Below are 124624 nucleotides of genomic sequence, written 5' to 3'. Positions count from 1 at the left end.
ACACAATATTATGAAAAATACAGCAATTTGTTTTTAACAGGGAAAAATGGGTTCAACTTTTAATTCACTTTACTACAAACCACCGATCTGGGTCGACAGGCAAGTGTTCTGCTTTATTTAATATAAGGACATGTTTTACTGCGTTAATGGATGGATATAACAGAAGGGAAACACTAATAAAAGGATTGTAATTTAAGCAAATTGTTCTGAAAATACGAACATTTCTATCAAAGGAAAATCCTGCTTTTGTGGCCGAGGCCGTCTTTTGGTTTATAATGTATGACTGTATATTTTAAACTCTAGAAGGACTGTGCGTATTTCATTGTATAAAGCTGATGAGCACTAGTGTCAATATAAAATTAATATAATTTTTTTTTTTTGGACACGGCTCTGAAAATAATTGCTAGGGATTTTAATGTGTGACGAGTCAAAAAAAATTTAAAAATGGTTGTACAGTATTTTTCCTGTAAAGGCTATATACAGAACAAAATGCTGGCAGAGACTGGCGTCTCGAAAAAAAAACTTTAAATTCTTATAGCTGCTCGTTAGCTGTGTGTGTGTGTGTATATATATATATATATTATATATATATTTATAGAGATCTGGGTAGCCCCCAGATTATCCGGTAGGAAAATATATATATATATATATATATATATATATATATATATATGGCGAGCCCATTTAATCAATAATTAGGGGCCTTTTCAGACAAGTTTTGGGCCGTCTACACATTTTAGCACTGACTAAAGCAGCTGTGTGATTCAGTTTAACTTGAATTTTGTAAAAAAAAAAAAAAAAAAAAAAAAAAAAAAAAAAAAATGTTTGTAGTTAATTTGATACTGTGTTTTGTTTATGATTTTTGTGTGCTTTTTATTTTATTATTTTGTTTGTTTATTTGGCCTGCCTATCACGACACTTATTTTTTTATTAGTATTTAAAACATTTGCTCTCAATTCTATGAAATGACATAACAGAACTTTATTTGGCAGATTCCAAATGTATTTAAAAAAAAAATAAAAAATTAAATGTAAAAAGAAAAATGATATTGAGCTGGGAGGCATATTATGCACTTGGATAGATATGACGTGTGTAAATTAGATAAATATGTATATAATAATAATAATAAAGCAAGTTGTGTTTCGGTCTTGGGATGTCATGGTACGCAGGTTTGCAGAAGCACTGTATATTGCACCCGTGCGGTGTTAAAACCATGGCTGTTTAAGTCTAATATGACTGTCATATAGGTGGGAATGTGATCCCAGCATTAAACAGCTTTTTTAAAAAGAGCTATGATCCCAAGTTGTTTTCAGCTGCAAAAATTTGGATTTTGCAAGAAGCTTGGATGCAGAGTATCCTGCATCCGTGACGTCCCTAACTCAGTGCAACAGCAGGGGTGAGAAACAGGCAATGCCCTATTTCAGGTAATAGGAAACTAGTTAGCAGCTTGCACTGCATCCCCACTGGTAGGGCGGAAAGATGAGGAACCCCCTCTACCAGCAGCAATTGTTTCCAATTCAAAATTACCCAGCAACTTTTATCAGAACGCTTTATTTTCATTTTTGTTTATTACTCAGTCTTCACAACAAGCCGTACTTAAAACTAACTTTGTTTTTGTTTTTTTTCTCCTGACCCACAAGACAGATTATCCAAATAGAACATTTGCTACATCCAGATTTGGAATAACAATATTTGTTATGATTTCAGTATAGACACTCCCTTGTAGTGATTGGAAATCAGCGCTACAGAAATCAACAGACTTTACCAGTAATGCACCCCAAGGCAGCTCCAATGGAAGCCTAACCCATCTGAACATGTGGTTGTTTAGCTGGGTAACGGAAGGACTAACATCCAGCAAGTCATTCTAATTGGTTTGTGTGCAGCAGCAGCAGCAGCAGCGTTCAGACTGCCCAGTGCTCTCTCCCCTACCCCACAGCTGTCCGTTTCTTCTCTCTTTTTCCTTGTGATGTTTCTTTAAATAAAAACGGGTAAACGCATCACCATCTGTCTGCCAGCTGGCATCCTGTATATAATCTAGAATGAAAAAATAAACATGAAAATTATATTAAAACAAAAAAACAGACGGAAACAACCTCCAAATCCTGCGTAGTCTGCTGCTGAAATGACAGATCGTTTTAATGTTTTAATTAACCGACAACAAAAAAAAGAAGGAAAAACTGGATTAAAACGTCTGTCCTCTGTAGAGTGAAATAAAAAGGGAGAGAATTACAATGTAGCAAAAAGCAAAATCTACCCTTTGTAATATATATTGCACACTAGGACTATAAGCCATCTCTAGCTCATATTGAATTTTAATGTGTATTTTTTTCTGTGGGGGGGGGGGGGGGGGGGATGCTTGATTCACTCTGTACATGGAGACAACTAGACATTTTTTTATATGGATTCGAAAAAATTGAAATAAATAAAAGGTTGCTCCAATACTTGAATCTAAACCCTCAGCACCTATGTTATTAATAACTGAATATTTTTCCACTTGAATTTAGTGCTGTTAGAAATTTAATTTATGTGTTTTATTTATTTGATTTTTTTTTTTTTTTTTTTTTCTGCATGACTGATGCAAGGGTTGAGATTTTCACTCAATAAAAAAAAACTGGAAAAAACTTAGGTGGTCAGTTGCTTGCTTTTTTAAAAAATAATTCTGTAAATGTTTACGTACATTTTATTTCTACAAAAAAAAAAAAAAAAACTAATTAAGGACTACGTGCTTTGCCAGGTTTATATGACAGTAGTATTATTACTGCAAGTAGAAGTAGTTTTAATGTTAGTGGTAATTGTCGCTGTTTAGTTTCTCTTGGATATAAGAGGCGGGGAGGGTGTATATACACACACACGCTGGAGACATTGGCACATTTGTTAATCGCCAGAATGTAGAGGAAATCCTGCTGAATCCACAACTCACCTTGGTACAGTAGTATTAAATGCCACTGGCAATGCAAGGTGGTCCAATCATCTCTTCAAGAGCACAGGCATTACGGTACAGTATCCTCTCTGTAAGAAAGGTGGAGGCACACAATGATGGGCAAGGTTGCTGGAAATCACATGGTTCAGACAACGTGGTCTAGTTCAAATTAATATTTTTTTCAAACATTATAACTAACTTATGAAAGCGTAAGGCAGCAAGGAGGTAGATTTAATCACAGTACCCAGCTACGATGCACTCTAGCTGCAATTAGAATAGGATAGTAGCGATTATAAAGATCATCAAGCTAATAAAATAATTTACCTTGAAAAGCACTGCTTTTGACCCAGACAGGAAACACGGGGAAAAAAGGCATACCATTTGACAAAGCATCAGAAGTATATACTGAGCGCAAATATCATTCAAACAGCATCTGGTCCATTTGGGTTATGCTCTAGGAGGTAATGAAGCTTTGGGGAGATTCTTCAGTTGTCCAAGTAAACCTGAAATACAGGAAAAAAAAAAAAATTGAAGTTTGTCATTTTTAAACAGTCGATTCTTGGAATTCAAGACTTTCCTCTTGTATGCATTTCGTTCACTCTCGGGAGAACTTTTTGAGTGCATAAGGGAATTTTAAAGCGTGGTATTTTCTACCAGATCTTCCTTTTAACTTACATTATCACCAATTCTCCCCAAAATGTGCTTTTCTTTTAAAAGCAGATAATTTCTAAGATAACCCAATTTGAACTGGACGTCACCCTGGCTATCTTCACCAATCATTGCAAACGTACTTAACCTTAGCAGCAGAAGTGTTTCCTAAAGACATTTCAGAAAATGGAGGAAAAAGAAAAAGAGCTTTTACAGAATGTGCTAAAACTTCATTTACCTCAATAATGTGTTGCTTTGAGAAGTCCCAAATCGAATGGTTCAAAAGCTGCCAAATTATTAACACTGGCCTCTAAGGTTTCAATTTACCAAGTTAATTTAAGGCTGAGTCTTTATCATGTCTGCTTAGGTATATTAAAATGGAAAAGAAGTCTCAGTAGAAAAGATCTTAGTAGCATGATTTAAACTACTGATTAAATAATGAAATACATGCAATCATTATTTATAAGCTGAAAATTGAATTTCTATTCTGAAAAATAACTGTATACCAATGTAACATTTTTGTGAATCAAGAACTAATCGTATAAAAATAAATAAATAAAAACTTGGACCAGAATTAATCCTTTAATGGTTTATTTTCCCTTTAAAATTTAAAAAGAAATAAATAAAACCTGTTTTAACAACTTAAAGCAACAATTTAAACAAACTAATCCTAAAACCTAAGCCCTTGCGAAGAGAGGTTTCTTGCTGGCATTTGTGTCAGTTTGTTACATAAATGTTTACCCAGGAATACCAAACATTTCAAACTATTTGTTTTAATTTGCTAAATGCGTGTTTCGTGCTACAAATGAGTCATTCCTGCGTTAAAAAAGGACTTTGAACGCGAGCAAACATGTAGCAAGTTGCAACATGAAACAAGTGCATAAAATTGTTCATCTCTACTGGCCTGGTGCCAGAGAGCCATTCATTTTCAAGTAGTTTGCTTAAGAACCAAACCGCCAGTCTCCAGGGTTCAGTGAAATCATTTTCAACACTTTATAGAGCAACAATATAGCATGGAGGGCCTTCTCAAATGTGGGGAGCAGCTAAACCCACTGTAACAAGTCAAACACACATCATCTAGTGCTGCTTCTTGGCAAGTGAGGAAGTTCTTAAGTGTCAAAGCAGTGCATTTTGGTTCATTTGACAGAAGGCAGAGGGGAATTCAGTAGTTTTCTTTTGAGAAACCCCCATAAGATGCATTGATAATGAGCAGAAAGGGGAAGACACGCTTCTGCATTGAGGCCATGTAAATGGACTCCACGTGAATACAAATACACACTGGCTGCCATGGCACTTGTAGCTGGTAGCCAGCACTGTTGCAACGGGCCGGAAACACAGCCCTCTCAAAGCCGCCGCTGCTCTTCGGTTTTTACAATCAATTACCCTTTCCGCAAACAGCTTCCAGATGGGAGAATCAATGGAGTTATTGCTTGTGAAAACAAAGGGGGCACGCTGTCCCTCAGATATCTGAATCTGATGTAAAACCTGGTCATTAGCATCCAATTGGCGTTTTTGTTTTAAATAAATAAAAATAGTAGGTACATGAATAAGTAAAAACAGAAATACATTATTATTGAATTTGCTAGGTTTTCAATTTGCTAGGTTTTCAAAGCGTGACCTGACAGGTTGCATAAAACAATGCCATTCTATAGGTAGGATATAATGTAATACATGTGTTTATACAGTACATACATGTACACATACCTGACCATGATACCATACAGTTCCTGCCCCTGTCTCGAATGTCTGGGGGAGTGGTGGGGTTGTTGGTTCACTCCAGCAGTCAATTCAACCCTCTGTCACCTGGCAGGTATCCATGCAATTTGAGAACTAGAATTGTAATCTCCAAGTTAGAGAAGGTTGTGGTTAATAAAGAAATGAATACCCACGTCCTCCTGCCATAGTAACCCTACCATTAAATCTGTCCCCATTGGAATGACTTTTGATCTAATATTTCTGCATATAGGTCATTTTCTGAATGACTAAACTGTCCCTATAATGACCATATGAAGAGTCTTGTTGACAAAGTAAAAAACAGAGAAACTTTGTCGAAACCGAAATAAATAAAATGTTAAAAATAATAACACACAAATGTGTTTATTCTTTGCAATACATATTCACCGCAAATAAAGAAATCTCCCCAAGTAACAAAGTACTACCCCAACTGTGTGCAATTCAGTAAAGATAAAATGACAGAGAGAGGCGAGGCACATTATTAAAGACCCAGTGTTTCTCCCCTCCATTCTGTAAGAAAAAGGAGAATTAAGACAGGTGGTAGTGGGCAGGCTGCTACCCACCCGCATTATACTGTAGATAGTAATCACAGTCGCCCTCATTTGAAAGCATGTAATTTAAGAAGGAATACACCAGCAATGTGACATTTGCATCATGTTTTTTGTATCGCCCCTCTAGCTGGAAAGCCTCTGCAGCAGCTATTAATAGAGGTGTGTACCAGTGTCTGTGGTTTTCTGTTTCAAAAGGAATTTCTGAAGTCAACTTCTGGATCCTGGTAGGGACTGCGTGCCTTTAAGAGAGGTGGAAGAATAATTGGGTTGTATTTCCAAAACAGACAACAGTGGCTTGTCAAGGTCATTTTGAGTACAGCCCATGAAAAGAAAAAAATAACATCCATAAACTAGGCTTAGCAGATGTATTCCTTAAATCCATATACTTCAAAAACATGCTTAAAATGGGATGAGGCTTTCATTAACACACAATATGCCCTGACCGGTTTACTCCTAGACCAAAAATGCTAGCTGTTAGTTGGGAAATCTCTCTCTAGAACCAGGGTTCACCATTACAGATGAGTGCAATGGTTCTAGTTAGCTTTTGAAAGTGCGGATCTGTGAGTCTCGGCTTACACCGTCTCCTATTGTCTGCTTCAATACTATAAATTGTGAATGTACGTATTTAAAAGGCAAACCAGACTGAATCCACAGAAAAACAATGCAGAAGACAGCATCAATAAAGCGTCTGTCACTTTTACAGCTGAACCTCAGAAGCACATTAATAAAAGGCTAATTTGCAAATGTGAAAGAGCTCCACACCTGTTGCCCAGGTAGTGCCTCCAGCGGTTTGCACTCAGCAGGCTGACAATGAAGCAGAGCAAACCTCCATCCTTCTCACGCTAACCAGCCCACTCCAACAATGAAGTAGTACCAAGAGGTGTAATTTTTTTTTTATTCCTGCATTTTCACAGTAAAACACCTTTTACATCTTTCTGGCACAGTGGGAGTAAAACAAGGGATTGAATCATGCTTCGGGACAACCTGGGCTTAGTTCATAAACTGTCATCCCTCCAGCATGGGTTCCATGCCGCTGCAGGTGCAGGCAAGATGCAAAAACCTCGCTCCCATCTGTTCGATGGATATTAAAAGAGATGCCATGGCACGACTCACAGATTGGCATCCTAGCTAGGATTACATGTGGAAGCTGAACAGCAGCAGCTAAGATTTAACAAAAAAGATGATGCCTCTGCAAAACCATGCAACTCGGACAGATCTCAGATTGTAAGATTAATTCAACACCGAGTCTAGTGCAAAACCAGTTAGCTTGTGCCCCCAACACCAGTACGTGTCACACAGCTCTGACAAGCAGCACATTTGTTGAATTTAAGTTTTGAAAAGCTGCCAGGAGAACTTTAACAGACTCCGCGATTTGAATGGAGGGAATATGATGCTGGCTGATTGTTGAGGCAGAACTCCAGCACTTGTATTAAACACATGCATGAGCAGCCAGTTTGCAGTCTTGCGTGATCTTTTGTTGTGGAGAGACTACTGTCGTTTTGTGCTGACTCTCACCCTTTTCAATGTGCACCACCACATTATGCAACTACAGTTGCCAGAACCTGCAAGTGGTATGAAACCAAACACTTTACTTAACTAACATCTGTAGTGCGGGTCGTTCTGGGTGTTTATCAATTTGCATAAGGAAAGCTTTGACGATTATAATTTAAGTGACCGAATGTATTAACTAAACCTGCTTTTGTAAATATCTATCTATCTATCTACACACACACTGCACTCAGTTTATAAGAATCACATTCGTCCCAGATGATTTGATTCTTATAAGCGGTTGATTCTTAAAAGCAGCCCAATATGATTACAATTAGCAAAAGCGTGCCTCTGCACATCAGCAGTTTAAATACAGTATACAAATGTCAGTGGTGCTCAATCACTGAGGACAATACATCAAAACGAGTCCTCACGTGCAAGCAGCTTGTTATATGATCACGGTCATCTCTAGAGGGTGCCTAGCTTAACTGTCATGTGGGATCACATGTAATGACCTTTGAATTACAATGACACTACAGTACAGTATTTTACTGCCAAGACCACCACTGCATTTAAGCATCTGTGGATTGCTTTTTTCAGTTGCGATGCAAATCTCTACATGCATATCACACAATAATAATGCTGTGCTCAATTCAATGAATGTGTATTCACTTTATTAAAAGTGATTTTCACTAATTTGCACACACACAAGCCCCTTTCAGTACTACCCAGATCGGGTACATGATTTCACACTGCTTTTGATAAAGCAAGGTTGACTTGGGTGACAGACACAAGTAAACAATACAAACAATACATATGCTCCTTGTCACAACACATGCTAATCCTAACATTGTGAGATTCATTGATGAATTCCTACAAGCTGCTTGCAGTATCAGAGCTCAATGGCCAGTTGGATTACTGCATAAACAGAGGACACACAGCAGGTCAACACTGCCATGGTTCATTTAGTTAAAACTGGCTGGGCACTGTACAAGTAGGTGGTGCACATTGCCAGTGTTCTGGGCTTTTAAACTGGAAAGAATTCTCCTTGTCAAAATACTGTAGAGGTGAGAGGCCACTCAGCAGGCTAGTGATTTTGAATTATATTGTTTTTTTTTTTAATGATACTACAAGGAGAGCTGCCATATAGGATATGCAGATCTCAGCCAAGCTTCCACTAAGGTTTCCTGCTTGACATTCCTCGCACAGACAACTTTTACTCTTCAAGTGCCAAATGGCCGTCGCACAGCTTGTTAAAATCCACTCCCCCTGGAGTCCACATCAGTAGGCTCAATGTTTTCCCAGCCTGGTGTCACTGGGAAGTGGTTTTAGGGTTTCTTTGGAGTGGCTTCAAGTTGTTCATTTAAGAGTGCAAGAGTTGAAAAAGCTGCTGGTACTGTGCTACTGGGTCCAGAGAGCTCTAGTAAGCTGGATTCCGAGGAGACGAGACTCCTAGTGGATGGTTCAAACGCTAGTGAAGGTCCCCACTGTTTGAGGCAGCATGGAAATCGTTGCAAGACGGTCTTTAACCCTTTCAGTCCTGGTGGGATATCAAGGTCTTTTTCTCAAATATACTGAATAAAAAGGACTTCCCCTTTTTTTAACTATACAACTTACATATTTCACATTGCAGTAGGACACAAAATTCAGGACTGAAAGGGTTAAAAAGGGGACAAGACAACTTGCTTTCAAATCGCCTGGACATTCTTCTGTACACAGTTTAGACTATCTTTCCCTATGACTGGACTCCATTTAACCTGCCACCACACTCTAGCATCCATCCACTGTGCAACAGGTATTAGAAGCCCACTCGAAACACAAAACTCATTTTGCCACACATCGGACTTTCAAGCTGTATCAGACAGTAATTCTGTACCTGCTAAAACAGGGAGTGAATCTACAGTGCTGTGGCAGAAAAAAAAACAGGCTTCACCCTATTCAAAAGGGGAAGTATGAAAAAGCAAAAAACTAAATAAACAGATGCATTAAATAATTAAACTTGCAAGAAAATAATTATGCTAATGAAATGTTTTTTTTTTTTTTCAGAATTTAAGTCCAATTACTTTCACATAAGTCTTTCATACTGGTAGCACAAAAAAATGTCGTGTTAGCATTCAGAGGAAGCAGTGAAAGGAATGGAAGGTAATAAAAATAGAGACACATAAAAAGGCCACTTTGATATTTTTTCTGCTGTTTTCGGCGCGTGGTTTTATTTCCTTTTGCTGCCGAAAGGTTACTTCACATCTGCTATTTGGGCTGCAGCTAATACCTGTGAAAGCAAGGGAGTTGGGGGGGGGGTGTAAAACTGATCTACCACAGATAAAATGGGCTGGGTATTTGCAGAACACGTCCACCATCTCAGCTCAGGTATCAAGTATTTCGAAAGCTGTTTCCGTGCAAGTGGAAAAGGACGTCAAGCACAGCCTAATCTCAATAAACAAAATATGGGTGTTCAATAAAAACACAAATCTAGTCGTGCAAGTTTAATGGCAACTTTTTTGGCTTTTTGCACAGCAGAACAAACTGATAAAAAAAAAAAATTCAAAATTAATAAAAACACCATCCTTGGCTTTCTGTGACCACAGGAATAGGCATCTTGTCAGGTCCTCATGTATATAAAAATGACAGCATGAACGTAATACTTCTTGGCCTTTGATATCCAAAATGTATTGGTTGTGAGGGGGTTACATTGCACCTTGGGACCCTCCACCCCATTCACATTTTAGAATCGACTTTACTATATAGTAGCTGATGCTATCAACGCAGCCAACAGTCGGCTGGCTCGTGTTTTTCATTGGAATGATATGCATTGTATTTTCCATCGTCCTTTATGGGTGGTCCCTTAATCTATAGAGCCATCCTGCCTCCTATCCCTCAGGGTGTTCATTTCTTAACAATAATAAGGGGCTCTGGAAAAAATCAATACATTCTTCTATCGAGGTGTCTCCACTTACCAATCAGAGTGATGAGGTTACAACTTTAAAAACAATCTGAACACTATCGTTTGTAAACCCAAACCATACCTTAATGCTGGGTCCTCCATTAATACACTGACAGACCATCCAGGCTCTACCCACGATCCTCCAGTCCCGTTCAGAGGGGTTTGCTTTACACAGGGCCTGGCTATGCTCATCTTCTTTACAACAGCAGCAACTACAGCCTTAAGAGCAGTAGAAAGTCAAGAATTTGAATCACGAGTCCTTAGGACAAAAAAGAAAAATGTCAATCCTATTAAAGTGGGCTTTATGATGGTGATTGTTCATTCCAGAGGTCCTTGAATGATGTAAAAGTGCATTAATAACATCCCCCCCCGCCCCCCACCCAACAGTATAAATCTCAGGTAGGCATTAGCTCATGGGAAACGTTAATAGATTACCAAGGCAGTTATCGAACCATCAGGAAGTTTGAATGTTGTACACCATATCCCCAAGATAGAGAATTTAAACAGATTATTTGTGAACTTGACAATGCATTTAAACATTTGTGTAATACTACTGCACTGGGATAGAAATGTAGGAGAACAAACATTGTTGTTTCTCACTAAAACACATCTCTCTCTCTCTCTAGAGAGAGAGGGAGAGAGAGAGATCATATAATTCACAGATACTTCACTCCTTACCGTAATGCTCAACAGCTTTTTCTCAAGTTCAGTATGTTGATTCCAGGATTTATTTTCATTTTGAAGAAAAAAAACAAACAAAAAAAACCACAACCCATCAGGTTTGACTGTAAACTGCCCTGTTCCCCTCCTGATCCCACAGGGAATGCAATGAATTTGGGATTTTATATGTATGCTAGAATTCCGACTGACTGTGCTGGTAATTTGTTTGTTTTCTGTGGGGGAAACTTAACTCTTAGCAGGTCTGATGCTTTTTTTTTTTTTTATGTATCATTGCGCAATGTATCAATAATTACTTTATACAGATTCAATGTAGTTATATATGGATGTGATTATTTAAAATCAAACTTTGCATTGTGAAATGTCCCTGTATGCACATGATAAAACACTATGAATATGACCCATCCCAAATAGTACAACTATACCCATTTACAAATCCAGTTTAAACTGAACACTATTTCCCAGCATGGTACCTGAAGCCATATGTTGTTTTTTTTTCCCTGTGTTTACCTTAACACAAAACAGTCTGCACACCATATGTTTAATATATTGTGTTAAACCAGATTTATTACAATTATATACATTTTTTTTATTTTTTATCAGAAGTTTATACAGAGTCACAATACCAGCTGACAGTATTTGTTTTTAGTAATGAACCGTACAGTAAGACGCAGAAATTGTACTTTTAATATAACCAACATGCAGTGTTTTTAACTGGTAAATTCAGCGTAAATATGAATGGCATGGACAGAGGATACAGATTGGCTTGCTGCATTGAAACCTCTTGCTCCCTCTGAAGATACAACAGTTGTTTTCCGAAAGTCAGACAATAAAACCGGCCTTCTCCTGACAAAAGCGCTAGAAGCACTGAGACAAGGTTTCCCCTACTCCTTATTGAAGTAAACTCAAGCAGGTCTTCTCTTGACATACTGATCAGCCACTTCCATTATTCAACATCCTGGCATCATTTTTTTTTTTTTTTATATCTTAAAAGTAAAAACAAGATAGGACTTCATATTAAAATACTAGGTGTTGCAGTCAATCATAAAATGGCTCAGTTTGTCACCACATTCCCTGTCTTGCTATTCAAATGGAGATCAATGGTGATGTAACAACAGATGTGATTGGCTCACACACCTGGGTCACCATGGAAACCATGGAAATACAGCAGCAATATCTGGCGTTTTTAGGCCGAACAATTGATCTCAGAGATGGAGGTTAGGACCAATGACTGTAAAGACAATAGGCAATTTCTTTGCATTAGTAGCGACTAATATGAACATGGGGTTAGAATCAGTCTTTAAAATACCGTAATATATTTTATACAACACACATCTGTATATAACGAATATAATGTATACCACGCATTTTCTGTATCATCCATGTAATAAATTATTTTTTATAAAATGCATGCGTGAAAGGTATGTTATTGAATATGATAAATGTTTTTTTTACTGTAATCTGTATGAACCACACATCAGTATATAATACACAACAGAATAATAAATGCTGTGAAAAGGCGTGCGTGTTATATACGGAACATTACGACAAGTACCTCTGTATATGAATCGGGGGTAATCTATAGGCTTTGGTTTGTAGTTCACTCCTCACGATCTAACAGGTATCTAACAACAGAAGTTTGGAAAAGTAGTTCCTAAAGTTTGAAGTTCATCATCTAAAATCAAACATCTTGCCTTAGGAACCAGTGCATTGTAAAAACATCCTTGTTAACAGTGACTGTCATAAGTGTGTTTTATTGGGTCAGGAGAGGAAGGGGAGCTGAACACACTGAACCACTGGCTGAGCGAGTTCGTTCACTTCTGGGATATATTCAGGCGAGTCGTCTTTTTCACAGTATTACTGATCAACCTTCCCGCATTAAAGGAAAGTGTCATGTTTCTAAATTGCTCAGTGGGCTGACTGAGCATCAAGGCAGGACGTGCTTTCCAGAGCATTTCGCAGGCGAGCTTTTACAAACAAATGCGATTTGCCTTCCAGGGCTGAAGCCCTGGTGCTGAAATTCAAAGCAAACTATTCAGTGAAACTCCAGTTTACCAGAAAGCACTTTTTTTTTTTTTTTTTTGTTGGGGGGGGGGGGGGGGGGGGGGGTCTTAAAAAGTACACAATAGAGGAATGGATACTTGTCAGACAAAACCTCTTGCGGTCAAACTGAACAAATGAGTAATTTCATTAGTTCAAGTATTCATACAATATTCAGTTGGTTAGGTTTATTTTTTTCACCCCCTCCAGTCCCTGCTTTATAAGCAAGCAATACTTATTTTGTTCCAGATCGCCCCCTGTTGCTTGGACATGGGTAGCCACAAGGTTTCAGCTTCAGACCCATGAAAAACGTTGTAATTCTTGTAATTCTCACACACAGTATTTCTGCTGCATACAAACTAGCAAATCAGGTTGAAGGGGAAAGGATCAGATGGGAACTAGCACTGAGCCAAAGCTGCCTTTGTTTATTCTTTCCCCAAATAAATAATTCAGAAAGGAGACATCCCTAACAGATACCCAGACTTGAAAACACGAAGGTGCAACAGGTGAACGGGTCTTTGGTGTGCAGAATTGCAGATAGTAGCCCATTAGAAGAAAATCAAACAGCCTTCAGAACTCAGTGCCACTCTAACACGCTTATTACACTGAAAACAGCAGCGAAAACCAAGCTATTGCATGTACTGTCTAATGAGTTTCTCACACTGCAAAATTAGAGCTTCCCTATATTCTCGGTACAGAGTACAAGATCAGTCCCCGATTGCTATCACAGTGGGGTTGACAGAACTCGGATTGGTTTAAGTAGATAATCCTGCGAGTTTAGAAAGTCCACGCACTACTTACTGTGCCAGCCATGCACTATTGTTGCACCAACACTGCGAATCAATGGAACATACACCACACAGAAGAACAGGGCGCCACAGTTCTACGTTCTGTTGACCTGCTTTTTTTGGACACTCAAGACTTAGACATATTAGATTATACAGAAAATTAATAGAATCACGGGTATATCAGTGGAGGAAAGCAATAAAAACGAAGGAAGGGAAACAAAATCAATCTAAAAAGGTGCGCGTATAAGCTAGTCAACCTCGTTCTCATTGCTGGCTCCTTCCGGGCGCCGAAGTTTGTCCACCTGTTCGTTTATCTGTCCGTCTCCGCCCCGGCGGTCTTCCGTCTGCACAGGGAGACAATCCTCATCGATGTGGCTCACATCGTCGTCGTCATCGTCCTCCTCCTCTTCCTCTTGCTTCTTCTCCTCCTCCCCTTGCACCTCCATCCTCACCTGGTCTTTGAGATCCATACCCGTGTCCACACCCACCTCGCTGTCCACGCCCAGCACGCTCCCCTTCAACCTCTCAGGGCTGTTGTTCTCCTTGATGGGGGAAGAGGAAGTGGACTCGTTGCTGACGGGAGAGATGTCACTGCTGCTGTTATGGTTGAGTGAAGGCAAGCTATTCAGTGTGGCTGGCTTGATGGGAATCTGCCAGGAAGGGATCTTAGGAGCTGAAGGGGATGAAGGAAACTGTCTTCTGAGGAAAAGAAAAAAACACAATGTAAAAGATAAATAGGATGTTGTGTAGCAGTTTGAGACATTCTAGACGCTTTTGTATATCTCATAACTCGTATTAAAGTCTCAAATGTACTTACTGCAATTAATCCCTGTTCATTGAAAAGCATTACTCCAGGATATTTTATTATGGAGGGATAATAAAAAAAAAAAACTGGACCAGAACTAATTCCATTAAACTCATCCAATGTGCAAACATTATTCTTCATTACAGTTCTTCATTGAGAGATACCCAAAAAGGTGTGACACAAATCACAACAAAAAAGTGCTTTTAAAAGCACTTAGCCACGCTCCAAAGCAACAATAACTTTTTCCTAATTGACAATACCCCCCCTCTTGGGAGGAAGGGGAAAGTTCTTTACACCGTTTACTTCTGTGGCAACAGCAAGGCACTATCTCTGTGGATGAGGGTCTGGAAGTTATACTTTAACGTTAAAAAGAAAAACATTGAAATGCTGTCATTATATTTTTTTCCCTCAATGTAAATCACTAGCAAGATCCTTTCTCCACTTTGATAACCACTAAGTCAAAAATGTTGCGAGTTCCTTGCATGGACCTTCCAAAAATGACGGGCTCTCAAGATGTTTTCCTTAAGTTATATATGTGAGCTGCCCTCTAGTGACCTGGAGGACCGCCAGATTTGCACTGCTGAGCCAGGTGTTTGCACTTACAACACAGGGCACAGGAAAACCACTACAGTCCACCACACTTAAAAAACTGCATATTCATTTCCAACATCCGAGATTTTGCAAGTGCATCCTTTTCAGACATCCTGAGAAAACTACAACTGGATAAATCAATGGTAATTAGTTTAATCGGAAGCAGAATAAATTAGGTCACAATCGACTTGATGCTTTATTGCTATGCACGTTGTATATTTCCACTACGTCTTTAATGCAGGGTATAGATTTAAGAAAGCAAATCTCTTGACTTTTTATGCTGCCTGGGCACTTAATGGTTTACAAAGGCTGACCAATCTGAAGAGACAAATGAACAGGAATGCATGTGTTTAAACCATTTAAGGGAACAGGCAAAAGATGTCGTGTTCAATAACCACACGCACACACTAGCCTCTGGATTAGTTTTAAGCAAAAAGTGGCAAAAAAATATATATATATAATTTTTTTTTTTTTTTAGATAAACATGTCAAACAAGCACATATCTAAAGAGTAGCATATAAAGCTTTAATCTTAATGATTCAGAAATGCAAATGACCATTTAAAACTTAAATTTGCATTATGAATACAGAATCCAATGAATATTTATGATAATTCAACTGCATAAATTAAAACATTCACAGTTCGAAAGAGAATCTGCTGGCTTCCATAGGTTTCCCCACAGAGGTATAAACACACATGCTATAGCTTTATCTACCCAATGTAGAGTGCTTCATGTTGGTACTGGCAGAGAACCATTGGAACACAATGACTTGATATAAAAAAAATGACCCATGTTAATTAAAGTGTGTTAGCATGAGCAACAATAAAAAGATGAATGCATTAGCTGAAGCCTCACACACAGTCCTCCACCAACTGAGATTGTGTTTAGAAAATGCTATTGCTGTGATATAAAATGTACTGCACAGACTAAAGTATTTCTTTTTAAAATGCTGCCGGGGGTTCTGCAATCTTTTAAATACAACGACATCAAGGACTTGATTGAATGCAGAGGTTACCACGTTGTTCGCACCTGCTCAGGAGCAGTCCTTTCAAAGAGACAATCTCAGCTTTCAGGTCGCTTATACTCTGGGACTCCAGCATTCGATTTGCCGCGGAAGACGTCTGCTGAGAAAAAAAAACAAAAACCGAAAAAAGAAGAACAAAAGAATGGGTGGTATCGGATCATCCAGGTTTTGTTAATAATCTTTACTGCCTGGCTGTGTACAATGCCATGCAGGACAGGGTTCACTTTCATCCTGGGCCTTGGAGCTGCATACTGGAGAAGCCTCAGACAATAGCTGCCCACACCGAATCATTCCCTGGTCATTTAGTTTTAATAAAGCCATTCATTCTGAACCCCTCCAACAGTATTTGTTTAATAAAAACACAAATGTAATGACACAATAAACAGTAATGCATTTTATAAATACTGCACAGCACAAAAAAAAGAAAGGACATTTTGAAAGGTCTTGTTTGGGTACAAGACCTTTCAAAATGTTAACGGCCATGAAATCAGACAGTTTTTACATCATTTTCCATATTGCCGACCGATGATTTGAAAAAAAAGTATTTGATAAGAAGCGTTGAGGATACAACGGCAGCATTCATCAGTGATCCACATGTCACTGGATTGTATTGAACCACGGAGTTATCACATGCTCTTTGGCAAGAGATGAATTGCTTGGGGTTGGAACTTGCAGATTGAAACAGCCTCTGTGTATTTGAATAGCAATCTGCTCCTCTCTTTCCTTTAAAATAAAAAAAAAACGTGCCTGCAAGAAAGGGTCCGGTAGCCTACAACGATTTAGCTACAAATTAGTTCCCTAAAATGTAAATGTTGTGAACATTTATTTTTAGTCTAAAGCCCCGACGTGTGCTCAAATGCTAACTTAAGCACAGCAAGCAAAAAAAGTTCAAGAGCCATTCGTCAAAACTTAAGCCACGTTTCAATAAGGAGCTACGTATTTGTTTCCTCAGTCCAGCGGGATCGGATTGGATCACTTGGGATGCAAATTTATTTTATATATGCACCTTTAAATCAGCGATCATCCACAAACAAGTGGCGTGAGGGACCGGATAGAATCCCTTTGAAATTGATCAACACCAAAAAAAAACAATAAACCTTCCTAATTCAAGCTTAGAAATGTGTGTCCCATTAAGAGATGGAATGCTCTGGAGACTTGTAAACCTGTACTGAAACAGAAGAGGTGCGTGGAGCTTTGAAGTGTCAAAAAGCCAGCGTCCTTGGTCTGCATTTCTTAATCCTCTGCCTCAAGGTCTCCGATGAGAATGAAAGGCATGGAATACGGGAGGTGGAAGGTTTTGCAGAGCTTAATACATACCATTAATAAAAAGGCTTGGCACTCCAGTTAGTTAGTTAAGAACCCTATAGTATGGCATGCGATCATTTGGCCTCCTTTGTAGCCACTTAACATGTAATTAAATCTTTAAGGAAATGAATTGAAGCAGATCAGACTCAATTACAAACTTGGGTAGTTGGTTCATCCATAACTGCTCTATTAGTATGCTCAGCCCGCCTGATAAAGCTCGGCTAATTCAGATAGAAGGCAACCACAGCTTAGGTCCCAACTACATTAAGCCATAGACAACCATGTTTAATATAAACTTCACCTCATTATAGCTGCCTTAATCCCCTGCTCCCCAAAGGCATCAATATAATAAGGCAGGAATGCACCTCACTAATTTTACCTTTAATAATAATAACAATGAATTGCTTTGAAAGCAAAGTCTGGGGCTTGTGTAGTAAAACAAATAAAATTACAAACTTACTGCTGGGAAAAGCCCTTCATTTAGACTGATTTTCATTTAAAAAGCAGACTTAACTACCAATACGCCAGAAAGGTTTTGGCGTGAACTATAAACTGCTAAAAGGTCTGTGTTACGAACTGCAAAGCTGCTTATGTGGCTGTTAAAAAGCAGGGGGGGGGGGGTAAACTTTTTCTTTTCAGTTTTAAAAGCCTCATTAGAGACTGTGGAACAAGTGCATTGGATAACGGCAAAGCATCCGACTGCTGCAGGACTGCGGTTCTTCAGGGATCAGTGCAATCCCACTGCCAGCAAGTCAGGCAACACAGAGCGCACCCAGAAAGAGCTTAAAACCAAGATCATACACCCACGTTTCTTGCAACAGCTGCTTTCTTTATAAAAACAAAAAACAAAAACTTTGCAAACACCTTCTGAAACTACTATGCAACTGCATTTCAAAATGACTCATCAAAAAGGCGCACTGTTTATTTATAGGAATAGCATTTTCCGTTTTACTCCTTCCAATTTTGCCTGCCTGTCTGCAATCCATGTGACTGTGTTGTCACGCAAGACCACAAAGCCCAAGATACTTGGCTGACCTTTGCATTAAAACAGGCAACTGGTAACCTAAGGAATTTCAAAAATAACAAACTGTGTTTCTGCAATGGGCAACTTTAGCATCCTACATAGATTAGCTTGGTTGCAGTCAGCCTGTTGCTGTCAACCACATCCACCTAAATACAGTAAACTTTGACAGTATAGGCTTAACCTTGCAGCAAAGACTACCTCCTGCAAAACTGGTTTGGCTGTACACAGTTTGCAAGCAGTTTTTTTTTTTTTTTTTTTTTTTTAATGCATGAACTTACATGATTGCTTACTAAGCAGAAAACTGTAATATACAACTATTAGACTTGTTTATTAGTAAGGGCCATTGATTTATCTAGTTCCCAAGGGCTAGCACCCACAAGTTAAGACAGGGCACTCCACCACCCTGTCACCAAACCCACCTCCAATGGAGGAATTGTCTTCAGCTGGCCAGTGCCTGGAATACTTTCATTCCAGTTGAGCACATGGGAGTGCAAATGTAGGAAAACGATCAAGGACGAAAATAAGTTTTAATCCCACATAAAAACAGTCTCCGCTCTGCAAATGAACTGCAGACGCACTGCAAACAAAAAAATACTGCAGTGTGAAATGCTCAGCTGCTATAAATAAAACCGAAACACTAAATAATGGCCATGTGAATGTTTTTTCAATAAAACGAGAAGAAATAAAAAAGGATTGGGTTTAGACATTAAGAATGGAGCCTTTCTGAAGAAAACTTTCTTTATAAGCTTATAATTCACATCTTGCACTGAACACCATATACATAACGTAGCCGTGAAAAACCAGACCCCTACTTTTATTTCTGAAGTTAAAACTTAACTGCCTGGGATCCTCATTCACTGATCTAATAAAGACACAAGAGTTTGCTCAGAGTCATGTGTTCAGGAGTGTGCAGGTTTAAACCCTGGCTGCGCAGAGTTGCCGATCTTGGCTGGGGGCCTTTAGGGAGTTCTGCATTGGCTATATAGGCAGGAAAAAATGAGTCCGGGATTGGTTTGGCTCAAAGCGCCACAGCGACACCTACTGGTCAGGCACCAGGAACTGAGAATACCCGCTGTTCTTCAGTCCTCCTGTGAGTTACACCAGTGAAGCGACATTCAAACTGGGCATTATAAAATGATAGAGAAAACAGGGGGAAGTAAAAATTAACAAAATAAAACAAAACAATACATCTGTCTACACTCAGTGTTGTGTCCCTACCTGGAGAAAAAGCCTCCAAAGAATATCCCCAAAAACTGGGAAGCCCACGTTACATCCAAGCAGTTGAGAGGCACAATATTTCAGAAGCTGAAGAAACGTCAGTTCCAATATGTTTTGGGTTAAATAAGCATTTACGTGTTAAAAGGTTGAATTGCCAAAAGCGGAACATTTTACAATGCAGAGAGAAACTCAAAAGCCAGCTTGAAAAACCACCAAACTGAAAATGAGAAGCAGCTTGAACAGCCTAGCATGTGTTCTCAATGACATGCTAAGGACCTAAAAACATTTTTCCAATTTCCCATATGGCTTGACACCACATGGACCCACATCCCCAAAGAAAAATTAAGATCAACACTATGGTCGTAAAGTGGAGTTTATGATTTGTTTAAATGGGTGTTTTGATATTAAATATACTTTCACACACTGCATGCTTCCAACAAGACACTGCAAACGTAATGTGTGTGTGTGTGTGTGTGTGTGTATTTATATCGAGCTTTTTTCTTTATATTTTTGTTCCACCCTTGGATTGCGCATCCCAGTCAGATATATTAAATACGAGTCAAGTTGTACAATGCTTCAGAATATAGGAAATGATTCAGAGTGATGGGTTTGGACTCACCATCTGTGTTGAATGTGAACTTATCATGAGCTGCCTTAGCACAGAATACAAAGCTATCTTCTGCCTTCCGGTCATTTTTTAATACATCTCATTGCACTTGCATGTCGCTTTTTTTTTTTTTTTTTTTTTTTTTTTAAACCCCACAGTATCACTTCACACATGGCTGTATCTTTCTTTAACAGATGAGTACACGTTTTCCTCTATCCCTGTACGCTTTATTCAAAACACCCATTGGCTTAACAAGCCTCGGACACTAAACTCTGGCTGAACCTGGTTTCAAAGCTTTGTTTTGGCCATTTAGCTAAAAATGTATAACGGCAATATTGAGGAAACGGCTGAGCGAATGATTTCCGTTGTTATTTTCCACCCTCCATTCCAATTACCGACACCTGCCTCAAAATCCACTCGCCAATGTAAGTTCTTGATGGCTCCCAGCTTTCGGTGAAGGTGCTCCCAATTAGGGGGCTGATTCACTGTGTATCAGATAATCCCCCCACGTTCTTTACTTGATATATTGTGTCACAATAGAGGTGTGTATCGTATTGTGACATACAGCTACATGCATTAGCTTCCCATCTTATTTTTTTTTGTCTTAACAAAATAATTTCATCTGATTCCTTCTCATAAAACGTAGACCATCAGGACCATAACATTTATTGAATATGCATCGTATTGGGGCATTAGTGTCCACCCCTACTGTGGCAAACAAAGGGAATCCAGCATCTATTCGTCCACAGGATCACACAGCACTCAACGGCCAGGACAGAGACACTCGCTTGTGAAGTGAAATGTAACGGTGGAGGGGAACTACACAGCTCTGGCCAAAAGTTTCACTTAGAATTTTAGGATTGAGACATCATTTATAAAAAAAAAAAATAATAATTAAAAAGCTGTGTATAATTATGTTAATGTTATATTATTTCAGCAGGTTTCATTCGACTTTATGAAGAAAAAAAATTGTTAATTCTACAGGGTGATGCAAAACATTTGGCCTTAGCTGTAGGTGTACTCAAAAAGAAGTTTTGTTGCTGCACAAGGTTTAAAACAAACAAAACAAAACAAAAAAAAACAATTAGTTATCAAGTTCTCCCAGAAATGGGGTTCCCTTTGTGCCTGAGCGAACCCCAGCAGGCTTAGATTTCCCACTGAAGACGCTTATGAGAGGGTCCCCCGAGATGCAGGGCGTCCCCAGAGAACTCAGACTCTACCAGCAGGGCTAAAACCTTTGTTTGCACAAACATACACATACAGCACATGAACCTAATCACTTAAAACATTTTGATGAGCCGACAGCATTCATTTAGATGTCACTTAAAAATGTAAATTATTGTTTTAAAACTTCAACTTTTTTTTGTTAAATATATATTTGTAATTCTTTAAAAGGTCAAACACCGACAAGGGAAAATAAACTCAAGACAAAAACATGTGAAGATTCTCTGCTTGTGCTGGAGTAATTTATAGCCCTAAAGCTGAGGGAACAGTGGCCTGACACCTGGTTCCACGAGACCAAGTTTGAAGCAACGTTGCTGTATCAAACCTCTGTATCAAGTCTCCCCTGGTGCGCTATGCAGTGCCTGAAACCCAGTCTCCTGAAACCTATTTCCAAGCCACAAAGAGGCTCAGTGTTCCCTCATCTTTAGAATGGAGCATGTGCTTTGCTGAACTGTGAACTTTCAGAACTGCAGGTTACCTCTGAAGTAGCCAGCTCCTGCGACAGCTCCTGTATTCTCTGCTGCTGCTGAACGAGAAGCTCCTGAACCGAGGCCAGAGTTGTCTGCAGCTGCGTCACTGCGGTAAGACGAAGAGAAAGCCATGACGAAAGAACAAAAAGGACGAGTTGAAACACTTACAATTTTTAGGATTTCAAAAAGGTTTTACATATTTATTTGATTAAAAAAAAAGGTACACCTTTATTATTATTTTTGTTACAATACCAACACTTAGGATGTCATACTGTAGATGATTATTTGGCTCACAGACTGCACTGGTTACATATGGGTTTGGGAATATGAAGCATGTGTCCCTTGAAGGAATATACAATAGCCCTATTTAACTTACATGTGTGTCATAATACTAAATATACATCACTACTTGCATACAAGTTTTGTTCTAAGTTTCAACTAGTTTTCACAGTTTATGAAAGATTAAAAAAAAAAAAAAGCAACATATACACGGTCTAAAATAGAAAAAAATCATGAAATACAGCGTGTTGATTTTCTAGTATCCGCATTAAAAGAACCATCTCACTGTATAAAGACACACTGCAGCCAGAGAGAACAGTACTGGGGAGGCATCAGTCAATTCTCTTTACATGACAAGAATGGTGATTGAGGGTTCTCTCTAGATTAAGGCGCCAGTCCCAAGCCTTTTTGCTGGTGCCCTGCTTTTCTGTTTTCTTGTCAACTCTCCTACAATCATGGGATGTATATTCACAATCTAGAACTGTCACTGATCGAATTCCTAAATCTCACCTGACCTGAAGGACATCAGTGAAACTGAAACATTTAATGTACAAAAATATAGAAATGACTAAAAAAAAAAAAAAATAAAATGTTCAGACAGACAGCCCTTCTTCAATCCTGGACAGAATATAGAAGTTGAACGCATTCTGTGTAACGGCCCTGTATTTGGGAAGGGGGTTCCGTTAGGCCCAGTTTAGCCGTTTAGAAAACCTACAGAAATAACTACTGCTGTTAACAAGAAACATCCAGCTATGCATCTGCTAGAGTGTCTGTGGTCTAACCATAAGCTTTACTAGGTGTCAATCCTTTTAGCTAAAAAGTCCTCCTCCCAACTAACACAGCATGCAACTTCACATATTAGTGTTTCTTCACCGGCTCCTAAACAACTCAGTAAGTTTCATTGTGCACTTTCCCCAGGTCTGAGGATAAAAACAATTTCAGAACAATATAAATGGAATTTCTCTTTACACTAGACAAATAGATTCCGTTCTAAGCTTGTGTCTGCCCTTATATTAAATAAATGTCTACACACTTCCATTAGCTGCCTAATCATCAGCCCTAATGCATCTGAAATCCTCCAAACAACCAACAAGCGAGATCCTTTTATACACGGGGCAAAACAGCTGAAATTCCCCTTTCTAAATCTTAATAAACATTGCACTGCTTCCAAATACTTGTTGATTTGAATTATAATAAGATTCACTGAAGATATAGTTGATAAGGGAAAAATTAAAAACAAGTAATAAAATTAACAGCGCTGCTTAACCATGCAATAAATGCAATGTATAATTTCAAACAACTATATAGACTGTAGTTAGCGCTTCTCTGGATCAAATAATAGGTTTCTTATTCCCCAATTAATGCATTAGGGTTTCATGCTGCTTGTATTACATCAAAATCAATAAAACATTTGTATAAAATCACAGTGTTAAGCAATGTTGAATTTGTTTAAAAATCACGGGTGCAGCATCATCCGACTGTTAATGTTTTTAAAAATGCCGGCTGGCTGGTTTGCCGGCTAAAAGCTTTGTGTACCAAACACTATCCTTGAAATGCACTACTGGAATGAAAGGGCTTTTCAAACTAAAATAAAAGAAGTATTAAATCAGTTTCATTATCAAATACTTCCGAATGCATTTCAGATGGGTTCCATTGGGAACAGCTGGTGAAGGTCTATAATTTAGACAGCGTGCTTACAGGACAATAACTTTGCTGTGCATGTCTGCCAGAGGGCTGGTGGCTCAAGAGTCAGAGCTCCTACCAAACAGCCAGAAGGTCCCACAGTGATGCTCAGTTATAAAGCAAAATGTGAATTCTTTGTTGCTATTTGCCATATCCTTTCTATAGCTTTGGCCTTGGAAACGAGATGTAAAATGTTAGTGGTTAAATAATAGAATTGAATTGACCTGTTTTGTGCTCGATAGGGTTATGACGGGGGTACAGATGATTTCAATTTAGAAATCAGAATGATGTCAGGTATTGCATCCTCTTGGCTCCAGGACGTAAGCATGTGTGTCAAATGAAACAGCACTTGCAGTACCAAGCCGTGCCCGCGTTGAGTCAAGGTTTGCCGTCTATTCTAGCTTTTTTGTTGTTGTTTTTTTCAATCTGATCTCTTTGAATACATGCCTGTCAGGAGGGGATGGCAAAGTGAATGTCCAAACAGTCTGTTTTAAATTAATAATAATCACAGTACTGTTATTTTATAAAACTTTGTTTGGGACTGATAAACCTGTCATTTTACCCCCATACCGCTGCTGGTATAACGGCTTGTTTTCAGTCCCAAACAGAAAGGTTTCACAAAATAACAACAGCAGAGTAACCCACAAGTGCATGGGGAAGTGCCCTGGTTGTAGTACAGTGATGCTTTGTTGTGTTGTGCTGTGCTCTGCAGTGCTAGTCGTGATGGGGGATCTGTGCTGGCTCCATGGCTGCAGCTCCTCACTTGCTAGTCCTCTGCTACACAAATAAAGAAAAACACAGCGCCCCGGCTGCGTCCCCTTTGTACTGAGATCTGCAGCTCATACTACTCCTCTCTCTGTCACAATGTCCTAAGGCAGTGATAGTAATGTGATACGTGTGTTTGAAGTCGGCAAAGAGATCGAAATCATCAGGAGACTATTATACAATTGCGTTCTATGCAAAAATCCCTATTTGTGAAGAGAAGAGTTGGAGTATATACTAAATATATATATCTAAAGTATATACATAGTATTTTACAATTGTTTCTTTTTATTACTGTGTGTGCGTAGTTGTGTATATACTTATATACATACATATTTCTGTTATGTATATAAATCGTTTATTTTACTGTATATATATTTTGCTGACTATATATATTTTTGTATGAACAAAAATATAATGAAAAAAGACTATTTAATGACTATCTAGTATACAGGATCCTAAAGGGTTAATAATAATAATAATAATAATAATAATAATAATAATGCTATAAATGTGTTGACTTTTTCCAAATATTATTATTTTATACCAATTACAATAATTTCAAAATCTGGTACCTGGAGTGCACATTCCTTTTTGCATCTGGAGTTAGAGATTAAAATGTCTTTACTTTTACATTGGATTTTTGCATAGCAAGCAGTACCACCTGATGGCTGAATGTGGTAATTGCTGTTTCTTTTTATGGGATGGATCATAATGTTTCATACAGGATAACAGTTCTAGCCTTTATGTTCAAACCTGTGTGGGTGATGCGATAACCTGAAAAGCAGTCAGAACTTACAGCACATGTCCAATAACACTGAGGTGTAAATTAACACTTACTTTCCAGTCAGATTCCCACACCTGCCCTCACCCACAAGAACAAAAGGTTTTTAGCACAACACTATGGGGACCAATGATAATGTTGAAACTACAAACAACATTTTGTTAGCAGAAACAGGACAATACTGCACCATTGTAGCTGACAGGTGTCGGGGGGTGGGAAAGAGAGACACAAAGCCTGTGTGTGTCACAAACTCACATTTTCATACATGGGAAACGGGTTGCTATTTGGTTTTACATGCGATTGTGGTTTTAGCAGAGACAAAAATAAAAATAAAAATAAAAAAAACACAAAATAAAAAGCCTCATCTTAAAATCTGACAGACTACAATAAACAAAAATAGCAATTTGTTTAAAAACAAAAAAAAAACACTACCGCTGTCAAAAAAACAACATTTCACAAGGAAGTTTTGTGGCATACCAGAGTCAATGGCAGTAAACATTTGTGCTCATTTGTTAATCAGATCGACATGAGCACACCTATATTGTATCTTTCTCATGATTAACAAAAAAATTAAAAATACCACCCCACCCCTTGAATTTTTGTATTAGACTTTACTACACTTAAAGCAAAGTGTAGCTTCGGGGGTAAACTCTGAGGCTGGATTTCATCTTTTTATTATCTCTCTGAGAAGTACATGAACCAATGCAATCACCTAATCCACTTATTGATTTGTAATAGAAATGTAAGAGCATCCGTATGAGAAATCACAGGGTAACAGGCTGGTCTGTGCACAACATCCCTCTTCATATAAAAAGTTGTTTTAACAGGTTACAAGGATGCTTAATTGTAGCTGGAAAAAAGCTGCTGTTTATACTTGACAGGCAGGCAGAAATGTCTTACCTGTCCGGATTTAGAAATGTACCCGTCACAGCTCAGTTAATCACCGGCTAGAGACACATACTTCATGGCAGAAATTAAAATGAACTTCTAGCCATAAAAAAAAAAAAAAAATAATTGTCATTTCTCTCCCCTCATCCCTCATTAATATTCTGAGGTTAAGAGCTTTTCAGTAAAACGCAATTAATTGAGGCCGAGCCAGACGGTAAACAAGCAATTTCATATTAAACCGAAACGACAGGAGCGTCATTTGTAAAATGCGAGAAGATTTCCACGACAGATAAATGAATGAAGGAAAACATGTTGAGGTGGAAAAGTGAAGAAGATATTAATCTTCACCTGTCTGTGTCAGGGTGCCACTCATCTCCGAAATGTTGCTCTCGATCCTCTGCAGATGCTTCTTATCCTCTTTGCTGCCCATAATGAGGGGAAGGATGTATTTCTGCAATTAAAAAACACCAGACACTATTAGGGTTCCACCCCAGAAAGGCATGTTTCACAGAAGACAATCTCATGTGAACGAGCTTAAAGCTCCAACAATAACAGCATTACCCCATTTCTGCTTACTGTTTTCATTTCCATTCCCCATTATCACTCTTTTTCCTGTACTTAATCCTTTATGTTAGTAGCTATTTTTCCTTTTAAACAAAATATATTTTCAGCGTTTAATTTGTCAAGGGTAGGTACTATTCTGGTAAGTGACAATCGATCAAATTCAATTACACCCCAGTCATTCGTATTACTTCTTACTGCATCCATTATTGCAATAATACCTGAGGATTCAGAATCTAATGCACAGTAACGTATGCTTATTATAAAATGAATAACTCCCTCTCTTTAGCTGAACCAGCTACCTTTATAAGACACTACTATAATATCCCACTAAATATGTGTTGCTACATCTGTATAATAGGATCAACCAGCTAGGAGAGTCTATTCCTGCAAACTGTCAGGATGTGCAACTGTGATTGATTCGCAGCTAGTGACACTTTGATTGTTACCTGCCAACATTGAGGAAAAATATAAATAAAAAAAAAAAAAAAAAAACATTTTTCCCATTGATAATTAAGACTTATCAAGTACTTCCAAGGTCAAGTTTAAGAAGTTTACAAATTTCCACTGGCTTATGTTTAAAAGATTCCTCCCAAGCCCTTTCCTTTGTCTTGGGCACCTTGTTAGTATTTAAGTAGCATTACATTCTCATACTCAACATACCAGATAATTACAGGATGTACAGTGCGCGTAAATGGGCAGACAATTTAACTAAAGAACGACTTCATTAAACTGCCTGTTTCTCAGCCAGCTCTGCTTTGTTTTTGACTGAAGGGCCTTCCGTCAGATTCAAGCCTGCCCCTCTTGTTTAGCTCCACCCAGGCCTAAGAGGACAGTCTAGCCACATTGTGAGCAAGCAGGCAAGGCTGGACTGGAACCACACGTGTCTACGAGACCTCAACTCAAACTTATTAAACCACACTGCCTCCTAAAGAAAGCTTGTTCACTAATGTGAGCGCTAACCACCGGTCAGGGAGTTAGTGAACTCAGGGTCGGTACAGGGCGATCCCATGACGCCACCTCTTAGGACTTCTTACTATGAGGCCACAGTGTTGGACACGGGGTTGCCAATGGGGTGAAAAAAAGCATTGCATTATAGATACCATGGAAAAATCCAGCCCAGAGGCCCTCACATGTAGATTTGTGGCTGCAACTTTCTGTCACTACAGACTATTGCATTGAAGTTGATAGCAGTCACATGGAAACTGCTTAAAGAAACAGCCTGTTTTCTCAGGATGCATGTTACACATTGTACTGTACATAGATACATAGGAGGCAGGCAAATACTTCTCTATAGAGGGAAATTAGGTTTAGAATTACAGTATTGTTAAAGGTCTTAGAAAATAACTCCTTGACTAGCTAAAGTAATACCACTGAACACATGTACATTCTATATAAACAGCTCTATGAAAACATCACTGGAAAGCTTTAAGAGATTTAAATCTTGTATTGCTTTTTTGTTTGTTTGCAAGTTTTTCTTCTTAGAAGGAAGATCATGTGAATACTAGTTATTAACATGATCTTTTCCCCCCTCAACAGGAAGTAAAAAACAAAACAAGCAAGCAAAAAAAAAAAAAAAAAAAACCCACAGCTTGAGTTTAGAGTTACATCTGGCATATTTGCTCCTGCTTTTCAATAGGTTTCAGCTTCACCCCCATGTCTTTAACGCTGCTAATGAGGAGTATATACCGAGACCAGGTTTTTGCGGTAATTATGCAGCGCGAGGGCTGTTGACGCCAGTAGAAGTAATAAACACTTTAAAGTTGAAAAGATGAAATGAGTGTCAACACAATGTAATTAATAGGCTCGCCACTGTGAACCTTGTTTACAAGCATTTCTATAGTATAAATAAAGTGTGTATAGATTGGGCATATGGGAAGACAAGTACAAGCGCCTGTATTGTGACAGTATAAGCGACCCTGCAGAGGGACTTCTGTGTTAACACTGATGACACAGCACCATAGAAACAGAGTTCTCTCCAGGAAATAACCTTTATAAAGGCCTCTGAACAGTTCTGTACCGTTAATATAAAAACGTTAATGTTTTAGGTAAGTTCTGCTAACTGGTAACATGATTTGAAATGTTTATTTATTTAATGTGAATACGTGGGGTATCGCATTGTGCAAGAGACAATGCCTTGTGCAGTTTGTGCGAGAGGACCGAGAAGTAAAACCGAGGATGGAACATTGGAATTCGGTGTGGTGTTCTATGCATGGGGTGGCATCTGTACACAGGATATGATGTAGTGGAATTCTGGGAAATACTTCACTGCGATTGGTTGGTTTCTGATACGTGATATATTAGTGTGTTAAGCATAATAAAAACAACTACCAATATGTGCGGCATCAGATACTGCTGCTACTTATGACACAGATTGCCTTAGTGCAAATAAGCAACTTGTATGACATTATGAAAATGATGCAGCCCAGTAGTCATCTGTTGCCATCCCGTAATCTAGGACAGCGAATATTGCTTTACCTGTAAGAGAAAGAGAATGGCTCCACATGTTACTTGCCAGTCCAGTGGTAGAAAGAGATTCTAACACAGGTTCTGCAGGCATGAAAACAGGGTTTTGAACACGGGGCTACGGCAAAGAGAGTCATGCTTATAACTGGAGAATCGGAAATCAAAAAAATAAATAAAAAGCTTGCAAATGAGCTTCCAAAAGAAAACCTGAGGCTAGTTCACAAAGCAAATTAAACTATTTATTATTGGACTTCTGGGTTCTCGCTCTCTCGTTCTAATGCTTAGTGCTGCACAATGAAACCACATGTAAAATACATATAAACCTAACAGTAAAAAATACTGCTCACTGACATCTTAGAAACCAGGTCCTCTTCCCAAAATACTGTAGTAATTAAAGCAGCTTGTCCAGCAAGAATCGTGATGACATACCCGGTAAAGCTGCTGGAAGCCAAAGGCCACTCCAGCCATTATAATCACCAGAGCGCCATAATCTCGCCATCTGGAGCCAGGAGGACCTACAAAACAGAATAGAAGGATTGTAACATTTTTTTAAAAAAAAGTCAGTCAAGTGTTTCACTTCAATTGGTGTCATAGAGATGTGATTAACTGAGCGTTTAACTAAATCATTCTAAAAAGATGCAATTGTTATAGGTTAGGATGGAAATGTAAGTGTTTATGTATTTATTCACTCTAATGCACATTATTCTATTCATAATCTTGTTACAGGCTGTTCTTGTTTAAATACCATGCCAAAGTATCAGTTAAAAGATCAAATAACAGCAAGAGGAAATCCACAGAAATGACCTAAAATTAGTTATTCAAATACTACATGATGCACAAAACCAAAATGTGTAGCACATAAGACTTTACCTTTAAATGATGTACCCTTATAAAAAGCATGTTCTGTTGACAATCCATTTTGTCACACAGGGACACAACACCGCCATGAGACAAATAAGCATTCCCGTGTTGCTACTTGCAGCGTTAGGAGGTTATACTAGGTGGAGCTGTGCATCTGGCATTTTCCTATTAAAAATGTTCATTTTATAAAACAGTATGGAGTATAGACCAAACATAACTTTTCCAAAACAGGAAAGAAATCTGACAAATTTGTCATTGTTGGCAAGATCCTGTAATATTATAAAAAAATTAAAAAAAAGGGACTACTTCCCTGGCGGCAGAGAAAATCAGATAAAAACGGTTACATATTTACATGAAAGAACAGATGCATTACAGCACACATGTTTTGCATACAGGTAGCGTGCATGAGGTGAGAACTGTCCGGCTTGTTACTGGTAATACATTACAGTCTAGAAGCACACGTTTAAGTCAGTCAAACCGAGGCTCTTTTGCTCGGTTGTTTGGGCTACACTGTTAGGTATCGGACATTAAATGGGGCTTGATCTTGTTCAGATTGTTTTGATGAAATCAACAGCCCATGTGTGCCGTCTAAGTCACCTGCCAATGTTCTTAACACATGGCATTTCTGATACTTTGATTGACAGACAAAAGGACACAAGGTCAAAGATGAACCATGATGAACGACTACCCTTCGCTTCTGCTTTATCCAATCCCTAACCGAAATCAGCAGCAGAAATCTTTGTAAAGTTTAATGCAATATAACAAAGAATATGCACCTGTTTTTAACCTGTCTGTACTTTGAACCCAACTATGTGCACGTAGAAGTTACATTTCCCATGGTCAGTTACCTGGTAAGCATTTTATTTTTGGCAGTCAAATCTAAGCGCAGAGCAGCTAGTTTTGCTTAAAGCAGATGTTCAGAAATCAGTCTCTGAGCTTCTCAAAGCTTATAAGGATACTTTAAAAGAATTCGTAACGGATTCTGAGTGACTACCATGGGAACAGCTGAATATCTTATGCACTTACTCCAAGTTCAAGTAATTCATTTGGAATTCAGCTCTGTTAATTGTGAGTTATTTAATGAAAAAATGCAGGCCTTTTACATGCGATCAACATCATTTGTTACAAAGAAACAAGGAATGAATACAGGTAATTAAATCCACATGAAATTAACAGGGCTGAATTCAAAATGAAATACTTCAGAACTCAGGATGAAGTGAATATGATATTCAGGTGTTATTCAGATGGAATTTAGGAGGAATCTGCCATTATTTTAAAAGGTGTTACCCTTCTAAATAACATTCGTGTTCTAGCCAGTCGTTTGAAGAAATAAGCACCATGCTGATAATTAAATTATACATTTTTAAAATCCAGAAAATCAAGAAAATGAACGGGATCGGAGGCAGTGTCCAGGCAAATAAGCGACTCATCCATAAATTAAATCTAGTTCTGTGAACGTATCTCATTACAACAGCCACTGTCCGCCAGTACTCCCCCCCCCAAAGTGTGTCAGGAGATATTAGTTTTCCAACTCAAGAGAGTGTTTCAATTTGGCCCCTGGGTGTAGCAACTGCGATCACACCAGACTCGCTCTGTGCCTCCACACAGGCACATGTGGTGGCTGCACTTCAAAACATTTTTTTTTTTTCTTTCTAATTAAGATTTGTATCCCTCATAATCCAACAGTCTGGTTTTCAAGGATTTGGCCAATAGCTTGTTTGAACTAGCCGGACTGACTGATGCTTCTAGCAAATAATCTCGTGTCAAATAAATGATATTTTATGTAATAAAATTACAGCTACACAACCGATTCAAATATCATTTATCAGATTTATTGTCATTCATGCAAAGTCTTGTTTCTTCAGTTTAATCAAAACCATTTTCTTTATTTTTTTGCAGTTAAAGATTCATTGGAAACGGTCGGCAACGATACAAAAGGTAAAAAATAATAAATACAGAAACAGCATTTAAAAAGGCTTGTTTCCATCTCAGGGAAGTAAAATGCTCTTTTGAGCAAGGCAGAAATTGAATTTAACAATTCTCATGAAACAAGGCTAGACTGTGTGTAGAAATGTAAGTGACTATTCCCCACGACATGATCACAATTCAGGCCAAATGGTTGTCAAACTTTTTATCAATTGTTAACAAGACTCAGTTTAACTAACCTGAAGATATAGCAAAAAGTATATATATATACACACACACATGGTGTGTACATCAGCCCAAGCCCAGGATAAGAAAATACATTTGCAGTTCTCTTGGATTTGATTCTCAAAAAAAGAAGGAAAACCAAGTGGTTTAAGTTTTATTCAGTCAGTTAAACCGAAGAGCTGGTGGTCTTTGTTCACATTTTCCAATCTTCTTTTAAATTTATTGGGTTTAAAGAGTGTTCTAGCCGTCCTTCCACTAGAGATCAAAGTATCCATTACTCAAGACAGAGATGAATGCAGGCCGCTATATGGTCTACTTGTAACAAGGACATCAGAATTGGTAGCCACTTGAAGATTGACCCCGACATATATGGGAAAACATTCCAACCTCATTATAAAAGACTCTTATAGCTCTGGGATATAAAACCACTATGCACCCAGGATGGAACCTATCTACATGGCATCCCATCAAAATCACTTTCATTACAAAACATGAAATGTTTGAGAGTCAAGGACAGTGTCACAATAAATGAGTGGAATGTATCTAAAATCACTGTCACACAGGTTAAACACTATGCAGACTCCATTCTGCGTCAGTAAATCAGGTAACAGACAGGGGTTCAAACCCTGTTTGGGGGTTCTGAATGAACTCTTTCAGCGCTACGTAACCCTACGATAACCAATTAAAATAGTCGGAGCATTTTATGGATATAAGCAATTTTATAGCTGATATACCTAAGTCCAGGATCAGTTAATTTTGTTTTTCTTTTTTCTTCTTCTAGACAACCAGGGTGCTTTTGACTATAAATATGAGATATACCAGTTTGGACAAAAGGGAATGCTTCTTGAAAAGGAAGTGGAAATTATTAACATAAAAAAAAAATAATAATAATTTGGATGGACTCTCCATATTATTTTTTCACACAGATGTGCCATCCATAACTATAAAACAAGGAATACTGGCAAATGCAGGAATACTAAGAGAAGCCTTGTAATCTGAATGGTTTTGATTAGAAGCGGCACTCACTGTACTGCACAGGGGCCAGGTGAGGTGGGTGGAGCAGGTGTTGCTGGCCTGAAGGACTCCGGGAATGGGGCTCCTCTGCGGTAACGCCCGCATGCTGGATAGCCAGCTCAACCTCTTCATCAGTCAAACCTGTTAGGGGAACAATTGACATGGGTTGAATTATGCATCAAGATGCTGCAAATTATTTAAAACATTGCAAGATTCCCATTAAACCGGAAATTTTCGGTTAAACGTTGTGAAAAACTACACCATTTAGAATTGTTACTGTTTAAAACATCTAACCTTCACAGCATTTGTTTTATTAGGTGGCCTTCATCTATATAAACAGATAGTGGTGAAGTCAAGCCGGAACCCTTTCTATAGGCAGCAGTGGTGTAGTTGAGCCAGAACTTCTAGAATAGCCAAGCTAGGTCACATGACTCATTCCCTCAACTGTCTGATTCAGTCAGTAGTCCTCTTGACGTAATGAAAAGAGCAATAGGAGCTTCTATTATGAACGACTTCTTTACAAAGACGACAGCAACAGTGCATCGACTACGACTGCGGACAGAAGCGAAGCTGTAGAAAGACACTTTGGTGCAGAGAATCGGTAAATGCATTACCTACTGTATATTCCATTAGAAGTTCAGAATACACAAAAATGTGCATTTGTATTATAATTCTTAAGAATATTGATATTTTAGTGGTGTTCCGGTACCTTAAGAATTTAGGGCAGCACTGCTATATAGAGACTAGCCATGGACTGGCCTTCTGAATGCCAAACCCAAACACATGCACTGACAACATGCGCTTCTATGAAACTATTCTTCCACTTCAGAGACTGAATGAACAGCTACTGATCATAAAAATAACAACCTCATATGATTAGCACAATTCACCATCATGCTGATAAACTGCAGAGCAAAATAAATGCAGCCAATTGTTAGTGCAAGTAAAAATTTGAAAAATATGCAAAATAGTTCAATAAAGTTTGCCCAGTGACAATTTCCCACCCACAAGCATATCTGAGGTGAGTGAATCACAGGGTAAGCGACATTGTCGCACGAACCTATGAAAAACACATTTCAGAAATATAATTACTTTCTGTATCCAATAAATCTTCTGCATCAAGACAGAGCCTCTGTGCAGGACAGAGACAGACAGATAGATAGAAGGCAGGCACCTGCCCCCTATATCCAGTCTGGCTTTTAGGACCAAGCCACTTCCAATAATCAGTAAACCCCTCTTATCGTTAAATTAATCAATCAATGACTGGCTCCACAAGCATGTTATTTGTGTTAGTCAGACTGGACGGTCTGTTGGAAGAGTCTTGTTTCCACAGAGCGATTGGTACACAATGTACTGTATGTAATATATAGGGTGTACTGAAGTAGTCCTAAAGGTGCAGTCTATATTGATGTTGGTACTGTCTCTACTTCACAGTAATCCATATGCAAACTGAAATCTTAAGATTTTAAATTGTGGAATTTAACACGCTGTAGCAAGTCTTACTCCCCCCCCCCCCCTTTCATTTTTAAATGAGTAAAACCTAAAAGTAAATGAGGCAGAACATTTTTATTGATAAAGTCTTAAACCACACAAGACCTCCAAATTCTGATGTTTTTAGAAATCTGTGATGTGGCTTATTTGATCCAATGAAAAGCATATTTAAAATGTAAGAAGAAAAAGTGCTGTAAAAACAATAAAAAACAAAACAGAAACATGAAAAACACGTCTGGTGAGAATATTCCCCACCTCGCAGTAAAATGCATTTACTGAACAAAATCAGATTTGTTTAACAATCATGAGAAAAAACAAAAAAATGCAATAAAAATGTCAAACCCTTTATTGATTACCCGACTAAATAAGGAACTATTACGCGCAAAATCAGTGATCCCTAAAAAGTAACAATGAATGTCACCTGGGCTCCAAGACAAGTATGTGCAATGCATACCTAAAGTTCCAGAGCTTTATATGCCCCAATTATCACCAAGTGCTACAGTGCATGCGTCATAAAATTTTTAAAAGAAAGAATAAAAAAAAGTTTCCATTGCTGGGTCAAGCCCGGGCTTTTCAGAGGTCAGTTAAATATGCCTCATTGGATTTATTCCTTCCTTTCCGAATCCCTTCTCTGTAGGTATTGTAAAAATTAGCCCATTAAAACATTTACAGAATTAGAAACCTTTTTCATGTAATGTGAACAGTTCTTTTACATTTACACTTTGGATATGAAGTTGCATTCAAAGCTCCACCCAAAAATAACCACCAAATACTGACTGCACAAAAAGAGCTTTCTTTATTTCAAAAGAGCTTAAAATACATAATCTGCATTAAGTGGGACCATCTTTTACCACGTGTGCATTGGTCGGTCCTTAAACAGACAGCCCAGTCCATGCATGAATGTTGATTAGTACTGCCTAAAGCCTGTCATTGTAATTCTGATCTGCTAATGAAACCAGTCATTGGCTTGCAGACTGAAATCTAAAACCTGATAATGTACTGTAACAGAGCTCTCTCAACAATGAAGGGAATGTGGGTTTTTTGTTTTTTTTAATGTATGGTGAATTACAGCACCGTGAATAGAAGGATTAGCATACAAGCCACTGTAAACCTCCAATGACATCAAGAATATTTTCTGCTTATCAAGAGAGATGAAGACATAAAAAAAAAATAAAAAAAAAACACAAAATGAGGTTTTCATTGATTTTCATTTCTCATTCATTTCTAGAGTAAAGGCATCCTGAAACTAGCACAAATCACCTTACAACAGGTTATAGGTCAGGCAGGTATCTCCAGACAATAGCTCAAAATCTCAAGACATCTCATAACGTGCTGAAGCCTTTTATATTAAAGTTAAAAGGATCTCACTGTGTATGCTGGGTTTGAAATCACTTAACCAGAGCCACACTGGTGCTCCACGTATACAGGAAATGTAGCAGTCTGGATCTGTGGGTGCAATAAAAGACGACAACGAAAGCCACTTTGTTTCGAACCCAAAGAGAGTGAAACAGCAAGTACATGCTGTAGAATTGCACTGTTGTTCCAAAATAATGTTTTAAATACAGTGTTTCTATCGACGAGAAAGGGAGTCTAATCCACATGTATTACTGCTTCCCAAACCTGTGGCATGACCCCCAAAGACCCCTATTTCAGATCGACCTACACCCAAAACGAATTATTCTAAAACATACTGTAAATTACATCTAATGACGACATCGTAAAGAAAGAACAGTAATGGAAAGCGATTCTGTATTATTGTGTGCACCTGATACACGCTGGCCCTGTTTATGAGTTAGTGTATTAGCAGATGCTGAACTGAAGCATTTGCTTTGACCTTGCGCTCCTCATCGGGGCATGAAATTACTGTGGTGGCACCTCGATATTACAGCCATAAATACTGTAAACTGCATATCTGAGCTGCGTTTTCTATTGTCTTTGACCATAAACCTGATCGGTATTTATTTAAAGGAAAACCCATTGCACGTCAAATAATTTATGGCTCTATTTTCGTGCCTTTTTATTCACAAGCAATTTTTTATTTCTGTTTAAAGGCGCAAAGCTTCATAAAAAAAAAGGTACAGTATTTCTTCAACTTTGCCATTTAAGTTTTATGGGTTAAGAGGAATAAGAAAAAAAAGAATAATAATCGCAACGCATTTCGGACAGCCAATTATAAAACTGCTTACTAAAATATTTTGGTGCTAAAAGGTGAAGTTGTTTTATTCTTCTGCACAGCCTGAAATATTAAGTCGTCCTTGACTTAAGATTACTTACATTTTGAATCCTCAATAAATAAAAAAAGTCAAGGATTGTAAATAGATGGAGGTCAATGGTTATTGAATGCTGGAATGTGACTTTAACCCTTTTCTTACACAGCCCTGTTTGAATGCCTGGCAAACACTACAGCTCTGCAAAGTACAGCTCTGGAAGCTTATCTATTTGTGCATTTAATAGATAAACACTTAATTCCCTTACTGCGGAGACAAAGAGAAGATCCTCACCTAAATTTAGCAAAAACCTTTAACGTTTTTACTATACGTCTCCACAGATGGTGGTCATCTCAAATCTCACTGATGTAGAGTATAGCCAGGTTAATAATGGATTTAGTCTATGACTTTGGGTAATTAGAAAGCTATCTACCAGGAGCAACGTGGCTATACTTTGATCCAGTCTTTCAGGACAATACTTTCAACTTCATAAAGGCAAGGAACGATATACTGCAATGCACTTTCCTGGTTTACAGGATGCAGGTTTGAAGGCAGAGTATCCATGTCCCACCATGCTTGGTGCTGGTCGTGTTTCTTTAGAGTGTTAACATTTTCCGGGCTGTAAGGAAGTCATTATGGTTTCATTGTAACGGTACAGGAAGTTGCAGAATAGAGCATTATTGTTTTGGGTATTTTTTACTCTATTGCAATTATTTTTATTCCTGTCGGAAACATTTCTTTGGCAATTCAAATTAGGGCCCTACCTGTGTACTTTTTTACATAATGAAGTGAAGACAACAGCAACAGATAATGAAGGTCATTCTTATTGACTTTTTATATGCAACTGAGAAAAACGAAATCATTTCAGCACTGAAATGCAACCGTTAAGAACCGGCCATGGAATGGAAGAGAACGGATACCATGCACGTTGTGTGCAAGTAAACAGTGCATCTAAAAAGAAAACTGCAACATGCAATCAAAGCATTCCCAATTTTCCCCTTCATCTGCGATCCAGTACAAATGTGCAGCTGAAGAATCCAATTTAAAATTCAGTTCAGCGAGTAGATGGCATTGTTTCATTTTATGTGAGCTTTGACATTTCTGGCTGTTAATATGGAATGAAATCATGAAATATTTACATAAATATTACATTAAACTGTATTAAGAATTAAGACAGACGTATATTTACTTGTGGGGAGATGCTGGTGGAGCAAGGGTGACACTAAGAGGATGCACAATGGCAGATATAGAAATGACAGAGGGCGTCTGGGGCCGTTTCAATTTTCCACCACTTGGGTTTATTATAAGCAGGCACTTACTTCTCCAGGAAAAGACCACCAAATACAGATAGCAGGTAAATAAGCAAAACAACAAAAAACACAGGCACAAAACAGCAGCATGGGTTTATGGGAGTCATTCACTGAGTTATGTGTACGAGGAGGCTTCTCTTGTAAAACCTGGCTCTGTTTGACTCTTACTCCTACACAATAGATAACTGTGCACAGAATCCACAGGGGACAAGTCACGACTGGACTTGAGAGAAAAAGACCGCTGCTAGTTTAGCCTCTGCAGCATCTAAAAAGCATTTCAGTGAACCCTTGTGAAGATGCAAAGAAAAAAAAAAAAACGATGACTAAAATGAAACGTTGCAAAGTGATCCCTGTTTTAATTCTGAGAAATACACGCTGACATAAATTTTGTTTTCAGTAAAATAGTCAATTCTCGTTAATTGCTATTATCAGAAATCTAAAGCCGTTATATCCCTTGTATAATGCACACCCCTTGTATACTAGCAAAAGCACCACAGTATACTATGCAGAGCGTGCATAATGCAGACCTGTATATAACACTAGAATTCTCACCATTTCTAAAAGGGTGTGTGTTAAATTCTAAAAATTAACTTACTTTTCCAGGCTTTTTTTTTGTTTTATTTATTTTTTCAGTTGCAGATTTTGATGCAACCCCCCCCTCCCCTTCCCGGCATATGGAAAAACAGCAGTGCAATGGTTCAATGTTATCTAGACCCTGGGACACAAGAAAGCATATATAGTGTTAATTATTCTTACCAAACAGAGCCTTTCGACGGAAGAAAGGCTGACACTAGACCGTATGATCATTACACTTGTGATCTTATGACTTTGACACATAATTCTCTCACTTTTCAACCTTGATAACACTTCACGTCATACGCTATGAAAAACAGATTTTTTTGTATTTTTAAAATCCAAAGTTTAAGGATCCCCAGCACTCCATTCATACACAGTGTTTTTAATTATGGGTAGAGTTCATACTGTGCTCTCTGTTTTAGGAAAATAAACCATTCCTTCCATTATGTTGCATTTATATACAAATAACCATAAATGTGCAAGTGGAGGTGGAGGGGTGGTGGCATTTTCTCAGATTTAGATTTAAGGAAAAATATAATAAATTAAACCAAAATGTGAGTTAACTTGTTCTTTTCCAAACTGGATTTGATTAAGAGTAATTATCATTGTTATAAATCATTACCAAGCCATGTTGTAATATTTCATGTTATATTACTATAATATTTCATTACTGTAACCTGGACCTAACCCTAACCCTAATTAATGAGCATTAGGGGGGAAACAGAGAAAATTGAAAGGTTAATATCACAATAATGACTTGATAATTCCTGCTACAGCAGTCTGTGCCCGCATTAATATAATGCATGCCAATCAAATACAATTGAGACGAGTTTCAGTGTGAGATTAAAAAATGACGTACAGTATATTGCAGAGAAACAAAGACATTGAAAAATGGAACATTTTAGGTCAAGTTTAATAAACTAGAATGGCTTTGGTTATAGTCAGCAGATTCCGTCTAAATATATAATTTTTTGCTATGAGATCCAGGGATGTGATGGTTATATTTTCAAGGTGAAATTTGGGCGGAATGCCCTTTTTGCTGACACAAGGGTATTTTCTCAAACATGCTAATTTATAGGGAGATGATTTTAACTAAATGATACTTGTCAAGGCTTTGTGATGTCATTCTGTCTCAAGCAGTGCCCAGCTGAAACCAAGGGGCAGCAAATTCAAACTTCAATGCCGAAGCTCTACAAGGTTGAATCTAACACATCTTAACACATTTAGATGAGACACAGAAATGTAGGAGGTAAGTCTCTCAGTGTCAAGGAGATAACTGCAATGAGCACTTAGGTCGTTACACTGTCCTCCTTCCAAATCTTCAACCTTGGAGGCTTGTATAAAGTGCAGCTTTATACAGTATATTCAAAAAGTGTTAGAACAAGGAGAGGAATCTGGCCCTGTTTGAGCTTTAAAGCTAATTTCCTTGTCATAGCTGCAGGCCACCCTTAGTGGCAAGTTATATCAATACCCTCATAGTTACAACAAGGCTTTGTAATTAAAAGGCTGGTGACCTGGAAAGTGTGACCTCATTCCGAGAACTCTGTCCACATGAAAAAATAAAAACCATTAAATTACTGTAGTTATAATATTACTCTTTCATCCCTACATACATATAGACTTATTGATAAATGTAGCCATTTGGGAGGCTTTATCGTAATGCTGACATTTTTACGCACATGGCTATATAGTGTAAAGGCTTACTTCCGTTCATATCACATATTTACTGTAACAGTGGCATTTACAACTACCAATGAATGTATATAAAAAAAAAAACTGAAATGACATGATTGGGAGACACTGGCGTTTTTAAATATAAAACACCTATATGAACTGAAGTGAGAACCATGTAAACACATTGTTCAATCCTAAGACTGTCACAATTACTGTAGACTTACATGCCTCCAATTGGCATTTGTATTAAGTGGAAATCTTTCTGTTAAACATCAGAATGCCTTGTTATTTTAAGGATTAAAAAGATTGTTATACACATTAAGAATCGCCTGCATACAATTTCACAAGAAGGCATACAATGTAAATGACTAAATGCATATTAAAAATAGTTTTAAAAATAAATGTAACGCTATTTATAAATCAGCTCCTTTCCTATAAAAAAAAAAATATATATATATAATTAACTAGGGAAGGGTCTTTATAACAACTTACTGTCAATGTGGCTTAATAGTGCATTACCCAAATTAACCTAGCATTTCTTCTGCCTAACCATTTTCACAGCCATGTGTTTTCATCTGTTGGTATTGATGAGCCACAAACATCCCTAAACGCATGTGTCCTTCACTGTTGTGTGGTTGATGCGTTCTGATGCATTCATTTCAAATAAAATGGCACAAGTCTCTCAGTCAAATGTTCTATTTATTTAAAACCTCACATTAAAAAAGAAGGGGGGGTACGTGGATTTATTCAGGTTAGAATGCACTGCTGTAGTAACGTGATCTCTGTGTGTTTCTGAAACCAGCAACGGAAGCACAGCGTGCTCTATTTAAAAACAGTTGTTTTTATTCTGTTTTCGTCCCTGTCTATTCCAGAAAGGGGTCCTGAATAATGAAGAAACTCAAACTGTGAATAATGGGGAACACAGATCTTGGAAATTTCAAAAAGACATCAGAGTTGCGATACCCAGCCGATGCAGAGAACAGCAGCCGGCAACAATGGATTTTGTATCCGGTTACCTCTGGTAATCATACAGCTTTTAGGCTCACTTTTCACTGCCTCATTGCTTCAATGATAGAGATGAAATCCCAAAGCTTTTATGATTAATTAGTCCCCGTAGTCCACAATTTTTCAGTAAAGAATAGAAAAAATATATATATTTCACATAACTGCTATTTGTAGAGGAAGAATGTTGGTTCAAAGTCACAAACAAAGCACAACTTCCAAAAAAATAACCATTATGCTGTCTTAAACTGCATTTACAAATTCACTCATTTAACTTTCAACAAGTAAAGAAATAAAATGCCTCAATATCTACTAAGACAACAGAATAAGCATATGATACAGTGTTATTGGTTAGGAATATGGAATTATGTAAGCAAAGATCGACAGTTCTTTACATGGTTTCTGTTAGTCACAGAAACCAAAACTGTTGCTGTAACAATTATAAAGGAGATAAAGTCTTCAGGACGCTGGCATATCTGACGAATGCACAAAGCTGGCCTGATGTTTAACTAGCGATGCAGAGAACCATGAAGGAGTGGAAATAACATCTTCGGTTTCCACTGTCTTACCGCTCACACACACACACACACAATTACTTGAACACAACACACAAAGTCACACATGCTTCACAATGCTGTACCTTTTTTTTCCAGTTGTTTCAAATCATGCAACTATATCGGTTGCCCTCACAACAGTGACTAATTTACCCATCCGGAATGAAAGATTAGGTGATGCATAATAATAATACAAAATCAAAAATAGCTTTTAAATGCTAGGAGCAGCTAAAATGGACAACTCCATTGAAAGTGGTCCACGAAGCGTCAATATGAATTTTCCTGCTCGTTTGTCTGTTAAGCAGTAAAGCACATATCCGAGTGAGCATGACCCCATTTGACCCTAAGACCCAGAATGACCCTGCCTTGACCTGCAGCTTTTACAGCAGCTGACCAAATGCAGCCAGATGGACACCTGACACCAAATCAGACCCCTGTAAATATCAGAACATGTATTCGAAAGGGGAAATGCACTGCTTGTGTTGTAACGTGTGTTATTAGTTAAAAACAAACAATGTAATAAAATTTACTTCTCCTTCAACTACTTTTGCTTTTACAATAATGGTAAAAAAAAGAAATGTATTTATCACCTTCCCTGAAGTGCATATCATTTAACCATAAGGTACAATTAAGACTTCTGTTTTTCTTCATTTAATTTTTCGGTGCTTATTTGTAGCTTTTTGTATGAAATTATTGTTTTCGGTTACATTCCAAAATGCTTGGCCGGTTTCTGTCAAAATCTGTATTGTAGTAACTGGACAGATCCTCTGTATCTCAACTGTAATACAGCTTTAAATCCTGCGAACAAGCCTCCATTCCTAATTGTAATTAATTTTAAATGTGCTGCCACTCAGCAGTTGGGGCGGGTTTAAAGTATTCTGAATGAATCAATTCTAGATGTGTCAGGAAGGAAGGGCATTGCCAAACTGCACTGGTAAAGGCCTTTTTTGTAATAGTAGTATTTTATTTTTTTGAATGGGAAAATGGGGGTCAACGTGAATGGAGTAACCATTTCCACTGTTTTCCCAGTGTTCACTGGCTATACACGACTTCAACTGTTTTGTAGCAGGGGTGTTGTTTTTATGGCTTTTTTTTATTGTTTGTCATTTTTCAGTGTGTAAATTTTGCCGGTTTTTACCAAAAAGTGAAATTAGCCAGCAAACTCATGTTTTACAGCATATGTATACAAACTTCCTTAAAAGTCCAGTTCTACCTAGGGATGAGATAATCCCTCGCTTCAATCTTACAACATCCTTAACTTGAAAGAGATTGGAAAAGCAGAGAAATTCCTGCTCACCCATTGCAGTTGTTGTCATATCAAAGCAACTCTGACGACAGGTCTACTTCTCATAAGAAATTCCAAAGAGGGCCCCACATACCTTTCTTGCGGAGGAAGGCTTTTCTTGTGTCCAGGGGACTCTGACGGACCTTGGGGTTTTGCAGAAACTTCACTGATGTGGCAATCTGTTCCAAAAAAAAATAAAAATCTTAAGAAAAAGACAAAAACGTTCTCTTTTAAAAGCTCTAGGGGTTTTGTTGTTGTTGTTGTTTTGTTTCTACAGCACTGCCAGTGTTCTTTCTCATTAGCAAAACTAACTGAACATAAGAGAGGTTTTGAAGTGTAGGGGTCCACTGGGAGAGTGTTTCCTTTGAACAGCCAGACCATTCAGCAAAACCTCATTACTGAGATCAAACAACCAGCTTTATAAGAATGATTATGCTTAGTTAAAACGAACATTGAACAGCATCATTTTGCGGGAAATGCTTCAATTAAAACATTTATAAAAACAACTAAAATCAAGAATTTGTCTAAAATTTAAAATCAAAACAGATCAATAATGAAATACTTACATTTTGAAGAATGTGTTTGAATTTGAGGCATGTGTCTGAGGACAGTAGGTGTGTAATCTATACACGGTTTAAAACTAAAGTTTCTCATAAGAACAATAACATTCACATTAAAATTAATTGTGAATTCATATTTTATTTATATAAAACGATACCTGTAAAAAGTCAACACAATAGTTTAATATAACAAGCTAAAAAATTTGAGAATGAAAAACTTGAAAGAATAAAAGGTTATTTTCTTTTTAAAAAAATACATAAAGAATACAGTTTACAGTTGCAACAAATAACCAGTTAAATGAAAATAACTATCAAATGGAACTAAAAGAATAAATTCAAGGGTTTTGATCAGAGTTTAGCCGATAAGATGTCCTTGTGTTTAAACGTGTAGAGTGGCTCCATATGCAATCGCGGCCTCCTCTACTGCACCTAATATCTAAACACGTTGCTTAAAACTTCAGTAATTTTTTGGGTTAAAGATATGCTCTGATCAAATCATAAATGTAACTAGTTTAAAACTTAATGCACTAGAAAATAAAACAGCACTAAAACACCTGTAGTTGTAAATGCATTATGCTCATGGATTTTTTTTCATGCTGTTACAAGATGAATCTTAATTTCAGCTTAATGTAGTTTTCAAAAGAATTAAAAATATATGTATCTTTAATGTCATTGAAGACATTAATTTTAAGTGTGTAGTACGACGTAAGGCTTTTAAAAAGGCAATGAACATGAAATAATATCTATTTGACACCCATAAAGTGGAAAAAAAAACCAGAGTGAAAGGTGCCGTTGCAATGATTAGTTATCACACCTGTGGTCCCTTTGATTCAATTGTAAAAGTAATCTCTCTAATAGGTTAAAAGGTTTTGATCACTGTTCTTTTCTTAAAGTGGCTAAAGATAAAGTGATTGAGCGCCCTTGTCTTCAGTAATTCGTTTTAGAAAATGCATTGCATATACTAAAGAACAGCTTGCAAGCAGGAATCCTATTTTCATATCAGCCGAAGTGCAAAACTACTGTGTGGAAAAGTCTGGCATACTAATTCTGTTTATTGAATGCTATAACAAAGGTGAAGATTTGTCTTTTTTTTTTTTTGCATGGTTTGTTTATCTAAAAATTATGATATCTGATAAAAAAAAAATTGCGGGAGGCTGAAAAAACTAAGAATCAAAAACACTTTGACAATGGATAATGCCAAAATAAATCTAAAAGTGCATGCTGGACATGACAAATAAATCTATACATTTGTTAAGTTAAAAGAATTAGAGCATACCATGCAAGTTAAAAAAACTACAGCATGACATGTCCGTTAACATGGGGGTGTCAGAATTCATAGATATTTATTAGAAGCAGCCCAGGGCATCCTGAAAACCACTCGCCCAAAACTTTCCTCTACCCGTTTTGACAAGTAGATCAAAGCATGCATGGAATCATGTGTTAGGATCTACGCCAGAACTGTAATCACATGGTCAATTTAATTTTTCTATTTTCTAAATTGGGGCACGTCACACTTTTTCATCAAGGAGTACTGCACGTCATTTCCCGTAAATATTATGTTTAGTGCAGAATAAATATTGAATTGCTGCTTGATTTATGAAACTGTGTCTGTGTAAAAATAGTGATGGCATTTGGTGCATTTACTGCAAAAAAAAAAAAAAAAAAGACACTTAACTTACTGCTTTCTTTAAACACGCCTTGCAGATTTCACAATACAAACACCTATGACTAAAAGAGATTTCATTGCACGCAATAAGCACAGTAAAATCCCATCTATAGGGAAATTCTATGGTAAGCAAAACCGTGACATTTTCCGTAATGTGTGTTTTGTTTTTGTTCCCCCTTACTTGGTTGTCTTTACAGGGAGTGGTTTATACAGTGTGACAAACACACAAACAGAATATAGTGGAATCTGTGTGTAATGAGGATGCTGTGAAGTGTGGCCCGATACTACGCTGGTGAAACTATCCAACCACAAAACGAACAGCAGCCAGTAATGTTTAAATCTGTGGTGCACAACTCAGGTCATGGAGGGTCGGTGTCCCTCCTGGTTTTTGTTCCAGTCATACCCTAAATGAGTTAATTGGACCAATTAAGCTTCTAATAAGGTCCAATAAAGTACTTTCGGGTCAAGTTGGATTAAAAACCTGCAGAGACACCGGCTCTCCAGGACCGAGTTGTGCACCACTGGTTTAAATAATCAAAATATCCAAGATATTATCATGACCCCTCTCCAGTTTTTCTCACATTGCAAGACTGTTTTATTTTGATGCATGACAATAGAGTATTTCCATACCATTTAACTGAACATTTTATAAATGTACCTCGATCAAAAATGTGTAGCTTGCATGAAGGCAGAAAACAAAGCAAACTTTTAAATACTACAGAAACTTAAGAACACCACTTCTATAATATTACAGTGGGTTAGGAGGGGGACAGGACATGTTGCACCTTTCCCTGCAAGAACAAACAACTTTAATTTGTGTATATTTTTCTTGTTACGAAACAGTTACAGTATCTGTGCAAGTGCAACACAACAATAGCCGCAGAAAGGCATGCATCAGGTGCGTCAATAAAAAACCATCATCAACAAAAGCAACTGTAAAATCGGTTTGAAAATGACTAATTTTAGATGATCTTCTCACAAAGATTCTTAGTTTTTCCTAAGAACCTTCCTAGAACTGCGCTCTTTCAGTACTTAATAAAAAGAAATCAATAAAACATGCTACGATAATGACTCTGCTAGGCTACAGAACATGCATGTTTGTGGAAATGCTTCACGTAAGTAACTTGTTTCAAAGCAGCAATTGCACATCTCAATGACATGTAATCTACGGAAAACGTTATTTCACTGCAAATGACGTAGCTCTTCTGGACAAATTCTATCCAGACACCCCAATCAATTATAACCTAATTTCACAGATTTTAGTCTTGTCTAGTTATTGACTTATAGATCACCACTGTTGTAGTAGAACGATACTACATACGGCATGCTTTTAAAAAAGAAGGTCAGCTTCATATTGGATCTTGCATTACAGTGCATTTGATTTGGCAGCTTTAATATCTATTTTAAATTAAAAGGGAGCTTTAAGCTTTGGATGCAGCAAAGAATAATACCAGTAAAATATTTTTTTTTCATTATTTTATAATGTGTTTTAAGTCTGAAGCTACTAATGCACAAAAGTGCTCTGTGTACTAACCAGCCATCTTTAGAAATCAGATTAGCACTAAAGGGTCAGATGTACCTGCAAAAGTGCTTAAAATTCAATAAGAAAGTGATGCAAAAAAACCCATGTGGTTTTAAGGGCAGATTGAACTTTACTAAGTGTTTTTATTAAGTTTAAAAACTGACACATGCACTTTTCTTGACTTTTTCACCTTAAATTTTACAGTTAAAAAATGGTGGGGGAGATCATTAAACATATTGAACAAATTTGACTTGCCACAAGGCAGACACACAACTCCCACCTTCATACAGTAAGTTCTGCTGATAGACATTTTATTCACTTAAATTGATGAAACACAGTTCAAACTGGTCCATTAAACTGCGGCTCTGCATGGATATCAAGAGAGATGTATGCTTCTAGTGACTAATACACAAACCACTCAGACACTCAGAAATGCGGTTCTCAAAATGACTGATGAAACTTTTTTTAAAAAGGCCAATTTTTTTGTTTTTCCCGTCAAATAACGAAAGCTAACAGAATTTAGTATTTCCGTTGAATTTGGTACTTACCAGAAATTGCTTTTTTTCAACACTTTTCATTCAAAACTCATGTGAAAATAAATGATGCATAAAAGGCTACCTGGGGTGTAACTTACACAAGCATTGGTACTAATGGTGCAGAGCTGTATATGCCAGCTTGATTGTGTAACGTAGTGTAAGAGAGAAACAATGTCTTTGATTAAGTGAAAGGTGTCTAAAATAAGTCTGAATGTAGTATACAGATCAATACATTATATTAGAATATTTTAGGTGTCAAAAATTGCAGTTTTAAGATGATCCCTGACAGAGGAAACTGAGTTTTAGAATGTTGGCCCATCTGACGAGCCCCCTTCATTGGGTGATAGCTGCCCACTGACAGTGTAGACATGTCACTGGTCTCATCAGTGATTGAAATGGAAACGCCTGCCGGTGTGTGGGAGGCAGGTGCCCATGCACTGGCCAGGCCCCAGTACTAACCATGCCTTGCTTCTCAAAATGACAATCAATGAGAATGAGGGCAAGGAGAGCATACTTTAGACTCAAGAGCCAGCACAGACAGAGGTTGAGGAGATCCGAGTGGCCCATCTCTCCCACCATCTGCAACTACCAGTTGTGTGCTTAATATGAACCAAGTAATACTGGAATAGCAATGACTATAAACACCAAAAGAAGAATGGTAAAATAAAAGAGGGAGGGAGAGGGAGGGAGGAGAGTTCATTAAATAAATAATTGTGACAGTATAAATTACATATTACATAAAAACATTGCAAACCTGTAAAAGTTCATAATGAAGCACTACCTAAAAAATTATTAAACTGCACCAAACACAGACCCTGTGCTATTGCTGCTCGTTCTTTTACAGGCTTTGAATTACTAGGTTGTCACTTGCCGAAAAAACCAAGGTTAAGCAGCCAGCTTGTATTATAGGCCGTGGCATATTAAAATAAGGTAGTAAATTAAAAGCAAGCGCAGTCTTTATACTTCTTTACTGCTCAGATTTTTCAAAGCCAAAACAGTTTCCAAAAACAGCAATGCTATTCAGGTAAAGAACAGAAAAAGACTTTAAATAGGTTTGGATTTATTTTTGCAAGCATTTGACAAAAAGGACAGGGCAGCAAGACAACAGTACAACCCAGAGCAAAGGGTTTACAGGCAGGAATGATAGGATGCTCTTAGTCAAAAGCAACACTAAAGAAAGCTAAGGAGGGAAATCATTAGTCTAGGATTCAGCTACAGTGCGAATCAATTCATTTAAAACTGCCCTGTACATTTATGGAAAAGCATCAGTGATATAATAAAAGGGTTATAGACATGAAAAAAAAATTGTGTTAAGCCAGTTTCAAATTCCTGCCAAACAATGGTTCAGGAAAAAGAATGAAGCTCTATTTTAATTAGCAGGGCTTCATGAGTGATCGGATAACCAGAGCAGTTACCGGGATGCTTTCAACGCGATGGGCTGCTGATATCAGAGCCCTGAAGATGGAATGGGGGTTTGATGTAATTATGTATTTCCTTTTTCTCTCTTAACAAGCTGATGCACTGAATTGCCTTTGTAATCTTTTAAGAGTACATATTTAAACAGTTTTGTAATTACAACACTTGTTTTTTAGCCATTTTGTTTTTGTTTATGTATATATATATTTTATATATATATATATATATATATATATATATATATATATATATATATATATATAGATAGATAGATAGATAGATAGATAGATAGATAGATAGATAGATAGATAGATAGATAGATAGATAGAGTATCTATCTTACAGATACAAGGTCTGCTATTCATGTTTGCCCTGTGTATGTTGTTCCCTGTTTTTACACTTGTCAATTTCTACTGTAACTGTTTTTGGTCTCCAAGAAAGCTTTGTGACTGGATTTGCTATTCAGTCATAAGTATATAAAGAGATACACTGGCTCAGCGATCTTACAGTATAGATAGAAGCAAAAACCAAATCTTTCAGAATTAAAAACAAACATATGCGACATACAAAAAAAATAGCTTACTACAATTTACCCCTTTATTTTATTTATTTTTAGGTCTGAGCATTGTGGTTCCGAGATGGAATTTTTGAATGCATCAAAATTCTAAAAGGTCAAAAAGTACATTCTCAGTGAGCAAAGTCAATGGAAAACTCCAATGACTTATTTCACGAAGGTTTAAAAATAACCAGCATTGTGTTATAGTCCCCCCCACCGTCCCCCATAGGCACAGCTGACAAAAATAACAGAAAAGTTACGCAATTGGAAAAAATAAATAAAATCGACACGTTTCTGATCTTTAATCATATAGTTCAATGCCATTTCAAGAGATGCAGGTTACCCATGATCACACATAAAAAATTAAATAAAAATGGATTGTTAACAAATTCTGACTATTCTGGTATTGACTATGGGGTTTCCTTCATGGTACACCACAGTGCTTGAAGATAATGCTTTTAGGCAAAAAACACAATGTCATTGTTTCATTTTGGGTTACTGCACAGCTCCCCACAATTGCCTGATGTATGACTATTACACCCCCCCCTTGAATCATCTCATGACTTGGACAGAGTAGTTTTGTTCAATGGAAAAAGTCATATTTCTGACTGAAGACATTTATGAAAATAAATGAATAATTCTTTTTTTTTTTTTAAAAAGGTGATTTCCAATTAACTAAAAATAAGTGTAAAACTTGTATTAATCATTTAATTCTCATATATATATATATATATAGATAGATAGATAGATAGATACACACACACACACACATATATATTATTATTATTTGGTCCTATTTTATTTTGTGCCTCTTCTCCATGCACAATGAGACCTGTTCAGATTCTGTGTCAATGCAGAGCTGAGGTAATGGAGAGCTGGTGCACTGTCAAGCAGTAGCAGTCTCGTGATCAAGGTGATGAAATAGAGCTGTATACAGCTAGAGCTCTTGGTTATTTCGATTACCCAGTTCTTTCACAGGAACATCATATTTTTGGGGAAATCCCTTTTTTAAAATTAGCCAGAAAGCACTTGATAAGTTAGGCTCTTAAGCACTAGAAGGAGGGGTCAGTAAGGATTAAATGGTAGCCAACACTTGAAAACAACAAGGCATACAAGACGATAATGAAACAAACTACTCACTTAACAGAAATGCAAGCTTTCCTGGTAGCAAATCAGTAAACGGACACCTCCTCTGGTCCTAGATTGGTCAAAATGTTTTGAGAAAATAATGTAATTCAAAAACACTTTTGCAAAAGCGAAAGCAATCAATTTTAATTAGTTGATTTTTTTTCAATCACATTAAATTTAATGTAAAACCATCGATCCTTTTTTTTCTTTAATGCAACACAGCTTTCCTGAAATTTGAGGCTATTATGGAGTGGGTAGCAATGGCATGTACAGTACTTCCAGCATTCCGAAAACCCAAGAGGGCTTACAGGACCCCCCCCAAAATCAGTCATTATTCTTTATTTTAAAAGGGTTTGTGTAAACTCTATGGTGTTCTAGAAGTAGCCCCACTGTGGTACGATTATGCACAAAGAGACTGAAGGAGGCATCACTGCTATCCACAACATATACTATTATCCTTCATAAGCAATCTCTTCATTTATTTCTTGCAGAACACTCACAAGTTTATAATACACGGTGTGTTATAATTATGCATCTATGTTCTGTAGCCCAGTACAGAAGCTACACTGAAACAAAACAATGGGCTTTTTCTGTTAGGTAGCGTGCAAACAGGTACATAATTAAACAGGTACATTTTTACAAGGGAACTCATTTATTAAACCGTCTCTTGCAGAAGAATATCTTATAGAGATCTAGAACTGTCATTCAACAAAAAATAACGCACATGATCTTAGCATTGTACTGTGTTTGCTAATTCTGAATACAGGATTAGCAGACTGATAATGGGCAGGCGTGGTTAGTTAAAATACATTTTGCATTTGTTTGTCCTTTTACTTATAACTTACTGCGGTGTTCTTTTTTAGTGAATCTTAAACTGCACTGCTTTCTGTGGCATGTGCATTAGGCACAGCATGCCAATCAAACTGATCTGGTATGAGGAATACCAGTGTATTACACACTGTGACATTTTACCATGCTGTTCTATCACTGTCATTCTCGAAAAGAACGGTCGCTAATCAGCCTTCGTGAAGCAACAGGCTCAAATCCTTCAGACGGCTAAGAGGCAGGGGCATGACTCCATCACCCAATAGCCCTACCTCCAACGATGGGAAATAACTCCATTCACTTGTGTATCAGTCTGCAAGGAAGGGGATTGGAAAGCATGCCTAGGCTTAGAAGGTTAACAGCACCATCTTCTGGCTGAAGGAGGCAATTGCATGAACAACATTAAAACAACAGTGTGCTGGGTTCATTTTTCCAGTGACTGCCGTCTCAGGTTTAATAACGTACTAATGTGAGACAATAGGCGTTGCTTTTAAAGTGGTACGCAGATGAACGTTTGAGCAACACGATAGCTGAAAAGCTAAGCAACACAGACAAAGTGTTGGAGAAAAAAAAAAAAAAAAAAAAAACCAGGTCGTCAACTTTAATCACAACATACTGTACCTTCTTTGAGTAATATTGTCAAAGTGCAGATTTGAGCTTGGCAGAGGTTAGACTCACACACAAATGTGCACAAATATTTCATAGAAATAAAACCTACAGCAAGCCTATTCAAATATATCAATCCATTTAAAAAGGGGGTTTGTTTTAAGGTTACCTGCACCCCTGAAATCTATAATGCTGTAATTCATCTACAAATTACCCCACTTTGTCTAGCCCCCCCCCACCCCCCCCAGACCAAAACAAATCTTCTCTTTCAATTCGCAACCTACCCCCTCCTCCCCTATCCCAGATCATTAGCTGGACTTTTTTTCTGGACTGGACTTTTTTTTTTTTTTTTTTTTTTTTTTTTTTTTTTTAACTACAGAAGAGTGGATTAATCAGAAACGGGCTGCGATTGTACAAGACACAGGAGCAAGAGACGAGTTTTGTTCTTTTACTAAATTTTTTGCAAGTGTTTGGTTTGGGTGTAAACTCAATAGTGTGCAATAATGTACAACAAAAATAATGGTTTTCAAAGGAATCCTGCCAAAGTTTTCTGGTTTTACAGCATACCTGCCCAAAGCATGTTTATCCAGGTGCCACCCTGTACTTCCCCTACCTTACATATTAAAACAAAAATATTTTGTTGTTTTGTAAATGTCTATAATTACAGTCTTGACCAAATGTTTTTGCTAAATGTCTCTCCAACTTAACTCTTCTTCCAGTAAGATCTATCCTGTTTTGGTCCAGCAAGTTAGATGTGAAGGGGTTACCCCCCCCCCCCCCCCCATATAAAATCACTTGTTCTGCATGATTCTCTTCGGTTTAGATTAGATCATTATTTGCCAAGCTTATCCGGAAAGACCCCTCACTTGCTTATTGGTGGGGAAGCATATCAGCGTTGCACAAGCTTCAATACACAATGCTTTACCTGTGGGCTTCACTGCGCAGTGCAATCTTAATATGCATCCCCACCTCACTTCCCCACAAGCAGCTTTGAGGAGTCTATCAGGAAATGGCTTAAAACTGAATTTTAAATGTTTGAGTTTTCACCCTAATTTCTTAATGCAATCACTAGGGGCTATTTACAATAGGCAACCTTGCAATTATAATTCAGATTCTATAAAGAATGAAGGAAGCAAAATTATGGAAGCCATAACCCACTCTTTACAGTAAAAAAAAAAAAAAAAAAAAAGTTGAATCTAAAGAAACGACAAAAACAAGCATCAAAACAAAGATGTGGTTCTCAACGAGGCCCATCACACTATTTCCCGTAACTAGCTGGTTCAAAGAAACCACGGCTTTTGCCAAAAATGTTTTTTCTTTTTTTGTATTTTTTTTTTTTTTTTTTAAATCTAGACAATTTTTTCTATGTGCACAACAATAGGCAGGACCTGTAAATAAGTCACCTCCCACACACCTGAGAAGAATGTATACATGAAGATGCCATTCTCTCGTTTTCTGTCTCTGCAAACCACAAAAAGCATTGCAGGGCTATGACAAAAGCCATAGTACTGTAGTGGAGGGGTGGGGGGGCGGTGCTGACTCGGCGGCTCTCACGGTGACAGACCCACCTGTTCTGACATTTCTATGTGACCTTGTCTCAAAACGGATGACAAAGCGACTTTCCACATTCCCACTGGAGAGGTAGCTGCCGGGCCATTACTTCACGCCCCGCCAGACCACTTTTTTTTTTTAAATAAAACATATGTGCGAGCAGAGAGATTTTGGAAGACAAGCAATCGTATTTGGACTTCTGAAATCCCCACCTACCGTCTGTGGAAGGATCAGTGCCCTGGAGGCAACTCCAACTGGGATATGCAAATCACTATTATATATAGAGCGAGCGAGTACTGCATGCAGCTTAACATCCAACACATTCTGCCATGAGACTGTTGAAAGCAATTCACATAAAATATCCTCCAATACACAGAACAAATACAGTACATTTATTTATTTATGTATGTATTTATTTTTTGTGGTGGTTGGCTCTTTAAGAAACTAATGAAGGTGCAAATAGATCTTTTAAAATTGAATTATGATTTTTTTTTTTTTTTTTTTTTTTTTTAATAAAACACAGTAGATACATTCTGTCTAGTCCCCTGCATCTTCAAAACCACACACACAACCACCAGAAAGCCTGCAGACACATTTTGCCTAAAAAGTCCTCTATAACTTAAAGCACGCGACATAATGACCGACACAACTGAAAGAACAGGGTCTGTATATGTTTTTGCAAATACTCTTGCAACTAAAGAAGTATGTTCAGTTTCTGAAAAGGCATGATGATCACCATCACACTGATTGACAATTTCATCAATAAACATGTATTCATGAAGCCCATGTACATAATCATCATCGTGCTATAGAATGGGACAGGTTATACATCTAACCAAGGGCTTTATAACTTGGACAGTACTTTACTTCCTAGGATTACTTTTAAAAAGACTATATGCAGACATCAAACCCGATGTCTGCATCAAGCCGGGTGTCTTGTGGCTCAACACTAAAAGCAGTGTTTGAAGCTGTAATCTCAATGCTGCTGCATGTCTTAACAGGTCTTCATCCCTGAAGAAAAACAACAACAACAAAGGCATTTGCAGAGGAAAATTGAGATTTTTTTTTTTTTCTGGTTTTACTAAGGTAGTCAATCAGTACCTTTCTGTTTAAGTGAAGCAGATTTCGAATGAATATACATTGGCTTGCCGTGTTTGCTAGCGTCAGTGAAAGGGAGCAGTGGTGGCACTGTAAGAAATGCACCGCAGAGCAGTTAGCACACCTTGGCAGGACTAGACTGGCATCAAGCTAATCGCAAGTGTGGTTTTTGCACAGATTTACAGGAAACACAAGAGACAGGCAGGCGGAGAGGGGACCACACACACACACACACATACATACACACACACACATACACACACACAGTTTGTTGCTACAGTGTTTGAAGTTATAAGAACCGTCCTGGAAAAAAAACGGCTGATGAATTTTGCTTGTTTGGCAGCTGCGTGAGCAGGGAGAGGCTATTCTTGGAATGGATTCAGGGGAACAAAACAAGAGATTAACATTAAAAAAATATTTCCTAAACCAGATACTGCACAGCAGGGATGGTTTTGTTTGTTTTCAAATGCGTAGATTCATCTGATAAAGGTTTCTCTCGCACCTGCCCAACGGTAAATAAAGACTGTTTAATTTTGCAAAACGCCTAAAGCCAATATTTATTAAAACAGCACAAAAATTGTTTGTTGGTCTGGTTTGACTAACTGAGAGCACCCTCTGAGAGGGTCTCAATTCAGTTTGATTGAAATGTATAATTCAAATAGACATTCAAGCTAAAATCGAACAGCACGCAATTCCAAATACACGGTCCACATGACCAGGCCCAGCGGCTGAAATGCTACATTTTGCCCAATACACGATATAGACTAAGCCACATCGCTGTCTTTTTTGTTTCAACAATAGCAGTGACAGAGTGGGACTTTTGCAATACATATTTAGCACACAGGAGACAGCAAGAGTAAGTATTGAGAATGATATAGAAAAGTAATGGCTGACGCAGGAATCTAATGCCATTATCTCATCATCCAGTTGTCACAAATTCTTGAATCTTTGACTGGACTGTATAGAGCATGTTACGCTGTTTGGAACGGCTTGTTCTATCTTAATTTCTCAACTCCCCCCCCCAAAAAAATGTAATTATAGGTTATTTGTGTGGGATGCTTGGTGGTCAGGAAATGACACATCCTGATAGTCAAGCAGCCCCTGATTCGAGGCCCTGTAATGACAACTACAGCTGTTTATCCAAACTGAGAATCTAGAAAAAAAAAAAAAAAAAAAAAAAGCCTGTCTGGTACACTCACACAGGTAGTTATTTTAATCCCCGTCTGGCTAATAGGCTTCTACTGACCACGAAAAAGATTTATTTCATAATGTCTTTTCTTTATACAGGCCGTTTCGCAGTCTACAGTACCCTCTGGTGGAATATCTAGTTTTAACAGGTGAACAGTGTGCTGCACAATCCAATGCAAGAAAGAAAAGCAACCAGTTCAAATATTATAAAAATGATCATTAAAAAGCCCCAGATAGATGCCATGTGGGGGTCCTGCCTTAGCTCTAAAACAGTAAGGTATTCTTCCTGTTACATTCCATTAAACCGAGGTTATGCTCTTGATAGAACGGTTAGTCATTCAATTATTAATAGCGTTAATGTATTTACATTTTTAGTGTACATGCCCATTTTCATGTAATAATTAATGAATAAGACTTCAGAGATTCTATGCACTTTCCTCTTTATTATTGATTGGGGGGAAAAGTACACATTTTAATGTGTTTTTTTTCTGCATTAGAGACCGAAATAAAGTGCATTTATATTTTGAAGCATAACTTTATAATTTACACCTCTTACATATATTAAGGCTGACAAATGTGCATTTGGTTGGCTCCAGCTTTTCCATAATGCAAGACTCATTCAGACTATGAATTCCATTATTCTGATAGCAAGTGTAAGTGTACTGCGTTGTGTGGTTGAGCCATTTGCTTTGGAGGGACGAACATGTGTCTTTCTAAGAACATGCTCTACATAAAAAAAAAAACATCCCACATCTAATTCACAAATTGCAGGGGTGTTATATTTTCACAAATATAATACGCACCTTTGTATAATGTCGTTACGTTCACTCCTGTAACAGGACACTTCTAAAAGCAATTTTGATCAATGAAGTGTTGGAATTGATTAAATTGGAAACTGATTTTAAAAAAGGAATTGGAATTGAAAAAACAGGAATTGAGCCCAACCCTGTCCATGATATAAGCACGTTCTGTGCAAAGATGCTATACACCAAATCTTACGGTACTTAGCACATGATAATTCCACTGAGGAGTGTTTACTAACCACCAATTCTAGATATTGACACTTCTATCTGCCGTAAAATAACTTTCGTCACCCCTTGTTAACATTCTTCAGCTGATAACCATTTTAAAGTCAGCATGCAATGCTGAATAATTATAGACAGAAGAGTTTCTGTAGTGTAGTTACAAATGCACCATGGGAATCCCCAGATTTAAACAAATAACATTCACTGCAGGGGAGCCGGCAGATGAATTAACATCTAATATCTTGCTGGGAAGTTTGATTAAGTACATTCCCTGTGTGTCAATTAAGGGTAATTTTTCACATTTTCAGACTTCTAAAAATAAAGCTATTTGGCAAAATAGCAGTGCAATGGAAATAAAGGCTTTTGAAATGAAAGTGGCAGCTTGCTGTTTGCTTTAACAGGAAATTATATCCGCGTGGCTTGAGCTGTTTTTGTTTTTGTTTGGTCATCTCCCCCCCCCCCCCCCCCACCAAAAAGAATTTGGCGTTTTATTACAAAATACAGGGCTCCCATTGCACAGTAAACTCTTGCTAATTTACCTATAATTTAAATCATGTATCATAATGAAATGCATGCTAATTGCTGCTGCATGTTAACTTACAATTCCTAATTTTTTTACATTTATCAAAATAATAAACAGGTTTTAGGACGTTACCATTTTTCATTTATGGAAAGACGAAGTAGTACTGTAGACACAGATCAACACAATCTCAACACTCGAATTACCACGCAGTTATTTAACATTGACGCTCTTCGTCAATCACAAGCAATCATTTCCATTATAAAGCTAATTGCACCTTACACTAATCGGCACACCCTATGCTCTTTTGAAAGTGACATTGGCAGTCAATGGTTTTGACTAATAAGCTTGCCTTTGTTGTTCCTCTAACTTTGTCTAACTCCAAGTTCATCTGGAGGAGAGCAGAGACCAGCTTAGCCACAACCACATTTCTCGCTTCTCAATTCTGCACTCAACACTTAAATGGGGAAACGTTTTAAATCTAGGGGCACTAATTACACAGTAAATAGCATGATAAGGCATAGTAATTCACTGTAATTAAAATCCCATTACATTTTTCAGCATCTTTAAGCAAAATGCATAATGACTTCCTTCACCAAAAATGCAACAGCATTAAAATGTAGAAGAAACCATTACTGTTAACGTACATGCGTATAAAACTACCATGCAGGTACAAATTACACGTAGCCTAATATGTGCCACTAGAAAAGATAACCTTTAAACTAAATGCCTAAAATTCAGATCCATAATTTCAAACGGGCTGCACGATACACTGCAGAAAAACACACCATATCGATTACCTCATCCTCTTAAAACTGTGAAAAACAAAACCATAAAAACAGCACAAAAAACTGAACCAATAATGCTGAAGCTTTAACCCAAACCTGTTTGGACAGTAAGTGTCGGGCGCAGTGCTACGTGTATCTGGCTGTTCTTTATGCGGTTTGAAAAGGACTTCCATCTGGCATCTAACGAGCGGGGGGGTGGGGAGCAGGGTTACAATCTGTAAAAGTATCCAGAACACAGCCTACCTGCCCACACAGGTGGGCACTGTGCCAGCGGGGATGCCGTGGTGTTAGAACGGGAGGGTAGAATGCCCGTCTCCTACCCTGCATGCTCTCTGGAGCACAGCGAGGGCAGGTTACTGGCAGGCAAGCCCGCTGGCTCTCCACACAGCTTCCTGCTTTTCTATTTCAGGGGCAGCCTAATGAATCACAGAGCTGGAATACAGCACTCACTCATCAGCACTGTATCCAGAATCACTACACACAGTGTGCATGTGTGTGTGCGTGGCATCACTGAACACCTGGAGGAATCAGAATCATCCTGATTTTCTCCAGGTATTTCAGAACAAATCTCTCAAAACTAAAAAAAAAAAAAAAAAAAAAAGACACCTGCTTCATGAAAGACAATCTCTGCTCTAGTGCACACCCTCTGAATGTTGTCTGTCAATGCCAGAGACAATACAGTAAAACCAACAGGAACAGCAACTAGTCTCTGGTTTGACCGACAAATTGCAGAAATCAAATAATTGGACACACTGTGAACTGAACAGACAGCACAAACACATGTAGTCTACTAGATATTTTTTAATTACTAAAAAGGTATTGTTTTTATTTAACTTTCATCAACACTACTTTTCCTTTTTTTTAAAATTTTTTTTAATATGTTTTACTTTAAGGAGGAAGATAAAAACTGTTCACAAAACCACGTTTGGTTTTATGTAGAAGGTATCTGGGCTGAGTGAAGAACAGGTTTCCGGTCAGCCCTAGGGAATGCTCACGTGAACACATGTGCTCCTGAACGGACAGTACAGCATGAATTTAAACAAAGTGTGCAACAGTTTAAAAAAAAAAAAAAGTATGGTTTGTCAGTGCTATTTATGTAGGACCTTAATTATTTTCATTATTAACTCCTGAATTATGTTCGGTGGAAAACCCTAAAAATAGCACGAGGAAGATCCAAATCATCAATAGCATCTTATATAGCAGAAAGGAAAAAAACTCATCGAATACAGTCGCCAAACCAGAAATAAACAACTCAGCTGCATGTATTTATGGGCTTAGATGTAGTAGCAAGTTTTTTATTCTAAAAGTTTTAGAATTAATTGGTGTTCTCATGTTCAGAAAAAAAAACTGTGCATTATTCATTGAAAGCAGTTCAGTTCACTGACAACTGTAAAAAAAAGTTTAATAAAATGATACTAGAAAATGGAAAACTTCTTCAAAAGAATAAACTTCTCCCCCACCCCACAGCAGATGCAATTAAATGTACGAAAATGTAAAGCCAATGCAATCCCCTTTGATTGCATGCCCAGTCTAGCTTTCTGGTGAATCACAATGTGGCAGGGATAGGGTGATGGTGAGTCACTGTGTTAAATATACCTCAGGTTGATCGCTTTTGACTCATCTGACAAATCTAATTGGACCGTACCGCAGGGCTTCAAACATTTTACCAAAGTGTTGCGTGTTCCAAGACAAGCTAGGTTATGGAAATCTGTTGTCACCAAAAACAAAAAAGATGCCGGGTTGTCCCTCTTGCACCCTCCTCCTCCGTCCTTTCTTTCTCCATTTCTCTAACTTTAAACATACTCTGGCAGGCATTTACTTATAACTTGTAATAGGGGTGGGATACAGAATAGAGCAAAGCTAAAACAGTTGTCATGCTAAACCACTTTTTTTTGTCTTTGTGTTAACCCACTCAAACGCAACAAAACCCTTGAAGCGGTGAAAGATGTGTTAAAGTTAAAAGAAGGGGGGGGTTGTGTGTTAGATGCAGTGTCACAGGAAGGGGTTTATGATTCACTCAAATCCTCGTACAGCGAGTCAAAAAAAAGTTGAAGGAAGAAGCCGTAAACTTCAGAGCAAGCATCTACAAAACCAGAATAGCATGGCATGACAGCATCTCTCATGACACAGCCCTTCCAAAACGACAACAACAGACAATGCAACGATTCTACAAAATACATTTTTATACCTACAAAAAAGGTCATTTTGATGTTACTAACCCAGCAGGGGAAAAGGGTAAAAAAAAAAAAACTAATAAACAAAATAAGCAGTTCTAATGTTATTTACTAATCTGAATATGTGTTATTGTTTTATTTTAAGATGAAGTAATTGCTGATAAAGGCAATCAGACCTGTTTAGCATTCATGCATGCTTTTAGCTCTTGCAATTGTAGAGATAGTTAGCTGGCTAATACCACCTAGTGGTCATGACTTGCTTGCTATCAAGTGGCTGGAACAGGTGAAAGTGGTCCCACCAAGATATCTTATTGCGTATGGACTACTTAGTTATTTTCTTGTATTAGTGCTTGCACTGTTGAGATGCAACTGTGCTGGCCCTGACAGGCACAAATACACTAAACTAATATTAACACAATAGTAAAAAAAAAAAAAAAATGACGGAACAAAATAAGGCAGCATGTATTATGCCGTACAAGCGACTTCAAAGAAGCATAACATATTCCTACAAACAACAGCAACTTTGAATGGAACTGAGTATCTGCAATTTCATTAGCTAAAACATTATTGAATTTGCTAAAATAAAAGATAACTTCATTATTAAATATGAAGAACTTTGTTCTTTTTAAATAACAAAAGACTAAAAGAATTGAAATTTGATTTGCAAAGTATCACTATGGTGCCCTTATTTACATCTATTGTGATCAATGCTGGGATATTTAGGAAACTGATCCCGGAGGCAGCACCCAGCAATGGAAAGAATTGTATTACAAAATAGCCGCTACAGGTTTTGGACTTTAAAATAAAGATTTGAAACATGTATACCTTGACTTAAATCCCAAATGAGATTGCTTATAGAGCAGTGTTGAGTGAATGGGTAAAGAAGAACAGACATTAGTCTCTGCTTGCCTATTAGGCATCCAATTCAGATGCAGCGCAATTTAACAATATATTTTATAAGAGCTGATGTCACATTTCCTTCCAGACAGTGCTGGCACATATACAAATAACTACAGACACAGTGCTTCCAGTTCATAAGGAGGCCCTTCATACTGCAGGATCGGTTATACAGTGGCATTGTCTTGACCTCCATTTACAACATAATGTCAGTCCAATGGTACTTCTATACTGATTATAAGGCTGAAGACAAACAGGGTGTTGACAGAGACACAGTGCATTCAGACTCGTGGAATGCTTTACTGCAAACGTATTGAAAACGATCGTGTCAATCAATACATTCAGTGTTTTACAATAACTTTTTACTATACAGAACCTAAGTAATGCACACCATGGTTACATTTTCAAAGAAATGCTAATAAGTCAAAAGTCGTATTTAAATAGGAAGCTCGTAGGGCGACTCTGTGGAATAAGACTTCAAATTTAAAAAAAAAAAAGTGGGTGTTTTTGGACAGCCTCTTTTCACGCTCGTGATGAATGCATTGATTTCATGGTTGTTCTGCTCTGCAGCATGTTGTAACGCTCACAAATTCTCCTGCACTGTGCTGCGGTCTGTTCTCTCCATATAAAATTAACACAATACTAACAGATGTCATGTGCGACATGGGGGGGGTGGAAAACAACAGAATGAAATGTCTGCAGATGCCACTGGCTGTAATGTTAATTCTGCCGTATCGCCATCCGAGGAGTTTCGAATGGCGATAATCAGGAGAAGCGCCGGAAATTTAGAGAGGGCTGAGCAAAAACAGATCACTTCAAAAGCTTCTTCGCTAAATTTTTCATCACAGTCGCTTAATATCCTGGGGGGAAAGCAGGCTTTTGAAGTCGCCGAGAGGCCAGGATGCTCTGCTGACAAACCCCCCCACCACCACCACCTCCTTCTTAATACCAATGATCTTTTCAGCTCAATGAAGAAATAAAATAAATAAATCAAAAGAAAAATCAAACACAGCCAGTCCTCCTGATGCCACGGGGACGTTACTGGGGAATCAATCAAGTTTATACTGCTCTCTTTTCTTAGAAACACAGCAAGTAATGCCTACTATTAACACTAGGTGCAGGGGGCTTTGCAGGCCTCTTATTAATGTCACTTTATTGATCAATAAACTAAAAACCCAGCTGTGAATGGAAACATGGACTGCGGAAATCAGGAGGATTTCACAGCACTGTTAGAAGAGAGATAGACAGAAGGGTAGAATAAAAGAAAAAGGCAAAGCTGGCGTGCCACCAAGGGAAGTCTTTCAGTCAACTTTCTTAAAACCGCTGATCAAAACCTGCTTCTGCTCCGGCATTACACTCCAGATCACAGCCCTTCGTGGCAGATGAGAGCCAGCGAGTGAGTTCCAGTGATTTGAGCAAGGGGAGTCAAAACCAGTTAAACTTGACTGCTACCCCGCTCCCGACACATGGCAGTGTGATCCCTGCGCGAGGTTCAGCGCTGCGCCACAACTCTGCCAGGAGCCTCATTTCCAAGATGCATTTTAAATCCTTTCAGACAATAATTTTAATAATTCACGTCATCCCAGTAATGCTTTGTGACACGAGTTATACTGTGCAGTAATAATCCACTTAACTGGGAAAGCACAGCGGAGCAAAAAATAAAATAAAATTAAATGAAATGCTGCCATCGAGTTTAGAATATATTATATATATTAGGCATAAACTTTTCACAGAACAGCCCACATGTTTCCTTGTTTAACAATGATAACTGGGTGGACCAGCGGTATTTAAAGCACCATCAATGGTTCTTCTGCATCGACATCAATAGTATGTTAACAGCACAGCTAGTCTTAATTTAGTTTCTTAAGAGCCCTGTGTGCCGAGACACCACCCCTCCTCACCTGGGATGTTTCCAGGCTGCACACTGAACAACAAAAGAGCAAACATAGTGATGACGAGCATGGTACCTTGGATTTGTGGGCCACAGTGACAGAAATCCAAAGTGAGAACACACTGGCAGGGCTGTTTCTGACTTCCGCCAGCATCCGCGTCGCTACCACAACCCTGCCCCGCCCACCAGGAACCATGATAACCATGATTGCACGAGTCGGGACACAGTGTCACTCAAACTAATGCACTTTTCACCTTCATTAGCATTTCATCATTTACCCTGCATGCCGTGCGCTGGCAAACATGTGACCGCATTAATACAGCACACAGCATTGCTTGCAATACAAGACTTCTGTTATATTTCTTTTTATTCATATTTTGGTAAAATGCCACCTCCAAATACGATTATTGTAAAAAAAAAAAAAAAAAAAAAGAAACGAGACGAGCTTGCTCATCACACATGTTAAACAAAGGGAAGTAAGCTCACAACTTTTTTTTTTCTTTACAAAACACTGCATTAAGAGACTTGGAGCCACATTTCCTATTGTCCGGATTGAATGCGTTATCCCTTTATCTATTCATTCCATCAGAAGTTCTCAATTATAAATACAGTACTTTAAATGTATCATTCCCCACGACCAGCTAGTTTATTTATCTGCTGTGTAACGGCGATTTAGACTCTCATTTGGAATTCTCCAATCCGTTTCAAACTTATAAATAATGTTATTTTACTCAACATCATATTTACAGAACATTTAAGTTAACTTGAGCGTGCTACAGTACCTAATTCCACCATGTAATTACATGACGAACACCTAACAATTACACTACTAATACCTAACTAAGATTTGTTTTTTTAAATATATAATGCTCTTTTCCATAAATTAGTAAAAAAAATATATACAATTAAAAGAAATAAAAAACTCAAAAAAAAAAAAAAAAAAAGGCATATTTCACATGTTTCCAATAAACCAATAAAGAAAGGTTTCTTTTAAAACAGTGTTGTTTTAAAGCAGACCTAGTGGACGTACCCAGTGTCCAGAAGACCCTGGACATCCTCCTACCTAAATCTGAACCCAGATTTATAAACTCAGTAGCATGGCTTATAATGAAGAGAAGAAATGACCATGCAGATGTACGAGTCCACTAGCAATGCAAAGCTGGACACGCCTGGCTGGAAAGCAACTGTACTGTACAGTATACAAGAGAGTTGAGTCTATAAAACAGTAAGACTCCAGAGTAATAGAATCTAGCAGAGTTTGCACATCAGAAGATCGGCACCAAGCTTCAAACACTAGCGTTCTTTTAATGTTACATAAAAGATGGAAGAATGTAATTCACACACACTGGTAGGTGTCTGGTTGAGCCAGTCTTTATTAATCCTCAATGGGGATTGAAATGGTTTATATACCTGCACTTCCGCAAACTAGAAACTATCAAAATAATTACTCTCATTCCTTCGTAGGGAATCACAACACAGCTTCAGCACGCACTTTTAAACAAAACCAACTAATAACGCGAGTGCTTTTAACAAATATTTTCTATAGGCTGTGAACTTTGACAAAGTAAAATGTGAACGGTTCCTTATCTTGTGTATCGGCTGATTTACTCCAAGATGACAGAAAGTGCTTTTGAATGTGACTTAGGGAGAAGAAAACACAGCAGATCCATAAATACTGTATGCAACCTACCTGCCCTATTATACAGAGAGTACGTTGTATTGCCTTACCAGCGTGTCTCTCAGTGGAGCAACTTCCTTCATCTGAGGGGAGCCAGGCTGCAGGAGAGAAAAGAAATTGAGTTAGACTGCCATCTTCTGGACAAACTCAATAGTGCTGCAATTTACCTCACTATCCCAACAGAGGGAAAATGACAATAGTTTTGTATTTCATCAGTCATAAACAAGCCACATATGGCTATAGCTGAGGCTTGTTCACTGGTCTGTCATGATGAGTTGGGTCGGACCTAAGTGCAGTGGTTAGCCGTGTTGAACTTTGTCATGCATTTTTTTTATCCTTGAAGTTCAGGGTTCTACGGATGGAAATAAGACTCCTATTGCATAGCAGTTTCAGGCATTCCAGGTTTTACTATGAGTCTGATTAGCCTCAGTGTATAGGTAACAAGTGCTGGTGTGTCTTATTAAAGTCATAGTAAAACCAGGAAAGGCTCAAACTGCTATACAATAGGAGTCTTATTTCCATCCCTATATACAATTCAAAGCTGCGATGTTGCACCCTATTGTTAAATATGCAAACAGGCTGCACAATTTTACTGCCTTGCATGCACCATAGCACAATATGAACGTGTGTCACAGATGTGATGGAAAATTACAGCCGCTGTACAGTAGTGATCCTCAATTGTTTAAAACAGGATTCATTAGTGTCAGTTTACTATTCCTCGATGTATCCTTCTAGCCACACAATACCACCAAGAAAGCCTCCCTCCCTTTTGAAACCGACTTGCCATTTTGTCATTGCAGAATCACAACTAGCATCCTGCAGATAAAGCCATAGCAGGCAATGCACTAAATTACAAACAGCTATCATATTCCCAAAGTTCCATATCACCAAGGCAAAAAAAAAAAAAGAGCACAGAACATGAAATCTGAATTGGCATGGAAGTGGCAGCCACAGATCCATTTCACTGCACGCCTTTGAAAGCTGCTGGATTGAACAGACAATAACGCTAATGGCACCCCAAAGCTTGCTAACCCAGCCGCACCAATGTAGTGTACCTCAAACTTGCCCTACAGTTGAGTCCCTATGCCCATCCTTGGTCTCTGCCTTTCCAATATGTGTCAATTCTCATTTTTATATTCTGGCCACCTTTTACACTAGCAAGCTATTGCTTACTGTATATAAAAGTCATTTACTCTGAGACGGTCGGCTTAGCGTCGATTTAGTGAAATCAAGCATGAAGGTGCACAGGAAAAGTGATGGGGAAATATGGTAATGACCAAAGAAATGGGGTATGGAATGATGAATAAACCGGTAGTGCCCATTTGCACTTGGCGAACACTGTTAACTCCATTACAGCTTATCAAGCACCCACAGGTTGCACAGCAGACAACCTGTTAAAACAGCCCTTAGGGCCTCATAAAGCAAAAACGCGTGGTAACTGTTGCCATAGTGTGTCCTGCAGCCACCCAGATAAGATTCGAGGGCCATACAGTCCCTGGCTGGCAAAGCTCATTTCAGACAGCCCACTGCCAGTACAGAGTAAAATTCATTAATGAGGACAAGGCTTTTGTCAGTCTCCGGCAGTAACACATACATCAACGGGTAATCTACTTATAATGGTTCAACAGATAAATCAGGCTATTTAATTATTTTTAAAACAGGGTTGAAAAAAAATAAAGATCAGAAAAGGTGTGTCTTTAAATTTAAATAAATTTAAATATTCAAAAAGAACTGTAGACATGTGTTATATTATGAATAATCATCATGATTTTAATACAAATTGGCTTACAAGATTTAAGAAAAGTCATGAAAGGTTTCTCCTGCTTTCTCGTTGTAAACCAGAGCGTGAAAATCAAGGCAGTGCTGGAAGAAACGGTTCTGAAAGACCATTCCTTGGAGATGGAAAAACAGAGCAATGGAAGCAGCTCTCAAGCGCCAATGCTAATTCCTAAATCTGTTGTTGCAATAACTAGTCAGGACATTTTCAACAGCAGTAAATTAGAAACAGAAACACAAAATGGAAACATGTACTAAAGAAATGGCTCTGTGGTTATACAGAGATTCCATGCTCCTGTGGTGAATGATTCATAACGGGATCAATCACTCAGGCTACAGGTCTCAAATTGCCCAGCCTGACGTAATTGTCAGAAAGTACCATGCAACTGACTACTGGTCTGTCTTTGAAGCCTGTCCCAAAATACTGGTCGTCATGGAAACTTGAAACAGCCGAAGGGAGAGTTTATCACAGCAGTAGACGCGGGTCATAACAGACAGCAGGTGACTTGTGAATCTTGTAGGGGTATGACTACCACTGGGAATAGTCAGCCCAACACAGTCAGGAAAGCCCATAGGTGACTAGCAGATGAGGCGGCTCTTTTCATAAGCAAGGGAATTAAGCAAACCAGGAGAAGATGACTCAGTGAAAACTAGGGGTGCTGATCGCTTATCATTTAACACAAGCGTGTATAGTATACCAGCCACCCCCACTGACAACTAATCAGTCTTTTCTTCGTCACAGAAACAGTATAAAAGGTTTTTCTATTTTCTGTGTCAGTCATTTGTGTTTGGTACAAGTACCTTGCCATGCAATCCCTGGCCTGACGCCACTTCTAAATCGATTCTGAAATGGGTCGTTACATATGGTATGCCTTGGAAGAGACCCCAGAAAATGTTGCCATGTCACTACAGTCTGAACAATGAGTATACCTATCAAACTTAACCTATCAAGCACGACATTTATTTTGCTTGATAACTACTGCACCTATGTGCATGTGTACTTTGGTTCATGTTGCACAATACAGAAGATATATATAACTTGTATAAAGTCACCAATGACTCTACAAGTCAACCTCAATCATGACAGAAAATATGACAGGGCAGGTAATATCCACGCCTCCCCCTATTAGCAAAAATGTCAAAAGTGACCTTGTGTGAACAGTTTTATAATTATTTGTAAGATCTTGCACGCTAGATCTTAGCGCTGTGGCCACGCTAAAGCGTTTCCACAATACACACAGCTAGATAAAGCATTAATTTACATAAGCCTTGCACAAAAAGCAGAGACTCCCGGAGCCCGGTTTAAGAGACGCAGTTTAGAATAGCGCTTCTGCGCAAGTTCTTCAACTGAGTGATTTAAAAAAAATAATAATAATAATAATAAATAAATAAATAAACACATATTGACTTGTGTTTGGCCTGCACCTGTTCACAAGAAACAGCAAAGTCGGGCGTTTCTGCAGCAGAAACAGTCCATGCATACCGCTCCCATCCCTCTACGTTTTCTATTACTGTCTAAACAACATGCAAAGCGAAATAAACGCGCAACAAGAAACCCGTACGAACGAACGCGTTAAACCTGCGGTTACCTGCGGCCGCTGCTCGGCTGGTTCCGAGGACGCCATCTTCCCAGGCAGTGCTAATACACCACCAACGCGATTCCACTCCATACTCCAGGCAGGAGTTGTTGAGAGAAGAGTGAGGGATTCAGTTACAGCACCGCAGCGTGGGGAAGGAAAGTGCACATCTTACCGTTTGAAGTTTCATTTTGGGAGGGGGCGACCTTATGGTTGTAGATTGTATTCATTGCTGGGGGGATTAAATACTTAGTTCAGAAACTATGTGTGTTAAATAGGTCTTCGAATTACCAATGCTTGGAGCAAAATAAGTATATAACGTATTAGAATTTAAGTTATACCAAACCAAATAGGAAAAAAAAAGGTATTACGAATGAAAAGTTCATCTACACACGTGATACAGAAAGCGGTGGGAATGGCAATAAAGCTAATAAGGTGCAGGGCAATTGATTTTAATAAATAATAAATAGGAATCGTGGATGACACTTTGAAGAGCAAACATAGTGATGGGAATCGTAGTCTTGGCTCAGTCCACCCAGCTGAGACAAGACTACAACTCCCACAATCCTATTCTCCCGTTTCGTTGTTACTGTAGCGCTTGCTGTAAAAACAAGAATAATGTCAGAGTAAAACTGTTACAGTGTGTTACAGAACAGAAGTGTTTTACTTTGTTTAATATTCCACAGAAGATATATTGAAATAATACAGCAACTTTGTTGCATTAATAATGACAGAAGAAAAACCTTGTAAAGTCTGCAACTTTTCACGTCAAAAATCGTATGGAATTGCTGTCCGGTCTCTGGAAGACCTAAAAATTAAAGGTAAGCACACCTGAGACAAAGCCGTAAAGCTACAATGTATTGTATTTATTATGCAAAATGACCGAGACGGACCGTCTCAACGTATTCGTACAGTCACTCGAGAATGGCTTAATCGTGTAAAATTACTTTCTTTTTCTTGCTCCACAAATCGAAAGGGGAGGGCAAGAATAGCTAAGGTGTGGTCTAAGACAGCGTACCTGCAAACCTTAAATTCTTTCATTGAAGTTTACATAAGCAAGGAAACAGATCCCTTGCGCTCTGAGTGTATAAGTAATAAGTTAGCTTCCAGCCTGTTTTTGTAAACCCCGGCCTTCTACCCGCTGCTGTACAAAACATTATTTTTAATATAACCACCCATTTCACTTTCTATAAGTATAAGTAATAAGTTAGCTTCCAGCCTGTTTTTGTAAACCCCGGCCTTCTACCCGCTGCTGTACAAAACATTATTTTTAATATAACCACCCATTTCACTTTCTCTAAACTTAAAATCAATAAAACAATAATTTCTCCTTCTTTAGCCCTGATGTTAAATGACAGTTTCTTTGGGGGCGCTTCTTGTTGGCAGTAGAATTTGTTCTGCTGATAGGGAAACCCCCAAAAGACTGCAGCAAGTTGATTTTCTACCGGTATACCACTTGGTAAACAAAACTGAAGATCTATTTTAAAGTATAACTGACCAGCAAAAGTAATCCTTGCCTTGCTAACTCACTTTTAACGGTAACAAAGCATTTTGTTTCAGAATTCCATTGCTAAATGCGTGCTAACCAAAGCACATCATTTTGTAATTGAAGGAATATCTTTTTGTATTTTGCATCCAGGACGTGAGACGTTAGGCATGGACTCCAAGGTGCTGGTCTCTGTGGTGTTAGAGGACGATGGCACCATTGTGGAAGATGAGGCATACTTCATGTGCTTACCATCTAACACCAAGTTCATGATTCTGAATAGCAAAGAGAGATGGGGTCCTGCAACCAGAGGTAAGATTGAGCAAGGTGTTGTTCAGCCACATGGCCATATATATATATATATATATATATATATATATATAAATCTTTGGTTTTAAAAGACTTCAACAGGACATAGTTTGTTTTTTTTTTTTTATTAATGATAAATTGGACATAGGCTTTTTAACAAGAGCAGATCTCATATTTCTTCTATGCTCTCAATAATCAAATATTAGTGTCCTTACAAACAATCTGTTGTGAGAGTCATGCAGAAGGGTTCTTGTCCCTTGTAAAAACGTAGTGGAAGTGTAACAGGATCTGATCGAAGCCAACAGGACTTTCCTCTTCTTGCTGGCAGTTGATGGCGGGACTGCCTGGTTAGGTGAGAGTATTGACAGCGATGAGATGGACAGCGCTTTCACTGGCACCGAATCGTGGAGGGGTCTGGCACAGCAGCTGAAACGAGATCTCTCCAGCATCATACTGATGTCCGAAGAGGAACTCCAGGTAAAAGGACAAAACCAGTGAAAAGTATCCCTGTCTGTACCTGAGCTAGCATTGCCGTTCATTGTGCTTTTGTACAGTTTGATGCTATAGCTTGATAAGCTAAATTTGTGCGTGTGTCTGAGTGACTTGGTTTTGGCACAAGTGAGGCTGGTATTATGTATTTGTGTACGTATGTTAGGAAAACATTGTTTGCCTTTAAGACCAATAACATTGTTTAAACTGCAGAATTGCATTTCGTCATTTCTTTTAACAGCCTGTGGCAGGGTGAATGTCTTGCCGGTGCACAGGTATGTGTATGGGTGGGGAATATTGGGTTGGCAGACAGAGGGTTAAATTCTTGCCTGTCGGAACACATGTGGGAATGTGGCTGGGGCCGTAATTGAATGATTCATGATTAATTAGGCTCCTGCCACAGGTGTATAAAAGGGTAATCACGGGTATTAATGTCAGAGTTGAAGGTTGTATTGATGTATCAATGTTTAGGGGAGTTTATATTGCTGTGTTTCATTGTAAACAGTGCCTCGGCCTCAAACCACGTGTATGTAAAGTGTTTGTATGGTTTGTGTTGGCCTGTTTATTTTGTTCCAGTGTTTTGCTTATCATTAGTTATTATTAAAAGTGTGCACAAGCTCTTTTTAAACTGCAGCTTTCTGGTCTCTGAGTCTCATTCCTAACGCTATCCTGTCGCACAACCCTTATAAAAGTATTTTTGCAGTCTTACTATGCTTGTCCCGTGCTTTACCGTTTCACTATGCTTTATTGCACATTGCTATGCTCGGGTAAACTTTTCTAAGGCAGTTGAAACAATGCTGTTTAATCTGCTGAACATGTGAGCAGGGCTGTGTCCTGTAAGGAGTGTGGAGTCGGTAATGACTTCAGTTTTGCAGTGTCTTGTGGATGTATCCTGTGAGGAGCTGGCCAGGGAGCTGGGACACAAAGAGACTAAAGTGCAGAGCCTGCAGGACGCCCTCCAGAGGGTTCTGGACCAGAGGGAAGAGGAGCGGCAGTCCAGGGAGATCCTGCAGCTCTACCTTCAGGCTGCAGAGAAGGAAACAAGCCCAGCAAGTACAGGCTGCAGCCAGGAGGGTGAGGAATTATCCAGAGTGCCTTTTCAGACTGCTCTAGTTGTATACAAAATCAACAGCAAAGCAATCCACTCACCGAGTGGGTTTACTAGGTCAGCCACTAACCCTTTCATGTGTCATTTTATAAAACAATATTAAGTTATCCACTAGGTGGTGCTTTCGCTCAGATACTGAGATGTAAAAAGCTGTTGACAGGGTTTTTTCGTTTGCTTAAAGAAATGTTTCTACTTTTAACTGATCGCTTTGTGGCATGTCTAAAGATATAGAGGAAGTCCACATCTTGTTCCTTTAGCTGCTTGTACGCTAGTGAGAGCCATACCTTCGTTATTTAAATCAGGCAGGATCTTTTCAACCCTATTTGTTTATGCTCATGTTCAGTAGATGATGTCACTGATGGAATGGAGGTGGACTCCACCAAGGAGACTGCTGGACAGAGTTCCAAGTTCTGCCAAAGAACACTCATGGTTCTGAAGGGTAAAACGAGCCCTGAAACCAGGCTGTCTAACCAAGACCTGCAGGTACAGAAAGACACACACACACACACACACACACACACACACAGAGTCACGGGTTATGTACAGATTTAGAAAAATAAGTCCTTGCATTTCTCTGGATTCCTCAGTACTGTAATGTTAAGAATGCTTTCCACATGACCAGTATGAAATGAAAATATCTGCCTAAGTATATACATACACTACCTTTCAACAATGCTTAATATTATATTACAGTGAATTACAGTTTTGTAAAAAGTATTGTTGTTTGTGCAGTTTCCTCCCTTTACATACCAGGAGATGGTGCTGTGCTTCTGTGATTCATAAGACTAGCACCATATTTAATAGAAAATCAGCTTAAGAAGACAAGGCTTTTAATATGATTAGTCCAATACACTGTCGCTCAGTAGGACATTGAAAAGGCATATAATATACTGTTTAGGAATCTGCTGGAAAAAGGAGCAGGTCAGCATTATCTCCTCACAAAACAGCAGTGCCAGTAACACGTACTGTAAATGTATTTAAGACTTTCTATCTTGAACGTGAGTAAGTGTAAAGCCGCAGTGAAGTTTTAGTGACCAGACCAAAAACTTGCAGCGGGCTCGCTGATTTGGCGTTCCCGAAAGAGAAATCCCAAAGAGAAAGCTCCATTTTGTGTAAAGTATCGGTTCTGGTAAAACCTGACCGGGTTCCTTGTCATTTGCAGTTGGTGTTGAATGAAGGCTTGCAGAACCTGTCTGCGGCGCTGAGCTGGGACACAGAGAAAGCGAAGGATCTGCTGCAGGCTTGCGAGGAGGAGCTGGAGAAACGCTTAAACAAAGTGCAGGCTTTGCAGTCCCTCAGGAACTGCACCCAGGAGACTGAGGAAGAGGGAAACACACAGTCCAAACGCAGAAAAAAGGCTCCCTTTCAACCTTAATCATTTTAGTGCAGGAGCCCTTAACAGAGCGCAAACTCACAGCAAGAGCGCTCCACTCAAGCTGCCTCGATGTAAAATGTTTAAAAGCGATAATCTGTGGTACTGTGGCATCTCTATCCCCCCTCCCACACGTTTTGCTTATCGTGAAAAATAGAGCCCAGCATTTTCTTTTAATATTCCAGGCAATTATGTTTCTTCTGGTAGTGCTTTTTAATTAACTTTTTTTTACTGGGACAACGTTTGCACAGATAAGTGGCAATAAGGCACAACAGGAGGTGTGATTAATATGAGATGATCACACCCTCTCAATAGCAAAAGGGGAATACATTTACATGCTGCATTGTGTTTTGCCAAATATACATTGGTGCATTAACTGATTTGGGTAGATTGTTTTGTTGTATGTTCCCTGCAAGTATAAACAGTGCAGTTTCTTTTTTAATCTTGAATTACAGTATTTGTTTTGTAAGGTTAAGTAAATGTCTTAAATACTAAATAGTGGGGTTCCAAAAAATATAGCGTTATACATCCCTACGTGCTGCTACGACTGTTTAAATAATGTACCTGTGATTTTTCTTTTCATTGTTAACATGCTGACAACTTTTCAAAATGTCTGCTCTAGTGCACTGGGGGTTGAGATCTGTCCACTAAATCATTGCAGCAAGAGCAATTAAAAAAAAGACCTGGGGACATGTAACATTATATTTTTCAGAACCCAGCTGCTGTTCTACCCTCCTTCTTCTCCTTCTCATCCCTCTTGGACTCTCTTTGCTCCCTGCTTCAGAGCCATAAGCCCACCACGTGTGCTCTGGACCCCCTCGCCACTCACCTCCTCCAGGCTGCTGCCCCTGCTCAACTCCCTTTCATTTCCTCTCTTCTCAACACCTCTCTGCTCTCTGGATGTTTCTCCTCTGCCTTCAAACAGGCTTGCATCACATCCCTCCCTTGAGTCCTCATCCCTCAATAACTACAGTCCTGTCTCCCTTCTTCCATTCCTCTCTAAAACCCTTGAGCGAGCGGTACATCGCCAGCTTTCTGCTTTCCTATTAACACATTCTCTGCTCACCTCCTCCAATCTGGTTTTAGCCCGGCACACTCCAATGAAACTGCTGTTCTCTCCATCACTAACTCTCTACTCTCTGCCCATGCCGCCTCCCTCTCTGTCCTAATTCTCCTCGACATCTCTGCAGCCTTTGACACAGTCGCCCACTCTATTCTCCTGTCCTCGCTTGCTGACCTGGGAGTCTCAAACTGCTCTTGCCTGGTTCTCCTCCTACCTCTCCGATCGTATGTACCGGGTGTGGCTCACCCTTTCCCTCTTGCTCTGTTTTCGAGAGGTGTCCCCCAAGGCTGTCTGCACCCACTCCCTGAGTCCCGTCATCTCCTCCTTTGCCTTCTTGTATCATTTCTATGCTGATGATGCTCAGATGTTCCTCTCTTTTCCCCACCTCTGACTCCGACATTTCCTCCCGTATCTCTACCTGCCTCTCGCCCATCTCCTCCTGGACTCGCATCATCTCAACCTCTCCAAATCAGACCTCCTTCCCCCTCCTCCTCTCCCACCGCTGATCTCTATCTATTTTCCTCTTGAATCCACTACCCTCTCTCCCTCCTCATCCACCAAGAACCTTGGGGTCACCCATTCAAGTTTTTTGTAAATGCTCTTATTCGAAATCATTCTCATCCATTTATCGTACTTACAACATGCTCTTACTGGACTATACTCATGTATCAAGTATTTTTACTCTAAGTTAACTGCTCAGTCAAACTCACTCTTAAATGTAATTATTTACTGTATTCTTTACTTTGCTCTTATTTGATCTTATTTGCTACTGATTTTTATTGTACTTTTTAACTGCTCTTATCTGTAATGTGATATTCTGTAATGTGATACTTTGTAACAACTGTAAGTTGCCCTTGATAAGGGCGTCTGCTAGGAAATAAATAACAATGATCTAATTGTAAATGAAACGCTCCGTAAGAATCTGTGCATGTGATTCTGCCTATCTGTATATTAGAGTTGTGTAAGATAATTAGCAGCTTTTTTGTTATTCATATTTTGGCATTAAGCAGTTGTACTATCTGTAAAAACATTTGTAATAGAATCATTGTGCATTAAAGGTCTGTATGAAGTTCTTGTTGAAGGCTGCATTTATCAATCTATGTAAAGATTGTTTTTGAAACTTTAAAATGTATTTACTGGAGCTACTGTACCACGGATAGTGTGAAGTTCCAAATGTGTGAATTTCCACACCTCATAATGCAGTAGTGTGGGGTGCTTGATTGGCTCACCTGGTAAATGCACAGCTGGTGATGGGCAGGGTGATGTCCTGGCTGTGCTGAGTCGGCGTTCTTCGCTGGGGATGCTGAAGGGAGCATCGCATTGGCTCTCCTGTGGGTTAAGGAGGCAAAACTGGCAGGGAAGTCTTTTTGAGATATCATAAAATGATTTAGAGATCTCGCTAAATGAACAGGATGTTATTTCGAGATCTCTCGAAATGACAGTTTGGCATACCATGCTAGCAAAACATTATTTAAAGACACCTGTAAATCAATTTGAGATACAGTATGTCTGAATTGTTATCTTGATTATGTAGACATCTCAAATTCATTTAAAGATATCTGCAAATGATATCTTAAAATACAATTTTGAGATATCTCTAATTGATCACTTGGCTTGCCATAGTCTCCCATGTTTCTTGTTTGCAGTTTAAATGCTCATTCGGGACTCTTATCTCTGCATGTCTTCTTACACTGAAGGTCCTTGGTAATGGACATCATGGTGTCCACAGTTCCTGTCTGAATGCAATTCTTACAGCCAAGAAAGCTGCTTATCGACAGGTAGATGTTTTTCTGTGCAATGTGACAATACAGACATCTTGATACAGGGACAGCTGTTAAAGACTGAACTCATGCACTGGTTAACTCAAGATAATGGACATGGAGGCATGTGTTTAACTCTTTCTGTTCTTGTGGTTGCTTTCCCGATCGAGGCGTTTAGCAAACTACAGTATGCTCTTTATAGAAATATGCATGCACTATGTATATAGGTAAGGCTCTCCATGTCAACATTGCGAGCCGACAACTCTTACAAAATAAGCATATCAATCAAAGCCAATACCAGTAATCCTGTAATAGTAAACTCTATTAAACTGAAGAATAAGTGCACTGTACCCCAACCATGGCTTCCAATGCTCCACTAAAGGCTTGAAAAGAGGCAGTATTTAAAAAGAGTGACATTTCGATTATACAACATGTAATCATAGAGCCTACATGAATATAACAAAGTGCTCTGTACCATGAAGTATTGTTCAAAATCAGATCACAGAGAATGCCTAGATCGCAATGCAGTAAGCTCAAGAATACCTACTACTATATATTTCAAGGCTTAGTTGTCCTGCTTAAGGAAAAGGAATTGTTCATGGTGTTTGACTAAATAAATAGGACTCAAATAAGACTCTTATGGGGGAGCTGTCCCTCATTCTCCTCTGTCAGCTATAATGTGAGCATTGAAACAGACACACTGTAATCCAACAAAATGCCTGTCTTTGTCTGAGCGGATGGTTAGCAGAACTGAATGGTGTGATTAAAATAGGTAAGTGGAAAGCAGGTTTGCCGTATACAGTGCGTGAAGCATGATGAACATTATGGAACAGTTAAGGTACTAATTCTAGTGGATATGCAAAATACTCCCAGAATCAAGACGTCTCAAATGTATTTTATTTTTTCCAGCGCTGGCTAAGTAAACTGTTTTTATCAAGTCTGCATTCAGCAGATGTTCCAATCTGTCAACTGTCTGTTTCAATGATTCAGGTGTTTCTGTGTTTATTCTGCACTGATGCATTCTTCAACCTCAGTGCAACAGTGATAGATTAAACACATAGGAAGCTAGGGAAGTAGACAGCAAGCAATATTTGAGTTCATTATCAGACCCTGAGTTCAGAGCTACAACACAGCAATAGAGGTGTTACACAGAGTTTCAAAGCTGAGTGGTAAAACGTATTAACCATGAAAAGATCTGGGCTGTGCAATGGTCTGATCTGGATGGGCTAATATCATTGGCTACTACAATGCACTTGTTATTTGTAATGTTTCTCTGATTGGTTGGTGCTATTTAGTTAGTGCAAACATGGCAGTAATTGAGTTTTTGGGAATGGGAATGCCCCGTAGTTTTATTGGAAATAAAAAGCGATACAATATGGGTGGATAGAGCCTTTTTATTAGCCAACGAAATGAATGAGCTTAACCCCTTCGTCAAGGGTCAGGAGACCCCTATTTTTTGAAGAGTCAAAACAGACACTTTCTATTTACCATTCTGCAACATATAACGCTTTTTTTTTTAGATTCATCAAAGAATTATGTGATACAAGCAGAGTGCCACAGGTTGGGTATAAAAAAGGCTGGTATAGAGTTTATTTGTTGGACCGGAGAAATGAGGACTGCACACCGTGTCACCCCCAAAACTGGTAATTATGCATGAAGTGCCTTTTCTGTATTGCATGCTGATTTTGATGCGTAATAAAGCATTGGTATTACATCGCCTAATTGTTGTATTGAGCAAATCAGTCTGGGTTATTTCACACCAGTGAGGCATGAGCCAGTAACAGCATGGCTGTGGATGAGGCTTTGAGGAATAAGTCTGAAGCTTATCTCAGCTGTTGAAAGACAGGTCTGGGCACAACATGCAGGAAAGGATATATACCAAATATGCATGAAAAAGCCATTTTCTGTCTTGCTAAAAATGTTTATCATTAAATGAATCAGAGTCCTCTTTAGCAGTAGTACAGGACCCTATTCATCAAACTTTAATGTACACCTTACTCAGAGATTAAATCCTGTTTCATTGAATTGCATTTCTCTTTTACAGCTCCCTAACAATCGACTTAAAAAGAAGCGCGAAGTAAAGTTTTGCGAAAAGACCCATTGTATAATATAGATACAGGGCCTAATTCAATTAATGTCTTACTTACTGCATTCATTGATCAATGTTCCCCACGAAATTAAAAACTGATCTGGACATATAGCTCCTATTATCTGACACTAGTGCTATATACAAGATGATTCAAATTTAACGGTTCTTTGAAATAATATCCTCTATCCATGGAAGGTAATTGGTCACTTTGGTGTATAACCCATACTGCCCAGCCTTTGCACACTCCAATCCCCAGGAGACTATGCCTCCAAGGAACCAGTTGCTTCTTTCCTGGTCATAAAAAACAAAAGGGCCACCACTGTCCCCAGAGCAGGCATCTTTTTTGCCTGTCTTGAATCCGGCACATATCATGTTGTCGGTGATAATCAGAGGCTGCCCATTGTCTGACACTTTACCTTCATAGGCGGCTTTGCATGTTTCAAAGTCAACCACTGGCAAGTCCACATACTTTAGTGAAAGAGAACCCTGTCCTAAACCTGAAGCTCGCGTCACACCCCATCCAGACACTATGCCATACTCTTCAGGTTTGACAACAAACCTGTCTTCTTTACCAGGCAGGCAGACCGGCATGATTTTTTCACTGATGGGCACTCTGTGTTCCAGCTTGATCAACGCGATATCGTTGTCGAAGTTGATATTGTCATTCTTGTAGTCTTTGTGAATGAAGATTTTCTCGGACGCACCCAGTACAGCGTTACTGTTCCCCCTGTGAATGACCCCCATTTTCACCCTCACGTTGGCGGTGTCTCCATGGTTGTGTAGCACGTGCGCGGCAGTCAGGACCCAGTTGTCGTAAAGGAGTGTGGCTCCTCCTTTAAAATCTCCCCCCACCTCCAGCAGGACCTGCCATGGGAGCTGTTTCTCCAGCGCCTGTTGTCCCCCAATAATTCGTCCCAGGGTTCTAACTGTTGGAGTCCCACAAGCTGGGGGGAAAAGAAACCTAAAGTTTGAACTATTGGAAGGTGTTGCAAATAAAATAGAAAGAAGACAAGCAACTGCATTATAGACAAATATTCAAGTAAGTTCAGTAATGGGGAAGAAAAATAGATGGCATTCAAATTCTGATCGTCACCCCTGGATATTTTCCCTAGATTTGGTTGATTTATTAACAAATCTATTTAAGGAGGTAGTTATCCAAAAACCTTGTCATTTTAATACCTCAAGAAGTTTACAGTGACAAATCACTATTAAAGGAGGAAGAAGCTTGCTTCCCTACAACTACAACTGCTTGTGGGAAATGCCAAGATACATTTAACAAGGTCTGTTTGTTGAGAGATCACAAAAGACTATGGATGTGCTAATAGACTCATGAAACGGAAAGGCCTTGGTGTAGGAATGGATTACTCACATGGTTCACACTCCGGCAAGGCGTTGCTTCCCTTTGAGTCCCTCCAGTAGCCATCGTGGGCACACGTGTACTTTCCTGCAAGTGTATAACTCATATTATCAACAGCAAGACAAAGGGGAACATGTAAGGAAACGTTTCTTTTTTAATCTTGGTTTCTCCATGTGGCTGTGCAGAGTTAAGTTGTTTTTAAACATGTACACCGCTGTCCTTACCATCTCCATTCCCTTTCATGACATAGAAAGGGCCGTTACATCTATAACGTGCAACAGACTGGTAGGTCGAGGTGGTGAAGTCAACTGTGCCATTGAAGATGCTATCCGGACGTGTGCAGTCGACCACTGAAACAAAACCGAGAGCTTTATACGAGTATTCTCATGTCCAGAGTACACAGTCCAGAGCATCTCTCCAACCTGCTGAACCGCTATGTCCCTCCACGCAAATTGAGGTCCTCTGACTCTGGCTTGCTTGTCATACCTAAGGCTTCTAGTTTTTGGTTTTTATTTTCCATCTCTCTCCCTCCCTTTAAACCTTAATTAATAGTTGTTAAGCCTTAACTGAATGTCAGATAACTCAATCAGTTAACTCAACAGTTAACCTAATCAAGATAAGAGGGTAAAAAGAAACAACTTCCTTTGGTAGTTAGTGTTTGATTAAGAACGTGAAGCGTTTAAAGGGACATAACTACAAAAATTATGAAAAGTAGAATCTCTAGTCATACCCAATCAGAACCACATGTGGGGAGCGGTCTTTTAGGTTCCTGGCCCCGACTCTCTGGAACTCTCTTCCAGCTTTAGTGCATGCAGCTCCCACAATCGCTCGCTTTAAATCAAGTCTCAAGACCCTCTTGTTCTCTCTTGCTTTCAATGCTCTTTAGCCTGATATCTGTTAAAAGCTGCTGTCTAAATTGCTATTTGAGGGTTTTCACTCCATCTTTCAAGGCTGGACAAAAAGCAAGTGACAGACAGTCAAACGTAAAAAGATTTGGACTAATGGTGTCACTCACAGCTGCATGTGGCCATCGGTTTGTCCCAGGTTCCATCTTTCTTGCAAACTGCTTCGTAGGATGACAGTTCTAATTTCCCCTGGAGTAAATATAAGCTTCATGCTCATACCATTGATAAGACTGATAGCAAGACACTGGGTTCAGAGATAAGGGGAATGAATAAAATAGAATGGAAAGAGGGCTGTGGTCGATGTTTAGATTGTTAAAATAGGAGATAGCTTTCCCTTTACTTTTTTTGATGTCTGTGATGCTTTCACTAGTGTACTTTTATTAATTTGTATTGGAAACTGGCGCTTGGTACTGTAAAAGTTAAAGGTTTACCTGCAGTAACTGGTATCCGATCTCACAAGTGAGCCTAAAGCGATCTTTGAAGATGAATCTTGTGTTGGACGGGGAGATTTTACCATGGGGAGGCGCTACAGGATCAGGACAAGGCATCGCTGTGGGAAATGGTAGGGAAGGTTAGCTTGCTGAAAAAACCAAACGAATTGCAATCATTTTCCTACATGTCATAATTTAATATGCAAAGTGACATTTAGCGAAATTATGAGTGATATTAACTCACCAAAATATACATTCCTGTTCCACTACCATGCATTATGTTTGGGTATGTTCAGATCCAATGACAGATTGTTTAGAGAAGTACCTGTGGTCGTGTACTTGATTTTCCATCCAGTATTAGTCCCTGAGGAGTCTGTTTTAAAAGTAATATCCACCTCATAGCTTCCCGTCTCCATTTTCGACGGCAGCGATGTTCCACACAATGGCTCATACTCTTTTTTCTGTGTTTTAATCTTCAAAGGGGAATAACCATATTTACAGCATGGACCATGGTTTTGTTTTATATTGGGGATCCCTAAAACCCCATAGTACTTATCACAGTTGTGTCACTTACAGTCAGTATCGAATGGATCTACATATTTGTTCTTCTAATTGCACCTTTTATAATAATGAAACAAACTGATTTCAAAGCTGCCTGTTCTAAAATAATATGTTTCTAAATTACAGTCCATGCATCACTCCCAGCAGTTGTAGAAAATGACTGGTCTTACACCACTAGAGTCACCTTGCGCCATCCGACGATTTCAAGCCACATTCAGCCCCTGCTCTGTTAATGGATGCTAATGCAAACATAGCAACAGGAAAAGGGTCAAATAAAGGTTGCGTCACATAATGCCACTATGCCCTGTAAATACAGCATAACATACAAATAGATGCATGAAAGAGTGTGGTGTGTGCTCTGTACCAGAGAATGCTTCTAAACTATCACCCTTTGAAGTGTCAGTAGATTCAAACGTCATTGTAATAGTTCTATTGCTATTGGATATTAAAGGCAATTCAAATGACATCTGAGGCTATTTATGCTTTAACCACAAATCTGCTAACCTTCAAAACGTCGTAAGGACATTTTACATCTGGATGCGTTTCTACATCGAAGGAATGCTCGAACTCCAGTATGATGCTGAAGCCCTCCTCCACCTTGATGTGGTAGTCACAGCTGGAGAGCTTGGGGTAGGGTGAAGGGAACTCTGGACTCATCAGCTCTCCAGATCGTTCGGTGAATACCTGTCCACTGCAGTTGACTAGAGGAAAATAAATAAATAAATAAATCCAAGCATATTAAATCACGTGACACTGCTTGGAGCGCTGAAAGCAACAGAAAATGTTCTGTGGTAGCGTCATTGATGAAGTATGGTGTATGTTGGGCATGCCTCATATTACCTGGACAGCAATGCCCAGTAATACATTCAGGTCTGTTTGTTTTCCATTATAGGACAGATCTGACATTGAAAGAAACTTCCTTTCCAGAGTGAGAAGGTGAAATCAACCGCAGGGCTGATAGAGAAGTCAGGGTGCTGTCATCTTCTGCAGGATTAGCATTGCATTGTTGTTCAGTCATAATAAAAGTGTTCAGGTCTGTCAACAGGCACAGCACCAGACAAGTCATTCATCATTTACTGTGCAGCACTCAGCAGGCAGAACAAACCCCTCAGTAATAACAACTGATGGAGTTTAATGCCAGTTGTCCCACAGCGGTGTATTGGGTACTTTGACTGGCGCTAGGTCATCAGCTCAGACTTATTGAATTGTTTGTGTTTGACTTTGGAATAGAATGGAACACAATGTGATTGTGAATTGGGCCGGCAGTACAAACCAAATAATTTAAAAGTCATACATTTCAGACGGTGAAACCATTTTTTATTGATGTAGTATACTTATATTTTGAAAGTAAACAATGTTACTTTGGAATTACATATGAAGTAATACATTTTTCATATTGAGTTCCTGTAGACATCCTATGAAAGGACACCAATTCATGTACATTCCACTAGGATATTAGACCATCTATCAACAACAATTATTAGAATTAAAAAGGTATTATTTTAATTAATAATATTATTTTCCCCAAAGGTTAAATATGTTTTATGACTGTTATCCTGCCCTGATGTCTTCTAAATTGTAATTTAATAACTAGTTTTTCATTATTATTATTATTATTATTATTATTATTATTATTATTATTATTATTATTAAACTTATATATCCATAGACGTATATATGGTTTATGTATCAGATCATTTTCTTGTTAATAATTACAACAATTAAAAATAAAAAGTCGGTTTTGTTAACAGTGATGAATTATCTATGGAAGTATCCAGGTGCTATTACTGCTATGTGCGAAAGCAAGGTATCAATTATCTTTGCCTTGACATCTTATTCCCCCCGGGAGCCCAAAGTAATTTAGTTGAACTCATGACGCGTGTCAGAGATTAGCTGTCTGAGATACTTGGATTTGGGTTCCTCCCATGAGCCTCAGCCAGGCTAGCACCAGGGCAGACGTATTATTCAACATCATCTTTTACACCTGCTTGGAATGCTAGCATGATTCATAGCTTGCAGTGTTTTCAAATTATGTTCTCTTTAGATATTTAGTTCTTTCATGCTGTGGCTTGACAAACCTGGCTAAATGAACCATACGAGGATGTGCTTTGGGGACAGGAAATTCAACTGAATTCTTTTGATTGGTGCAATTAAACCGCCTGTCCGTCAAGATTTTGTAGTCTTTATATGCAGAGCGCCATGCTTGAATGGAGTAAACCACACCAAAAACATGTTCATAAACTAAAAAGATTGAATGAATAGTTGTTTCTTTATACTGTGGCAGAGCGCCATGCTGGGGTTGAATGGAGATCAATCAACAGCCACCACCAAAGGAACATGTTCATAAACTAAAAAGATTGAATGAATCCAATGAAGGCATTGCCCAGCCTGGAAATTGTTATTTTTGCTTTTTGTCTTGCTTTATTTGTGTTTAAATCCCTTTATTTTGTGCCCTTTATATAGTTGTTTCTGTCTGGTTTACAGTATGGACCACCTACTGCACAAAGCCAGATTTACTAATAATACGATCTCCTAATTGAATACTTGTGATGGCAAGTGGTAATGCAAAAAAGCAGTCTGATGTAGTACAGCCCCTTACCTGTGCACATCCTCTTGTTGGAATGGAGAGAGTACCCCTTTCTGCAGGTGCAGTAATAGCCCCCCATGTAATTGTAGCAATTATGGTCACAGATAGGCTCTCCATCCTCTGTAATTGCACATTCATCAATATCTGGGAAAACAGGAATAACGATTAAACATTTCATGAACCACTTTTATAAACCTTTTTTTTGGTGGGCCATGTAGTCACTGCGATCTCAACAGATTTGTCAGGTGTGAGTGAGCAGACTTGCAGTGGGCTTGCTGCGGTGCCTGTAGCTGCAATATACAGAATCCCCTGTGTAACCCACAGCACACAGACAAAGCCCTTGATGGGGTAGAGGGAGTTAATGCTTCTGGGTGCTCGTTAGAAGCGTAGAGGGCTGGCAGGCTGGCCTTTTGCTTAGAAGCGACATCTCAGCAGCAGCAGGTGTAAAAGCATCATCATCACCATCATCATCGTTATTATTATTATTGCACTGGCAGCTCGTGTAATTCTTTCGGATAGCTTTGTCACTCACTGATCAGGGAGTGACAGACAGTACGCCCTTCTCTCAGGCACAGTAAATCCGGGCTGACAATGACAGGTTAATTGTCTGAACCCTTCACTGCTAATTACGGTAAGCCGGGAGGACAGCTTTTAAGAACTGCGGATCAACCCATGCTTGCACGTTCCTGTGGACAGCTCTAAAATTCAATCTGCCACTTGTTGTTTTGTAACTGGACATTGCCTCGAAATAATTGGTTTATTTTTTGTCGGGTTGCATCAGTCAAGAAAGAGTTAAACTCTACTTGCAGTGATAAGCCAAAATAATTCCTAGAATCAAGTGACATTAGGAAAGATATCGGACTATAAACATCTTTGTTGTTATCGTTTGAAGCCAAAAATAAAGTCAAACGTGGCTTCTGGTCATATTTTACATTCAGTTAAACAATTCAAGGATAATAATGAATGTTTTCAGTGCTAGAAAGATTCATATAACAGGCTCTAAGAACACATTGAATACGTTGAAGGCGCTATACCAGTGGTTCTCAAGTCTAGGTTTTGGGTTTCACCCAGTGGCAAAGGGTCTTAGAAACTGGGTTCCATCCGTGTCATTCATAACAGGAAACTAAAGGAATGTTAAAGGGTCCAAGGGCACTCTGGAAAAAATACAAGGAGCCAGTAACTGAGGCCACGTATAGTAATGATACTAATATTGCATTATTTTACACACATATTCTTTGTTATGCAGCGCAACCATTTTGGCATTTATTACTATTATGCTTTTCTTTTGTTTTTTCTACAGACAATTCACACTTCTCCTAATATATAGAGTGTATGTGACCACTGTACACTATATACCAATTTAGAGAACAATGTTAAGCCCTTTCTAACAAACCCTTTTGCTAGCACAGGCTGAAGGATCTTGCCTTTGTTTAACTCCATGCATATACGAATCACCCATTGAAAGGAGCCTGTCTATATGATTAGGCAGAGGCGATGAAACTGCAAAGCGTAGGAAGTGAGGAGCTTAAACCTGACATCAATGCAAGCAGGGCGGTAGGGAATGGAAGAACGCAGAGAAATCAATTTTCAGTTGTAATCTGTCTGACTCGACTGATTATAGCCATCCAGTTACTAGCCCACAGGCATTTTCACACTTCCTTTATTTCAATTAACTTAACAGTAGTGTTTTGTTAAGTCTTGAGTCTCCACTATCCTATCCCCACGTTTTATTATAAATGCTTGTCAAAGAGAAATGGGAAACTGATAATAATGATTGAGCCAGAATAAAAAAAAGGAGTTGATTAGAGGCTGGTGGATAAACACTTTTGAAATTGTATTACGGTTTTCTGTTCTGCAGCACCACTGTGCGCTTTACAAACCACATCAACAAGGTTGAAGTTCTTACCTTCAGCTGCAAAGAAAGCTGCAAAGCCGGTAAACCTCTTCTCATTGGAATAGTCAGATCTGAAAACGACTGTCATGGTGTTGTCTGTTGAGTAGATTGCAGTAACCCCGGGTGCATCCTCAGTGTCTACACCATTCTCTCCACAAAACCGTGCCGTCTCGTTCCCTCCTGTAATAATCTGAAAAGTTTGTTTTATGTATTTGAAATATTCAGATACAAGCATGCGGACACATTAATGAAAGCATCTCAGACTTCTTAAAGTTAAAAATATAAAAATATTAATACATGCTTTATACACTAACAGCATGATTTTCAAAAGGGGCAACATAGAGACTGGGTCGCAAAATGATTTTTAAGCCCTGATTTGTGTAACTAAGTCACTTTATTTAGATTTTTAAAGGTTCTAAACTCTTTGAAAGCCGTATAGTCAGTGACCCAAATCAAGGTTTTGAACAGCTTGGCTCACCATTTTAACAGGAGTACAACCAGCTACAGGGTGAATGAGGTAGGCAGTCCACTGGGACCATGAATATGACATTCAAGTTCACCCCACACATGCTGAACTGGATTAAGTTGCTTTTCTTAAGCATTTTATTCACAAAGCATCTACACTAATCCCCCAGGCTGGTTGCATAAAACATCTTAAGCATTAAGTTTAAGTATAACACTTAAGGATACATTTTCCCTTAACTAGGATTGACATATAAGGAGAAAATTAAGGGGAGATTTAACTTAAGGTGTTGTATGCAACTGGCCACACATCCTGTGCTCTTGGAACTGTAGCACAAGTAAATATTTCCTCATAGAAGGGTCTTGTCTACAGCACAGAGGGATGCAGGGAACTCAAATGCTTGCTGTCCATGAAAAGAGTGTTTTTTAGTTGTTTCAAAGCTAAGAAAAGTCAAACTAAACAAGGTTTTCTTGAGTGATACAGTGGTGTTACAATTACACGCATTGAGGGCTTCTCTAAACCTACATACAGAACCCCACTGAAATAGATAACATTGACAGGTTTCCTAACGAAGTGAGGTTAATCAAAATTACCTGAAGGTAGTCATATTCACACAGGTAAGAAAGTTCTAGATTGAAGTGCGTGAAGTAAAGCTTAATCCTGTTCCCCACCGGGACTGTAATGTTCCAGATCCGCTTGATATTATTGGGATAGGGGTTTGGAAATCCAGGCGTGGAAAAACTTCCATGGGAGGCTTTTAGGTCAATACTGAAAGCTAAATGCAGCACGCTGACTGCAATTACCATCAACCTGTGAAAAAAGAAACACGATTGCAGCACTTGAAATACTGGATAACATTGCAGCGTACTTTACAGCCAAAAGCATATGTGTCAAAAAAAACGAACAAAATAAACATCTCAGATAATGAATCTAAAGTTGCAGTATAGCATTACATTTTACACTATATAGTTCCTCTTCTGTTTACCGCATTCTTCCATAGACTATTTAGCTTTCCTTGCAATCTATATTGATTACAGGTGCTACAACTTACAGCAGCAGGGGGTTATAAACAACACCTTGTTATAAGTCAAGAAGCAAAACAAAATTAAAATGGAAGATTTTTTAAATTGTGTTTTTTTGTTTTTTTTTTCCAGATACCATTTTACAATGTTGACATGGGATTAAAAATAATTCTTAAATGTGTAATAAAAAATGGGTTTGTACTAAATTTTCCTTTAGTAATGTATGTGTTACTGTATATGACATAATATGCTGTCTTATTGAATTAAGTATACTGGATCATTTCATTATTAATGTCACACTTACAAAAGCTTTATATAGCAATACAGAAATGGACAAAAGATTTGCGTCACCTACAATTTTAGGATTGAGGCATCATTTAAAAAAATTAAAAAAAAAACTAAATTATGAACATAATTTAGATCTTTTATTTAACATCATGCAGTCAAATAAACTAGAAAAAATCACAAAAGTCTACTGGAAGCCATAATATTAGTACAGTATTTTATGTTCAATTTTCAAAATGTCACTTTTTAAAATTTTTGTCAATTTTTTGTGGAAAATGGAAAACTACAAAGCCATACGTAATTCAATATGTTAACATTGTTCGGCAGGTTTCATTCGACTTTATGAAGCAGAATGAGTTAATTGTATAGGGTGGTGCAAAACTTTTACATAGCTGTACATGATTATCAGCATTTTACAGGAATTAAAACAGCGTATTGTGCTCTTACCTCATCATGATCTTCTTTCGCAGCACTTATAAACTAATGTAATTCAGTAAATACAAACTGAAGAGACAGCTAATCATTGACCACTGTGTGCATCAGGTTGCTGAACCCTAGTATTGATCTGCCTTTGAAGATGCTGCTCAGATCAAAACAAGTATTTTCTTATTTTGTTGTTGTTGTTTTAATTGGAAATAACACAGGGAGTGGGGAGCAGTTTAAACTCCCCATCCTTTGCAACACTTTTTGAGAAGGTGGTGATTTGTGAAGATACCATTTAAAACCATGTCAGAAATCTGGATGGTTCACTTGTGAAATGACTGTTTGATTAAACCAATGGCTATCAGTCTGTGCAAACAAAGTTGGCCTGTTTAGTCATTTTCCTATAAACAGCAATTATTTCAACTAAAGAGGACCTACAAAGTGATAATGATACCGGTTATCGAAATTAGTCACAACAAAAATTGATATTTCACTATTGGTGTGATGTGATTCTTTTTTATTCCAGGGTGAAATTTTGCATGGGATTAATTTACTGAATGAAGTCAGCAGAAATATAGCCATAGTATACAAAAGTATACAAATGTTTAACTGGGCTTTAAACTTTATTTGTATTTACAAAATGCATAGCTTTACACTTTATACAATATTGATAGCTTTACACTTTTTTACAATATTGATACTTCTATCATAGTTAAAGTATAAGGCTACATGATCCAAGTTAATGCTTAACTCTAATGAGGGTCTGAGAAACCTACATAATTGGCGATGTTGTCTTTCTTGACAATTGTACCACTTGTAAAATCAAGAAGAATTAGTTTGAAGGTTCTAATGGGCTGTGATTGTAATGAGAGTAGCAAGATCTTTCTCTGATTAGGCATCATTAATTCTTCTCTGAGGGTTTCCATATTGTACCACACAAGATCTATGTGGTATAAGCAACTTTCTTGCAAGACTTTGATCACCCAATGACATACTTGCTCTTCTTCTAGGAGGTGATCTGTACAACAGAGCCACAGTTCATGTTGAGAAGCAATCAAACAAGGGTTTTTTGATGAATGGGACCAGATTATGCTGTTGAAAAACAATAGGGTACCGATAAACTAACAGGTGCGTGCTGCTTTGCCAGAGCCAATTACAGCAGCGTTATGAATTTTAAATGAAGTGGAAATGCGAACGCATCCAGACTGACATAAACATCCCAATAAACATGAAATGAAATGATTTCCCACCGTTATTAAAACTGATGGAGGGAGGATTATACATGCTAATGGTAAATTTGTCATCCTGCTTGTGCTAAACAATTATTTCAGCCAAGTGGGTCTTTAAAACACATCCTAGTTCCCAAGTGCTCGTTGAGAGTTATAATTATAAGGTAGCCCGGAAGGCTATTTCGTTAGGAAATGTAAGCATTGATTGTGTTTTTCAAAGATGCATCGAGCTATGTGTGTGGCTGATTGTAAGAGGGCAGAGGTCAGTCACTGACTGCTATACTGAAACAAAAACAAATTGTTTTAGATAGCATCACTGTATATATTTTCCAATATTCTAACTATTTTGAAGTGAAAAGAACAGCACATTTTTACTTAAATTTGAAATATACCGATCTTGCAAGTACACTATAAATAAGGAAAGCAACTACTTCTTGGTACAGTACCTTATTACTTCCAGTATGAGACTTTATTGACCTTCAGCACAGGAAGTGAGACTGTAACAGGAAGCAGCAGTGTGAGTTGCTAAATCTTAAGCATAGTACTGATCTGTTTAAAATTAGTTTTGAAGCCTTATCATTCATTTAAGAAACTGGCTTCAGAACTTGAGAACAAAATGACAAGATTTGATTTATATAGCTCTAATTTATGGAAGCTATACAAATAGCCTCTAGATTGTGATTTTTCTTAAGTAAGGAAAGACATCATCATGAGTGAAGTCTCTTCTGTTCTGTTCCGTTCTTCTACCTGAGTGCTTTTAATTATGTGTTGCCATGATATCACAGTCGCGGAGTTAGTACTTCCCAATAAAACATGACAGTTCTGCTTTGATGAATAACAGATTCATGCTCAAAGTTTGCTGTGAATCCAATACAAAGGCGTGCAAGACTGCCACTTCACCCTTCAGAGCGCTGGTGTGTAATTAAATGTTACATTTTAGAGAAGTATGAGAAATTGAAAGGACGCAATGATTCACGAATCAGTATAAAGACAATTAACTCAAACAAAGAGCAAATCTAATGACGCCCACTGGTTGTTTTTTCAAATGTCTTTGCAAATATTCAATGATAATTATTATTATTTGGATAAATGTCTTTGATTCGTTGTAACTGTAGGTAAAAGAAAAGAAATACATTAAATGCTGTTAACCCTTAACTAAATCATTTTATGACTTACTAATGAACAAGAATTACTTTTACATTGATAGACCAAGGACTACATATTTGTTGTGTCTGTTGCACCTCAGAGGTAGAGAACCTGGTGATATTTTTTCCAATTTAATCAAGACGGGAGAGACAATACATAAAGTCAGGGCACATCTGATAATGTGTCACCCTGGACTCTGAGAAATAATGCTCAGTCGAGCGTGCAGCTGAATTCAAAAGACAAACATGACACACACTCACAGACTTATCCATGACCCCCAGGGGTTCTTTCGATCTGAACACAAACCTCCCAGCTCTAATGCTTGCTGCTGTGACAGTGATTGCATTTCCTCATTAAACTAAGAGCAACCTGCTTGACATCAAAAGGCATAGGCCGGGATTGTGGTCTGGCTGACACCCTCCAGACTGCAGTCAGCGAGTAATGGAAATGATCAATGTCAATGCGAGACGAGAAACTAGAAATGGGGAGCTTGTGTCTTTGCCGCTGTAACTTTTTAAGGATCACTCGAGAGGAAAACTAGCTCTTGTCCCTGTGGCAACATGAAGCAACCTTTTGTAGAATTGACTGCATTTCCTGATGCCTTGGTGTCATTTTGTCAGGGACTCGTTTGAAAACAAAGGGATTTTTTTTATCCCTGTGAAGCTTGATTAGGTTCTGAATAAGATAATAAGAAATGTAGACCCAGTTGCCCCTTCCTAGAATGTAATGAGGATAAAACACACACATACTGTACTCCCCGGTCTACCTATCAAAGTGAAAGCTTCAGTTATTTATTTCTCTGTTTGTATACCAGTCTAAAATATAATCAGTGCATATTATTACAATTATTTAAAAGGAAAAAGCTACACAATACACACCCCTTTCAATAAAAAAACACTCATTAAAATACTATTTCAATATCACTTTGTTTTGACTATGGCATTTAATCCTAAATCCCAACTTTAATCTAATCCTGAACTCACTAAAACCCTGCATGCTATAAACAGTGCATGGTACAATGCATTGAATTTTCTTCAATCTACAGAATTATTCCAGATGGAATGTTTCGTTTTAATGGAAGTCTCTGTCGGATATCAAAGTCCTGGCACTGTACTGTGGTGCAGCGCAATTCTCTGCCAGCATCCCTGCCACCTACTTTTATTTGGACTGTAGCAACATGTAAGGCAATCATTCAAAACAGTGGTTTTGTCAGTTGAATCAAGTACTCCAGATGCAGACCTTGCTGTACAATCAGAAACTAGGATCTCAATTAAGGTTTGAGTCAATCCTGGATGGATATTGAACCATCAGCTCTCCAAACACAAAATCACTTATCCCAAGCTAATAGACCTTTAACAAGCAGCAACATTACCCATTGCTCCACCTTGAGTTAGATAATGAATTCCTGCAGCAGACCAGAAAATATAATATTTCTTAAACCGTTCCATTGATTGAGGCACAAATAGCGTACTTCAGAACAGAAGCTTGCTGTTACTTCCAACAAGCTTCACGTCTATTACTGCTAGAGTTGCGTGGGGAGCAGAAGCCAAATTATGCTTGATACAGTACAAAGTAAAATGAGTTTTGATTGTTGCTCTGGTTAGTATTAAGATACAGGGTGATTCAAATGTTGTTTAACTCGTTCATGGATATGAAAAAGTTTGCACCGTAAGCTGCAGGAAGCACCATAGAGCACCATTCCATTTTGCTTCTTTGGTGTTGCATTGCTCTACTGTGCATGCTTTTGGTACTGTGCATACAAGGGCAATCAATTCTATGATGCCACCCACAATCAAGATAACCCTTTCAGTCCTGGGTTACTGTTGTCGAAATTAAGTTAATAATTAAAGAATGAACTCCTTTATTGAGTAAACATGAGAACAAGATAAAACACTTTTTTTTATCATTTATATTTTTACACTAACTCAGACTGGAACAGGAGTCCAGTGGGGTTTCAGCATGATTTCTGATGGTTAACATATAGCTCTAAAATAAAGACCTAAAGGGTTAAATATAGTCTCATTGGCCTATAATAACATAACCCTTCCAGTTGGATACAGCAATAAGCATGCCTATTGACCTTCAGTTCACCGGGATTGCTGTGGTAAAGGAACATGAGCACACTAGCATTAAAAAAAAAAAGGTGCCGCCATAGCTATGAAATATTATCCATATAATATGTTTGATGATGTGCCTTTTGAGATGCCTACAATACTAGGAGGAGGAGGTCATTGTCTTGTTATGACTGTACATGTTTGATGTACCAATTTAATATTGACTTTTCCTGGTCAATGCCGTGACGTATCTCTTTGTAATCTAGAATATCCTGGGACCTTTGATATGCAGCAGAACTGTGCTCAGCAGGTATTTTTTGTATGTAGAGATCTGCAGTAGTTTGTAGATGCAAATCCTGTAAATATTGACTGTGACCAGGATCATGTCAATTGGAATTATTTGACTTCTATTTGTCTTAATGTTTTTATGATTGTTTGAAAGGTTTTTCTCCTGTTTGAATGATTTATTGATTTTATAACGTTGTTTCTCTTGCTAGGGCCCCCTTGTAAATGAGATACATATCTCAAGGGTTCTATAATAAATACATTTGTAAATTTGAAATTTGATGCCGAATTTGTTCAGGATTGTCCAGGAGCATACAGTACCTTTCAAATAGGGCCAGGATGGATTTTCTAATCTTCAAACAAACACTGCTTGAAACGTAGCAAAGTGTTAAAACTGACAGCGTTCGTTCCTATAACAGATTCTACAAATGACTGTATCAAAATCACAGACTTTGCCTAGTTTTAGAAGAGAAAGCAAGGCTGTTGTCAAAATGAGGAGTTAGGGCCGAGCTAAAAATGAAGCTGCATTTGCTTCCCAGCTGCTTTTAAAAGCAAGGCTAATAGCAGAAAATTGCACTTGATGAATTGATGTTGAATCTTGCGCTGAGGTTAATCCTGGCTCTGAGAAGCCCATTATTCTTTCAATTTAGGCTTTGGCGTCTGTTAACATGTATTAGGATCCGTCTCCTGGTGCTCCCGTGCCTCTGTCTGGTACAGCCAAGCCCTGTCATGGTCCAATTGAGATCCCAGGTGGACCGCTCTGTACCAGTAATGAGAGGGAATGGGATGTGATAATAAGATGGGAGCAGCTGCTGTCTCTATTTCAAACACATTTCTGTAGGACAGCTTTACACCTGAACCTACATGCCACTCTCTGAACGAAACAAGCAGGGCCCTGCTTACAAATCTTGTTTAAAGGATTAGTATAATGTTCTGGCAGGAGAAGAACCTTGTTCTGTGAAAAAGAACTACAGGGTTTTGTTTTGTTAGCATCAGTCCAGAAGACTTGTTGTTTTCAGTTTGCCCCACATAGGAATCGTGGGGTGGGGGGGGTGGGGGGTCATGTGATCATGTGACTTGGAAATTCCAGCAATGGTCAGCACTGGGATGAGCTGGTACTTGCTGGTTTTCAACAGGTCGTGGTGATTCAAGAGCCTGTAATACTGGTTCAAGAGAAAAACTATTTTTTACTGTAGACATTTTAAAGTCAACTGAGTCACAGTAGCATTCATTGTTTGAATTCAAAATATCTTAACAATTAATTTATACATCATCAAGATGAAAAGGAGAATTGTGCTTCAGGCTCCTTGCTTCAACAATTCAAGACTGGAGAGCAGCAGCAGAAAAGCCCAGAAACAGTACACGATGTTACACTATGAAAGGAAAGGCAATGTAACCTAACACTACAGCACTGATCTTCTCTACCATCAGGTGCGCCTGTTGGTTTGGGTGGTGATATTGGGTATTAGTATTTTCTTTTAAATATCAGTGATGGGCATTGGTCGCTTGATTTAATGTGCATTAGTCATAGCTTTTAAAGCTGTAGATATGTATAAATTCCCAACACATCAGAAACAATGGTATCGTCCCGTTCTGCTGTAATGTTTAAAAAAGGTTTAAACCCTGACCTGTCTTTAATCAATACCCTTTTACTGTGATGTTCTGTCCCTTGGAGAGGGGGGGGGGGGTGGAATCACAACTGTAACACTGAGACAGATGAGTTTTCCACACCGCTGGGCTTTTCAATCACAAAGACACTGTGTGCAAAACATTCTTTTCTTAACCTGTTTCCACGCAATTTAAAATAAGCCGTCTGGGGACACGGCAGAAGGTAATAACCCTAAAATTGATCCAGAAACTTCAAGCTCTCAATGATGCCTGTATCATTTGAGAAAAAAACCAATATAATCATTTAGTGTTAAACCTGCCTGCGTTCCTATTATTTGAACAATGGAGAAGTAGGTTCATTGAAATTCTTATTTATATACAGTAGGTGTAAAAGAGGACTCTAATACATTTAAAAAATGCTGCTGATATACTATTGAAGTATATTGAGGCTGGGTTTAAAGGACTCTTTGCAGAATATCTGTCTTTCAGTGAGATTAAACACCCCACTGTGAGCAGTGAAATAAAACTGGAAGAGTGGGATAGTACTGGTAATTGCAGTTCACCCAAACCTTAAGTCTTCTGCTCGCAACTTATTAATTTTTGGGAAATGTTACTGGTTGTTTTACACAAAAAAAAGGTGTACACTAGATGCATGCCTGTCCAAAATGTTGATTCGGTTGATCTTTAAAAAACGAAATTTAATTTTGGTCTTTTCTGCATTATTTAAAAATGTCCTCGAGCTGGTGAAGTGTGAGGCTGTATATAACGACTTGCATTGCTATGGAGATGGGTGTCTGATCTCACTTCTTTATCGCCATGACATCTCATTTTCTGAGAAACCCGTTTCGCTGTATTGTGCAAAGTGGTCATTATGTGCTTTAAGACAGTGAAGAGGCAGGCTGAAAACAATTACAGCCAAATCTATCAGATCATTATTCTTCTCTTAGTAAATGCCATATTCGCTTTGTGACCCGCCACCAGTGCATTAAAGAGACCCGCGGTGTCTGACTTTTAGTTAGAACGGTCCTGATAGACGCAAGACATTTATTAGCCAGGCCTTTGCCTCCTTGAAAAACACCTAAAAAAAAAGCAACCATGCCTCCATTTGTCACGAGCTCAGCTTCAAACCAGTCAAAAGCAAAAGTTTTCTCCGGAAATGTTACAGCTGAGCGCCTGAGAATGAACGTGACTCTGGAGAGAGAGAGAGAGAGAGCTGGAATCATTGTCATTAGAGATGTGCAGGAAATGAAATCTTTCACTCCCCTTTAAAACAGTGATTAAACTAGTTCAGTAAATCATACCCTCGATGCAGCATTATATGATATGCCTGTTTGCTTTGTTCGCATCAGTCCACAAGACCTTCTTTCAGTTTGCCCCATGCGAGTCACGTGATCTCAACTCCTACATAAATCTAGCTGTTCAAAACCTGTATTCGACTTTATATACATACGCAATGTACCGCTGAGTAAATCTTTTCCAGCAACATAATCTATTCGGTTTCAGTTCCTAGATGCGCAGCTCATGTCGAAACGCTAGCCTCTGGCTTTCTACAGTATTTGTCAGGCTCGCTACAAGCAGGCAAGCATCAGAGGTGTGAATATTCCCATTGACCAATTACTAAGCAAAGCACTAACTGACAGGCTGGCATGCCTGAACCATGCAGAATGAACACACTGGAAGCCCTTTCACCACCAACCTCTGCAGCCTCACAGTAGCTCTGCATTCGGTTCCACATCTTCTTCTTTCTGCGATTCTTCCTCAGACAAATGCTTTAGTACAAGATGTTTGGAATGAGATGTTTGGATACACTTTAGAACACAGTGTAGTTGCTTCCAATGTCATTTTTTTTATCTGGTGGTACTGGCTTGTATTGCTTCAGTATTGAGTCAGTATCATTTTTCTCTAAATCTGTCAGGCTGTGAGCGGCTTTGAAGTTGTCAAGAGAATCAGAGTCAGAGAATATATGTTGTTCCCCTAGCAACCGTTATTCAGGATTATTGATTCCCCTTCTGAATATTTGTATCCCCTTATTTTTATGTAACAAAGTAATCTTTCTTTTATTATAAGTCTTTATCCATTTCAATTAAAACCTTAGTTTAAAGACCCCTTTCCATAAACCTAACCCTGTACAGCCCTAACCACCCAATCCCCTCTGACAGGCCCAGTCTCTCCTATAATAATACATGAGAACAGCCTGCAAACACTGCTCACATTTACTAGCATTATACATGTAGAATTGATAGAAAAATAGGATACATAACACACACGCACCTAATGGGGGAACACCATTCCACACCAGCGCTGAACACCATTCCTCGTTCCATTCAAATCCTGTTACCTCTCAACTCTACTCTGCGTTTATACAGACAGTAAATAGATAGGGCTGACAGCCGTTTATACAGACAGTGAATAGATAGGGTTGGCGAGCTGGATAGTTCCACAGCCCCAGCTCTTGCCCAGACAAGCTCAAACCAGCTCAAAGGTTAAAACAAAGACATAATTACGAAACATTGGAGCAGCAGAACCTACAACCAATCTGAATGACTGCAAATGTCATCAAATTGGTACATGTAAAAAATATAATAATAATAAAAAATGAAAATGGCTTTTAAAGCTAATTTATTATTCACTAACTAAAGTGTAATTGATGTTAAGGGGTAAGAAAGTTATTTTTTTGGGCATCCCCTTAAAATGCAAGCAACCCATTGGAGCACGATCCTGGAAAGCAGTTTGGCATTCTGATCATCCCCTGCAATATCGCAGTCTTACATGGGCCCCTTGCTCCCCCTCATCAAAAAAAATTCTACTTGACTCGTGTCTTTGCAAAGGATCGACCTTTGAAGTCTTCAATTTGTAAAACTCGATTGCATTTTTGTCCCCCCCAGAAAAAAAGAAATTCTGCGTCATCAATTTGCTTTTTTTTTTTTTTTTTTTTGATCAAAAGCAAATTAATGAAACCCTTTAGTTACAGAAGCAGGCTTTGATGTTCCTGTAACGCTGTACTGCTCAAGGACATAGTACAAGTGGAAAAGTTTGGTTTTTTTAAGACCTAAATCTTTTTGGTACCATACTAAATAAAACTCAGAAACATCAAACGTCGAGGACGGTCAGTAGTTGAGAGGCTCAGAGACACAGTGCACAATAATTGCCCAGATATAGATGCTAGACCAAACAGTACCAAATGAATACTGATGTCAGTATTGATTGTTTTGTTTTTGAGGGTGGGGGTTACTTAATTGAGATGTCAGATAGCACAGATCATGTTCAGATATTCATACAGTTTTTAGCTTACCTACAAAACATCTTTTTAACATTAAAACCTTGCGCCAAAATGGTTATGCTTTACATTTAGAGACTCTAATTACTGTGTATTCACATAATAGTTACTTAGTAAATACATGTGTACTTACACATAGTTAAAATGTTATTATGCATAGTTACAAGGTACGTAATGTGTAAATATTTACGGTTAGGGGGTTAGGGTTAAGTTTAGGTTTAGGTTTAAGGTTAGGGTTAGGGTTAAGTTTAGTTTTAGGGTTAGGGATAGGGTTAGGGTTAGGTTTAAATCATGCAAAAACATTAATTGTAACTATGCATGATAAGATTGTGTAAGTACAAATGTATTCACTAAGTAAGTACTATGTCAATACAAAACATTAGACACATAATGAAAAGTGTTACCAAATGATCAATGTGAACCAACACTTACTGAACTCTGATCCAGGAATCACTGTCGCTGCCTCTATTTACATAAGGATGGACAGCTAGTCAAGGCAAACCTTATAGTCCCATAGTCCTTTCTGCATAAATGTCACTCCTGTAACAGGGTTAAGATTTCTTTGCACTTTATTTTGTATTTATAATGTTTTAAGATTTTATTATTATTATTATTATTATTATTATTATTATTATTATTATTATTATTATTATTATTATTATTATTATTTGTATTGATATGTTTTTAAAGTATGTCTGAATGTATGTAAGAAAATCGCATTAATCAATTAGTCTAATTTTATGCAGGAGAAGGAGAAGAGCAGGGAGGATAATGGATGTTATTATTAAGCCTGTAACTTGAAAATCCAGTTTGTTTCCTTGACAGCTGTGAGAATGGATTCTTTAGCCAGTAGAATACGTGCCTGGTGCTTGGTATCTGAACACCACTGGAGGTGAGATTGAGGACTCGTTAGGTTTTGCATCCTGTTTAGCTGAAGCTCCGATTTATTTTGACTTGAATACATTTCCTTTGACCGAGTCCTCAACCACATCTCCAATTCACCGATGTAACTAAATCTGGTTTGTTTTATTCTGCTTAGGTGTTCTTCAGTGCTTTACAAGCTGTGATCATGGCAGTAACCAGCTAAGAAGACACTGAGGTCGTGTCCTCGTTTTTTTTTTTTTTTTTATATCATAAATCATAAATGCTGTTGCTCATGTAAAAATTCTGGTAAAGTACCAATTTTCTCTGTTGGCTTGCCATGTAACATAAATTTGGAGGTTGAATAGTAAATAACAAGCAGTCATAAACACTGCCAGCTATAACTTGAAACCTAAGTTTGACCTGGCAGAATGTCAGCCATGCCTGTGATGTTGACTTGTGAACGACGGTGTCTAATTTGTGTAGCTGATGTTAACTAATATGCCTCGGTTTTTTACGAAGCCCTGGAAACTGATCCATTTGATATAGTCTATGGCTGTAAATGGAAAAAGCATATTTTATCTTAGAAATAAAAACATTCACCTTTCTTTTTGCTTGTCCTCTGCTTTTCTTGTGGTTCATGCGTTGCTCTTTCCCAATAAACTAACCTGTGCTGTTAAACTAGGGCAAGAATTGGGAAACAGGTGCTCTTTTCTAGAGCTGGTGCGGTTGGATTACTGCATGGTTGCTAATACTGAGCATTGCACCTACTGCAACTGTGCACACCCCTATAGTAGTTTGACTCCATTTGTTACATTGTTACACTTCCATGCTGTGTAAAGCTCTAAAACCAGACTGAAAAGGTTCATAGAGCTCATTAGTCTTTACATGACATGCTATCACCCGTTCTAATATTTTTGCCAGAAAAGGTACATTTGAAATTGGCCTGTAGTTGCACAGCACATCCCAAATTGTTATTATTATTATTTTTATTTTTAATAAAGGAGTAACAGCAGCATTTTGAGGGGTGAGGGAACAATTCCAGATCTCATGATTCATTCATAATGTTAATAACAAAGAGACACATGGCTGAGAAACAAGATTTGAATAAGGAAGTGGGAATAGTGTCTGAAGAACAGGTGGTGGGTTTTAATTTGGCAGCTAATTCAGAAAGTTAAAACAGTACCAGCGAAAGCAGGAGGATCAATAATTAAAACAGCAACAGTGGGTGAACACACAATTTGAAATCTAATATTGCCAATTTTCTTTTGAAAGGCTGGCTGGCTCTAGTATATGCTGAATAGTGGAAAAGGGCAGCCTAGGATTGCCACTGCCTCCATCAGTACAGTTTGAAAGAAATAAGGATCTAGTTGTTACAAACGCCAAACAGACCGCACAAGTTCTGCATCAGTTTAAGTTAAAAGGGCCCTTTGATCTCTCAAATATATTTCTTCTATGTATTGTCTTAAATGGATGCTGTCACAGGCTGTAGTAAAAAGATCCAAATGGATTTAATGTTAGAGGGTCATTAAATAATCCCCAAATCACGGTGATTATAACATTTTTTAAATGCAAGACAAATACCACGGTGTAAGGTAATAATTATATTGAAGGAGAAAGCATTCAGTGTGGGATGCCTTAGACTTCAGGACAGCAACATTTCAGCATGTGCCCTTTCATGCCTCCTTTCTTTATGGCTGCCTTGCTTTTACAAAGGTAGATAATACAGTGCTAACGCTAATGTTAGGCAGTCGTTAATGTATTTTGTAATCAAATGTAATTACTACTATGCATTTACATTGCAATTAAAGCACAACTAAACACTGTCACCATGAATTATCTGGAATACCAGCTACACAAAAACGACCAGATCCATTAGAATATGTTATACTCTGCAGGGACATTTCTGCACTGCGATATTTTTTAAAACCCTTTTGACGATTTTGAAATATCCCTCTTTATATAAATTAAATAGACACTGTGTCGATTTAATAAACTGCTCCTGGAGCGCGTTGTTTTTTTTAATATTTGTTATGTTCCTGATGTAATTTACTACACTGTTTTATTTTATGGAGGATTGTGAAACTTTAGAGTTATGGAAAGTCATGTTTCCAAGCCTTGACTGTATGACAAAGTTTAGAGAGTGTTGCTTTGGAAAATTGTGTTTGAGTAATGATATCGCCAGTGTATATTATAATAATGCAACACACTGTAATTCTATGTGTAGCCTATTATTTCACGTTCCTGTTAATCTACCTGAGAGGAAACAAGGCCTGAGCATTCTGAAACCTAAATCCACAATCCTTTATTGCATCGGGCCTAGCATGCGTCTGCAAATCCTACTTAGGAGCAAAGCAAACACTCTTAAACGCAAATAGCATTTTTCACACGTAACCAAAAAAAGTCAGGGACCAAAGCCTTCAGTTGAGAAACTGTTTCATATTTTCAAAGAGTCAAGCAGGCTGCTACAGTGCGGTGTTGCTGGCTTTTGCGCACAAGCATCGGAAATGAATCAAGGTATAACAATTGTCACGAACAGGCCGCAAACAAGTGAAAAGCAGTTTGATTTCTGACGTGTAATGTTGATTTGATTTCCTGTGCGTCAGTCGCAAATTATTAAAGCAAGAAATAAAGGCACAGACATAAAAGGACACAGAACAGACAAATCTGAAACCCTAACAAATGCAGAATAACAGATTGATAGCAGAACTGCCGATGTGTACGTCCTTGCTAGCAAAACCTGATTCATTATAAAATTGCTATGACAACCACCACCATGTATTATTGTATTTTGTGTAACTTTTTTATGGCCTAGGTATACCCTATTGCTAACTTCTTCTGTCTCCTTAAGAGGCAATGGCTAAAGTATTGTACTTGTGCCTGATCAAGATTAAGGTCTCAAGCCAATGTTCAAGCACTGTGTATTTGAGCACATTTGTGGCACAATTCAATTAACTTTTTAGCTGTTGAAATTTTAGGAAGAAAAAAAAAATTCAATAATAAAGGTAAAGAGGAGCCGTTTTTATTGATTTGATTATTTTAACACATTATCAGTGATGAATCACAAATAAAAATAAGTCTATATTTGCTCTGGTTTTTTTTTCCCCCTCATACCCTTTTTCTGAATAATTGAAATGGGCTTAGAAATTAGAATTAGTAAGAAAACGTGTTCTACTTTGCTTACTCTTAGGAGTGACTTTTAATTGTATTAACTCAGGCTGCTATTATAATATTGCTATGGCATTGATTAATGGTATAGCAATTCTAATTCCAAGATATTGTTCTATAACCGATCATTCTAGGTAAAATGAGTGTCTTATGGATAGGTAAGTAGTCATATTGGTGAGCTGGAAGCCCTGCACTGTAATTATGAGACCACAGTTCAGAGAGATGAGGACAGGCAGGCAGGCAGGCAGTTGTTAGTGCACAGAGATACATTTAACTGTCAAACCTGTTCTTGTTTCAGGGACACTGAACAGACACGCACGTCCCCAGTAGCCTCAAGCCATCATTGGTAGATCAGCTGTCACTTAGATTTGTCAGCATGTGAAAAAATTAATCTGTTTGGAGCACTTTCTGGTTCAGAGAATAACAGCCCTTAAAAGCCGGCCAGCTTGACCCGCGCTGGGTACAGATTGTTTCTGGTGCTTACACTCAAACACAGGGTCAGCTTTAAAGCATACTACTCCAGAGACACCTGCAGTTATAGATGGTCTTCTGAAATAAGAACTAAGTATAAACCACAGAGGGCTTGGTGTTTGACATGTTTGATTGAAAGGATTCTTACATTAGATCCCTCATAACTGCACCCTTTCACCGTAATAACTTTAAATACAGTGGCCAACTAGTCAACATCTCTGTTGTAATTTGTAGTCCATCTATTTTTATGCACAGCCAAGCTGCTAATATTGTTTCTTAACCAGAAGCTTTACCTAGACGATGGTTCCACCCTTATATAATGATCTGAATAACATTTCACAGCTGCACTGGTAAACCTAGTGGACTGTAACCCCTCTAATATCTAGTGCTAGCATTCTATGTGTAGCGTGCACGGGGGGAAAGGAGCAGCAGGGCTGGTAGGTGATGTAATCACATACAAAGACATAAGCCCGATATACACTCCTTGCAAAGGAGCCAGCTCTTTTTTACAGCGGTATCGACGCTAAGCTTTAGTGCGAGAGGTCACGCCCGCCCTCCGCCTGTGTGTGGATTGCCTCACCCTGTGTGATGCGCCTGCCTGCAGGAACCGAGATCACTACATATGGAATATTAGAAAGGGTTCTTAATGCAAGATAGAACCCCCTAGAATTTCAAAAGAATTCAGACCAAGTGAACTCGCACTACTGTACACTAGCAAGTCTAGTTGTGGGCATGTTAAGGAATGGAAACACATGGAAGACAAATCTCTTAATCATGCTTTATTTTGGATGTAATAATAATCAAACAGACTGTGAATGAAGTCCACAGGTTTTTTTGTTTTTTTTCATGTTATTTACAGTGTGAGTTCAGTTCATTGTGTCACAGGTCTGGTGCTGGAGGCTGGGAGGGGGGTGTCTGGGTGTTAGCAGGACGTGAAGGTTTTCCAGAAGAAGTTTTTACAGGGGGCTTTGCGAGCTCTCTGGGGTAGCTGTGAGAGACGGTTATAGATGGCCCGCTCCTCAAGACGGGACTCCAGGGGCTCCTTGAGGTCCATGGGGGTCACGTCCCCCCCCAGCACTTCTGAACTATCCGCTCCATCCAACAAGCCCGATAGCAACTTGAGAAAGACCTCCTTCCGCTCTTTTCTCAGCTCCTGTGTGTGCAGTGGAACAGATGGGTGAACAGAGAGATGGGACAAGCCTAGACACATGCAACAATAGAAAAATACTTTCTTACTGACATCTCTTCTAGTATTTCTACAGGTACTCCGTTGATTGCGTGAAAAACTGGTGCAAAGCATGTGTCCAGATTTATTTTCTCGTATCTGTATTTGTTTTATTCTCCAAGAGCCAAACTGCACAATTATTTGTATATTACAATCCAAAAAGGAATAATAAAGACACATGGAAATTCCATTTGGTACCACTTTTATAGGGATTTATAATACACAGACATGTAAACCTATTGCAATATTAAAAAATTGAATTAAGCTACATTTCTGATAAAGCAATAGTTTCTGATGGAACAAGAGGGTCTCAAATTCTAGTCTGCAAAGTCTAATTAATGTTACAATTATTTGCATTCATTATTTTATTCCTGTACTCCTCTTGTTAGAAAAAAATATATATAACCTTGCATAACCCTAATTTAACAGTCGGAACATCAAAAAGTTATCTTGAGTAGTAAAATATTGGTAAAAGAATAATCATATCAAACTATCTTGCCCGAATCGTAAATAATGTTCAAACTTTTTGCAACAGAAAATTACTCATTTTTTGCAGTGGAAAAAAATGTAATGATGTGAAAAATGTAATGTAATGAAATTGCTTCTCTGCTTCTTATCAACTGTCTATCCCTGCAAACCCATTGCTGTATAACAAAATAACCAGTGATAAACCACATTTTTATTTAAATAATTAATTTACCCCCCCCCCCCCAAACAATGAAACCTCAAGTAAAGAAATATGATATACAGTCATCCATACACATTATGTATATAAAAAAAACTATAATAACCATAAATGAAACCCTATTGCAAAACTAAATAAATATGACTAGTCATCTGTTTACAAATCCTTTACAGACAATATGTCTCTTGCTGGCAGGTGTCCCCTGTTCCCCTGTCCCCTACTCACCCTGTTAGTGTGCACAGAGAGCCTCTCCTCACCAGGCAGGACTGCTACAACTCTCAGGCTGTACACCACAAGCATTAGGGACACCAGGCTGGCTCGGAGCTGCATACTGAGTGATGCGAAGGAGATCAATGCAGGCTGAGGCTCTACAAGGTGTTGCTGCTGTCTTCCACAATGAGGGCTTTCCTCTGCTCTACTCTAGCCCCTTTTATATATACCCGCTCACCAAGGCTGGCACTGACGCAGAGGCGACACGAAGCGTGGCTCAAACCCACATTACGCCTGTGGACGAGATTAACCCCTTCCTTCCCTTTCACTTGATCATTTTCATCACAAGTGGAGCCAGCTTGACCCAGCAGGGGATACTACACTAAATACAATACTGCAAAAGACATCCACTCAGAGGTTAGGAGCAAGCTATTTCATCAGGGCAAGTTGATATAAAAGAGTACCTCTCCCGTCATTGCAAAACAAAAGGTTTGGGGATTGCCTTGTCACAAGTTGCAATGACAAAAAAGGTTAACAAGTGCAAACGCAATGATGTGTTAACTCTGTATGTAACATTTGTCACCTAACATTGGAGATCTCAAAGGTTTTGCTTGTCTGAACCAAGAAATGATCGCATTTGTTATTTTCCCCAAAAAGGGAAGCTAAAACAATATTAAAAGGAGATATTTTTGTTGCCGTTGTGATACAGTCCTAGAGTGCTATACAGCACAGTGACACAGTTCTGTTTCTCATACAGAGCACAGTATGGTGTGCGCTTTTAAAGCAAACGCTGGCGTCGATGGATCGAACCGTCTGGCACTTGCACACCCAGTACAACACAATCATCCGGCTGCAGACCACGACATAAAACAGAAGGATAGGAACTTAAGACACAAAACAGCTGGCTGTATGATTGTACAAGCTTGCATAGAAACCGTCCCGTAGTTAAATACATTCAAGTTCTGGTTTACCTTATTGGATTAATGTTCTTGTATTCATTTTATGTAAAGTATACACTTGAAATCACTCTATATGTAAATAATGCTCTCCAAAAACATAAGAGCTCGGATGAGCTGCCTATGCTTGAGCGTGTGTCCGTGTGCAGTTGAGATACAACCTGTTGCGCATGTCATGTGTCACTTCTTGGTAAAAGCATGACTTGAATCAATAACCCTAAAGTTACAGATAAAGATATTTCTGCGCACTAATTGTTGGTAAGGGCATCAAAAGAAATCGAAAGCCAAGCTGCGTATAATCAATGCACTATTTCTCATTATCAGAGATCAACCGCGCTATGTTTTTTTAAACATCAGGTTTTTGTAAGCTTATTATTTATTATCCCCTGTAGGGATCAAATCCCTACGTTCATACGTATGTATGTATGTATGTATGTATGTATGTATGTATGTTGAGGATATATGGGGATGTCTGTCTGTCACACATAATAATCAATTGGGATTACAAGAATTACTTAGTTCTTGTATGCAATAGTGAACGTTATCACTGGGTATTATTATTATTATTATTATTATTATTATTATTATTATTATTATTATTATTATTATTATTATTGCTGTCAATAATTTCTGTTAGATTTTTTTATTATTATTCAGAACCCAAAGCGATTGGCCATTATGTTTTTTGTTTGTTTGTTTGTTTGTTTGTTGACAGCGCTACGGCAGGTGTTTCCAATGTTCCGTTCAACCGAACGATGCAGGAATTTAACTGATTTGAGAATATACCACGATAGCATTTAAAAGTGTTTTCTAACGCTTGCTGATGCTAAAAATGTGACACTTGTATTCAATAAATGCTGACGACCTCTACAATGCATTATTTTATGTTAAAAAGCATTTTCTAAACTACAGCAGTCTGAAATGCGGACCCGTTAGTCTGCTAGCCGAGCAACTACAAACAACAATTTAATATGAAAACTTTATATACGCCCATGGCGATAACTCAACTTCAGCATGACATTTGGTTAAAAAAATTACCAGCAATCTAAAAAAAAACTTCTCTCTGCGCGGCGAGCCTGCCCGCATTTCCCTTTTTTTAAAAAAAAATTTCCCTTTTTTTAAAAACACGACTCTGCGCTCAGTCCCCGCATTTCCCTTTTCCTCTGCGGGGGTTTAAAAACACGACAATGACGTCGGCATTAGAGTAAGGAGACCTGCAGGACCATATCCGCTGCTCTTAGCTAGTCGTTTTGGATGATATTCTCAGTCGCCTGCAGCTGTCCAAATATCCATTTAGAAGCTGGTAAATATGTCATTTTTGTACACTCCCTTATTCCAGTTCATATAAGTTAAATCAATGTGTATTCACATCTCTATTAACATGGGGACTAACGTCTAACCTGGATTTACTTGAATAACGTCTGTTCAAAGCATCTTAACACAATGCCTGTTTTTGAAAAGGGGACAGTGATATCTCCAGGAGTACCACGACATTTAGTAAACGAGGGGTCTGAGATGTAAGCTGGCCTGCCAATGCTCACCTCCTATTGCTCTTTATATATTCCTCTGTCCCAATACTTCCCAGGTGCGGATTTACTACATGTGCTCAGTAATTCCACAGTGTCCCATGCTTTCTCGTGGTTATGCTATGCATTTACCATAGTTTACAATGGTTGTTATTATGCTTTCACTATGCTTCTATTGTAGTAAACTTGTATAAGGGTATTGAATGTAATCAGGGGGAGGTTTTTTGTTGTTGTTGTTGTTGTTTTTGTTTTTGTGGCTATGCCCTGTAGTTCTTATTCTGTACTTAAGTATATTATTCAGTATTTATTTTCTTGAGCTGGTGACACAGTTTAATTAAACTTCCGTTATTATTCAAATTCATTTAAAAAATCAATAAAGAAAATGTAATTAAAAAGGGGAAAAATAAGGTTCAGGTTAGGGTTTGGGTTCGGGTTCGGGTCATTTAAATATTAATGGAAAGGTATTTAGTTCAGTCTTTGCTATTAAAATGTTTGGTGTTTTCCTATTATCAGATCTCCGCTACGAACCCCCATTCCCAAATGAACTGTCTAGCTAAGTGACTACACCAATGTATTATTATTATAATAATAACAATAATACATGCACATTTATTTATATAGCCTTTATTGGATTTATTATTTGATCTAGGGTACTTTTTTTTTTTAAAACACTTCGTGTGGTTGACCTGCATACATAGTGATATCTTTATATAGCGCCTTTCATAGTGGACCACCATCACAAAGCGCTTTACAGAGGCAGGCTGGGAACTGTGCATTATATGCAGAGTCACTTCCAATAGGACACTGATTTAACATCTTGTCAAAAACTATTATATTAGACCAATGACAAAAATGCTAAATTAAATTCCGCTAAACCCTATGAGTCGGGGCACTTAGAACCTGCCACTGAATTTACAGATGAAAAATATACCTGCGCAGCGCTTAACGCTGACGTGTCTTTGGTGCCCTCTGGTGGTAAGCTGTGTCCTTTTTCTATCGTTGCCATTGGCTACAAGTCAAAACAACAGGGCACAAAATGTGCTTCTGTCTAGTCGGCTGCAGGTTACGAGTCTAGAATCAACAGGGAAAATAAATATAAAAAATAGCCTGCACAGCGATGCCAGGGACCAAGAAAAAGGCGAAGGAAAGGAAGAGAATAAGTAAAAAGACTGCAAAAGCTGCAGGCACGAAAGTCGTGGCCCCGGATGCAATTACACCTCTCTACGTGCCTCCGCCGCCCGTGCTGGGGCAAAAGGTAACCCTTGCAAAGTACTGCTATATTATTTACTTATGTATTTATTTAACTTTTTACAATTTCTCAAATTCAGCAACATACCCATTTTCTGTATGTCTGTCTGTTTAAAAACACGTTGCATTTCTTCAGTCCTATAAACAATTATTACTGTTTTGTTTTTCTGTTTCTATTTCCAATGACGATTAGCAAAACGCCATTTCTGTGGCTCTCATGAAAATTAATCAGTTTCATTATACTATGAATTAATAGTGTTGTGTACCTTTAAAAATAATGCAATCAGACACGCGTAACGGTATTTACATGTATAGTAATGAAGTATTACTGGTGTCCAGAGATAGTATTGCCCGAGAGTTTAGCTGTAGCTTTTTTGCGTGTCCTGTCGTACCATCCCCATTCGAAGCTTGTGTGGGGCAGAACTTAACAAACCTGTTCCGTAATAACATATGATCCCCTGTTCCATTGTTTGAGAACTTTCTCTCGCCCACACCTTAGCTTTTACAAGTTCTGCAAGGATGGAAGGAAGAGAAGACCCAGGTGAACGGAGTGCATGTATCAGACAGGGCTTCACAGAAACTCTCAAGACAGGAGATTCAAGATCTGAAGATGGTCTTCAATCTTACGGACAATGAAAAGACTGGGTAAGAAAAGGACTATAATTAAAAGCAGATAGTGCTACCAGTAGGGTTTTTACTGGCACTAAGGCAGGTGATTCCGCTGCTCTTCTAATCGGCAGTAGAAGTTGTACTGGTATTAACAGCCTCAAGACTGGCGCCAGTAGATGTTCTACTGGTTCAAGTGCGATAATTAAAATACCGGTTCACACTTAATGCCAATCAGGTCCGTGGTGTCCTGTTTCTCAATGAATAATCCGCACTGTTTACCTCGTATGCATTGTCTTGTATTCTACAAAAGAAAGCAAGTTAGATTACATAACACGCTTTCAGCAACTTCCAAAACTGGAGCATGGCGCATGTTTTATTTTCCAGGTATATCAATGAGACAGAGGCTAGGAAAGTGCTGCGGATTCTCGGGTTTACTGCAGATTATCAGCGGATGAGAAGGACTCTGAAGATCTTGGGTCACCCGGACGCAGGCAATGTCCAAAACACATCGTACGTATATGAATGACCTTGTTTTATAAATGCATCGGTTTCCTTAATAAATGTGCAGCATCCAGTGTCATGTACTGTAGTTACACGAAAAAACGTTTATTATTTTTCTAGCCTTTTGTTCACAACGCAGACTTTCTTGACGGTCCAGTTTCTTTGCATTCCCAGTTATATAGGCATGTATTTTAGCTTGTAGTTATTGATGTGATGACAACTAACTATTGTATTGTGCTTTTCAGAAAAGTCAGCTTCAGTGATTTTCTGGAACTTGTCGTTGAGTTTGAGGGAGATGGAAGAGACATCTGTGAAGAAATTGAACAAGGATTCAAGTATTTAGACTGTGGTAAGATGGTAAACAAAGGGCTAGTATAATTTCACATCATTAACTTGGGCAATATAACATGCTTAGATGCTAATAATACCATACAACTACTAATTGTTGTACTAAAAATATACACTTTTTTATTACAGATAACGATGGGAAAGTAACATTTGATAATCTGAAAAAAGCCTGTCAGTTAGCGGGCATTCATTTCTCACATCAGAAGCTGCGAGAGATGATCGCAGAAGCGGACACAAACGGAGATGGTGCTGTGGACCGCGAGGAATTTACAAAAGTCATGTTAAAGACCAATCTGTTCTGAAGTATTGTACCGTCTGAACAGAATCAGCCCGGTTCATTCACAAAAATGTTCGTCGAGTTAACTGCTGCACTTCAAACAAGGGTATAAAACAGGAATTTTAAGCACGACCACATTTTTTTGTTATTTTATTTGAAAACATAATTACAGGTGTTTACAAGAGTAACTTGGACAATGTGAATGCTTACAGGTCCAAGTGAATCACATACAAGTTTACATGTAGTTCAGTTCAGAAAGCATTACAACCTTTAACAAAGAGTTGCATTCTAGCTATATATACTTTGATAGATTTGTTCAGACTATAGTTCTGCACCCCAAGGTAAAGAATGCCATTGCTACTGACAGTAGCTAGAGGTCCCATGGGATTTTGAACGGTCACCGTATTCTCCGGGGACACTGAAAAGTAAATGCCTGTCCTGCACATTGACTGCATAGGTACTATACAATCCGAAGGGAGATTTGGGGTCATCCAGAAAAATTGTCCAACACTGCTTAAAGTGCATTAGACATCTGCCAGTGACAGAACAATGCTCAGTTCAAGCATATGCCCTCTTGTGAAATAAACACACATTTTAAACATGTTTTAATAAGGCAGAAGAGGAAATAGTGCTTCTGTGCTAAACACTATTGAAGACTGCCAACTAAACAGATTGATTCTGCACATTTGCATGCTTGGTAAGCAAGTAATCACTCTGTTTGTACAAGCGATGAAGATTTGCCATCAGACCTGTTTGAGCAAAGACTTTGTTTCCAGTGACTAACCATGTCAAGGCCTGTCTCTTAGACACTGAATTAATCTACAACCATGATGAGTTTGTGTTACAGCAGTATTGGTAACCCGCTCCAATAAATAAGGGAATGACGGCTCTAGGGGAAAGCTTGGCATGTAACTAGCATTCATTTATAATGCAAAAGTGCACACTACTTTATGAAGAAGTGAGTACATGTTTGATGCAACATAATGTGTAAAACTACTTGGTTTACTATAAATGTCATCTGCACACTCTGGACAAACTGCAAAGCTTTCTCTGTTACAGCAATATTAAAGAGAGTCAAATGCCATAATGAAAACTCTTGAAAATGACAACAGAAAAAAAAAAAAATGCAATCCTAGTACTTTGCAAACACTCATCCCTTTTCATGCAGCTACAGCCCTTAAAAGGTGTAGCAATGAGCACGTAAGACTTGTGGTTCAAAACCACAGAATTGCTCGAGGTTTCTCTTCTCCTCCTTCCCCAGTGGTCCTGTCTTGGTCCGGTAAGGGTTAAGTCCCAGAGAGGGAGCGGGTTTTGAGTGACTGTGGAGCGGTTTCTTTCTGTCAAGACTGAAGGCCATGGTAGGAATCTAGGACATCTCCAGAACGCTTTATGCTTCACTGAGTACCTGGAAGAAAAAAAAAAAATATATATATATAAAGATATATATATATATATATTCATACACAACGACCACATTTTACGTTAAACAGGCAGTTTCCAATTCATCATTCACGCTTTACCTTCCTGGCGAATTCTGGTAGAATAAAAGCAGCCCGGTGTATCTCATAATTGTAATATTTAAGGTTCATACTCTCCACTTCTTCATTGGTCAGTTTTCGCACAGGCTCACGGAAGTTTGTTTCCTAAAGCAAAAATATAAAATGACGGGCAATTCAATATAGTGTCTGGTACCTTAAATGGTATAAACATCACCTTGTTGTAGGTAATCTTAATATTCAGAGAACCCAAGTAGGACATACCTACCAGAAAATGATATGAATGGTGAACTTTTTTTTTGCAAATGGAATTGATCTTGGTAACTGTTGCTTACTGTGTTCTTACTGCAGAGCATGAAGCCAATCTGCCCACTAGGGTACGTAGGGATAGTACAGTATGCATAATCAACCACGGGGAAGAGTGACTTGCAGAAGGTCCTCATCTCTTTAATCAGTTCCAAATGCAGCCACTGACATTCTCCTGCAGAATTTAGAACAATTGTAATAGAACTGGATCACAACAGCAATTGCATTCCTTTAGGAAGCCCCCCTCTTTGTAAGGTTGCCATTCTTACCTTGGCAACAGAGAATGCCACCGTCGCGCAAGGCCGTCTTCATTAGCTGATAATAGGACTCTTTGAAGAGGCTTTCAGCAGGACCTAGAATTGGAAATAATAAAATTAAAAACAAAAATCACCTTGGAGGGAAAAACCCTGTCGCCTCAGGCTTACAAAAAACTAATGCAATAGCTCCATTACGCTAGCACATGCAGTTTGAATAAACAGCTGATCAGAAGTCACTTCTTACCTACAGGGTCAGAGGAATCAGTGATAATGACATCGAAGGCAACCTGGTTCTGCTTCATGAACTCAAAGCCGTCCCCAACGTTGAGGGTCAGTTTGGGGCTGAAGAAGCCCTTTGCCATGCCGGGAAGGTACTTCTTCGATACATTAATAACATCCTGAAACAAAGAGAAAAGGGAAACAGGAAAAGCTTCAACACAATTCAATTACTTACTGATGGAGACGCAAGCCCTCCTTTGAGCAGTGCAATTCTGATTCAGTTATCTGTCAGCTAAAGAAAGCAAGAGGTTTCTATTTGTTTATTAAAGCCTCCACTGCATTCCAATAAAAGTATCCTTTATTTTTCCATGGCAGGACTTTTCTGTCCTCCTCAACATAGCAACGTTCTTTGATTGTCAATAACCCAGGCAACTTTACCATATCACCCCCTCCCATTCCTGTAGATAAACAGAGGACTCAGTGGCAGCATAAAGACATATGGGTGCATAAACCACTCTCCCCATGCGGTAGAACAGATGGCTTACACAACTGCAGTCACAGAAACACCCAAATGAAACACTTAGGAATTACATGAAAATATTCAAGTGTCTTCTTATGAAATGGCAAATGCAATCTTATAATAACCCATGTTACTATGGTCATATATATATATATATATATATATATATATATATATATATATATATATATATATATATATATATATATATAATATGTGGTAGGATGATTAGAAAATAAAATAAATACCAGCAACAGGAAAAAGAAAGGTTTTCCCTGCTTACCTCGTCAATTTCACACTGAACCACAGACTCTACTAAGGGGTGCTTCACGACTTCTCTTAGCACTCCACCATCGCCACCACCAATAATCAGCACCTACAACAGAGCCAGTGAGAATGAAAAGGAGTTCCTCGCCTCGTTACACCCCGAACCTTTTCCAATGCTACAATGTACTTCAAGATTCAGGGCTGAGGGTTCTCATTCATTCAATTCCAACACATCACTGATCAAAATTGCAACCTGCAGTATTCTGTTAAAATTAGCTTATCCCCATGGCAACTCATTACTGAAATTGAAGTCACTGTTCGTCAGCTAAACCGGCTTCAAATGAATTAATCACAATTATTATGCATCGAAAGGATCTGGCCCTAACGCTGACTACTGTACATTAAACCAACGAGGAACGGACCGCTCTATAGTTGTGCTGACCGCCCAGATATTTTAACATAGTGAAACAAAGGGACTGGCCACAATGCATGTTGAGAAAATGCATTTTTAAAACCTTGGTTACTACTAGAAAAAGTTTAACGCTGAGCGATTATGAAAACAAGAACAAACCAGTAAAAGAGTGTGTCAGTCGGTGCGTACCTTTTTGGGGTTGGGGTGGCTGCAGAGAGGTAGATTAGCGATCATTTCCTGGTAAGAAAACTCGTCTCGTTCAGTACATTGGATCACCCCATCCAATACCAGAACATTGCCATAGGTTTTACTGCAAGAACCAAAACCATGTTACTGCAGCAAGCGTAGTAAAGAACCGCTTCCTGCGTTTCCGATTGATTGCACTCAGTTTTAATTCATGTATGAAAGCCATATGGTTGAGACTCAGCCTGCAAGAACTGGAAACACTTGCAAGCAGCTATTAGTTGAAACAAAACAAACACATAGTATCAGATCAACAAAAACACAATTAACCCCAAGAAACATTACAACCCGTCGGCTCTAAAGAAAGCAAGTACTGTTCTATCCTTTTTTTTTTATTAGAAAAGCGAACGAGTACGCCAGCGGGCATATTGTGAAATAAGATTTTTCATCCAATGTTTCCTCAGGTTGACAAATTCACATTTATTGTGTTTAATTATAGTACAAAAGACCGGCATTTGATACAGCTACTGACCTTTTAAAAACCATGACATCCTGGAATTGCGATTTCTGCTGATATAAAATCTCTTCAACTTGCAGGCTTAAAGCTTGCCCAGGCCACAGCGTGCATGTTTCTGTGAACCAACCGTCTTTTATATTATTCATTATCTCTGTTTTCTAAATTAAAAAATAAAAAAGCAAACAAAAATGAAGGCTAAAAACTGTATGCTTGAACGCGTTTTACTGAAACAGCAACGCACACACAAGACGCACGCCTGATTTTATCAGCATACTCTACCCTTTGCAGTTAAACCAAACTTCAATGGGAGGGTTTGACAAATTGAGACTGGCGAATTGCAAAGAGACAGTACTGCGATAGGACCCGAAAACAGCCAGTAAGACAGAAACAGAGACGGGTAAAGGACGTGAAGTCTCAAGATTGGTTGACCGCAGCCGGCAGGAGTCCATGTGAGTCTGGCGTGTTTGAAATCAGCGTCGAGATTTTATATTTTACAAACATTTGGCTATACCGTACATCTGCCACCTCAGTAGCGAAAAACAAATATTGAAACGGTTTGATGTAATATAGGATTGAAATGCCACTTTATTAATTAGGTTTTCTTTCGATGATTCGTTTTTACAGGAGGGAGTACCAGTTAATTTTAGTTATCGATTTTCTCACTGAGTGAAGTGATTTTGGCTCCACCCTTACTAAACGTATAGTAGACTCGTCACTTTGTATCAATGCTTATTGTAACCCACATTTCGTATTTTGTCATTAGCGGTGTAATGGATTTTTAACGCAATGTCTCCAAAGCTTTTAATAGATGTTTTTTGGTCATTTAACCGCCAGCTGTTCAGCCTTGTATATTGTTTTGAAACGCAAGGTTCAGTTATTTTCGGTAGGAGTGCTTTCCTCCCATAATAAAGCAGCCACACGTTATATATTTATGCAGAAGCCCAGATCAAGGCAGAGTGGTAGTGGGTGTACAGATCTTTGAGCTTCCTCCCGTACTGGTTGGAACTGGCATTTCAAAGCATGTTTAAAAGTCTATTGGTTTAGTAGACCGTTTAACCCTTTCATTACTGGCGACCTCATGGGTACAGATGTTCTAGTGTTTGTATGGGGGCATAGGGAAGACGCAAATGCATGACGAGACCATTAAGGTTGTCTTTTGCCCCCATATATAACAATGGGGAAAAAATACAATTTCAATGAGATACATTTATTATGACTCCAAAACTTTTCAGCTACAATATCTCACACACGAAAGGGTTAAACAGTAGCTCTGAATACTACGATGATACTACTTTGATACAGAGCTCTAAGAACCTTTAACTGGATCAATTAAACTGCAGTGGTGATTAAGAAGAACTCTCCAGGCTTATTGGAATTAAAGTACATTTGCATTGTGTGTTTAGCTATCAAAGCTGTTCACCCAATTCATTTTGAAGTGGAAGTGTTGATTCTGCCTCTTAAAAATCTAATCTACAGGATAAATTCTAAACCAATGCTTTTGAATAGGTTTAGAAAACAAATGTGGATTTTTAGAAAAACAAGTGTAGACCAGTGTTGCTAAATCTAGGAAAATCCAACATACATGTAAAGCAAGAAGAGAATATGAAGAAGTATTTTATTAATACTGGTAACAACTTACAGGCAGAAACTACATACTTCTTACCATATCACGCACACACACACACACAAAACACTATCACAAATAGTGTGTCCGTTTTATTTTGCATAAAAATCTGACACAAAGGTATAACACAATAAGCTTCATAACACGACTTGATCCTGGCATTACTTTTCACGTACTAGTTTTTAATAATTCAGTGACTTTAAACTTAAATAAACCAGGAAATGTTCTGTAAATTCGATTACTGAACAAAGTTTGGGTTTATGTTTGTTAACAGTCATTTGCAAGTCCATTCGTTGTTTGAAGTCCATTCATAGTTTTCTTGTGTCTCATCTCTTTGGCCAGTTATGTTTAAAACCCCTAAAAAAAAAAAAAACATGCAAAAATACTTTTTATTTAGCGTTCACCACAACCCATCAATAAGAAATAAAGTTCGATGAAAGATGTAGAAACGTTTACCTGTCTGACTTGCCAGCCAAATAAGACATGCTTTTGTTTCCTGGAGTGGAGTTATTTCTGTGTGCTTTAGAGTTTTTCTGAAAAAAGGCAACACATAACATTAACAGCATCAATAAGCTTAACACATATTTCTACATCGACCACATGCTGTTCACACACACACACACATGAGAAAGGTTTAGTTTCTTTTAAATATTTAAAAAAAGGTCTACCTTGGATTGCTTGGGGTCCTGAGCTTGCTTAGCTGGATCAAACTGCGAAGACTCCTTCGATTTTCTTCCTGAAATTCATTTAATATGTTTAAACAAGAGTTAATAAAGGTTGTGGTGACTAGAAAGATGCACTGGCTGACTTAAACCGTACATAACTAGAAATGAAACACTGCAACTGCAAACTGATTCTAGATTAGTAACTGAATAATGCATGAAGGCGAATTTAAATATTGCTGCAAACATCAACTTGTGAAATGCTCATAAATGCTGGTTATCATTAAAGAAGTAAAAGGCAAACTGCTGGTTTTTGATTACATATATCTTGTGAGAGTATTAAACAGACAACAAAGACTAGACAAGCTATTTTAGGAGATTCTGATCAGTACTCCAATGACATGAACATACCAGCAAAGACTTTAAAGTCAGACTTGCTGTAGTCGAATGGCTGGAAGTCTGTGGCTGGCGCGTGCTCTGCTGGCTGCTCTGTGTCTTTCGGCCGTTTCTTCTCTTGTTTTGGAGCCCCAGCTCCGGGTTCACTCGCACTCCTCTCCTTCTTCTTCTTGTTCCCTTTCTGCTCTGCAGCTGCAACCTGCGACACAGCGCGAAGAAAACTCTACTTGAGACGCAGACTAAATAAAGAGAGCAATGAAAACAGTCCAAGCAGATTTGATACAGATGACCGTTAAAAAGAGAGGCTTTCCAATGTTATTACTTTTATTACATTGATCAGGTTTGTTAAGTATATCTAAGATTTAGCCATATATGTCCAGTTTAATAATGCATATACACACATTATATATATATATATATATATATATATATATTATATATATTTTATATATATATAGACACATACACATACATATATATATATATATATATATATATATATATATATATATATATATATATACACACACACACACACACACACACGGTAATTGAGTGACTGCAGCTTTTACATTACCAATACATTTTTGACAGCACAGCACAGAACTCAATGAGAACAGATGATCTTTCCTTACTGCAGCTTGTTGCCTGACAGTCACTATGCTTTGTGCCGCGGTCTTGTATTCTTCCTGTGCCTTCTTCCGCTCATCTGAAATGCAAGCTCAATTCAGCGTCCGCGTGTGACTTTAAAACAGCAGCGGAAAAGAAATAAAAGAAAACGGCTCTTACCAGCTGCTTTCTGTGCTGCTTCTTTTGCGGCCGCCTTGGCTGCTGCTTTTTCTTTGGCTTCCTTTTGCTGCAGCTCCTGGCTTAAGAGCTTCCATCTATTACTGATCTAAAAGCAAAAAAGAATTAACCCTTTAATTGCACTGCAGTTGTATAGTCCAGGAAATGCTGTGTGAAAGAAAACAGTCAGATTTCACTGATTTTCTCCTTGAAACAGAGCAGCTGGATTTGATGCATTAAGTTAACAGGCAATGTGTACATACCTCATACACTTTTGAGGAAGGATCGTACTTGGCATTGCGCGAGATGTGAATATTAGTTTCCTTTGAAGGTAAATACTATGGAGAGACAACAGAACATGTTAGCAGGTAAAGAAATACTTTAAATAAGAAAGAATAAGGGAAAGAAACCACACTGTAAAACACAAGCCTCAACAGTTTGGAAGGACAGAAAACACTCCTTTTACATTTAAGAATTATACTCCAAAAGATACATCAAGTGAACCAGTAATGCTGCGATAACAATTCAAAAAATTAATTTGAACTTTCAAATAACATAACCATGTAACATGCATAATAATCAGATATCAAAAACATGGGGGAAAAAGTTATTTGAATTCATTGAAACCACACACCATTCTGAAAGGGTTTTCAAAAGACTGCATTATACAGTGAGATTTCTGCTGAGCTACTGTCAGGTGGTTCTCCTCCTTCACATCGGATTCAAAATCCTGCAAGAAAAAGAATAGTGTTACTACTGAAAACTGCAATAAAATGTGTTCAGATAACATTTAACGTGTTGAGAGATGAACTTTCCCTTCTTCCACGACAGATAAAATATATGCAGTAGAGGACAGTAGTTCTTCAATATTTGCTCCTTACAAAGATAGTGATGGTCGCTCTGGCAATGAGGGGGCTGCAGTCTTGAACCTCCTTTCCTTCTTCCATCTCCTCGTCCTCGGAGAACAGTTTGCCTCGCTTCAGCAAGGGTGCTGCAAGAAAAACAGTACAACTGTTCTAAAACAGAAGAACCAGGATTTTTATGCACAATCATTTTATAAAATAGGGTCCATCTTACCAGCGGAATGAGAATTTGGAATTTCACTTTCAGAAATGTGAGAACTGTCATGAGGTCCAAACAAAGGGTTCTCCGACTACATTGGTAGGAAAAGAAAGATCATAATTCATATTTTACAAGCTCTCATTTATTACCGTGTTAGCCCAAAACACACAGCTTTTTACTTCACAATGTTTCTGCCATTCGCTTTGCTGGAATACCTTTATCCACCCATATTCCAATACAACACATTCATATATGATGCACACTAAAGTATACAATGCTACCTTTTGTATATATTACACATTTCCATACATCTTTTCTGATCCTAAACCCTTGTTATAGCCTCAAGTATATCATAAAATGTAACAAACCTTTCTTTTGAGAGTTGTAGCCGTCTTCTTTTCAGTAGTCTGAACTTCCGTCTGCAAGAATCATCGGTTGTTACACAGATAGCAAGTATTGCAAGTTGTGTTATGAGAACTTCAGGCATCCACCAATTCAAATACAACTTACTTGCATGCATGCTGCCGCTCGTAATGTAAAAGCTGGCCATGCTTGTTATTCCAATCTTACCTTGAGAAGAGGCATCTCTCTCGCCTGCTGCATAAGGAGGTGAAGCTCATTGACCTGCTGTCGAACCAGCGGCGGGACTGGATTACAACAGGCAATGATGCCTTGTGGCTCCCTAAACAATTACACAGAACACACGTAAGACGACTGTTACATCTGGCTAAGTTATTGAAAAACCTTTTCGGTGAAGATGACATTTTAATGTATCTTTTTTTCTCCCTCCAGCAAATGATTTTCGGATATCAACTGGAGCAGAACATAAGAAAAGGTTGGGAATGAGAAAATGCCATTTGGCCCATTAAGGCTTGTCCCTTGTTAGCACATCATTCTCCCCCTACTGGGGTGGGGCCCAATTTGAAAGTGTAGCCTGGTGGGCTATTCCATGCATTTATAACTGTGTAAAAAAAGTGCTTCCCACCTTCTGTTCTAAACTAACATAAGATCTGAGAGACTAAATCATAAAAAAATAATAATTGAAAATAAATAATCCAACTTACTTTGGCAACTCTTCTGAAATCTTTATCAACATGTGGTTGGGCAGGACATAGCTGAAATAAAAATCAATAAAGAAATAAAAAGAAAATCAATTCTTGAACTGCACAGTTATGGCCAAAGGTTTTGCCTCACCTAGAACTTTAAGATTGAGACGATTAAAAAAAACAAAACTAGCTATATGAATATAGTTTGTACCTTTTTATGTAACATTATGCAATCAAACAAATGACATTGCAAAAGTCTACCGGAAGCCATAATAGTGGTACAGTATTTCATGTCAGATTTCGGAATGTCACATTTTCAATGTGTCAGTTTTTGGTTAAGTACATGGAAAACTATAAAGCGGTATGTAATTCAATATGTTAATGTAACATTATTCAGCAGGTTTCATTCGTCTTTATGAAGCAAAAGGAGTTTGTTCTATTGGGTGATGCAAAAACTTCGGCCACTACTGTAGGTGCAGCAACGCAGCATTTGTTATTCCCGTACCCTGTGCTTTCATCCTCCTGTCGGGATATCTGGTCTCTCCAAGCGTAGAGCAGCCGGAACGCCGTCAGCTGCTGTGTGTCCAGAGGCTTCTTCTGTTTCCTGTACAGGTCCTGGTAGGAGTCCTCCGTAAATATGGGCTTGATGTATTTCTTTACAGGAATAAAAAATACATACATACACAACTGTCATTATGGGAATGTCAAGTATATATTAAGACCCCAACCCGAAATACGACCCCATCGGGTTGGGGTTAATTAAAATGACCACACCGCGATGCAGAAAATTTACTTAACCCAAACCCGATCTGAAGGAGATCATCCGAAAACACCGCCTCACTCAAGCAGTGAGCAGCAATGTCACAGTGCAGGTCTTCCAATTAAAGCTACAGTACCACAGATAGCTGCGCAGAACAAAAGAGTACCATCATTTTTACTGTATTCAGAATCAAATAAACACATCAAGTAGCAACCAAAATATTTACATGTGTTTAATTCTAACAAATCACAACATAGCAGTACCTTCAAGCTAACGTCTTTGCTCTTTTGCCAGGCCATCTGCAGCAGAGCAGGCTGGGCATTTCCTTTCTCATACAACTCGGCTCTCATTTTGTCATAAATGTACAGCAGGTAATGAGTGTCATCCCGAGCATAATTTAACATCTCCTCTGGCAATGGTCTTAAAAAAACAAACAAAAAAAAAAAAAGAGGACAGAACGATGTAATAGAGACCTTCAATATTAACCCATCTGCCTGACTTAGTAACATGATACACTGATGTGGTCAGAAAGCCTAAAAAACAAAAAAAGAACGTCATACCTTATCCTCCAGTCAGCCAGCTGGTACTGCTTGTCAGCCTCTACATTGCAGAACAGTTTCATCAAGTGTTCAAGCGAATTTCTCCCCAGGTTGAGAAGGCGTGAAGCTTGGTGTGTATCGAACAAGTTGACTACGTACAGTCCAAAATCTCTCTGTAGCCACTCAATGTCCGAATCTGCACCATGGAACACCTTTAAATAAAACAGAAACTTGGATTATCAGTGTTGGCTGCCCGGTTATGAGTGTAGTCACAGAGTGATGGTAAGCAATGCCACTGTACTAACCTTAACAATGGAAGGGTCAGTAAAGGTCTCATTGAGAATGTACATCTCGCTGCGTAGTTCCAAGGTGTCTATAATGAAATCTTCATCTCTTGTAGAAATCTGCATCAGGCAGGTTAATCCAAGAAAACTCCTATACGAGTGGTGCTAGAAAAAGCGATGGAAACGATACAGATTTCAAAACATGCCTGGGATTTCAAGAATAAAGGATTTCTTAAGGTAGCCGATTAGATATTTTAACATACCTCCAAATCCACTGCAAACTCAGAACAGTGAGCGAGTTTTTCATTTAATTCAACTAGCTCCTCCAAAGTGGTTACAAAGTGGCAATCAGTCTCTTGCAAAGGTTTGTACATCTAAAAAAACAAATTGAAAACATCCATAAAACACGTAAGAAAGGTTACTGTGTATATACACACACACACACACACACACAAAAAGTAGTCCATCGCGTATCAGACTGCGGTGGGACCAGAGTAAGGACTGATATGTAAAAAGCCAGATGAATGAATCCTGTTTTAAATACCATTATACACAGCTGTAACAACTACTATATTCACATAATTCTGGTTGTGAGATTCAGCTTTTATTAGCTCCCCTAAACCCCTTGTTTAGAAAGATGCAGGTATAGTGCTTGCGACAGTCTGCTGTGTGGGCGTGTGCATTCGGCTGAGTGGCAGGCAGGAGATCGAGACGGAGGTTGAACTAACTTGGGGTTCGGGTTTGGAAAGCAATTTCTCATCTGGGGTAAACTGGTCCAGTTCATACTTATATGGGTGTGAAAACCTGCAAAAAAAAACAAATAGAAAACACACTTGTTAGCAGGTATTTATTTTGTTTTTTATTTAAGAGTGCTCTATGAAAGCAGTTGGGCTTACATGTCTTCCTCTTGTTGTTGGTACCTCTGTTGATGGATGAAATCAGCCAGTGCTGGGGGGACATCCAGGTCTTCAGGTCTTGCATTTTGCAATTTTCTGTTTGCAAGAACTGGAAATGCAATACACAACATGAGGGTATGGAAACAGACCTGCAGCCCACATATTTGCAAAGTGAATCCCCTCCAATGCTGCATTTGCTTTGGTAGTTACACTCTATCTTGTGACCTGACGTACAGAACGAAAAAAGGAATCACTACAACTAAACACCACTGGCTCTGAAAGTTTATTTCAGGACAATCTCTCTACAATTATGAACTGCACACCAGAAGCAATGGCAGTAAAGTGAGGGAAATTTAGACATTAGGGTGACATCGGGGAGAAACTGAATGAACGCTGAGCTTCTCATCAGCCATGTATAAGGGAGTCAAATCTGTAGGACACTTAGCTTATAAATAACTCCCTCACTGGAACCCAAACTTACCAACCGGCAGTGGTTTTAATGCATTCGGTTTAGCAAAGATCTTGGGTACAAAAGGTGTGTTAGCATTGTCAACCCTCTCCCTGAACTTCATCTGAGGTCTCTGGATGTTCTTTGCGTGCAGAAGACGAAATGTTTCACACTTGTTTCTTTTGCCTAATGCCCCGCCCTGGGAATACAAAGACACTGGTCAGCTTTACATGGTGAGCAAAACAAATCAGTAAAAACAGGATGAAAATCAGCTGGTTTTGATTTGACCGTGTTTGATGCACAAACCTTGCGGTTCCAGCTGGACACAATGGTTTTCGGAGGCTGAACACCAGCTGGTAGGATAGGCTGCTTTCTGTTCACCCCGGAGGCCTCGTCTAACAGTATACCCTAAAACAGTCAAAACATTTAGACATAGAAAGGGAGCTCATAGCAATGAAATAAGCACTTGTCAAGCTAGCTCTCATACAATCAAGACATGAATCCTCTTGATCACTCATATGACTGGACTGGGAGAAAAAAAAAAAAAAAACATTGATCTACATACCACTTTCTCTAAGATGACATCATTTGAATCCACCAGCAAATCAAACCTGTCTTCCAGTCCAGTCACCTGGTTTCTGTCTCTCATGTGACTTCTGCAGCCATGGTACTGCATTATCCTGCTCATACTGCAAACAGACAGGTCAGATTAGACAGGAAAGGGAGCCACATGGATTTTGCTATAATAGTATTGCTATTACAAATATTGCTGTGCAGAACAGGAGCTTATGAACTTCTGTATATGCAACACATTATTTAACACACTACACTAGCTTAAACAGAAAACATAATTCATTTCAGAGTCTCTAAACCCATTTGCTATGAAAATATACATTTTCAATACATTAGCACCTGTAATGAAAAGTCAAATAAAATGCTTTTGTAACACTGGATCAATGACACAAAGGATATAACAGTAGACGCTACACAAACGCACGGATTCTAAGCTCAGTACTTTGAACCATGTTAATGCGCTTACCACTGCAGCAGTCTTTCCCCTTGAGTCTCGCAAAATCCCTGAAACCCAGGAAAGCTCCGGTAGAAATCATGCTCATCTCCGGCCTGGGGTAGATTAGCAGAAGCCTTCGTAGCTGCCACAACTGTCCCCAAACCATACTAGACAAATCACAACAGAAAGACATAACTTATACTGGTAGATGTTACAGCCCATTCCGCGGATGCCCGCATTTAGCCGCACAAAACAAATTTAGAACAAAATATAGAAGATTCTATACAATTCTCTTTCTTCGGCCCTGATGTTTGTTAAACTACCGGCAGCAGCCTTTCTGGCTTCTTAGTAAGTTAAAAGGATTTTCTACTGTGTAACTACTCCGAACATTATGATGACTTCACTGCGTTTTTCATATATCACATACACATAATTTCCACTGACCCGTGTCATATAAATGATAAAGATATGGTAAAATCGCCCGATAATTCGTGGGGTTTTCTCGAATTTGCTGCATTTGCGATTTACAACGTGTTTGAAATCCTCCGTCTGTAAACACGGTACAGCCTAAGCCCACGTTCGTGCAGGCCTTTCCCCATTGTATACAACACTAGACAAACGAAACGCTGGCACCAACCTTCACAAAGGAATCGGCATCCTTGAAACCCGGAAAAACTTCGGTCACTTCACTTGTTGTCTCGTCATTTTCCACAGAAACAGACTCCTGTTTCGCTCCCACGGCAGCTGCTCTGGAGGCCGCCATGTTGATACTAAGCAACAAACGCGAGAGCAGAAGCGTTCTCTGCGAGAGTTAGATCCGGTCAGAAATAGAGCAGTGCGTTGCTTTTGTTGAAAACCGGCGTTTTGTTTTAAAAGGGTAGAGTAATCTGTGACGGTCTCATACTAACATACCCAATCTAGTCTTTGATTCTGTTTTGATACCAAGTATTACAGCTTTGTAGCAACAGAAAAGAAAAAGAGACAGAAGCATGTTCTTTGTATCTGTGTGCAGTAATTTTTAAATTCACCTGCTGCTGTCAGCGTTATGATAGTGTTTGCAGTGAA

The 124624-nt window shown here is 38.5% G+C and overlaps 7 protein-coding genes across 11 annotated transcripts; 2 read left to right on the top strand and 5 right to left on the bottom strand.

Moving 5' to 3' along the window:
- Window positions 1–13205: 13205 nt before the first annotated feature.
- LOC121328318 (peroxisomal membrane protein PEX14-like) lies at window positions 13206–68678 on the bottom strand. Of its 3 annotated transcripts, none has more exons than XM_041272937.1 (9): window positions 68595–68678; window positions 65280–65327; window positions 43700–43784; window positions 33519–33647; window positions 29910–29995; window positions 26802–26904; window positions 22066–22163; window positions 16215–16309; window positions 13206–14484 (listed from the first exon to the last, which is right to left on the bottom strand). In XM_041272937.1, exons 1-9 carry the CDS (start codon window positions 68673–68675, stop codon window positions 14037–14039), a joined length of 1173 nt encoding a protein of 390 aa, XP_041128871.1. In that variant the 5' UTR covers window positions 68676–68678; the 3' UTR covers window positions 13206–14036. The 3 variants fall into 3 exon arrangements, with proteins under 3 accessions (XP_041128871.1, XP_041128869.1, XP_041128870.1); XM_041272935.1 differs by having other exon boundaries at window positions 13206–14487; window positions 68595–68676; XM_041272936.1 differs by having other exon boundaries at window positions 13206–14487; window positions 16215–16306; window positions 68595–68675.
- Window positions 68679–69136: 458 nt separating this feature from the next.
- LOC121328320 (DNA fragmentation factor subunit alpha-like) lies at window positions 69137–75183 on the top strand. Of its 2 annotated transcripts, none has more exons than XM_041272939.1 (6): window positions 69137–69403; window positions 70222–70380; window positions 70706–70854; window positions 71742–71940; window positions 72321–72457; window positions 73137–75183. In XM_041272939.1, exons 1-6 carry the CDS (start codon window positions 69310–69312, stop codon window positions 73347–73349), a joined length of 951 nt encoding a protein of 316 aa, XP_041128873.1. In that variant the 5' UTR covers window positions 69137–69309; the 3' UTR covers window positions 73350–75183. The 2 variants fall into 2 exon arrangements, with proteins under 2 accessions (XP_041128873.1, XP_041128872.1); XM_041272938.1 differs by having other exon boundaries at window positions 72318–72457.
- Window positions 75184–77549: 2366 nt separating this feature from the next.
- Window positions 77550–88422, bottom strand: LOC121328317 (mannan-binding lectin serine protease 2-like). Its single transcript, XM_041272934.1, has 11 exons — window positions 88211–88422; window positions 87050–87266; window positions 86006–86183; window positions 84112–84243; window positions 82017–82213; window positions 81277–81424; window positions 80952–81070; window positions 80631–80709; window positions 79840–79965; window positions 79628–79702; window positions 77550–79202 (listed from the first exon to the last, which is right to left on the bottom strand). The coding sequence occupies exons 1-11, from the start codon at window positions 88216–88218 to the stop codon at window positions 78415–78417; spliced, it is 2067 nt and encodes a 688-aa protein (XP_041128868.1). The 5' UTR covers window positions 88219–88422; the 3' UTR covers window positions 77550–78414.
- Window positions 88423–103058: 14636 nt separating this feature from the next.
- On the bottom strand, window positions 103059–104759 carry LOC121329357 (somatostatin-1B-like). Its single transcript, XM_041274926.1, has 2 exons — window positions 104421–104759; window positions 103059–103438 (listed from the first exon to the last, which is right to left on the bottom strand). The coding sequence occupies exons 1-2, from the start codon at window positions 104523–104525 to the stop codon at window positions 103208–103210; spliced, it is 336 nt and encodes a 111-aa protein (XP_041130860.1). The 5' UTR covers window positions 104526–104759; the 3' UTR covers window positions 103059–103207.
- A 3112-nt stretch (window positions 104760–107871) lies between these two features.
- LOC121328761 (caltractin-like) lies at window positions 107872–110002 on the top strand. 2 transcript variants are annotated; one of them, XM_041273801.1, is made up of 5 exons: window positions 107873–108142; window positions 108635–108780; window positions 109129–109254; window positions 109491–109594; window positions 109723–110002. In XM_041273801.1, the coding sequence occupies exons 1-5, from the start codon at window positions 108005–108007 to the stop codon at window positions 109893–109895; spliced, it is 687 nt and encodes a 228-aa protein (XP_041129735.1). In that variant the 5' UTR covers window positions 107873–108004; the 3' UTR covers window positions 109896–110002. The 2 variants fall into 2 exon arrangements, with proteins under 2 accessions (XP_041129736.1, XP_041129735.1); XM_041273802.1 differs by lacking the exon at window positions 109129–109254 and having other exon boundaries at window positions 107872–108142.
- A 33-nt stretch (window positions 110003–110035) lies between these two features.
- LOC121328760 (spermidine synthase-like) lies at window positions 110036–114332 on the bottom strand. The gene is made up of 8 exons (XM_041273799.1): window positions 114063–114332; window positions 113537–113657; window positions 112952–113044; window positions 112174–112327; window positions 111942–112025; window positions 111702–111847; window positions 111391–111513; window positions 110036–111275 (listed from the first exon to the last, which is right to left on the bottom strand). Exons 1-8 carry the CDS (start codon window positions 114191–114193, stop codon window positions 111258–111260), a joined length of 870 nt encoding a protein of 289 aa, XP_041129733.1. The 5' UTR covers window positions 114194–114332; the 3' UTR covers window positions 110036–111257.
- Window positions 114333–115648: 1316 nt separating this feature from the next.
- Window positions 115649–124356, bottom strand: LOC121328758 (exosome component 10-like). The gene is made up of 25 exons (XM_041273797.1): window positions 124197–124356; window positions 123590–123726; window positions 123116–123239; window positions 122857–122958; window positions 122584–122749; window positions 122103–122211; window positions 121935–122010; window positions 121470–121580; window positions 121228–121371; window positions 120944–121134; window positions 120647–120803; window positions 120129–120277; window positions 119642–119692; window positions 119148–119259; window positions 118946–118996; window positions 118593–118668; window positions 118397–118506; window positions 118150–118245; window positions 117779–117853; window positions 117519–117624; window positions 117365–117438; window positions 116745–116928; window positions 116340–116407; window positions 116128–116204; window positions 115649–116028 (listed from the first exon to the last, which is right to left on the bottom strand). The coding sequence occupies exons 1-25, from the start codon at window positions 124320–124322 to the stop codon at window positions 115998–116000; spliced, it is 2703 nt and encodes a 900-aa protein (XP_041129731.1). The 5' UTR covers window positions 124323–124356; the 3' UTR covers window positions 115649–115997.
- Window positions 124357–124624: the final 268 nt, after the last annotated feature.

The sequence above is a fragment of the Polyodon spathula genome, chromosome 16 (assembly GCF_017654505.1).
Source record: "Polyodon spathula isolate WHYD16114869_AA chromosome 16, ASM1765450v1, whole genome shotgun sequence".
Classification (NCBI taxonomy): Eukaryota; Metazoa; Chordata; class Actinopteri; order Acipenseriformes; family Polyodontidae; genus Polyodon; species Polyodon spathula.
Note: the sequence above shows the minus strand (reverse complement) of the source record. Positions and strands in the feature narration are given on the sequence as shown.

Excerpts from the sequence above, each read along its gene's own strand:
- LOC121329357 (XM_041274926.1), bottom strand. The coding sequence starts at position 104,525 with ATGCAGCTCCGAGCCAGCCTGGTGTCCCTAATGCTTGTGGTGTACAGC. Across the intron at positions 103,439-104,420 it reads TCTCTGTGCACACTAACAGG|GAGCTGAGAAAAGAGCGGAA; the intron begins GTGAGTAGGGGA and ends CTGCACACACAG.
- LOC121328760 (XM_041273799.1), bottom strand. The coding sequence starts at position 114,193 with ATGAATAATATAAAAGACGGTTGGTTCACAGAAACATGCACGCTGTGG. Across the intron at positions 112,026-112,173 it reads TGATTCCTCTGACCCTGTAG|GTCCTGCTGAAAGCCTCTTC; the intron begins GTAAGAAGTGAC and ends TTCCAATTCTAG. Across the intron at positions 111,514-111,701 it reads TGCTCTGCAGTAAGAACACA|GAAACAAACTTCCGTGAGCC; the intron begins GTAAGCAACAGT and ends TTTTTGCTTTAG.
- LOC121328761 (XM_041273801.1), top strand. The coding sequence starts at position 108,005 with ATGCCAGGGACCAAGAAAAAGGCGAAGGAAAGGAAGAGAATAAGTAAA. Across the intron at positions 108,143-108,634 it reads CGCCCGTGCTGGGGCAAAAG|CTTTTACAAGTTCTGCAAGG; the intron begins GTAACCCTTGCA and ends CCCACACCTTAG. Across the intron at positions 109,595-109,722 it reads ATTCAAGTATTTAGACTGTG|ATAACGATGGGAAAGTAACA; the intron begins GTAAGATGGTAA and ends TTTTTATTACAG.
- LOC121328318 (XM_041272935.1), bottom strand. The coding sequence starts at position 68,675 with ATGGAGTGGAATCGCGTTGGTGGTGTATTAGCACTGCCTGGGAAGATG. Across the intron at positions 65,328-68,594 it reads CAGCCGAGCAGCGGCCGCAG|CCTGGCTCCCCTCAGATGAA; the intron begins GTAACCGCAGGT and ends TCTCTCCTGCAG. Across the intron at positions 43,785-65,279 it reads CTCCACTGAGAGACACGCTG|ATTGCCACATCAGTGAAGTT; the intron begins GTAAGGCAATAC and ends TTTTTGGAACAG.
- LOC121328758 (XM_041273797.1), bottom strand. The coding sequence starts at position 124,322 with ATGGCGGCCTCCAGAGCAGCTGCCGTGGGAGCGAAACAGGAGTCTGTT. Across the intron at positions 122,959-123,115 it reads ATGTCATCTTAGAGAAAGTG|GGTATACTGTTAGACGAGGC; the intron begins GTATGTAGATCA and ends TGACTGTTTTAG. Across the intron at positions 117,439-117,518 it reads AGCAGCACAGAAAGCAGCTG|ATGAGCGGAAGAAGGCACAG; the intron begins GTAAGAGCCGTT and ends CTTGCATTTCAG.
- LOC121328320 (XM_041272938.1), top strand. The coding sequence starts at position 69,310 with ATGACAGAAGAAAAACCTTGTAAAGTCTGCAACTTTTCACGTCAAAAA. Across the intron at positions 70,381-70,705 it reads ATGGGGTCCTGCAACCAGAG|TTGATGGCGGGACTGCCTGG; the intron begins GTAAGATTGAGC and ends TCTTGCTGGCAG. Across the intron at positions 72,458-73,136 it reads TGTCTAACCAAGACCTGCAG|TTGGTGTTGAATGAAGGCTT; the intron begins GTACAGAAAGAC and ends TGTCATTTGCAG.
- LOC121328317 (XM_041272934.1), bottom strand. Across the intron at positions 80,710-80,951 it reads TCGGATACCAGTTACTGCAG|GGGAAATTAGAACTGTCATC; the intron begins GTAAACCTTTAA and ends TATTTACTCCAG. Across the intron at positions 79,203-79,627 it reads CTTGCCGGAGTGTGAACCAT|CTTGTGGGACTCCAACAGTT; the intron begins GTGAGTAATCCA and ends TTTTCCCCCCAG.